The 144179-nt window shown below is 39.9% G+C and overlaps 5 protein-coding genes across 8 annotated transcripts; 1 reads left to right on the top strand and 4 right to left on the bottom strand.

Moving 5' to 3' along the window:
- Positions 1 to 4108: 4108 nt before the first annotated feature.
- Positions 4109 to 59588, bottom strand: FBLN5 (fibulin 5). Its single transcript, XM_075753678.1, has 11 exons — positions 59084 to 59588; positions 56872 to 56926; positions 54385 to 54436; positions 52993 to 53235; positions 23253 to 23375; positions 19787 to 19903; positions 18707 to 18826; positions 15789 to 15911; positions 15134 to 15260; positions 12113 to 12308; positions 4109 to 10043 (listed from the first exon to the last, which is right to left on the bottom strand). Exons 1-11 carry the CDS (start codon positions 59098 to 59100, stop codon positions 9882 to 9884), a joined length of 1335 nt encoding a protein of 444 aa, XP_075609793.1. The 5' UTR covers positions 59101 to 59588; the 3' UTR covers positions 4109 to 9881.
- A 12673-nt stretch (positions 59589 to 72261) lies between these two features.
- TRIP11 (thyroid hormone receptor interactor 11) lies at positions 72262 to 107690 on the bottom strand. 3 transcript variants are annotated; one of them, XR_012835592.1, is made up of 21 exons: positions 107263 to 107690; positions 104522 to 104598; positions 102209 to 102319; positions 101359 to 101634; positions 100448 to 100516; positions 99638 to 99803; positions 97634 to 97999; positions 96926 to 96966; positions 95714 to 95920; positions 91947 to 94967; positions 87839 to 87979; positions 87428 to 87621; positions 86674 to 86837; positions 86241 to 86344; positions 85987 to 86086; positions 84746 to 84791; positions 80464 to 80545; positions 79532 to 79646; positions 78861 to 78983; positions 77466 to 77613; positions 72262 to 74199 (listed from the first exon to the last, which is right to left on the bottom strand). XR_012835592.1 is itself a non-coding variant. In XM_075753673.1 (20 exons), exons 1-20 carry the CDS (start codon positions 107399 to 107401, stop codon positions 73991 to 73993), a joined length of 5853 nt encoding a protein of 1950 aa, XP_075609788.1. In that variant the 5' UTR covers positions 107402 to 107690; the 3' UTR covers positions 72262 to 73990. The 3 variants fall into 3 exon arrangements, 1 of the variants encoding a protein (XP_075609788.1); XM_075753673.1 differs by lacking the exon at positions 84746 to 84791; XR_012835593.1 differs by lacking the exons at positions 72262 to 74199; positions 77466 to 77613; positions 78861 to 78983; ... (3 more) ...; positions 85987 to 86086; positions 86241 to 86344 and adding an exon at positions 86921 to 87043.
- Positions 107691 to 111926: 4236 nt separating this feature from the next.
- ATXN3 (ataxin 3) lies at positions 111927 to 125845 on the bottom strand. Its single transcript, XM_075753675.1, has 11 exons — positions 125539 to 125845; positions 123298 to 123462; positions 122739 to 122783; positions 121306 to 121391; positions 120821 to 120887; positions 118393 to 118480; positions 118011 to 118143; positions 116765 to 116940; positions 116212 to 116335; positions 115379 to 115458; positions 111927 to 114722 (listed from the first exon to the last, which is right to left on the bottom strand). Exons 1-11 carry the CDS (start codon positions 125560 to 125562, stop codon positions 114628 to 114630), a joined length of 1083 nt encoding a protein of 360 aa, XP_075609790.1. The 5' UTR covers positions 125563 to 125845; the 3' UTR covers positions 111927 to 114627.
- A 371-nt stretch (positions 125846 to 126216) lies between these two features.
- NDUFB1 (NADH:ubiquinone oxidoreductase subunit B1) lies at positions 126217 to 129302 on the bottom strand. Of its 2 annotated transcripts, none has more exons than XM_075753676.1 (3): positions 129162 to 129302; positions 128027 to 128171; positions 126217 to 126558 (listed from the first exon to the last, which is right to left on the bottom strand). In XM_075753676.1, the coding sequence occupies exons 2-3, from the start codon at positions 128164 to 128166 to the stop codon at positions 126522 to 126524; spliced, it is 177 nt and encodes a 58-aa protein (XP_075609791.1). In that variant the 5' UTR covers positions 128167 to 128171; positions 129162 to 129302; the 3' UTR covers positions 126217 to 126521. The 2 variants fall into 2 exon arrangements, with proteins under 2 accessions (XP_075609791.1, XP_075609792.1); XM_075753677.1 differs by having other exon boundaries at positions 128027 to 128168; positions 129162 to 129277.
- Positions 129303 to 129319: 17 nt separating this feature from the next.
- CPSF2 (cleavage and polyadenylation specific factor 2) lies at positions 129320 to 143619 on the top strand. Its single transcript, XM_075753674.1, has 15 exons — positions 129320 to 129445; positions 130174 to 130359; positions 131838 to 131997; positions 132089 to 132194; positions 133727 to 133856; positions 134189 to 134304; positions 134889 to 135076; positions 135474 to 135764; positions 136875 to 136975; positions 137336 to 137536; positions 138176 to 138328; positions 138648 to 138873; positions 140797 to 141096; positions 142077 to 142211; positions 142311 to 143619. The coding sequence occupies exons 2-15, from the start codon at positions 130211 to 130213 to the stop codon at positions 142401 to 142403; spliced, it is 2349 nt and encodes a 782-aa protein (XP_075609789.1). The 5' UTR covers positions 129320 to 129445; positions 130174 to 130210; the 3' UTR covers positions 142404 to 143619.
- Positions 143620 to 144179: the final 560 nt, after the last annotated feature.

Raw genomic sequence — 144179 nt, 5'->3', positions numbered from 1 at the left:
AGAAGGCAGGACTTCTGGTACACAGAGTACAGCCCGTGGGACTTCTCAAGGAAATACAATTCATAGCTCACCCTTAAGGAAGTGCAGCAGGAGGTTAAATCCCTGCAGGATATCGGTTTTACAGCCCAGCCAAACCCCATCTCTTCAGCAGCACAGTGTCCTTTACCAGCTGGCTGGACAGCAGTGACAGAAGAGAAAGTACAACCTCCTTCTCCTGTCTACATTTGTGAGTCAGCTCCGGAGATATTGTTGCCTTATCCCCAGAGCTCTGGCTGAACAGAGAGACCCTTGGCTGGGAGAGTACTGTCGGAGCAGATTGGTCTAGCACTGTGAAAAGAGCAGCGGAGGGGGGTCACACTATTCAATCCCACGTGAAACTCTGTCTAAAACAAACATGACCGCATGTGTAATAGGAACAACCTGAAAAGCAGGTTGTAAGCAGCTAAAGAAGGATGGCTCAGGTCTGGAAACCTCAGAGTAGGCTATTTGAGGTGTATGACAACAGCTAAATCTGAGCAACTTTGTTTCCTAAAGTTTCCTAAATCTCCACCAAATTGAGGGGAAAGTCCAGCTGTTCAGTGGCTTCACTAGAAGGCCACTTCTACCAAAGTACGCTGGAGGGGACTGAAGAACCAGAAGTCTTTGATCCTGGGTGACAGACCTACTTTTTCATTTTCTTTGAGTAATTCTAGAGAGTCGTCTGCTTCTCCTGAAATTTTACAGTCCAGTGTTCCAGCACTTGGCCTCTCCTCTTTCACTTCGCATGTGTGCCTCTTTCAGTGTAATTTTTCTTGAGCGTGTGATTCGGAATTAATGCGTTTGCAGGCTAGTGGAGGGAACTGACGTGTCCTTGTGATACTGTAAATGAGCACCAGCAGTTCCTTTGAGTTCAAAACAGCTATAAAGATCTTTATCAGCTTTCTGAGTGGCTTGCAAATCATCACAAGCCCAGTGAATGGCGTATTACCTACCTCACTTCTGCAATGAGTTATTCGAGAGATGAGAATGTGAGAGAGCAACTGTATGACGTAAGTTCATTCATTTCCCACAAAGCAATCCAGAGCCAGGCTTGGCTGCCCTTGCAATTTGCTGAAATAAGAACATTCCACCTGCAAAACACAAATCCAGTCAAGAAACAGCCAAACCCCATCAGGCATGGGTCATTGAGTATGGTGTGGGTGGAAAAGCCTTTCTTGTGCTAAAGTCACAAGCTATGTAGTGCAGGTGAGACTGAGAACTAGCTACTAATTAATATTTATGTATGAGGAAAGCAGTTCAGTCTAAATTATATTAACACTACTTTTTAAGGAGACAAGTTTATTCTGCAGAGCTAAGCCAAATTCTGCCCGTAGCCTCATGTACACAACCCCCTGCCTTCACCAGTCCACACTGTGCCTGCAAGACCCAGGGCAACTGGGAGAGGAGAGTAGCAGTGCATCAGGCTGGGAGGAGAGCTCATCTCCTGGGATCCTCCAGGAACACCTCCAAGGCTGCACTATGCAGCCTGTACACCTCCCATACACCCTCCAAACACGTGCTGGGTAAAGCATGGCTGGTGCTTGGGGGAACAGGGCAACGGACCCATCCCCACCATCAGAAGCAATAACCTGCTGCAACCTTCAGTGGAGTTGCGGGGGAAAGAAATACCTCAGGTACATCATGCTCCTGGTACAGATAAAGTAGTATTACACAAACTGTTAATTTGAGCCTTATCATGCATAAATCCAGTAGGAAATGAAGGTAAAATACACACATGTACCTCCAAGTATGGCCAAGTTTACAACGTAAAAGCTGTAAAAGAAAATTAGCCTCTTGAGAATTAATTTGTATTTTGTATTTGAAGTTTTCTCTGCTACTATATATATGTTACTGGCGTTTATGACCAATAAGTGTACCAGTATCAATGATCCTCATTCAGCTTGCTTTCCAGAGGGATTAAATGATTCTGGCATGAATGCTTGCAATGATCCTATATGATCACCAGTAATGCAGGCAATGATCAAAATAAACTATAATTCACTTATATTTTTTGTTAGCAATATATTTTTTATTTTAAAAAAAGCTTTAAAATAGTCCCTACTGGCATATTCAGTGTAAATTTCTCACAAGTTGTAAAACAATACAAGAATTAAAAGCTCATTTCTGCTGCAAATGAAGTAATGGTTGTAGGTTAAAGGGGCAGGATGAGGGACATTGAAACCATCCATTTTAAATTACAGTATTCCTCTTCTGAAAAGAATGAAGACTATAAAATTGAATACGTTTATTAATCTGGACAGCCTGCAAGTAAGAGTTAGGGAAATGACTGTTTAAGCAGAAGCAGAAGTTCTGTGGATCATCCGTTGAGGCTGGGCAGTGAGTCCTTCTCCCTGCACCTGTACTGGTTGCAGGAGAAAATGCTGCTATAAGGTGATTTTTTTGAAAACTGATGCTGCATTCAAACACATGAATGCTGACCTCCTATTTTTATTGAACTGACTGTTAGCACTTTTCTGTCTTTCAAAGACCCAAGCAAAGCTAAAACGCTTCATACAACAAGAGGCTTGTCTCAGAGATCCTGCAGACTGAGAGCGTTCCTTTTACATTATCTCGGTTTGTCCTTCCCTTGCCTCTGGCCATGCCTGCCTCTTCCTTGGCTCATCCGCCAGCCAGCCATTGTGTCTGTATCCTGGTAAGGATCAACTGTGCTTAATCCTGCTGCTGGGAGACAAGGAGTGAATTCTTCCTTTTCCAGATGTTGTGTGGGATGTCTTCATTCCAGAGCTATTTATAGGCTACATGGGCACTTATCTTTCTAAGGAGATAATCTCCTTTTTAATATTTTCAGTTTCTGGTTGATTATTTTTGTCCATTGCAATGACATCATAACCAAAGCACTGAAGGTTAACTAACGAGCAAGCTCTTTTTTATTAACTTTCTGGTTCAGTTGTAATTTTATCCCTCAATAATTCTCTTTTTTCATCTATGGGAATGACTTTACAGTGGTGTGAACCAAATGCTATCACTCACACCACTGTAACTCACACCAGATCAGACTGGGTAACTCTGTGTAAGTGAGCACAGTCCTGGGGAATGGCAGAGAGATATGCTAGAGCTTGCTGCAGGTAGGATGCACGTGGTAGGCAACAGCTTGGTCCTGTCATTTTGAATATTCCATAGATGTATAAACACAGTGAGAAACTTTATACACATTATGAAGTAAATCTCCGCTTGACATCATTAAGAAGTCAATGAAGATATCTCTCCTCCAGCTGAGGACATGTCTCTATGAGTTTTGTGCCTTCCTCACTGACCTGAGGTGCAGACTTGGGTTAATTGATAGGTCTTTCTGATCGCTGTAGGAGCCCCAGGATCTCTGCAGAGCAGTCACTTGTTTTGGAAGCAGCCAGTTTTCCTGTCCCCCTTCCCTACCTGAATGGCATCAGATATCAGAGTCCAAAGGCATATTTTTAAATGATGAACTAGATTCAGGTTTTCTTTGGGATACTTGAATAACATGTCTGTGTGATCTTGGCAGGCCTTCTGCCTCTTTGTTTGCATTTCACATAATCTACAAAATGAGTGTACTGACCAAAATATTTCTTAAAAACTGCAATTTCTGGTGAATACTGGAGAACTCTGATGCTGGACTTTTGAATTATGTTTCCATTGTGTGTAGGCAGGCAGGAAACAGCGTATGTTTTGAGGATTTTGTCAAAACTAACCTTTGTAGCTATGATTACCCATGTTGAGTACAGAACATTTGCAGCAAGTTGCTGATGAACAATCTCCAGACTAAGGTCCCAGTCTTGAAAAACATGTGCATGTGCATTACTTTGAACACTGCGGAATCTCAAGCAAGTCAACATAATCCCTTATAGGTTACAGAGAGGAACAATTTCTATGAATGATGCATGAGCCATGACTCTGTAAAGGCTTGGGTGTAGCTTGAAGTTTTAAAAATATGTGGAGTCAAGTGCCTGGGTTGGCTTTTGAAGAATAGGGGTGAGGAATCATTCATGGAAACACATCAATGAATGGCTTGAAATACCAGAGGAAATTTTGAAGTGTCAAAGGATATCTCAGGAAATCTTAAAGTACCCAAATATAGTTCCCACAGAGAAAGAGATACTGCAATCATACTACTGTTTATTTACTGGAAACAATCTTTCAACTCTACTTTAAAAATAATACATATCTGTTTACATTTATACCACTGACACTGAGATTCAAGACTTAAAATAAAACTGGGCTAAATCCAGACCTGATGTAAGGTGGTTAGCGATCACTGACTTCAGCATAGTGATGATCACATTGCACTCTCTCTGACTGCGCCAAATACTCTGTTTGCAAACTGGGAAAAACCTCACCCCAGGTGTGAAAAGCCTAAGGATGTATTGCATAAGCATGTCCTTATCAGGGTTCTTAAGAAGCCTTGAGACTATCAAGCCAGCATGACATAGACACAATTTCAGGAGAAAAGTGATTCATCAGGATCTAAAAGAGTATCTGTTGCCTTCAAAACTGCGCAGTTGTGGCTTTTTTTTAAATCCTCTTCATGAAGCCAGCATCTGCTAGCAGACTGGGCAATCCCTTAGAATCAGAATTGTTTAGGTTGGAAAAGACCTTTAAGATCATCAAGTCCAACCTTCAGCCATTCAGACCTAATACTTTGCTGTAAGGGTGCCTACCGACATTGCAGGAGGAATGTTTACAAAAGTAGCAGATGAGCAAATAGCAGTGCCTTCATTTCCAGTGAAACACTTGAAGAGCTTGTTGTGCAGATGATGGGTGCAGAGGAACCTGGCAGGGAAATAATGGGTCTGCCTTGGCTATGAGAGAAGCAGCTGAGGTCAGTCAGAGCCTAGAAGAGACACATACAACTGATCTCCAAAAAGCAAAGTGAAAAATGTTAGGTAGTGCCAGAGGAGAAGTGAAGCTCACTCAGCTTGTGCTTGCAGTGCATGACCATAATAAGATCACTTGTCCAGGACAAACTCAAAAGGGAGAAGGAGTGAATTCTGGGATACAGGGGGGAATCGAAGGAGAGAATTTCAGGAATTTTAGGTTGCGGAAGTGTTTTCTAAAGATCCCTTTGCCTCCCAGCTACTTTCCTCAATTCTTACATCAAGGTTACTGCATCATTATTCACTTTTTGGTGTAAAAGCACAGGTCACCTTTCTGGGCAGGCTTTCTGCAGAATCCCCCAAAGTCTAGTTATGACCGGCAGCCTCAGTCTTCATGTATGGCACTTGCTTTGGGGTTCAGCTATTCAGAATTGATTCAAAGACTTAACAAAATGTGATGGGTGTAAATCACTTGTCTGCACTCATTTCAGATTAGCAAACACAACTTGCTTGTGCTGTGTTATCTTAGAACTCTTTGACTTCCAAATGCAGAGCCACACTACCACAACTAGTTTTAGTTTCTGTAAATTCTCCTTGCATACAGGTACTCGCACAGTGCTTTATACACACAGGGAAGATCCTAAGGATACTTTTCATCTTTCCGTTAAAGAGCAGCAGAGTCATGCAAATTAACACCAGCTGAGGGTTTTGTCCATCCAGGATAGAGATTTATTTTAACAATAGTGCCTGTCAGGCAATAATGTTAGGGCATACTTTTATTACTTCTTTTTTTTTGAACATCTTTGTGCTATTAAATTTTCATTGGGTTCTAGTACAGCTACATGCTACAGAAGATATTCAGTAGCAGAGTCTGTGAATAAGCCAGACTGGAGAACTTGAATGACCACAAACTGTACTGATTCTATTGCTCTGCTTGTTCTAGACAGAGAAAAATGAATATGTAGGTTCTGCTGATGCTGATACCATGTTTATAAGACAATGAAGGTCAACTCATCTAAAAACTGAGCCAAAAAAAGGTAAATATGAGTACAGGCCCCCAACTGGAAAAGGAGAAAGCTCTATGTGAATGGCCCTGGACATTATACTCGGTGATGGTGGGTGACCAGGTACTCAAAGAAGCTTAGCTATTCTCAACAAAGTTATTGTTGTCAGAGAAGCACAAGTTGAAAAGTGATTCTGTGGGATCCAGCAAACTCTTAGGTGAAATAACATTTTGTTGTCTGTGTCAAAAAAAGGCAATCTCCTAAAAATATCTCAAAAGTCAAATAAGCCAGATGATAGGACCCGTTCAGCTGTATAGCACTGGATCATTCATCTCTTGCCATTCTTCTCCCTTTGGCACCTAACACAACCAGCATGAATCACTTGGTTCATTTATCAGATTACATTCTCCTTCCCAATCACTGTGATCTGTATCAAAAATTACTGCCATTTCTGCTTTCATCTACTTTTATTCCAATTATTACACTGGCAATGGGTGCTGTACAAACACATAGAGGCAATCTTTCTCCAGAGGACCTTCCTTTAAACAGACATGACAGCTAACAGGCAGGAGAGGCAAAGAGCTGTCCCTCCCCAGCTCAGCCAGTGATCCTCTCTTCCACCCTGAGTGAGGACCATGTCAGAGCAGAGCTGGAGAGAAGCCACACAGACCCAGACCAGGGTCAGTGCCCTCATCTGGTGCTGGCCAGAATATTGTCTATTAACCATATGGTAAAACTCTTTCTGTTAGAAAATCCTCTGCAATAGGTTGGAATAAAGAATAATTTTCTGAGCAGACCTGGAATTCTGTCTGCTTTTAGGGAGGCCCAGCCTCAAAGGAGAACATGAATATGTATACAGGAGTTGCAAGTTTGCATTTTTAGCTTTCATGCTGTAAAAACCTGAGATGCACAGTCCTTTTTTTATTTGGTGAGAATTGCTGTAATATACGAGTCTATTGGAAACAGACCCCTGACTAGGAAATGGAGAGTTCAGATGTTATAAACTGCTAGTAATTTATTATTTTGAGATTGGCATATATTTTGGCAAAGTTAAAGTTGGCTGGAGTGATAGTGAGTGATGAAAGATGTTATGGCAGTTGAGAAGAGGCTGAATTCCTTTGTTTCCAGACTTTTCACTTTTTTTTTTAAGGCGCGGAATGTTTACATAGAAAGTGTAATATTGTTTTATGAGTATTTGCTGGACCCTGCTAAAACCAAGTATTCAAGCTTTATTCTTTTAACAAAGTGTTTTGTTATGGAATTCCTCTGGGTTTTGATCTTTCTAAATTAGGGTTAAATCAGGTTGGTATGTGGGGGCCATGGGAGAACAGCCCAGAAGTGAGAAACTGTCTGATGTCTAACGGTGCACTTCCTCTCCAGAAGGTGATGTGATGGCAGGAAGAGAGAGGACTCCTCAACTGGACATGAAGAAGCCATAACACAGGGGCACAAAAGGGGGAAAAAGGGGCTTTTAAGCACTGGGAAAACTTGCAGCATGTTAAGAGTTTAATGTGTTTAATGCAAGACCCTGCCTGTCCCTTATCTGCTCCCTGGGCCACCAGAGCCTGCTTGTTTCCCACATCTCACTTCTATCATCTGGGATGTATAAGCACGTTTAGCCCGATGGTTATAAACCAGCATTCCTCCTTCGTGGTCATCTCTATTTTTCCCTCCAAGACTGTGGTATACAATAAGCCGTGATACACTCAGGAAACACATTTTTGTTTCTGATATTTCTCTGTACATTTCCTCTACAGTTATCTCCTCCAAGTTGGCTACTCAAAAAACTCATTGGCTTCCTGCCCTCAGCTTGGCCCACTAAACCCTGGAGTCAGGCTCCAGCCTTTTTGGTTTTACAATAAAGGACAGCCTGTGTACAGAGCTCTGAGCCACAGGATCCCAGGACGTTGTAGCAGCATGAACAAAACTTTAAACCATTAAGAAATGGAAGCTGCTAAAGCACAGTCAACTCAGCATTTTGTTGCTGTGAGCCATTGCATCAGAGCTTCCTTTAAGCTGAGTACAAGTAAAAAGAGAAGAGTCTCTACTAAAGCTTAGGAAAAACAACTCCAGACTAACTCACAAAGCTTATTGGGAACAAGAGAGTCAATTTTCTGATTATGTCATGCAGTCTGTGTTGTGATAACTTTCTGAGCCTGTATTCTCCCATTTAATATGCCACTTTAATGAAGACCTCACATAATACTTCTACTCTGCTCCAGCCTGCTCACATTATAAGCTTCATAAACTCCTTTTCCCAAGTAGCATTAAGCACTTCCAGTCCTCAGAAAGATGAAGCAAAGGTTATCTTTCCTGGCCTAGAGATGCTGGAGAGCAAGTGAGCCAATAGGGAAAAAGCAGTGGGAAGAAGCAAAAGAGCTTGCTTTGGAGAAATTTAAGAGCAAGACATATGAATCCTCATCCCTACTAAAATAAAAGACCAAACTGCCAGTGGCTTCAACAAGGTAAGCATTATACCTCCAAACTATACAATCATTTTTATTTTTTTTCCAAACTCCTAAACATATATATAGATTTAGCCTAGCACTGTGAGGCCTCAGCTGGAATTCTTTTCACAGTTTTGGGCACTGCACTTCAAGAAAGATGTGAACCAACTGGAGAGAATCCAGATGAGAGCAACAAGAATGATCAAAGGTCCAGAAAATGTGATGTATGAGGAAAGACCAAAAGAATTGGGTTTGTTTAGACTAGAGAGGAACAGTCTGAGGGGAGACATGACAACAGTCTTCAGACATGTTAAAGACTGCTGCAAAGGGAAGATAAACTGCTCTCTGTTTCTACTAGAAGTACGCTAAAAAGCAATGGATTTAAATTACAACAGCGGAGATTCAGATTAGACTTCAGGAGAAACTTTCTATTGGTTACAGCAGTTATACCTGAGAAGACATTGCCTATGGAACCTGTGGAATCCCATTGTTTGAGGTCTGGGTACTGGTATAGTGGGGTCTGCTTTGTGGCAGAGACATGAACAATAAGACTGGTCCAAGTCCTCTTCAGCTTATTTTCTCCAATGTTAGGAATGTAGGAGAGAGACTGCACGTGAACAGAACAATTCATTTTTTCTGGAGGAATTTGGACGGGTCTGAGCTGAGTGGTCCTTGAACAAGAGATTAGTTGCAGCCTTAACTACAGTTCGTATGACTACCTTACAACCATCACAAACTGTTTGCAACTACCATACTGAGGAAAACAGGGAAAAGTTCTGATTCTCATCTGCTCTAAAGTCTGACACTATTCTGGCAGTGGAGGCCTGTGTCAAAGAGTCTGGGTGTAAATAAACTTAACACCCTAAACACTGTAAAACATACCAACCAGTCGTAGATTTCTATGAACTCTGTTATATAGAAAGATTTAATACAGGAAGGAACCCAAACATGTGACACTTTGTTAGAAAGTAGAAGATTACATAATACAACATGTATTTTGGAATGAATTTACAATTAATTTTAACTATAAAATAGAATCAAAGAAAAAACAGGTGAAACTAGGACAAATGCAGGGTGAATTGAGACAAAGTGCCTGCCTGATAATTCCAGACATAATTGGGAATGTAAGTCAGCACTTCTGAGATCCCTTGTTTCAATAGGTGGCTTTTTGTTTCTGTTTCTGCTGGTTTGTCTGCTTTCCATTTGTAATGAAAAAAAAAAAAAAAAAAGGCAAGATTGCAAAAGCCAGCTTTTTCCTCAGTTTCTTTGGTGGTTTTTGCTAAGCAGCCTTTGAGCTACAAAGGTTCACAGTCTTTCATAGACTCATACCCTAGAAGTGTTTACAATGGAAAGAAGAGTCCTTAAAATATATGACCACATAGAGAATCATATGGGATCTGCTGACGATTCATCTTCAGATGTCTACATCCTGGTAGGGACTGTGCATGAAGAGGCCTCCCTCCTCAGGTAGGCATAGGTCACTGGGTCTGTGGAAATACTGGTTTGGTTTAGAGCTGCTATACGTACTGGCTTCTGAGGAGAGAGTTCTGCAGAGGAGGAACCGTCTCTTTTGTTTTAATGTTTCCAGGGCACAAACTCAAGGTTTAGAAGGAGTACTGTGATACATATATCCTCAGCCGGATGACAGAGCTTCCTCTGAAGTTGATGACAGTGTTAACAGTGATCATTTCCAAGTCCAACTGAATAGTACGGGGCCCCTTCACGGGGCGGGTCATCACCAGAGTAGCACTGATCGGTCCCGTTTGCTGTGCACAAAACAAGAGGAAACAGGTTAGATTTTAAAAAATGGCTCTTGAAAACTATATCACAGGTGAGACCACATTATGGCCATGGTCTTTGAGCAGCCGAAATAACACTATTTTCTGCTTCATTGTTGGAAGCTACTGCAATTCACGGGGGAGAGAGCTTCATTTCAGAATTTGGCTCCATTTCAGTATTTTGTATGAACTATCACCTTCTACAGTTTGTAAAGCCTTTGGGAACCCTGCACATAAAAGGAGTTATTGAACATAGAAGTTTGCTATTGTCCAAATGGAAAAAGATGAAAACACGGATTTAAGGTATACCCAAGCAGTAACACCTTTTTTGTGTGTGTGTGAGATATTATTTTGTTTAATGTAAAGAGTGCTATTACTTTGAAGCAGAGAACACCAAGAAGAGGTTATGTTAACAGAGCTTGGAGAACAGATGTTCCTATGTGAACAGGATCAGGGTTTGTTGTATAATTGCATATGTTAACATTGCAAAACCTTACCCTCTGAAGAGAGCTTTAAATATGTGAAGGCACTTCAGAAAAATATGTCTTTTAGTAAGTGGAAGCAGACCTTTGAAATATCTGGCCAGAACAGTGGGTTATGACCACTTAAAAATCAGAGCTTCTGACGTTAAAACCAAGTGCAATTTATTTTCCAGCAGAAACACAAAGGGGGACCAGTTTTACCACGAAATAAAGCATTATCTCTGACCAGAGAAGCCTGACAAAGCCATGCGGAGGAGCTGGGCCGTGGGCCCTGCCGCCTCAGCCCCCGGGGAACAGTGTCCCGGGCCTGGCCCTGCCCTGGCTGCCCTTCCCTGCCCTTCCCTGCCGTTCCCTCCCATTCCCGACCACCGCTCTTGCTCTTCCCAAAGCAACGACTGGGCACCACCTGCTGGCTACCAACCTGAGACGCGAACAGTGCTGCTGCCAGGGAGGGAACAGGACAGCTTGGGCAAGTGGAGTGGGTTAGGTGACAAATGGATGGGTTTGTGACAAATAAATCAAAGAAAACTAGCAGACTCGAGCAACGATGTTGGTCGCTGGAGCCTTAGCGTCTAAGTGGATGGACCAAGATGAGGGGAAAAGGTTGATGGGATCAGCAATGACTTTGCAACAGGAAAGATCTTGTGAGATGGAAATGCTAATTCTTGGACCGCTTGGCACTTTGGAATTTTGAAACATTTTCTTTTTTTTTTTTTTTTTTTTTAACAGTGAGAATCTGAGGCTCTTGGGAGAGATGTGTATTGGAATCTACCAAAATCCGTCACCGGTTTCTGTGAGGTGTGGGAACCAACAATAGCCACTGAACATCTCTCAATGTGAATATCAAAGCCAAGTTTTACCTAAGGTTAAAAATCAACCTTCTGAACGCCACCATCCTTGGTGGCTGTGCCTCATTCTGTGCAGACACTTCCCATCACCCCTGTGTGTCAGAGGTGCAGTGAAGATGACTGGGGAACAGAGATGTCTTCTGAGGAAAATTCAGATTAAAAAAACCTCAAAAGTACTTGTGTTTTCTCTAAAAGTGTCTGCATAAAATGTGTGTTCTTAGTGAAAAAGATACATAGCAAATAAAAGCAAAGAACCCAGAAAGTCAATTCTTGGGATAAGGGGTGGGGGCGGCTTGCTTACTTTTTTTGTTTTCAGGTTTTTCATTTTCCAATGAAGAGTTTAATAAAACAAACGAGAAACATTGCCTCTTCCAGTGACAAGTACTGATTGTCCATCAAATAAAAAAAGGTTTGGCACGACAGTTCCTCCTGAGCGTGGGAGATGTGAGCTATTCTTAGACATGGCTACAGCCCTGGACTTTCCTGAAACTAATGTCTCATAAAACAAGCATGTTTGCTTCAGGTAGGTTACCTTCCTGAAAGAGTCAGCAGCCCCTGCAGATCAGCACACCGCTCTGCCTGGCTGCATGTAAAAGTGCCTCATACTGAAGGTTTAAATGATATTAAAAACTGAGTTCTGCTACTGGAAGAATATTCAGCTAACAATAATATACTCTGGGTTTTCTCTACAGAGAAGAAACTCTGGGTTTTCTCTCGCCAGACTTACCCGCATGTAAAATTCCCTGCCCTCATTCCCTGATTTGATTTGGAAGATGTAATAGGCTCCAGGGTAACGAGTTGTTGCTTGCATCTGAAAGATGTCAGAAGGTACAGACCGCCCGGACACCATATCCATCACTCTGTACAAGATGGTGAATGGCTGATCTCTGCAACCGGCGTTTTCAGCTGGACACATGCAGCGGCTAATTGTCAGAGAGAAGATTGTCATCAGGGGTTACAAATTGCTGTAATATTTGTTTCTTTATATGCAAATACAGCTAAATAAATAAACAATGTGGTTGACCAGCTAAAAGAATCAATGAAACTTGTATTGAGTTTGCTCACTTTTTAGTATTCTCTGAGCTGCTATTCTGGCCTACCTATATCCCTGCCTTCTTTTTCTTCTAGACCAAAATATCTTGGCATCCTTTGTCTCCTCGAAAATCTGTACTTTCTTTAAAGCAGTTCTGCAGGTGTAGAATACCCTGTACATGTTTGTTCTGGTAGTAATTTAAACTGAACTGTCCCCAAAATAATGTTAATTGTTGGATCATTTCACTGATGCTACATAAATGTTGTATTCTTTGTTTGACAATCTTTTATGTACTACATGAAAACATACAGTGAGACATCCTGGATCAGACCAAAGCTCTAGCATCAAATGAAGAGCCCCAAGGAAGCGCGGGATAGCAAGCCAAGCATATGACACTGCCACCAACAGCCTCCAATCGTTTGTGACTCAGGAAGTTCTTGAAACAAAGATGTCTTCTGTATATTCATCAGCCCCTACTGCATTCCTTATCCATCAGCTTGTCCAGCTTCCCCTTACACCCACATGTGGAGCCAGGAGCTCCACAGCCCCCTTTACCTCTCCCTGCACTGCCCCTTGCTGACTTTGATGCTCACAACTCTTCTATTGAAAGAGAGCGGCCAGGCAAGCCCTGCTCATCCTCCTCACACAATGCAGGGTTTCATATTTGACCCTCTTTGTGGCTGAAGAGTCCTAACGTAGTTGTTTCTCACAAGGAAGCTATTCCATACTTTTAATCATCATCATTGCTCTTTATGAACCTTTGTCCAGTTATATTTCTTTTGAGAGGAGGGGAAGGAACTGCACAGTCTTGAAGATATGGGTTCACAATGACATGTGCTCTAAAGATATTCTCTACCTATTAACACCTCAAATTCAGATTGCTTTTCTGACCTCTAGTCAGTACTGAAGAGCATGGAACTATCTATAACGACTCTCAAATCTCAGTTTGGGCGGATTATGATCAGAGCAGTGCTCTTTATTTAATTTGTGAATTTTGGATTGTCTTTTTACTTTACATTAATCTGCACTGAATTTCACCTGCCATTTTTGTTGCGCAGTCATCGAGGCTCCTTCTGCAATTCTTTTCTGCTCACCCTTTTCTCTACTGTCCTCAGATACTGTTGTAGACTTTGCCCATCTCATGGTTTATCTTTTTTCCCAGGTTGCTACAAATATGTTGACAAAGTAGGTCCAGCTCAGACCTCTGCAGAACTTCACTGTGAAAGCTGGCAATTTAATACCATACTGCATTTATTTTTTATCTTTCAACCTCTTATTGTCCTGTGCCAGAGACTTCTCTCTTACTTATGTCTGCTTAATTTCCGTAACAACCTTATGTGAGGATCCTTCCAGAATCCTTTGGAAACCCAGACTGCATTAGCCCATGTGACCTAGCCACATGCTGCTGATTTCTTCAGAGAACTCTAATAAAGTTGTGAGGCAGGACGTCCCTTTATAAAAGTCATGTTGGGGAATTTACTGGAAAAGAGTTGGGTCTTTTTGCCTATTTTTTCTATAACCTCCACTACTGACACCAATTTCAGACAGTTCATCTGGCATGTCCCCCATAAAAAGGCTCCTGGCATTACAAACATCCAATTCCTTCTATGGAAAACACAGATGCAAGGAATTCACTTGGCTTTTATACTGACCACTTCTAGACATACGCCACAAATTAAATGCAGTCACATCTAGACACAAGCCAAAGCCACCAAATACAAAGCTCAGAGATCAACAGTTCTGGTGCAAGATGATCTGCAAGGACTCCATAGTTGAGCTCTGGGGTATTTAGATACAAAGGCTTCAGATATTTCAACTTCCAGTTTAAGACCCTACCACCTCTGAAAGTAGGTAAACCCAGAAATGGAAGAAGAGAACGTGTCCACTCCTCAGCTGCCCTAGTTAAAAAAGCAATGTAAAGTCATGAATAAATTATAATGGAAAGAAGCTGATTCTTCATGTCTTGCCTTTCTATAAAATCCTGTCAAGCCATCTCAAGTAATTGGGTTTAGTGCAAACACTATGGGTGAAATACTATGGGCTGCAATATATAGAGATCTGTCTGGGGCTGAAATATTTTGAACCCCAGGCAAGCACCTACATAAAAGTAAAAGAAACAGGCACTTTTTAGAAATGTGGGATTTATTTTTTTGCTTGCTCAGATGATTCCAAATTTAGACAGTAACTGTGCTAACAGCCCCATCCAGACATACCCAATTTCCAGACAAGGCAAATCAGTCTGTGGACTTTTCAGCACTTTTAACCTTTAAGCAGTAGAAAACTACCTGTATCCTGCTATAACTATCTAATGTTTTAAAGTACTTCCCAGACATAAGCTAGTTAATATTTACAGGAAATACTCATACTAATAAGCAGACTGCATTTGAGCGTATATGAAGTCAGTTAGTAATGTAAGTAAATGTCTCTTATTACATTGCAAACCTTGCTGTTTTCTCTACTCCCTGATAAGTGTTTTTCCAGTCTAACTTCCCACACATCTGAGTATCACATCACATCCCACCTGGTGACCTGGTAAGGAATTGCAATTTATTATGTTTATAAAGCTTACCAACGGTAAATGCAGCAACAGCATGTATGTATAGCTCTCTAGACACACTTCATGGCTGTGTTGTAAAAATGCAGCTTATTTGGTTCACTCTAGATATGCTTCACACAGATAGAATTTGCTTCTGTGGCTGTGGGTATGTTACTCACTTCTCATTAATCTGGATATAAGGCTCCTCACATCTTACTGGGTCTAAGCATTTATATTCTCCTGGGATATTGAAACACGTTTGCTGTGGATTGCAGGTGAAATTTCTGGTTTCACATTCATTGATATCTGAAACACAAGAAACAAGAGAAAGGCTAAAGCAGGAAAAAATGTGCAAGACACCACTCTTACAAACCAGTTTCCATCTTAAGGAATTGCCCCAAAATTCATAACACTTGTACTATGCGAAGTGGCCTTTGGATAACTGACCCCTCTTTTAAGATCAGTTTTCATTCCATTCATTTCTGCTTATTGGACTGCTCCCATATGCTAAGTGCTGCAAAAATAGAAAAGAAATTGGCTGCTCAAGCTGTCTGACTTTAGAGAATGGGAAAACTAAAGAGAGATGTGCAGCAGAGCCGAGAGCATCTGAGGGCTTTCCTGTGTAGCTGTTTCCTAGTCAGTAAAGTCTTACACCAACACACCAGTTGACCTCAGTGGGACTACTGACGTGATGAGAATTACATAATTGGCCCCTATGAGTATTTCACTATGCAATGCCAAGACCAAGCATCTCAATTCTTGAAAACCTCTTTCCAGACACAAGGCCTATTTTCTGGTCTCTTTGGGCTTTAATCAGTGCAGGAATGTTCTTACCTTGGCAGCTTCTGCTATCGTCAAGCAAGTTGTAGCCCGAAGGACAGATACAGTAGTAAGAACCAGGCGCATTCACACATTCGTGCTGGCAGAGGAACTCTGAGAAGCTGCATTCGTCCATGTCTGCAGTGGTAAAACAAAGTTTAGTGTCTTTGGCTTTACAGTCAAAAGAGCAGTCCCACAGGCAAGTGGCCATACAGACTACGTGCCCATCACTCCAGCTGGAGGTTGGCACCCTCCAGCTCCCTAGAGCTCCACAGCAACCTGGCAAAATGCTATAGAGGTTCTCGGTTAAACATTTTTTTTCCTAAGGAAAAGCTGCTGCTGAATACGATGCATGGCTTTTATTTATTTATTTTTCTTTTTGAATACCTGTCACCAGTTGGCCATGTTTTCAGTTCTGTTTTACGTCAGAGATAGAGCTACTCCAACAACAAAGCTGCAACTGTAATTTGAAAGGAGAGACTTGGCGATGGTTTTCTTTTTTTTTTTTTTATTTTTTATTTTTTCTGGAGAGCAAACTTCCCCTTCCCAGGGCCACATGGGTCCCAGCAGAACTCTTGCAGCCAGCCCCGGCTGTTTTATGTTTTTTAGCCTCTAGCCAGTTACTTCCAAGGCATTCCAGCAAGACTACAGAGCTCATCCCAGCTTGGGTCAGACCTACTGGAAGGCCCAGCCATCTCCCAAATGATACCCAGGAAGCTAAGCAGTCTGTCAAATCTCTGACCGAAAGCAGAAATTGTGCTCTTTTCCCCTTGCGCTCATGAATTAACCAGGCATTGTATTCTGCAGAACTCTGCTCAAGCGAGAAGGATGAACTTCAGAGCTGCACATGGAGGCATGGCTGACTGAGGGGAAAACACATGCAAAGGCACTAGACAGAGGGAGCCTGCAGTTAATCATTTCCTCATTTCCCTGGTCAGGGGAAGAGAGAAACAAAGGCCAGAGCTCCAGCCAGGAACTCCCAAGTTCTTATTCCCAGCTCTGACATGTTGACTCTCCCAGGCAAATGACTTTTACTCTTCAGACTGAATTTCCCTTTCTTCTAAATTGGGCTCAGTCCATTTATTCACTTTCGGTGTTTTGTGCAGATGGACTGAAAAGTATTTGAAGTCCAAATATGTTAAAGTGGCTTTATGGCTGCAACCACATTATCAAAAGGGAGATGAAAGGAACTCTACACCTACACAGTGCTGTTACTGGGTGACTTGCCCCAGTGAGTTCACTGAAAAAAACACCTTCCTGACAAAACATGGACCAAGGGCTGACTCCCGAAAGGGACGGAGATATCACCCATCCCCTTGAGGTGTCCTAGCCCAGTGCTCCAGCACATCAGATTCATATAACCTGTGCTCAGCTGCCGTCAAGTGCTGGAGGGACTTAAAGCCCTCAGGGTCCTACATTTCTGCTGCTGAGCCCACACAGGACAGACACATCTTTGCAGTTCCTAAATAGTTCTGCTGACTACCCGCAGGGGACAAGATGATAGGAATTTCAGAGTGCATCTAATGCACATGCAAGACCTTTGTGATTAGAAAATAATGCCGATGTTGGGAAAGCCAGGTTGAAATCTGCCTCTCTCCTTGAATTGGGGCAGGATGCCTCCCATCTTCAAGGTAAGCTGGCTGCTAGGCCATGGACTAATCCAGAGGCTGTTGAAGTACCTTTGGATCCTGGGTGTCTCACAGGAGTGTCCTCCTAACCAGGCACTCCCTTTGAGAGCCTCAGCAATGTCTAGTGATTGCTTGTGAAGTGAAAAAAGCTCATCCAGAGAAATGTGACCTGCTTTGACAAGTATTTTCTTGCACAGAATTATCAAGAATAGATTTTGTGCTCTAAATCTGGGTCATGGAAAGTCCCTTTTGCTGGCTTAACTCTCAGACATGAATGAGCCTCTTCTGTTGCCATTTTGTACTGGCAATGTTTATGTGGCATTGCACTGAACTTAACTTGTTCAGGCCCCCAACTAGCTGAGGAGCACATAAAAAGGTGCAGGAGTCTAACTTAGAAGCAGAAACTTCATTAAGAAAGCAGAAAGCTTAAGTTAGGTGCTGCAGCTCTAAATGTTAAACACGTAAGACCCTTTAGAGATTGAAGTCTTTCTTCTTTCCCTTATAATAAGGAGCTTTGCAGGGAAGAGCAGCTTTGGAAACACTAATCTATACACATACTGCATATCACATGCCTTCTGTCTCTGAAACAGCATGTTACATCTGTTTACTGTAAATTAAAAAACAAGTATTTTCCAGTGTGTTTTTCCTTCCAAGAAATATTGGCTGGATTCTCTAATTTTATCAGGCTGTGGGAACATTAAGCACAGAAATAAGTTTTGCCTTCAATTAAAATAAAGCAATAAAATAAAAAAATATCCAAGAGAGGAAAAAGTACAGTGACATAAGCACAGTTTCTTCTGCTATATGTGGTGAACAAATTAGCAATAGCTGTACTAAGAAACCATATATTGTTGCTGAAGTGTAGCCAGAGCCATACAGGGGAAACTGGGGAAGGTTTCAGGCAGAAGTGTGGAGTTGTAAGAGCAAGAGGAATACATGCATGCAACAGACAACTGGAAAAGTGCTTTATATATAGTATTTCTTTAATCATGGAAGAATGTTCTAGGACAGTCCTTGCTTTATTTGCTCTAATAAAGCTTCCTGTTCAGCATTTAGAATGCGTCGTCTTATGTTTTGTTGTAATATTTAGCTTATTTCTTTAAAACCATTTGCAGCCCTCCTCCATTGTGCTTTTCTGGATATTTGCAATATGCTTTAACTGGAAAGGAGATCATATGAGTTGCAGCTATCCTGCTGCTAACCATGGACCAAGGCAAAAAAAAGCATGTACAAAACAATACATTGGAAGAATAAAACTTAATATAATTAAAGAAACCAAAACAACAAATGACTAAAGACAGTTACCACTGCAGTTAACTCCATCAGCTTCCAGTTCGTAGCCAGGTTCACAGCGGCAGAGAAAAGAGCCGTAGGTATTGACGCAGGTCTGAGTGCAAGGATTTTCACTTGTGCATTCGTTCACATCTATGGGAAACCAATGCCCAATGCATCAGTGACTTCTCCCCAAACTCTATTTTCAATTCATTACTGTAAAGCATTTTGAAGAGATTAGCTGTACAGTCAGAATGATTTGTTCTCAAAAAATATAACCAAGTCAGTATTGTTTATTGGGATTCAGGCTGATGCATGGAAATAGCATGTTGGAAACGCAACATGCGTGGAAATGAAGCATTTTGGGAATGCCTTCAATCAAAAAAATAACATGGAAAATGGGGATTAAATGTTTATTACAAATTCTTCTGTTTTTATCCTGCAATTTTAAAAACATTGAACTGATTTTGTCATAACAGACCTGAGACAAAATGCAGCAGAATGTACCTGAGGAAGATAATGCAATGAGGAACGGTCCTTATGGAAACCTAGGGCTATGACAAAACCTTTTTTCCTCCTTTTTAGAACATTAGCAGCTTCTGGAAAGTCCTCACATCATTACACACCATTTCCTGCTGCATGTGGGAAGATGCTCCCTGCTTAGCTAGGGAAAGGCTTCATGAAGAGCTTGCGTTGACTTTGATTCAGGTAGCACATCACAGCAGAAGGTGGTCTAATGCTCAGGACCCAAGTATGGAGCTTGGGAGACTCAGATATAATTTGCTGATCTGACAGAGTTTTTCTGTTTCAGATGGGTCACACAGCCTCAGATTTTAAAAGTAACTTCAGTACCTAAACTGTCTGTAGTTTAAATGAATTGAGTAAATCTGTATTATAGGGGGCTTGGGCCTCTGTGCATATTTTTTCTGATACTCTGGTCATGTTGCCCCTGTACCCCTCTGAGGTACTGTGAAGCTACAGAATTATCTCAGGCTGACAAGCTTATAAACACTTCCAAAAGCAATGCTGGGAAAGTTACTTGTGTTCTAAAAATGAAGCAAATTTTAGGGGTTGGGACAAAAGACTTCAGTCATGGTTTACCATACACAGTACCTTGGCATGATCTTCCATCGTCATTAAGGGTAAAGCCTGGGTTGCATGTGCAGGAGTAGGAACCGGGCACATTGGCACACAGCTGCTGGCAGTAGCCATAGCGACATTCATCTATATCTACAGGTGGGGAAGATGGAAAGTAGAGTGGTCTGCATTTTCATGTGCAGGTACAAAGCAGCAAACACACTGAGTCAACGGTACCACTAACAGCGTCCCGGTTACAGATCTAACAACCACACTTACAGGTGTTCAGACCCAGAGTTATACTTAAATTACATCTCTACCCAAAAGAACGCAGTAATGTATTTTTATCCAGCTGACATTTATCAGTATGTCCTATGAAGTGATTGTCTTTGCTGTGATCTTCAACTTCATGCGATGCCATGAGGAAGCCCAGAGTCAGTCCCTTTCAGCAGTTACTTCGAAGCATACCTCATAGCTGGCACAGCCCATCATCACAAGCACAGCCAACGTTGTAGCAAAGTTTTGTCAGAATCAAGATAGAAAACGTTGACCTCCACATATACCAAAGCTACTCACTAAAAAAGCGATGTCTTTGTTACTAGATGCTTCTTTTTTAGAGAGGATATTCTTTAAGGACTTCTTTCCAAATAGTCACATTCACATTTTATATGAAATTTTATCTGACAAGTTATAGACTCTAAAATGTAAACAGTAAATTTACTGCCAAAATAGCAGTTTGGGCTGAATTGCAGCATTAGCAATACATGCAACTGACTGTTATAAGCACAAGAAAATGCTGTAAGGTACGCATGCTGCTAAGTGCTAGAAGAATTTTGCTCCTGGACTAAGAACTGGAATGAAACGCCTGGGGTAGTTGTCCTTTCCAAGGCTTTACATTTCTTTTGGTATCAACTGGCTTTTGATTTATGGAGACTTTTTGTAATGGCTACGTTCAAAGCTTTGAAGTTAAGTTTCTGCAGTAGAAAACCAAGTGTATTACCTCCAGTCAGTTTGCCAGAACAAGCAAAGCGGTAAGGCACAAGCTTTGGTGAAATGGCCCCCATTAGGTTCCAACGCATGTGAAAATCAAAATGACAGTATTCTTCCCATGGTTCACATGTCTATATACATATCTGCATGAATTCCAGCAGTTCATTATTTGTTAGCTAAATTGGTTGCTTCCTGTTTTAGTGTTAAATATTAAGAATGTTTTGGGAAACTGAATTCTTGACCGACTTGAACATTTACATGATGTGGTAATACCATAAAACCAACAATGTTGTGAATCTGTTGTATAAGTAGCTACATCCTGCAATTCAAGTTTATGTTCTTGGCCTCACTGAGGTAGTTTTGCCATAGAAAGTCTCAGGAAACCATTCTGAAAATGTCAAAAGTCTTGGAAATATTCTCTCTCTGTAAAAAAGCAAGGACACTGACACTCAGTTTTACACTTACTAGCTTTTATTTCCCACTGCATTCTAAATAGCAAAATAACCCAAAGGCCAGGGTCAGCTATGGTATTTACACCAGCAGTAGGCTTGGCCTAAATAGTGCAAAAATTGACGTGAGTTTTAAGTAAATTTGGGCAACCTAGTGGAGTGGAGGGTGTCCCTGCCCATGGCAGGGAGGTTGGAACTAGATGATCTTTAAGGTCCCTTCCAACCCAAACCAGTCTATGATTTTATGATTCTAAATGAATATCTCATTTCACTGACACAACGCATTGCTTTAAATACATGCTTTGGCTTTTGCAGGACTGTTATCTGAAGAGTGTGTCATGTTGCGGATAAGGAGTTTTACAGAGCTTCTTGTGGGTGGGTCATGCGGACACTGCTGTACTGACCCCTCCTGTATAAACTTTACTGGGATAATTACAATAGGTAGAAGTGTAGCTTTTTGTAACTGTCATTTACTAACAGTGCACCATAAAAGCCTGTCTCTAAAAACCCAACCCAGCCCTCTGATTACATTAAATAGTCTTTTACTGCTTTATGCCAGCAAAAATCACTTCTTCAAGGCCATGGAGTATGGAAAACTGAGACATTTTTGACACTTAGGGAAAAATATAATGACTCCAAATGCAATTTGCTTTTAGCTCTTTGCATTGCCTTGTAATAATGCACCCCATAATAAAGTGGGCAACACTGGGATGTTCTTGCCTATTTTAAATGGCATAAACAGATACTCAAATCAGTTCAGCAAAGCAGCCACTTCAGTTCTCTGGTATATCCATCAAGCAGTAAAGCACTTTAGATCCATGTCCAAAGCCTGAATGCTGCATACAACCCTGAAATTTGGGCTGTAACTGGGAGAAGTAAATGGGTAACACAACAGGCTGTGTAGAGCAGAATCCCGCTCCCTGCCCTTCCTCATCCCCACCCCACCACGTATGCCTGCACAGTCCCCGGCACAAGCTTTTTTTCTCCAAGAGAAGAAGAATTATCAGAGATTAAGGAGCAGGGGGCTTGGAGACTTCATATTGCAGGGGAACTACGAGAGAGTGACTCCCCAAAGCAGCTATGGCTGCGCAGACCCCACTTGGACGAGGCTCAGCTCTGTCCCTGCCAGGTGAGTTACACAGCAGCTGTTTGCAGTAGTTAGGAAAGCAGCCGTGAGTCAGTCCTTCACTGGAATTGGTACTTGGGAGGAGAAAGTTGGAAAATAACTGGAGAGGCTCCAGGGATGAATGGGCAGGGAAAGCCCGTTCTCCTTCCAGCGGAGGTGTTGTGACAGGATGGTCCAGCTCCGCAGAGCTGGCAGGCAAACAGCCTGCACCGAGGGGGGGAAAAAAAGAGCAAACTTTAAAAAAAACCCAGTTGTATCCTATCTCCCAGGTCCTATCTGTGTACCTAAAATTAACGTCTACTTCATCATCCCATGGGCATGTCAAGTGAGGGGAATGGGCTGGGGGAGAGGGGAGCTGGAAGGTTTTCCCATGCTGTTTGTGGAGGGATGTTTTTTCAACAGTGCTGAGCTCAAAGGATGAACAGGACATTGCTGCAAGGAAATTGATAAAATCAAAATGAAACTGCTTGGAAGCTACTGAAATGGCACCTAGTTCAGAGATAATTTTTTTCTCCACGCCCAAGCAAAGGGGTTGGTTGAACAGGGATTTACTGGCCTGTTTCTCGGTGTCAAATGCTGATCCCTTCAGGTCCAGACTGTCACGGTGTGGAAAGGACAGATCTATTTGGGAACAGATCTTTTTGCATACATGCCTCTGATTGATCTTATATGAAAGGGAATCCTTCAGACTGGGAATATCAAAATCCCACGTGTAACATGGGTGCTGGTCATATGGCATTTACATCTACATTTTTGTTCCACGAGGGAGCCTCTCTGCCAAGCATACTGTTGGCACTTACAAATACGAAAGACATCGGTTTCCACGTAGCCAAAGGTTTAACTGTGTGCTTGACAAAGATGCCCAGTGACATTATTTCAGCTATTCAGTGGTACACATACACAGATACACAAATCTCACATCGCACGAGGTTTTTACCTAAACACTGGCCTTCTAACAGCCAGTAGCCTTCAGTGCAGGAACAGGTATAGCCCCCCTCAGTATTTATGCAGATCTGGGTGGGGTTACACTGGTGAGAATCTGATGCGCATTCATCCACATCTGCAACACAGAAATACAGCAAGAAAATATTAGAAATGGCAACAACAAAAGATTGTTCACACTGTACAGGGACTTGCACTCACAAGGTGTACACTGGGTCCGTGCGAGGAACCAAAGTGTGGTGGAGAAGAGAGAATGACCATAACCTGAAGTAAAAGTCATAAGAATAAATCTCTGAGGGCAGTGAGAACTGAGGGTGCTCATCAAATCTCTCCCTTTTGCAGATGACCCAGTGTTTCTCAGAGCTCCTCAAGACAGGGATTGCATTACCTTGAGTTTTTTATTACTTCCACATTTGCTTTGTCACTGAACTGCAATTTCCATGCCACAGGGCAGTGTTCAGCCCTAGGGAAGGGCTGCTGAAAGGGCTATATATCCCCACTGCAGACTAAGAGATGAATGGGAGTTCTAGACATGTACAAACACAACTCAGACATATATAAAAAAAATTACTTCCTACCCCCACCAATGCAGATTATCCCACTGTAATTTCTCTGACAGAAGGTTCAACCAAAATCAACCTTTACCTGAGAAGAAAAATGTATACTTCCCTGGAATCAATTTCCTGACAATAAAACTCTTTTCTTTTTTTTCTTTTTTTTTTTTTTTTTACCATCCTTATTGTTTTTAATGTATTTGACTTTTTATTACAACCCCTTAGGGAGTTTTTGCTGTGGGCTATTTTTATTTTTTTTGCAAAGGAGGTGAATAGCATTCCTACATTCATATAAGCCAGGACACTGGAACCTAACTGATTAAAAATGCCTTTCTGAGTCATAAGTTCAATTTGAATCCCTCCTTGCTCAATCTCTTCCCTGATGTTTCTGGCATCGGGTTTACCTCTAGATGTCAGAAATGGAAATATCAAAAGATAAATTGTATCATTTTTTCAGCCAATTCAGATTTCTATGTTTTATTTATTGATACCTAAACTATTTTTTATTCCAGCATACTGTGCACTGGCCTTTGCTGAAGTACTATGTCATCTGAGCAATGCTGCTCCCTTGATCCCTCCCTGATTCTTATTAACCCAGACTTCGTTGGGTCATGACTGAAAGTATCTCACAAACGCACTGGGCTGGAGCAGGCGGCAGAGGACAGGAATTATCTCTCAGTATCTGCCTCTGAGGCACCCAGCACAGCCACATGGCTGTAAAATCCCAGTAGTCATGAAATAACTGATCCAATCTACCACAGCATCATATCTAACATGTTTGGATATATAAATAAATACATACATATTATATATATGGAGAAAGTCTAGGGTTCTTATCTTGCCAATGTCTGTACCAGAGCCATTTGTGGTGAGTCAAAGCTGGTAAGATAACAAGAGTGGCACAATTAGAGGTAATTAGCTCTGTCAGAAATCAGTTCCCACATATTTACGGTCCAGAGGAAAGGTTGGCAAAGTGGTGGGGGAAGTGGGAAAGGAGTAAGATAACAAGTCTAGACTATATAAGTACATAAATGTGTTGTGCAGTTTATCTATTGCTTCTGTGATTGGGCTAAAAATTCTGGATCCTCCCTTTATACAGGGTATCACACATAATTGGCAGCATTGGAACACAGATTTTATCTAACCATAAATTTAATAAGGATGACATTAATATTTTCTAAATGAAAAAGCTTTCTATTTGTCATGTTTGCTTATTGTTTTAGGAGTGGGATCTTGGGGACTTGCCAACCCTGCTGTTTCTAGCCTACTCCAAACTTAAAAAGGAGATTTTCATTTTCCATGCTACCTGCTTTCAGAAATATTAATAGGTGAAGACCAGTGGAGACAAAATGAGGGACAGGGTCTTGCCACCATGTATGGTAGCAATGCTGTTTGAAGCCTACAGATGCTGTGGTGCATCTTTCTTGCAAGGGTACAACATGTACCCTTCACCGAAAGCAATGGGTGGCTGCAGGATCAGTTTTGTCCCTGAGTCATCTTTGTAGCAGTTGCATGAGCAGCAGTGCAATCACTCAGGAAAAGTAAGGCATCACTCCTCTTTCCTTTGCTATCTACCAAGCAGATTTCTTTGCTTACTCCCAATTTTTGCCTTTTCTGGTGGTATTGGAGACATATTTGCATCTGAACACAAAATTTTTTAGAATGGAGGCTACCTGTAGATTTTCTGCTGCACTTACTTAGAAAACCTGATCAATCTGAAGTTATCTATGCAGAATACCTTGACTCCCCATGTTTTACACTGAATCATACTTCACTGACTTAATGAAGTTTTATGTAGTATAAGCAGCATTACTGATAGCATAAAATCTTTCTGCTTGGGCCTGAGTGCACACACCCAGTTCTACATTACATGTCTCTGGCTTCTTCTAGGATTCCCCCTTACCATGATGCGCCATTAAACTCTGACAGGCCCAGCCAATGCAATCAAATCAATTATTTTTGGCAAGCAGCCTTCTCAGTACAAACAGATAGTGTAATCCCAGCCTGTCTGCCAGGGGTTATTTGCATTTCATGGGCACACTAAGTGAAAGCTGGTATTTGCACACTGAATAAAATGTTGGTGCAACAATTGGCTAACCATTAAGTATCCTCTTGAAGAATATCAGAGGTGGGAGGACAGAGGGTGCCTTGCCCAGCCCATTTTCATGGTGCAGCATACAGTGAGAATTGGCATGATTGATAAAGTCAAAACTAGACATTTGCCAGGGAAAGAAAAAAACCCCAACACTTATTTCCACTGGGGAGCAAACTATCCATAAAACTTTGAGAGATTGCATATAATGGATTCACTAGACTTAAGTGCCGCATAGAAACTATACCAAAACACTCCCAGGGCATTTTTGGTTGAGTGGAAAATTGATAGTGGAAACAATCTAACAGCTAGTCAATAATGTGTAAATAATTTCTTATTCTGGTTGCACAGATTATTATTTCTGTCCCATTCAACCATAAATTCTAAGTGTGTTCATGCCCTGGGAATATCACTTCAAAGCTCATTTGTATCACTCTACTCACTCGAGTAAAACTGTGATGCTAAATGTATATGATACTAGATTGTCAACAGTTTTGTAGGTTCAAAGCAGATAAGACAAATTCCTAGAATAAAAAATTGTAAGGACTACTCAATACAAGGACAGCACATGTGACTAAAAAGTCCCTGAGATGCAGTTCTCTGGATCCTGGAAGAGTACTTCTGACCCAGCATAACTTGCATTGCAGTCTTCACCATGGAAAGAAATCCCACAATGACTGTCTGAGCCCCAAAGTAAAGTCTAATCAGCTGGAAAGCAGAAGAGTTACTACAGGGAAGCAAGCTAGCAAGAAACCCTAGAAACCCCACTGCCCCCCATCCAAGGTGTTAATAGATTGTGATATTTGATGATTTGGACATCAGTACCGTGAAATCATCAGATGGTGTCACCCATCATGGATATCCAAGGACAGTTTTCGTAATACTGAACCTTCTTTTCATACCTTTCTTTGTCAAGATCCTTACAAAACATGACCTGCATCCCAAGAGCAAGTCTAGGTTTTACTAATAGCTAGTTTTATTGGAGACCTCTTCTGTGATTTTGGCTAAATTACTCAGTATATGGCTACAAGTGGAATTGCCATGAGGTGAACTGGGAAGCAAATATAAATTAGATCTGTCCTCAGTGAAAACAGATTAAGATACCTGGTGGTTACTGTGCATGACAAGGAACTGGCACAGTGGCAGTGACCACACTGTAGCTCATGAGCTGAGGATTTACCCTCACTCATCCTTGCTCTTCATCTTCAATGCCCTGCTTCCTATCTGAAAAATAGAATAGCTGTCATAGTCCAGCTTCCCTCACTGTTTAGCATCTAAAACTATTCAGGGCAGGGCCTGTCCTCTTATACATAGAGTCAGTTCACAATTAGTCCATTTTTATTTGAAGCATTCCAATCCTAATTCAAATAAAACTGTACAATGAAACCCTGTAATGTCCTACTTGGTGATAAATACCAGCGGCCCTGAATTTTAACTGGGAAATTCAAGACTAAGAAATTGAAGGACTAGCCTGTGATGACTCACAAGGTAGAAGCAAGAACAGGTCACAAACATTTCCAACTTGTAGTCCTTCATGTAGCTCAATACAACCTGACCCTATTATATGAACACTTAAAGATGCGACTTTTTCAGAAATTTCATGCAGTCTTTGTATTGGCTAATGAGATCTAAAGTAAAAGAATTCTGAAAGCATTATGTTCTGCTTGGAGACCTCAGAGGCATCAAAGGCTCTTTCAGCTAACCTTGTTTCTTCTATGCTACTCACAACATTACTGTCCTACCCTAATGATGCATTGAACCTCAAAGCTTCCAGTAGTTACTGAAACAGGGAGAGAACCATTGACAGTCAGTGGCAAATTGAAAGAGTTATCTAGCTACCTGTCCTGGTTTCAGCTTTCTAGTAGCTGGTGTAGTGCTGTGTTTTAGATTTAGTATGCGAATAATGTTGATAACACACTGATGTTTTTAGTTGTTGCTAGGTAGTTGTAGTGTCGACACTAAGTCAAAGACTTTTCAGCTTCCCACGCCCTGCCAGGTGCACAAGAAGCTGGGAGAGCACAGCCAGGACAGCTGGCCCACACTGGCCAAAGGGATATTCCCTGCCATATAATGTCATGCTCCAGATATAACTGGGGAAGCTAGTTGGGAGGCAGGATCGCTGCTCGGAAACAGACTGGGCATCGGGTTGATTTTTTTTCCTCCAGTATGTGCTGAGCAATTGCATTTGTGCATTTCTTACTTTTTTTTATTATTACTGTTGCTATTGCTATTACTATGACTATTATTACTATTACTATTATTATTCTCTTCCTTTGTTATCCTATTAAACTGTCTTTACCTCAACCCACAAGGGTGTTTTTTTTTATTCTCCTCCCCGTCCCCTTGGGGAAGGGAGGGGTGAGCAAGCAGCTGCGTGGTGCTTAGTTACTGGCTGGGGTTAAACCATGACAGTAGCACAGCTTTTCTTACCCTTACAGACAAGACTAGAACTGTTGCTGTGAAGCTACATTTCTAAACAGGACAATGTTAAAAGTTGTTATAAGACCTAATCATTTTGAATAAGCCTGCATTTTCCCAAGTAACTAGTGACTCTGGGTGACTCCTTAAAGGTTCCCGATTTTGAGAGAGCAGCTGTTCAGCACTTAAAACAACACTAAGGAACCTAGGCAGGGCAGGATGGATCCCTGATCAAAACTTCTCTTGCCTAGCAGTGCTTGGCCAACACCGGCTCTGGATGTCTTGGCTCTTGATTTTGCTGCTGTGTGCTATCAAATTAGCAGTCATCTATATTCTCCCATCCATCCTTCCAGTTGTTGTGTTCACATTACTGCTCCCACAGCTAGTTCCAAGGGCATAAGTTCAGGCAGAAGTCCAGACTGAAATTAAAATTTGTCCTGAAGTGGGAATGATTCACTTTGTTACTTCCCAGCTGAATACTGAGAGCACGGCCCATCCAGACCACTGCTCTCTGCCTCCTAACAAATACCACCTGAAATGAACACAGAGCTTCATGGCTCAAAGCTGTGAGTTTTAAAGATCTTTGGTTTACTGACTGAATGATAGAATAGGTAGGAGGCATCTCCACATACATGTGTCAGGAAGCCCTTGCTGCACGACCGTGAGCCTGAATACTCCAAAATTAACCACAACCTTCCCTCTCCGCTCGGGGTGTCTGCCTTAAAAATTTCTGGCTGTGGTGGTTTGGTCTAGCAACCCTGGGGTGTGATGTTCTGTTTACTTGACATTTTGACAGAGGTGAGGTGGCTGGGGCAGTGGGGTTTCATTTGGGGATTGGAAGGGTGGAGAAAGTGGGTTTTTTATATTTCTGGCTGACTGACTGCGTTTTGTGGGATGTGATGTGCTGATGCTTTGTTTTTATTGCTACAGATTGTATTTTTAATGGATGGCAGGATGCCTGGTGACTGGATAGATATCATTTACAGTGTTAAAATAAATAAATGAACTAATTGTGTTTAGCATGCAAATTACTGGCTTTGTGTATTATTATCTGTAAAAGCTAGCAGTAAGCTTCATGGATTCTTTAGAATTCAGCCACATCATAGAACGATGAATGATTTTTTTTTTAATTCATTGCCCATAAATTTAAAAAAAAATAAATTCAAAAGCCATATGCAAAAAAAAAATTGGGGCAGCATATTAATATAGTCAGAAAGAAAACCTAGATGTCAAACTGCAGCACAACACCACATCTCACCAGGGAGGCTAATTCTTATCAGAAGATATAGCGATCTTTTATACTGACTCGTGTCCACAAAGAATGCAAGACTGAGGCCATTCATTTATATTAATACTATCGCAAAAAAACACAGCATAAAAAGAAAAGCAATATTCTCATCTATTGAATCAAGACCAGACATACTCAATACTGCTCAAAAGAAAGAGGCTAAAAGTAGGAGACCAGAAATCTCAAGAGAGAGTCTTAAATGTGGAATCATGCTGTGAGTGTCTACAGGATCCTGAGGATCTGGTTTTGTTCCACTGTTATCCACATTTGGGATAAAATGCAGAGGATCATAAGCTGGTGGAGTTAAGAACTAAAAAACGAACAAAACTCATATAAAGGTGATTTGTTAGGTATAGTGGGCACATTTGAAAGTGCATTTCAAGACAGACAAATGCAAGGTCATATATCAAGAGTAAAAAATGTCATGAAAATAACCCTGGGGACATTAAAGATAATCACTTGAACATGAACTTTTCTTGGCACGGCGTTGCTGAAAGAGCAAGCATAAACATGAGAACACTAAGTAGACACAGGAAATTGTTCTTACCACTGTATATTGCATTAGTAAAATAATGACTGAAATACATTTCTGGTGTCAGCACTTCAAAAAGCGATATTGCAAAGAGATCAGGAAATCTCCAAAGAGTAATTTCAATTCACGAAAACTTGTCTCAGAGCAAGATAATTCCACATTTATTGATCTATTTGAGAAAAGGTTCAAGGCATATTTGCCTGGGATCTATAAACATCCTCAAGGAAACAAAGGTTTTAGCTGGAGATGGTCACTAAACCTAGCAAAAGACAATGGGATGAAATTTAGTGTTTAGAAGACAAAGTCAAAATAAAAATAAGGCACAAATTTTAGCAGTATGACTGATTAACCATCTGAAAAACATAATAAAGCCTGTGGTAGATGTTCCATTACATTAGGGCCTTATACCTGAACAGTATTTCTTTGAAATATGCTGTAGCAAAAATTGTATGCTTGAAACACCAACTGCTGGATAAGGTTCTATGGCCTGAGTCACAAAAAAAAGACAGATTATGTGGTCAAAGTGGTGTCTTACGATCTTCATAGAATGATTTAACATTGTTTAGTTATTTTTATCTGTATTCATAACCATCACACCTGAGACTTTCTGCTTACCTTACATCTTTTTTTAATTTCCTAGGCCATTAGGTGATCTATCTTGGCCACTGAAACTCTGAAAATGGGGATAGGAGTTTGTAAAGTTCTTCCAAGTGATTTCTCCTTTGCAAAGTTTTAAATGTATGTATGTGCAATTTTTCAGTTTTTGTTTGTACTTTTATCAATAAATTTGATTTTTAGTAGGATATGTTTATAATAACTGCATAAAAAGTACGTAAAACATAGAGAATGTTGATAGCTGTGTTGGGTTTGTGTGGCAAGGTTTTGGTAGCGGGGGGGGCTACAGCTGTGAGAAGCTGCTAGAAGCTGCTAGAAGCTGCTAGAAGCTTCCCCTGTGTCTGACAGAGCCAATGCCAGCCGGCTCCAAGACGGATCTGCCACTGGCCAAGGCCAAGCCAATCAGCGCCTCTGTGATAACATATTTAAGAAAGAGAAAAACAGAGAGTGCTTTTGCAGCCAGAGAGAGGAGTGAGAAGATGTAAGAACATCTGCAGACACCAAAGTCAGTGCAGAAGGAGGGGCAGGAGGTGCTCCAGGCGCCGGAGCAAGATTCCCCTGCAGCCCGTGGTGAAGACCATGGTGAAGCAGGCTGTCCCCCTGCAGCCCATGGAGGGAGGATAAGGGGGTGTAGCGATTCCACCTGCAGCCCATGGAGGACCCCACGCCGGAGCAGGTGGAGACACCTGAAGGAGGCTGTGGCCCATGGGAAGCCCACGCTGGAGCAAGCTCCTGGCAGGATCTGTGGATCCGTGGAGAGAGGACCCCATGCCAGAGCAGGTTTGCTGGCAGAACTTGTGACCCCATGGGGGACCCACGCTGGAGCAGTTTGCTCCTGAAGGTCTGCACCCCGTGGAAGAGACCCACACTGGAGCAGTTCGTGAAGGACTGTAGCCCGTGGGAGAGACTCACGTTGGAGAAGTTTGTGAAGGACTGTCTCCTGTGAGAGGGACTCCATGCTGGAGCAGGGGAACGATGAGAGGAGTCCTCCCCCTGAGGATGAAGAAGCGGCAGAAACACCATGTGATGAACTGACCGTAACCCCCATTCCCCGTCCCCCTGTGCCGCTGGAGGGGGCAGAGGTTGAAGCCGGGAGTGAAGTTGAGCCCGGGAAGATGGGAGGGGTGGGGGGAGGTGTTTTGAGATTTGATTTTATTTCTCATTCCTCTACTCTGTTTTGCTTAGTAATAAATTAGATGAATTCCCTCTCTAAGTTCAGTCTGTTTTGCTCGTGATGATAATTAGTGAGTGATCTCTCCCTGTCCTTATCTTGTCCCACAAGCTTTTTGTTGTGCCTTTTCTCCTGTCTAATGAAGGAGGGGAGTGATGGAGCGGCTCTGGTGGACACCTGGCCCTCAGCCAGGGTCAACCCACCACAATAGCGTTCTTATTCTAGAAGATGTTGGGTCGTCAGCCTAAAGATGTTGGACATGCCAACCACCTTCATCTCAGGACATGTAGAATAATTGCATCTTTATGAAGCATGAAGCAAGGTAAAGAGGAAGAATCCAAGTTATTACCACAGACAATCTGTTGAATCAAAGAGCCAGAGAGGACTAAACTGCAGTTCAGGGGAAGTGGACATGCTGGAAGTAGGAGATTGTTTGGCAAGCTAAGTGACTTTAGGAGGTGGAAAGCCAGGGGAGAAAGCCAGCAGACAAGAGGAGAATGAGAAGAGGTGCTTAGGAACTCAAGCACCTGCCTACTGGAAGGTGGCATTCAAAACCTGTAAGCAAAGACATTGTTTGCCTTTCTTCTGCTCAGAAAAGCAGGGCTTTGTGCATAAACAGGGCTTTATGCATTAAAGAATACAGAAGAAAACTAAGTCCTTGAGATCAGCTTGTCAGTTCAGGGGCAATCTCAGAGTCCTTCAGGAAAAGACTTTCTTGACAAAAAGCTACATTTAAAAGAAAAAAAAATTAAATAAATATATTGATGAGTTTCATTCCAGTATTTATGAGTGTGTGCTCACATACCACACCACAGAGAAAATGCATGGGGAGAGCTTACCCAAAAAGTTCCATCCCAAGGAGATAATTTGCACCTGCCACTACAGGGACAAGGGAGACTACTACCTTGTTAAGTCCATCCACCGGTGTTGAAAGTGGTGGGATCCGTGACTGCACTTATCCCTCCACAAGCGAGGTCCATGCTCAGAGTGCTGTGACCATTCCGCTCCCTCCATGACAACCCCTTTCCCTGCTGGCTGGCAAGGTGATAACACCCCTAGCAGAGCGCTATCATGGAAGAACGTGGACTTATGTTCTCCGAGCTAGAACCACATTCTTGGAGACTTTGGTGATTAGAAGAGAAACTTTGCTTGGACTCTGTATTCAAGAGGGAAGCCAATGTGGACAGCAGATTTCCAAGATGATATGCTTTTGGCAATGTGCGCTGTTTCGCAGATGGACTGTTACATTTTGTTCTATTTGGAACATATTTAGCATGCATGACTTCCTGTCTTAAGTAATGAATTCTTATAATCATGCCACAAATTTCTGTGGGTCACAGTAGTAGCTACGGCTGTGTTTCATTCTTTTGACCAACCATTGACAAAAGTGGGTATGTTTTTGCCATCATGATTATTTGAGAACCATTAGCACCATGGGGTTCAACGCAGTAGGGCTGAAGATTAATTTGACACTTGTGAGAGCACAGGTCTTGCAGAGCAAAAAAAGTTTGCCATGAAAAGTCGCCTTCCCCCTTCTACTAGGAGGTATGGGTGGTTTGGGGGTCCAACTTCTTTATTTTATTCTGTCTGTATTTTAGTCCCACTGTTATACCAACACAACCCCAGGAGATCACCCTGCTCTTGAGATGAAAAGTTCTTGCAGAGAGGCTCTGCAAGTTGTGAGCTTGTTCCAGAATCTCTGTCTGCTCAAACACTGAAGCTCATTCAGTCATTTATAACCCTCAGGGCTCCATTTTAAAATAATACAAAGATTGGATGTCTATTTTTTTATAGGAATAATTGCACGCCAGGACTAAACATTCGAGCTCAGTAACATGGGTATCAGTTCCAAGATTACTTGGAACAGAGCACTTTCCCCAAACTTCTCCCCCACTCCTTATTTGGACACTGAGAAATAATTTCCTCAGTAGTAGATTTTTACTTAGTGAAATCACATGTTTTCTCAAAACTTTTTTTTCTCAAGATAATTACATTTGATAAGAAAAGGGGAGAAATAACAGTACCACATTCCTAAAGTGCAGACTGAAGCCAAATTCAAACTGCTGCTGTGTGGGGTCAGTGTTTTTTTCCAAGGACGACTGACCCTGCTGAGCTTGGACACAACCCAAGATCAACTCCCTAAACACCTGTTTAATTGCATATTTCAGTGTCTGAGGACTTGCCATTGATTGCCGAATTCATTTTCTATCTATCTGCACATATGCGTTATGTTATTGGTTGATTGCTAAACAAGGATTAAAGTGTTTTTTTCACATAGATGGTCAGCCTGGAAGTGGATACTAAGTAGTGCTGAGGCATGAATCTGTAATGCTGCTCCTTTCTGCCTGGTATGAAATTGCTCAACATGTGTCACAGGTTCTAGATCTCCTGCCAGCTATCTGAGCCCTTCCTTAGCTAGCACACTTTTAACATTACTCAAAGATGATAAACAACAGCTAAACTGTGAAAGAACTTTGGTCTCTGAGCATAGTTCTGATCTTGCTTTTGTGACTGAGGTTTATAGGACAGCCATGCAGGTAAGTGCATAGCAAGGGGACAAAAGGGGCACCAGCCACACACTTGGCATCACCTGCATGACTCCCACCAGTTCCCAGGGCTCCCTGTTGGTACGAGATCACACCCAGTTCCATGGAGTATTACCAGCGTCCCATGAGAGCCTTTTCACAAATGCACAGCCTGCATGTTAATTCCGGATTAGAAATGAGACAAACTACTGATTTCAGTTAAGGACTTTGCTTAAAAGTAGAAACTCCACGGACTGGAACACAACTGTACTCTCTGGATTCATGATCTCCTGATGCAGGTTCTGCACAACTTACAAAATCCATGGTCAGTGCATGGGATTTGGAAATTTCAGGTATTTCCTTGCTGCACTTAATGCTTATTCCAAGTAGCTGTGGTACAGCAGAACAAGAGGGAGCCGAATACCCTACAGGAGCAGAGTAAAGATGTGTTTATCATCCCACTGACTACATTGAACCTGCTGAATCAGGAGGTACCAAGCAGTTGCTGCTCAACATCAATGGTTTCATCTTCATCAGCAGGAAACATATTTTTCAGTTGAGTAAATGGAATGCTACTGTTGTACTACCTGTTTCTCAAAATGACCTACTTTGTATGATCATACACTCTACTGAGATCTACTGGTAGAGTAGTGAGAGGATCACATGAGCACTTACAGAGAATACTCCCAGTTGCTGAGAGGTTATGTAAGCGACACTTTCTATTGCAATGGAAGCAAAAAAGATGTGCAGTCAGAACCAGGAAATGCACACTAAGAAATTAAAACATACTTCTAGCAAAAGGTCCTTACATTCCTCCTTTTGCTGCATGATATGAAATAGTCTCATGCAAGAACCTCTAGAGAAGGCTTATAAAATTTGGCAGAAGTGGAACCATTAACACTGAAAAAGTGAATTTTCTATGGTCTGAACTGTATATTTTCTCTGCAATTGCTATGGGATAGTTTCAAAAGACCCTGTTAGAAGGAATATATTAAAAATACAGGAGTTTTAGAGCACTATTTTATAAAGCTTTTAAACAACTATTTGTGAAATCCTATTGGCTTCTCCTCCAATGAATTCTTTCAAAGACATTTTCTGTTAGGGTACAGAGGCATGAGAGAACTAAAAGAAGAGAACTTGCTAATTCCCACTTTCATTCCCCAGGGAGCTTTAAGAAATCACTAGCACAAATAGTCCAGCCAGCTGGTTTAGCCAATTGGTGGTCAGTTTACATTTCCTCTAATAAGTGAACTTCTTGACCGTACATTTTAACTGAGTCATTAAGAGCTCCTTTTCCAAGTGTTTTGGCAGGCTGAAGAGGTCTGAGACTGTGAATAGACCACAATAACTAGTAAAGAGGAGAACAGCCCTACATTTAATACAGCAAAAGAAATTGATTTAAATGCATCCAGAACTTAAAGCCACAATGAAAACAAAGGGATGCAAATATCCACCTGCAGGGTATAACATTCATTCATGTGGCCACTTCTGATGTGCGACATGACAAAAGCTTTAACCATTGCTCAAGCATGTCATGCAAACAACTGTGGGAGTGAAGTATTGGATACCTGAAAATACAAGACAGATCCTAGATGTGCAGTATGTACATAGCCCTAGAGAGAATTCCAGTATGGATGCTCTAGTCACTCTCACAGGATATCTTGAAATCTTTAATATATATGAAAAAAGAGGACCCCATGCATGTGTATAAACGAGGGATCTCCATTATGGGGAACTGGAATAGTAATAGAAGATTCATCACTAACTAATCTCTCACAAAGCTTCAGCAATCATCACCAGCGTCTCGTTCAGGAATGGACTGGATTCAAAGCTGCTTGGCTTGAGCATTCAAGGAGACTGTAGATGGAGGTAGCATGCCTGTAGATTATCTCTTACCACTCAAACTGCATTAGTCAAGCACACATGCAATGCAGACACAGTGCTTTGTCTTCCTCTAGGAATCTAAGACCTTATTCCCTACTTGACAAAATCAGGGAAAAGAGCCTGGCCACACCAATGGTGCTTGCAGAACTTGTGTCTGGACAGCAAGGCAGTTTTAAATTTGCTATAGAGTCTCTGTAGAGCTGACGAGCTATACATGACTCACTCACATCAGTTGTCTGCCCCAGCACAGCCACAAGCTTTGCAGGCAGTGGGAGTTAGAAGACCTTATTGGGAAGGCAGACTTTCAGATCTCTGCCCATGGAAGCAATCCTTGCCAGCTGCTCTAGGAGCTGTCATGATTGACTACGAAGAGAGTGTTATGCTTGGCACTAAGGGCATTGAGGAGCTTATCAAGGGACAAAATTGTTTTTCATATTTCGTCTGAATTTCAAATCTCTCCGTGTGTCAGCATACTTTATAATAATCTCAAAAGTGCCACAAAGCCAAGGTAATTCTTGTATAAATGTTAGGGCCTTTGGGGCTCTTTTGTAAGCGAAGAATGGGTAGTGGACAAAAGCCAGTGGAGAAGAAAAATCCTTGAGAATTATCCTCTGCAAATACTGGCTTCCAGGCTCAGACAGCTGTGTCCTCATTACTGTTAATAACAAAGAGCTATGCATGTTGGGCAACATTTCCCTTTGAGTGTATACATAGCAAGCCATCTATTTATTTATTTCTGTGGTGGTGATCATTGGAAAATGCCTATAATCCCTGCTCAAATAACTGGCTTTAACTCAGATTTGGCATTCACTGTTTTATAATGATTGAGCCACATTTGCTTGCAATGTTCCAAAAATTGCTGCAGCCAACTGGGTTGCAAAACCTTCTTGGATAAATGAAAACTGTGTGGATATGGGAGGTTTACTTTGTGCCAATTAGTGTGTGATGTGGATGTCTACTGGCAATTGTCCTCCTTTCCTTACTTTCAGTTCATGGCTCCCTTGCAGAAGAGGTGTTTCATCTCAAAGGGCTTTTTTCCCTTTCTCTCCTCTCTGTTTTAAAACTCATTCAGTTACCTTAATGCATAAGTTAAGATGGAAACTTTCAAGATTTGTGAAATCCTGAGATAACAAGCCCTCAAAGCAGATGTGCTGAGCCTTTAGAGGCAGAGAGTTGAGTTTTGTTCAGCGCCAAGAACTGCCAGTTTTGAGCGTGACCACGACAGGTTCTGGTTGGTTGTGAAACTCCCAGGCAGGACAAGATGTGAGGCTGAAACTGCAGCAAAAAAAAAAGTCTAATAAAAGTTACCTAACACTTGCAGGAGTCCTGGCCCCTGCCTTTCAATCAATAAATAATCAAGATAAGGATAGATCTTCTTGCCCTGTCCTGATCCTGCCATAAAACAGATGTGTTGATCTGGATGTGTTGATTTGGAGAATCTTGAAACTGAAGATTCACTTTACAGAGAAGCTAAGAACAAAATCCTTCACTTCTGATTATTGCTTCTACTTTGCTATATTGGCTTCCATCCAAAGATCTTACAGCACTTTAAAATCCATGCTAAAACGCAAAGTCGAAGTGACAAAGAGAATATCACTTTCATTTTATGAAGTCTTACATAAATTAAAGGCCAGAACCAGTACCAGGCACAGGCTCCTGAACTTCAGGTACTGCAGTCTCAGAACTGTTGCACAAGGCATGTTGGAGGTGACCTCTAGAAGCCATCTGGTCCAAGCCTCTACTCAAAGTAGGGGCAATTCAATCAGGTTGCTCAGGGCCTTCTCCAGCTGAGTTTTGAATTTCTCCAAGGATACAACCTTTAGCCACAAACTTTACGTGCCTCTGTTCCAGTGTTTGACCACCTTCACAGGGATAATGCTTCTCCTTATATCTAATAAGAATCTCCCATGTTGCAACTTTTTGCCCATTTCCTGCCCATGTGGCACCTCTGAGATGAATCTGGCTTCATCTTCTCTACACACTCACACTAGGTAGTTGAAGACAGCAAGGAATATGATCACCTCACCAGCCTCATTTTCCTAAGGCAGAGCAAACCCACTTCTCAACCTTTCCTTGTATGTTATGTGCTCCCACCCCCTAACCACCACAGTGGTCCTTTGCTGGATACCCTTCAGTATGCCCATGTCTGTCTTACACCAGGGAGCCAGTATGGTTGGGAGAACAAGGTGCCTGTGAAGGCAACAGGAATCCACCGCACACTGAACTTTCTCCTGGAGGTAGCTAAGAGAAAATACTTAGAATGCTTGCTTACACTCTCCCGCACGACATTCTTGTCTCTAAATTGGAGAGACATGGATTCGATGGATGGACCACTCGGTGGATAAGGAATTGGCTGGATGGTCGCACTCAAAGAATTGTGGTCAACGGCTCAATGTCCAAGTGGAGAACAGTGACGAGCAGTGTTCCTCAGGGGTCGGTACTGGGACCGGCGCTGTTCAACATCTTTGTCGGTGACATGGACAGTGGGATCGAGTGCACCCTCAGCAAGTTTGCAGATGACACCAAGCTGTGTGGTGTGGTCGACACGCTGGAGGGAAGGGATGCCATCCAGAGGGACCTGGACAGGCTGGAAAGGTGGGCCGGTGCAAACCGCATGAAAATCAACAAGGCCAAGTGCAAGGTCCTGCACGTGGGTCGGCGCAATCCCAAACACAGCTATAGGCTGGGCGAGGAATGGATTGAAAGCAGCCCCAAGGAGAAGGACTTGGGGGTACTGATTGATGAGAAGCTCAACATCAGCCGGCAGTGTGCACTTGCAGCCCAGAAAGCCAACTGTATCCTGGGCTGCATCAAGAGGCGATCCTGCCCCTCTACTCCGCTCTTGTGAGACCCCACCTGGAGTACTGCCTCCAGCTCTGGGGGCCCCAGCACAGGAGAGACATCAAGCTGTTGGAGAGAGTCCAGAGGAGGGCCACGAAGCTGACTGGAAGGATAGAGCACCTCTCCTATGAGGACAGGCTGAGAGAGTTGGGGTTGTTCAGCCTGGAGAAAAGGCGGCTCCGGGGAGATCTAATTGCGGCTTTCAGTACCTACAGGAAAGCTGGTGAGGGACTGTTTATCAGGGAGTGTAGTGACAGGACAAGGGTAATGAGTTCAAGCTGAAGGAGGGTTGATTTAGATTAGATGTTTAGAAAGAAATTCTTTACTGTGAGAGTGGTGAGGCACTGGAACAAGTTGCCCAGAGAGGTTGTGGATGCCCCCTCCCTGGAAGTGTTCAAGGCCAGGTTGGATGGGGCTTTGGGCAACGTGGTCTAGTGGAGGGTGTCCCTGCCTGTAGTAGGGGGGTTGGAACTAGATGATCTGTGAGGTCCCTTCCAACCCAAACCATTCTATGATTCTATGATTCGTATACAGGTTAGTTGTTAACCTTGTTATCAGTGTGGTTCATCACAGCGGCAATATTTTGTGAATCTTTGCTTAATTTACTAGAAACTGTTGTATTTCATTGGAATGTGTACAAACACAGCTAGAACCAGGACTGTCCTATTCACGCATACAGATCTGCACGTTTTTCTCCCCAAAGCTTCAAGGTCAGTCTACCTTCTTTGCACCAGAATTCAGAAATTGCTGACTAGCGCTAAAGGCTGAACATGTGGCCAGTCATAGTACCAATGATGTCACGGGCAATTCCACCAGCTCTCACAGAAACCCATTGAAAGCTCAGAAAGACACGTTTGCATTGAGCATTCCCAAGCCAAATGGTCAATTCCAAGTAGCTTGTCCTGAAAAAATATGTTCTGTTTTAGGTAATTAAAAAAAACACAACCAAAACCCAAGTAAATAAATAAACAAAAAAGGCAATTTTCCCAATCAGCGGGAACATTTAATGTCTGTGGTTATTCCTGGAGCAAACTCCTCTCTTACTCTCCACAAGGCACATACCAGTGGAATTTTCCATCTATGTGGGCCTGCTCTGGTGAAAAACTAAATTACATTTTTTCCTTTATCATAGTTACTTTCCTTTATTAGCCTGTTATTACCACCAAGGTCTCTGGTCATACTCAGTCATGCAAGAAAGCAGGCACATTTTAGAAGGCATGTCTCTACAGTCTCAGCACAGAAGCATGCCTAGCAAATTCTTAGCATGATTAGTATTTTACCATTTTGTAGTCTTTCTAATCATCACCAATCAAATACTGTTGACAGTGTTTAATTCAGTGTTTCATGTCCCTCCCCAGGTCAGAAGGAAAGGAATGAACCAGGGATGGGTCATGTATTCTGAAATGGTTTCATGTCCCAAGCTTCTAGATGTCAGCTTGAGGTTTTGGTGGAGCAGAGCGTGATGGTATTTTGTATTGGTGACGATATACCATCCCTTATCAGCTTCAGAATGCACATGACCTGCTGAGCCATTAATGGACTATACTGCAAATTGTCAGCTGCTAATTACGTTTAGGGGTATACTTCAGTCTGTGTAGGACATGTCTATGCCATAGCTCACCTGGGCTCAATATCTACAGTCATGTTTTCAAAATTGCCTGGTAATATGGAGATAAAATTTTCATTTTTTTTCAATTAAATTATAATCATAGGCAGAGTTGGGTGTTCTTATGTGTAACCCTGTAAAGTTTATTATTCTCTTATACCACTTTTCATCTATGTCTAGTTAAACTTCTTGAAAATGTCAATAAGCCAAATTGTCATGTTGCAAGCTGGAAAAAAAGTGTAAAAAATCACTGATTTCACTGAAAATTTTGCCCCAAAATGCAATGTACTAGCTGCATAACATAATACAAGTTTTACAAAACCACATCTTCAAATAGCACTGATTTAGTGGGGAAGAACACCTCCTTCCTAAAGCTGGCATGCTACAGTCTTCTGGGACAACTGTGTGAAAGCAACCGATAGCTGTCAATACACAGTCCTGGGCTATTCCATCACAAAGTCAGTCCTGCTTTTAATTAAAATAATTTCAATCTGCTTCTGAATTAAACTCCAGATGCAATGCTTAGTGATTTGCTGGCCACAAGTGTTGTATATATCACTGCAGCCTGCCTTTGAATTAAATGAGCGAGATCCAAGGCTGCTCCAGCCTATGCCTGGTTTGGGGTTCCCCACAGGAGTTGTGATAGCAGGAAATCAGCAGCTCGCCATAGCTTTTGGACCACACCTCCTCTCCCTGGCCTGGTGCCTGCTCTGGGAGTGAGGAGTGGCAGTCTGGCAAACTGACTCTGCACTGCTCCAAGATTCCTCCTTCGGAAAGGGGATGTCAGGCTACCCATTTAAGCTATCTCGGCTTTGCGTTGCTACACCATAGTGACAATAACTGTTATTTAATGGGTGGAGGCTCTTACCCATGCTATGAACTTTTCTCTGCAGCATTAGATAAAGCAAACAGTTTTCTTTTGTGCCTCTGCGTACCCTAGAAGCTGGAAATACATCAAAGGACTCAAGAGTACAGCAACTTAAAGATACCTGATAACATCTATCCCACCCTCAACTTGTGCAAGAGTCTTTCTTGCTAACAATTGTTCCAGGCAGGTTTTTAAATGCTTCTGCTGATACATTTTGTACTATTCCTCCACGTCAACACACCTAGTGTATTCTTGTATAACCTGGTACACAAGCACTGTCATAAAGGTCTTTACTTATGTTCAGTCTAAAGTAACTTTTCCTTCAGTTCAGCAAAGTATATCCTATTCATGAATAATCATTCTTTTTGTACCACCCACCATACACAACTTCTGCTTCTCTGACATTACAGTTCCAATTGCTGTCATCTTACCCTAAGCTTTACAATATACTTAACTTTTTCAGTCAAAGTCAGCCTCAATAATGCCCCCAATTTACTGTTGTGCTATACTGAGTTTACCATAAACATATCTGGTAGTAAAGTACTTAATGTCAGTAGGTTGGATTCCATTCTCAGCAGATCATATCGAAGGACTATTTCCCTCTCTGTTCTGGGATGACAAGTCTCACTACCACTGCCAGAAACTGCCCCATGCTACGCTGCTCTTGACATCACTGCCTTCTACTGTTCATCTTCCATCAGATGGCCATGTGTTAGCTTATCTTTTCATTTACTGCTGGGTTTCCAGTCCCTTAATTTCCTGACCACAACTGTAGCGTTTCTAGACTTCTGTGTATTACTATTTGTACAATCTTCCCATTCAGTGTCACCTATAGATATGTTGGGGTTGTACCACAAACCCAGTTAATGCCTTTGATCCAGCCACCAATTTACTGGCTCATAAGCTAATGTTTCATTTACTCGGGGGGCTGGCTGGAAAACAAGAATTTTACTTAAAAAAAAATATTAGAAAATGGAAACAAGCTCAAAATATCAGAACAACGCAGACATTAAAACTATTTCTTTTTGTGGAAAAACAAGGCAAAAAACCAACCCCAAACCAAACAACACAGTTAGTGTCAGACCAGGCAGTAGATCATGGATTTATTCAGACCCTGCAAATTTATGATGCACTCCTCTCCCTCTCCTCCTAGGTTCTCCCTGTTTAGCTGAAGCACTTTTTCTGTTTCAGTATCTGAATGCCTCATGAACACAGATTTATTCTCACTGTAGTGGCATCTTATTGATGTAGAACTGAGCCATAGAAAAACTAAGGAAATTTTCCAGAAGGACTTATGAGTTTGTATATACACACTTACAGGTGCCCCAGTGAAGACACCATTCACACCCTGACTTTCAGAAAGTGCTGAATGCCTCTGCCTGAAAACCTAGACCTCTCTAGGATTTCCAGCTGGTTGCTCAGATACTGTGATTCCTCAGGTAAGTAGTCAATTCTGAAAACAATATTGAGCAAAGAGGTCTGAGGTCATGCTGGCAGCCTGTGGCAAAGACTGCAGGCCAGATGAAGGGGCACATACGTGCTAAGCTTCCACCGAGGATGAGAGTCAGTGACAGCAAGGGACCTAACCAAGCTCTGGGGACCTGGGCCTCTATCTCAGCTGTCGTGTCACCTGTACTACTCCCCTATCATCTGGACCATCCTTCTCCTCACACTACAGCGTAGCCTAATACCACAGGGCATTTGCAACTATGAGTTATGGTTGAAGAGAACTAAAAGCAGAGATAGTTTTGCTGGTGTTAGAACTGCAGATGGACTTCAGTGTGTCTTGTCATTCCCCAATGGGCAGCATAACCCAGCCAAGAGGCAGAACAGTGAAACTACTCCCCTGAACTGGGCTGGTGGTGTGTGATTCCCATTCATCTCCTGGTAGCTTTATTTGCTCTGAAAAATTCTCATCTTATTGAAGTACTAAAATGGGAAGCCAGTCAACTGGCAGATGAAGGGGTCAGAGCATGTTAAACTCCACACGACATCAGACAGCTCTTATATTTCTGCACAGCAGCTCTGTCATGGGTCCGGTGTCCTATGGACAAGGCAAAGGAGCAATGCCAGCATAATACCTCTGCCTATAGAGTCTGGCAAAATGTATGTCCATCTGGCTGATTTATATTGGTAAAGGAGCCAGTTCATATTTTCTATATATTTTGGCTTAACATCTTGATTGTGACCTATAACCATGGCAAATTTTCAGGCTGGAACCAAGCCAAAAAGAAACAAATCTGACCCAAAACATATAAGGGAGAGGCCAAGAAAAATGGTGACTTTAAAGTCATTGAGAACACTGCCACCTCTAGGCACTGTGGTCCTGCAAACACAAGCAAAGTTTAACATAGGCCTGAGTAGAGTGCTGGTGCTATTAAGGGCACTGAAAATAAATAAGCCTTCCAGGTAGAAAAAGACACTCTACCACATACTGAACTCTGCATGTTATGCCACAGGGAAGGTAAAGAAGGCATCAGTCATGCAACCAAAGTCCCTGAGGGTCCCAGCAAAAAGCGAGGCATCCACAGCTGAAACAGACACCCATAGAAAAATGAGAGGAAGAAACAAGCTGCAGAGCCAATGGATTGGGGAAGGGTACTTGTGAAGTCTGTCAATCTTCCAGCACTGTTAAGTGACTTCATTTTCTTTTAAGCCCTGTTATTGTTTTGTTGGCTGGGACTGCCTTGCATGACAGCTATCCCACAAAGGAAAGCTCGTGAAATCTGCTCCAGAGCAGACAGAGCTAATCGGTACATAGTGACTTTAACTGATCTGGCACTGCTGAAATCCCTGGAAGTAAGACATAATAAAGGGCAAGGCGGCCACAAAACCCCATGTATCCAACTGCTGTTAGCAAGCGAGTCTAAGGAATCATTCAGAGATTAACTGCCAGGGTGAGAGCCCTGCCCAGGCCAGCACATGCCTGAGGATATGGCAGGCTGGCCACCATTACTGCTTCTCTGAAAGTGAGTCAGATATAACCTCCTGCCAACTAGCTCTTGGTGACAACTGAAGTCTATGTATTATCTGGCTCAGAGGCCCAGTGACCAGTAACCCCCAATTCAGAGATCAAGCTTAAACCAAGGCCATAAACCAACCAAAACCCAGAGTATCACTTAAACCTCTTTCCCTTGCATACCCTTTCCCTTTGCGATCTCCAAAGTGCAAGGGAGGTGGGATTCCTGGGTTCTTGCCACCTTGTATACCAAAGTATCATACAACTCCAAGAAAGAGGGAAAACTGAAACACATCATGAAATAGAGAGGTCACAGCGTAGAGAGATTTTAACCTTCCTGTGTCTGGACTGTGGCCTGCACATCTAACGAGACATGGACATTGTCCCTTCTGTGCTTATGTCCCTTCTCTGCATACAAACCAGCTATGGTTTGCAACGTGACACATTCTCATTCAGCTGTCCCTCTCTGTATGCCACTGTGCTTCCCTCCTGGCTACCAGCCTCAGGACAGAAGAAACCAGAAAACTTTTAGTCATCTCTAATAAGGAAATGATGATACTTGCACAGACAGAATCAGTTTAGTTCAAGGTAAAGTTGAAAGCAAATTCAAACACTCCTGGTGGCCACAGTTTTTAGTCACAAGGTACTCTTCTGACCAGCTGTCTGTTCTTCCCCCACAATGTCGAAGAAATTCTTATCATGGTATTAGGAGTCTAGCAGGAGGAAAATATCGTACCGAACTCCCTGACCAGAAGCCACTTATGGTCAGTGACTTAGGCTCAAGACAGATTAATTTAAACCTAATAAATTCACTGCAGAACTTCTGCTCCAAGATCCTAAAATCTTCACCAAAATCAATGGGGATCATAATCACAGGTCTGAGAGGAGTTTTTGGTCTCATCCAGCTATCTATCCAGTATGACTGTAGTTCAGGGAAGTTTGGTTGTGGCCTGTACTGTAGTTGTGTTTATTTTATTTTCTCTTCTCACATCATCACACATAAATACAGTTGGTCAGTGATGCTTGAAAGGCACTGACATGCAGAATGGTGGACTTGCACTTACGGGTACACTTTGCCATACCCAGGAGCCAGCTATTTATCATTACAGTACACAGAGATGCCAGTTTTCTTAATAACACGCCAGCCTTCTTGGCTTGCATGTAATATTTCTTGGTTCAATTTTACGCATTTTTTGTGAGTAGTAGAAGCTTCACAAATAAACGAAGCACTCACCTGTGCTTTAACCACCAGACCATACTCCTCCCACACTGCACTTAGCGAGGAATGAAAGAAGGAATAATCCAAGCCACAGAAGGCTCAGTTTACCCCACTGCAGACAGATATGTACAACAACCTTTTCTATCAAGCCAACTCCTCAACCATGAATGGATTCACTTGAGCAAAAAGCAGCATTTCCACCCTCATTCTCCTTGGTAAATTCTGCTGGGGGAGGATACATTTATTGGTGGTCAAATTTCTGTAGGAATGACCCCACTGATGTACCCTACTGTAGGAACTAGCTGAATCTTGTCTTTCCTCAGCCCTGGCCCATCCTCTGTGCTAGTGCAATGGTTTTCTGAGGGAGGAAGGAGCTCTGAGTGTTTTCAGATGTACCTTGTTCCCCATGAATATTTTGTGGTCAACTCATGATTACCTTCATGAAGATTGTTGAGGTTGTGAATAGATCAGATCATCAGATCAGAAGCACTGAGGGTGGACCCAAAAGAATTATAGTTATGTTTATATGGAGCTGTACAATGTAGATTTATCTGATGGGACAGGGTTATGTTAAGTATGTCTGTAGTCTATGACATTAATGATCCTTCTTCCATTAGTCCCCTGGCATATGGTCTTCTGTCTTAATGTATATAGTTTGTATATTTTCCACATCTTTATTTTACCTGGCTTGTCTAGTCTCATTACATTAGATAATCAAGCGTCAACCATCTTGAATTATGCTAAAACAGGAAATGAGCACAGCAGAAGTAGATGGTGACTGAAAAACTCCAGGATCAAATAACCACTGAAAGCTTTTGTAGCACAGGTATTCCTGAAGTAAATGGGAGATACTGATAAAGTTCTGGGACTTCCCCCTTCCTCTGATCTATGCAGAAACATAGACAAAAGTGCCCAGTGATTTCCAACCAGTTTAGTGCACTAGGAAAGTAAATCAGTTCCACATGTCTCACTCTGAGCTTCACTGTTGCAGGATTATTAAACTGGGCCTTTTTTCTTCTGTTTACATAATTTCACATGATACTTGTCAAGGAATTATCTCAGCACCTATCATCTACTTATGCAATTATCCTTGGTACAATCCTGAAAATTAATTATTATTTCAATTTACACAGAATGACCTGAAGCCCCAAAATACCCAGCATGTTTGCAATAGCAAAGTCAGGAACTGAATGCAAAATCCTCCAACCCAAGCCTTAGCCATGACTGCCGCAAGACCTGGGCACCTCATCTCAGTTCCCTGTATCTTCATTTCCCTCTCCTCTCCCCAGACACGCACATCTGGTTCCTTTATTTTGCTTGAAAACTCATCTAGGCCTAGGCTGTTCTTAATGAGGTTGCACAGAGGGCAGGTCAGTACGATTGTAGGCTTGGATGTGGGGTTTAGGTATGCTTGCAATATTAATGATAATGATCTAAACCCCATCTGTGCAAAGGTAATGTTATGAAGGAAGGAGTTTCACTCCTGAAATGTAGGACTGGGGAGCTGTAGGTGGGGAATGTAGGACATCCTGGCAGTCTTTGAGAAATGAGGAAAGGTGAAGCAATGACTACTCCACAGATGAGGCCTTGAAGAACAATTTTAGCTTTTGTTTTAGAAAGAAAGATGATGTGGTTTGGGTTTTATTTTTTTGGGGGGGGGGGGGTTGAGGGTTTGTTTTGGTTGGTTGGTTGGTTGATTGTATTGGGTTTGCGTGGCAATGTAGTAGCGGACAGGCTACAGGGGTGGCTTCTGTGAGAAGCTGCTAGAAGCTTCCCCCATGTCCAATAGAGCCAATGCCAGCTGGCTCCAAGATGGACCTGCTGCTGGCCAAGGCTGAGCCCATCAGACACTGTGGTAGCACCTCTGGGATAACATAGTTAAGAAGGGGGAAAAAAACCTGCGAGAATACTAACCAGAGAGAGGAGGGAGAACATGTGAGAGGAACAACTCTGCAGACACCCAGGTCAGTGAAGAAGGAGGGGGAGAATGTGCTCCAAGTGCTGGAGCAGAGATTCCCCTGCAGCCCATGGAGAAGACCATGGTGAGGCAGGCTGTCCCCCTGCAGCCCATGGAGGTTAACAGTGGAGCAGATATCCACCTGCAGCATGTGGAGGACCCCATGCCGGAGCAGGTGGAGGCACCCGAAGGAGTCTGTGACCCTGTGGGAAGCCCACGCTGGAGCAGGCTCGTGGCAGCACCTGTGGCCCTGTGGAGAGAGGAGCCCACACCAGAGCAGGTTTGCTGTCAGGACTTGTGACCCCATGGGGGACCCACGCTGGAGCAGTCTGTTCCTGAAGGTCTGCACCCCATGGAAGGGACCCACACTGGAGCAGTTTGTGAAGAACTGCAGCCCGTTGGATGGGCTCAAGTTGGAGAAGTTCATGGAGGACTGTCTCCCATGGGAGGGACCCCACACTGGAGCAGGGGAAGAGTGTGAGGAGTCCTACCCCTGAGAAGGAAGGAGTGGCAGAGACAATGTGTGATGCACTGACCACACAAGATTTGGGTTTGTTTCTTGTTATCGTACTCTGATTTGACTGGTAATAAATTAAACTAATTTCCCTGAGTTGTGTCTGGTTTGCCTGAGGTGGTAATTGGCAGGTGATCTCTCCCTGTCCTGATCTCAACTCACGAGCCTTTCGTTATATTTTCTCTCCCCTGTGCATCTGAGGAGGGGAGTGACAGAGCAGCTTTGGGGGGCACCTGGCCTCCAGCCTGGGTCAACCCATCACATTTATTAACTCTTCTGGCCTCCTCCCTTCTTTCTGTCTCCAGGTCATACTCATCTTGCCTTACACTTACACCTGTCCTAACATCTACTTCTCCATCTTTGCCGTCTGCTTTCTCTGATCCCTCCATTCAAGCCTCTTAGATGCCTCCCCACCCCCACCATCTCCTCACATTGTGCATGTGCATTAATGAGAGAGAAAGCAAAAATAAGAGCCCACCCATTACAGTTCTTTCCACAATGCCCAGAAGGATCTGTGTTTGAGGCATGTTTTAAAGATCATTGTAAATCAGGAAACAGCAAGGTGGAGTGAAGGGAAATTGGAAAGAGCTCTCAGCTTACAAATGTATAATGCAAGAACATGGGCCCTCGCTCCAGTTTAATCTTGCCAACAGTTACTAGACCAAGTTCCTTGAACAAAAAGTCATTATTATGACTAACCATTCCGTATTTATAGAGAAGTAACGTTAGAAGACAAACAGTTCAAGCAGCAGTCTTGCATTAGATGTTCTTTGCTTTTTCCTGTATGTGGTGTTTTATTCCAGTGTTAATTGTGGCTATAAATCATTCCTAACCTGCTTTGGAATGAGTTTACACAGTCTTCGTGCTGTTGAAAACACATTACATTTATACATACAAGATATAAAGCATTCAGCAACTCCAAAGTTAAAATACCATATATCAGGAATGAAACCCACAGAAGATATATTTCTCTGCCTGTTGCCTCAAATGGCTACAGCTACTTCTGCACCATGCAGAGGACACTGGAGTGGGAAAAGTGGTCACCAATGGGTGTCTTTGGGAGGCACTTGTGCCCGGAAGGGTTTTGTTTTCGCAAAGGACGAGATCTGGAGATAAAAGAGTCTTGTTAAGATTGAGTGGTGAACAGGATGAGGAAGGAGCATGGACACCTAACCCCTGTCTATGACCATCTAGGTCAGAAAGGATGGGGCCAAAAAAACTCGAAAGGGAGAAGAATGGCTTACATTTCTTTTTTTTTGCTGTGTTGGAATACATCAGCCCCCATGAGGGGGAATGTTATTTGAACCACCCGGGGTGCACATTCCTCTGAGAGCCAGGGAAAGTGGAGCCTTGGCAGGCACACCAGATGCTGAGCTGGGACAGAGCGACCCTCTTACAGCCTTCCTACGTTTCTGTCAGCTCTAGCAAAGGGGGGGGGGGGGGGGGGGGGGGGGGGGGGGGGGTTATAATAAAAAAAAAAAAAAAGAGCTTGTTAAGTCTCATACAGCTTTCAGATCAAATTTTTATTCTATTTCACTTTTGAAGTCTCTTGAACAAGCTCAGTGCTTCAAAGCTGAGGCTGCAAATCTCCCAGGGAAGGTTCCTGTGTTTAATAAGCTGTTTTGACTGGAATTCAAAGAGAAAGTAAAGATTTCTGTTGGACTAGCTATAGAAAATGTGGCCCAGACCTGTAACCCCATATGTGACCAGACAAAAATGTGTACTCTGTTAAAAACTGGAGATTTCTCAGAAACATTGGCGTTAGAATAGCTCTGGTTCCCCTGAAGTCAATAGCAAAAAGTCTCGTCATCTCTAATGGAAATACCTGTGACTAATTTTATTTGGAAAGAAGGTGCTAGAAGGCAGTGCCAGAACACCAACGTAACAAACCTGTAAGCTATATAGTGGCTCAGCTACTGGGCAAAATAGCTTCTAGTTTACTCTTTTCACCCATTCCACCACAAAATTAACCCCTGAAGGGCTTTGTATCCTAAGAGCATGCTGAATGCTGACAAGCAGGGAAGCACAGAGCAACTGAAATACTATTAACATGATGCAATGCTTATGATCAACTTATTATAAGACAGAGCCATGACTTATGTGATTCAGACTTTCTTGAATGACCTAAGTGAAATCTTGGTGATTTCTGAGGACCCTGTCAAGGTTCTCTGGCACCTCATCTCCAAGGCCTTCAAGCACGAGTCTGCACATCACCCCTGTTAACTGTACCAGAAGTCCTGGAAACAGGGGATCAGTCCTTCCTACCACCACTGCAGTGAGACATGTATTCATACCACTTCCCTTGGTGCTCACACTTTCCATCCTAGGGCACACAGATACAAAAATAAATACTGCATCAAGACAGTGAATGTCTCCAGAGGATTTCACTAAATGAAAAATGAAATCTAACCCCAGCAGAGACCCCTTTGGTCTGACAGGTCTTGTTTTCTTTAAGTTTTGTTTTTCTTCCTCTAACACAAATATGATCCATCATCTGCCCAAATTCAAACCTGATGTAGACTTTCAAAAACTGCTTCCAGCTAACTGTGGTACTCAAATGGCAGTCGGTCCTTTCCCATCTATTCTTGTTAATGTTTCTGTTCACCAAATTTTCCCTCACAATTAAATTCCCATATTTGAAAGTTAAAGTGACAGAAGTGAACAGTCCTGACTGAAGAAAGCATCAGTCCTCAAAGCTCTGCCAGCGTGAATAAGAACATATATGCCCTTTGCAGGCTGGAAGGCCCACTGTAAAAGTTTCCAAAATCCACCTGTTTTGATTAGTATGGTCTGCATGAAGCAGGCTAGAGAGACTAAAATATAGGGCTTTCATTTCCCTTTTGATTTCAGCACTTCTTTTCCACTAACTGCCCCATTTCCTGATTCATCTACATCAAAGTTAGCAAAATGAAAACACTCCTGGAAGCCTACAAATCAGTAGATAAAATAACTGAGGCTGATCAATTTGCTAAGATCAGAAGGACTAATTGCAATTTTCAAAGAACTGGGTGGTATACATGCTTATTTTTACAGCAAACTCATCAGTTATCCCAGGATTTCAAAACTCCTCACTGAAAAACCCAGGTTTTCTAGTTTTCCAGTAGGTGTTACTATGAGCGCTGGTTAGAAAATACGTTTTTCCCACCTTGGAACATAATGATGGTAATGATTCAAATACAGAAAAATGTGCCCCAAAGTAGCCGAATTTAAATCTAAACTCTCACAGCTCCCATGAAGCATCACGGTCTCCTCATTAGGGAAGCAAACAAAGTACATCATCTGAAACCAAGTCCTGCCAGAAATTTCAGACAATAGGGCAGAATCAGCCCAAAAGACAAGTCAGTTTTAGCTCTTGTATTGTTCTGCAGCAGCATTCAAAAAAGAAATGTTCTGAGTTAAATGCAGTTCCTTAGTCTACAGACATGAAAAATTCTCTATTGAAAGCTCATATCTTCTGTAGTTTGGGCTTTTTTTCTTGTCAAAGACCAGTCCTATTTCAAACAAGATTTTGATAAAAATCTTCAGACTATTAGCTACATGTAATAACTGATAAAACTTCACTTTACCATTAGGACAACTGAGACACAGAAATAAGTATGAGAAGTAGTAGCAGTAGTAGTAATAGATTAACTTTGTGGTAGACCTGTGGGCTACATCTCCAGAATTTATCCAAAGCAGCTGCCAATGATCAGTTTGATCCTGGTCTCTTGATTCCAAGTTTGCCATGAAAATAAATATTTCGGCCAGTGGAATTTACTTCAATGTAGTTCAGAAATTTTCTCTCCATTAATAACATGACATTATCAAAAGCAAGCAAACCAAAGGGGTATAATCTAAATCTCCCTTAAATTTGAGTAACACAGGAGCAGCTTATATCCAAGTTAAACACAGTATAAAATTAAGTAAGTGGAATCAGAATCTATCAAAAGATGCAAAAGTAGAACAACTACCAACACAAGAAATTTTTCATAGCATTATTTGGTTTTTATATTGGAGATTGGGGAATATCAAGGTGCTAGGGCAATGTCAATGCTCTGCTGGGGCAGCAATTCTTTCCCCGTGTGTTTCTGCAGTGCCTTGAATAAGGGAGTTCCAGTCTCAGCTGAAGTCTATAGTCATTAAAGCAAGGGTAATGCGAACAGTTGTGTACCACCCTCTCGTTAAGCAATGTATGACTCCAAAGGGCTCACAGTTTAAGTGAAGAACACAAAGCATGGAAGGAAACAACTCTTATTTATACCATTTAAAGGAGGAAGATTGAGGTCCAGAAATCTGAACAAGGTCATGTACTGCCAAGAACAGGATCAAGGTTTCCTCAGTCCCCATCTAATACTTCAAATGGAGGGCCATCTATCTTCTCTCTCAAGGACAGAATCATAAGCATAGAAGGCATGCCTTTAATGCCCTGACAAATCCCCTGCCATCAGATGGTCATTTATCTCATAAAAACATTGCTTCTCTCATAAAAGTGGGTTTACTGATTAAATAATAGGAATAAATCATATCTTAGCTTGCACTGAATAATGACCATATGAAATGTAGAGCTCACACCCTTTAAAAAAAGTAGCTGGACTTCAAAAGACTGGGCTTGAGTCATACAGTAACAAGGACAATTGCAGGACAATTTTTTCTCCAATGTCGGACAAAATTTAATATAAATAAAAATGTAGAATAAAGATTTCTACTACTTACCAGCACACTGATTGTTTTCATCCAACTGATAACCAAATCGACAGATCAGAGGTCTTGTAACAGTAGGGTAGTTAGGAACCGGGCCTGGTGCTGGGGGTGGTGGATAAATATTTGAATAAGGATTCAGATATGGTGACCGATACACTGGGTTTGTTCGGGGTACGCATAAATAGCCACCATTCTGGTTGACACACACCATATCTCCTCTGCAGGCCTCAGGAATAGTCCGACATTCATCAATATCTGGAAGGAAATCGCAAACGTTAAATGAGTGATTGCTTCTTAGTGGGACTTACCCAAAAAACAGTTAACGTTTTTCTCAAGACTTTGCTAAAAAATTTGATACTCTCTTTGAACGGAAAAGCTAATCCTTCCTTGTGGAGCCTCACTTTGAAGTTAGATCATACTAAACCAGGAAACATCCCATATATTCAACATATCCTGTGTTCTACTTGTCTTACTTCACTATTAGAGGATAGAGGGAGAGGGGAAAGCCTGCTTTGTTATTCTATGAATGTTCGGTTTAAACACTGATTTACACATGGCTACAGCATACTACCGCCTGTTCCTGCTAGAGGGTCTGTCCAAACCACAACATGCAGATCAGGATTTCAAACACTGGTGGTTTGGTTTGCCCAGCTGTGAAACTTGGATCCCGATTTGGAACTCCCGATCTCCCTCCCACAGAAAAAGTTAGGGATGTTCAGATGTGGGGATGTGGTTCAGGCCTCTTTCTTGCTCTGATTGAGGTAGTTGCTGATTTAAATTTAGAAAGATACAAATGGTTTAGCCAAACCAAGCATTCACTTGGTTCTCGGAGCACAAAGCAGTAGGCTGCTATGACAGGGCAAGCAATCTGTTGCTGGTTTTTCCCTTACTGTTCGAGTGATTTAGTGCACGCAGAAGATGCTGCCCTGGAGACTGAATGCCATTGATAAAAACATGCTATAGGGCAAAGTGCATGTTTCCCTATATTACCTCAACAATTTAGAGTTTCAACCCTGAGCAGTGGTAGACTATCTGAGCCTCCAGGTAGAAGCTGCCAACAAAGATAGTAAATAGTCTGGAGGAGAAAGAGGAACGTGAACAACCCTTGTCGTTTGGCAACTAGACTGAACTCCCAAACTCAATGCATCTCAGCTATTTGAGAAGCAATGATGGCCAATTAGTATCTCAGCAATGTCAAAGATCAGTATATATTTGTGCTATGTAAACACACACACATATTTATATATACACATATATATTTTTGTATATACATGTACATACACATATTTGTCATACAGCAAGAACTTTTCAAATAAAACATACTAAGAGCAGCACAATGTTACCTCTATCAAGTCAGGATTTCTGAATCTCAATTTAAATGTATTGATTTAATGCAAGTCCTACCTAAGCATTGCCCAGAGGCACGGTCCAGGTCAAACCCATTAGTGCATTGTTGCTAAAATGAGAAAACAAAGGACACTCAGTGACTGTGAAATGAAAGGGTTGCAGAGTCAAATGCTCATCTGGATTATTATGCTTAGTACAGTTGTTCAGCACGATAGAGCACACCAAAATAAAGTCCCTTCCCCAAAGGACAGTCAGCAAGGCATGAACCCAGACCTCAGCTCAGATGCCAGCCCCTTAACTCAGGAGGCTGTTCCCTCAGGTGGTGATGGTGTCAGGCTGTTCATCTCCCCAGGGGTAACCGACACACAGTGAGCAATGGGCTCCAGACCAGCTGTTAACACAGGAGTACATTCTTCTATTTTGGGGTCTTGTTTTTGCCAGAAGAGGGGGGTTCAGTTAAAAGGTACTACCTAACTTCTCTAACGGGCTCTAAAACATCATATACAGGCACTTCAGTACATATATCTCAAGATGTTAGCCATCTGACTGACTGGAAGCCATAGTTAAAACATAACAAGATTAACAAAAGTAAAGCTTTTACTTTGCACCAAACCTTTTGGTTTTTAGAGGATAACTCTTTACATGACACATGTTGTAGGCTTGAAAGTTTACTTGTTCCTTGCTATTCTCTCGTGCTGGTCTTTATCAGGGCTGCAACCTGGAGTCTTCAGCACCTCATCAGTGACCCTCAGCAGTTCTAAAACATTGGCAGTTCTGGTCAGGATTGTGCCAAAGCCCACTAAAACGATTCCCTGCTCTCCCTAGTTTTTGACTAGGCCTCCAGCTGTTTAGCAACAGGCCAAGCAGTTTTCACAAGCACAGGATCCTGCCAGTTAATAGGTTATACTAAGAAATCTAAGCAAGAGAAACCCAGAAAACAGGAACCATTGAAATAATCAGAGGGCAGAATGATGGAGCGTGTTCAAGATTCTTTCTCTTTTGTTGTTATTAAATGATAAAGACACTTATTTTTGGACTTTGTGGAAGAAATCAGTGGAAGATTAAAGTACTTGGTTCATGTCTGGAAAAGTAGTAAGTTGTAGATGGGAGACAAGGGGGGGGGGAGATGGATAAGCCAGTGGAAGCAGGAACTAGGGAGGGGACATGAAGTGAAACATGTGGCACTATTTGGACTGCACCTGCCACACACATGAATACACAAAACCACTAGTAGAAGTGTCAAACAACTATCAAGGAATTCTGCCATCATTTATTTTGGCATTCTGAGATGTTTTGGTATCATGCTGTGGAAAGCCAAGACATTCTGATGGGAGAATGTATAATCAGTCTCATGTTTTAAAGAATGTATGCACTCTACTTTTTGTTCTCTTTTCTGTGCTGTGGCATATACACTACACCTAGGTTAGCAGGAAAAGTTAAGATAGTTTTTAATAAAATTATTTTCTTTTGAATAGTAAACTATGATTCAGAAAGACTGAAACTACTGTAGAACTGGTTTCAACAACTTTCTAGAACTTTGTTTTAGAAAAGATTCCAATATTGTTGAAATGACCAGTTTCAACATCTTCAGAGAGAATTTGTTGCTATCATCTTGTTTTCAAGTTGCTTTTTGCTTAAACTTCAAAATCAAGTTACAGTACAAGATGTTTTTTATAAAAATAGCAATGGAAACAATATTTTTTAAATTATAAAACCAAACCCTTAAAGACATCTCAAAAATTCTCCAGGGGCATGAAAATCATTTCCCATACAGATCCAATGTCCACAAAAAATATCAATAAGCATGCCATATGCAGGAAATTTTCAATGTAATAATAAAAAAAAACCAACTACATTTCAGAGCCTTTTGGCAAAGGTATTTAGAAACACAGCTCTGGACACTGAGTATATCTGGATTATCAACTAGGAATTGAAACTTAACATGCCTTTGGGAACTGTTTTTCCTAATTTAAAGTCCACTTGGAGCCCAAGAACACAAAGAACTAATGCTTCTGCTATTTCAAGAACTGGACTGCTTTACTTCCATCCACCCTCAAAAGCTCTGCTTCTTGAACAAAAATGGTTTCGGGCATAAATTAAAATGAAAACTAGGATGCAGTCATTCAGGATCACAGTCCAAAATTAAACAGTCTTAAGACAAGATCCTGCTATACACGGAAAATACCTATTTATTTGAATAAGTTTTCCAAATGTGGATGTCCCTGCTCTCGTGGGATGGCTTTTCTTATTTCCTTTTCCAGAAGTGTTCAGTTCAGAGGCAGAATCAGGTTTTCAGTGAGGTCCAGGTTTCTACAGGGATATTTTGCTGAGCTGGCAAGGATGAGTCAATAAGCTCAGTCCATGTTCAACTCCAGAATCCCGCTGGCTCCAAGTTCTCCCCTCTAAACCCTTAGACCACACAGCTTCCTTTTCATGTAAACCCCAGACCACAGAGCTTCCTATTCACCTGCTAGCCAGTTAAGTCTCGTGCCAGATAGCGCTTCAGTACAAAACAGTACATAGATCTCTGTGTGCACCTCTCACCTGTGCTTTTCCAGGGCTTGAAAGGCAGACGGCCAGTGTGAAAGCAGTCAGTATCCTGTAACGTGCATAGAAAATAGGCTGAAAACCTTCTGATATCCAGGCTCATTATAATAGAATTAAATACACATGGACAAATTAATTTCTAGTGACACTTCAGTGTATTCCACAGAGATTTGCTAACATGAATTTGGCCTCTGGAGAGGGAGTAATAAAATTGTGGGCCAGATTCAGATCTCAGAGTCATTAATTTTACTATGGTTTTATGATCAGAATCAGACTAAATGTGTCTATTAACTAATCGATTTTTTATGATACCCCATGCATCAGCTGCTTAATGAACAAGTGCGTAATATTCAATGAAGTATTTTTGCCCCTCTCTGACACCTTTCTTTTAAGAATATCGAAGTTTTTCTTGCACATTATGCACATTTTACAGATGGGTAAACCAGAGCACAGGCCCTGGCTAAGCTCATAGTGCAACGCATTGGCAGGGCTGCAGACATGTCATGCAGGAGGTCCTGAATCCAAGCCAGTTGCTCTAACCGCTAAACCGCATTTCATCCCCAGGAGACCATATCTGAGATTAATCCATTTTCTTAGGGCCAGATTCTGTCCCTTTACTCAGTCTTGAGTAATACGTTGTTCTGCAAGTAGACACACTGTGCCAGGTCATCAGCTACTAGAAGCTGCTATCTTCAATGGAGCCTTCCCCAGTTATATCATCTCAGCATCTAGTGGGACATAGCGGGTCTCTTCACTGCAACTGAAAGAGGAGGATCCCTTGCTAACAGAGCTTTATGGCTGTATTTGGCACTCCTTACCTGGAGCATGAAAATACTGGGCAACTAAACTTCCACCTCCAAGTATTTACTGACAGAAAACCAGGAAAGGGCAGTAGAAAATTGTGTTTTTTCTATGTACTATGGATTTCAGTGCTTTGTCGCTGCCTTATATAAAATTTCTTCTCAATACAATTAGACCCACGTCTTGCTTATCTTGGATCCTAGTTCTGAATGGCAATTGTATACAATACATTCCCACAAAACCAGTACAGGAAGCAAAGGGATATTTTAGGTAGCCTTAGTTCTGCTACCCAAGTAAGCTGCCAACTTTCTCTCTCAGTGCTGTCTCTGATTTCCAGTGCAAACTGAGCTGCTGAACAAGACCTACAGATGCATCAGACAAAACCACACACAAACAGTGACCAACACATTTGAACAAATTTGTTTTAAATGAGGAGGCAGGCACGAGCTCTGAAAAGTAAACATAAACCCTAAAATGGTTGTTCATAGTGCTGCGGAGACAGATCGTGCTTGTTGGCAGCTTTTGAGTGACAAGGAAAGGCAAATTCTGCACAGACTTTTCTTTAGAGTCGGATGCAAAGCACTCAAAATACAACGTTATTCATTTAGGCTTGCACTTCATTTATTGATTCCTCAAATCTTTTTGAAGAGATTTTAAAGCACACGCTGGGATAAAGACTGCATGCTCACTTTGCATATAGCAAGAACAGCACTGGAAGGAAATAATACAACAGGTTACAGCTGAACGTTAACATACCTAGCAACTGGGCTACGCTTTACATTATTGCAGAGCAATGCAGGCTAACAAAATCCCCTATAAACCTGGTCAGACAAAACTGATACGTTTCTAGACGGTCTTTCGTTTCCGTTGTTACAAGATGATATATTCTTTCCTCTTGGTGGGGGGGCGGGGGGGCGACCTTACTGCCTCATACGTGTTCTGCCTGCAACCACCGTCGCAATTTGCTCGTTACTTTAGATCTCAAATCCCCCCAAGAGTTATTAACAGACATGCAGCACAACCTATCAACACTATATTCAGCTGGCCACAGTAGCTTGCCCAGCAGGCAAAATATTTTAAACTAGTAATTAACTTCTGCAATAGTAACTAATTAGCTTCAAATCAATCACTGGAGCCAGTGGGATCGTTCGCTGTCGCAATTCAGCACTCCCGCGGATGCCGGGGTTCCTAAAGCGCAGAGCATAAGCACAGATCAAGAAGGAATTTGTCAGAGACAGCACAGCTTTAATAACAGACAGATCGTCTTTCCCCACCTCTGACCATTGAGATCCCGTCTCTTTGCAAATGGCTTTAGCAAGTGGATTGGCATATCAAATCCCTGCCGCAGATATTTTTCACACGTAGGTTGCCCTTCAGTAAGGAAAGAAGTTTCATACATACCACTTACCTTTTTAATCCTTGCATGTCCAAAACCGTTGGGGAAAGGTGGAAAAAAAACAGAGTCTGTGCTGATGAATAACTAGAAAGTTTTTCCAAACATTACCCTCTGCTAGCACTTCAGTTCCTCAGTCATTTATAGTCCAAAGAATGAAATAGCAAGTAATGGAGAAGATCGGGAGCCGTCTGTACCTCCTCAGACACTGGAGAGAATACAGAGAAAGCACCTGGTTTTGCTTAGTTCTCTTCTGTAATTCAGCATTAAACCAATTGGAGGAGGAATGTTAAAAATGAACACTTCATTTTCTAAGTATGTTAAACAATGCAAATGGGGGCCTCAGCCTGGGACAGCTGGTTTAGATTACAAAGCTCACCAACTGGCTAGACTCCTCACAACAACCTCGAGGAGCCTGCCAGGATAAAACACTAACAGCTTGAAGGAAAGCCTCTCCCGCTGCAAACTTCACAGTTAAATGTGCCTCAGAGCAGAGAGCACCGTTATTGGACAGAAACCCTTATCAAGGGACTAGAGAAGGGAAGGGATTGTTTTCCTTGCTCTGAGAACAAAAAAAAAAAAAAAAAAAAAAGGTCAGGCTTTTTGGAGGCCCTCTAGCCGGTGTCTCGGCCGATGAATATGCAACACTCGCTGCTTCCTGCCAATGGCATACTGATGAAAGGTCTGACCCTCTGGGAGGTGAATAACTTGAATTCATGACGATCACAGCTACAGGAACTATATTGCTTGGGGATTGTTTGAAAACAGGAATAAACAAATTACACGCTCAAAGGAAAACAAATGGCTTGTCTACAAATACTGGCCCTTTTTAAACTGACCCCACGGTTAAGGGAGCGGTTTGTGAAATGAAATATTTTTCAGGAAAGACATATCTTTCGGATATCCAGTTATGATTGAAGAGGAAGGAAAGAAAGTACTTTTTCAGGTGTTTTGCAACTTTGCCACAGGGAGAGCTTTAGTAGGTCAAGCAGAACATTTACGAGATGTGAGAGGTAAGCAATCAGATGCTGCAAAGATTAAGCTAGATCCAAAGACGAACACTGAAATTAAATACAGACATAGATATTAAATGAATACTTTGAATTTCTGTTAAGTCTTCCATTTGAGGAAACCCTTTATTCCTAAGGAACATGAAATGTCCGACAAGATAATTATCATACATCTCTCCATAACAGACTGAGAAACAGAGAAACAGCGTTGTTAGCACAGATATTCATAAAACCGGCCTCTAAGCATGGATACCCAGCTTGAGATACAGAGATTGAGCTGCTTCAGTGTTGCTGAGCACCCACAAGTCACATCGGTGCCAATGGGAAGTGCAAGAGCTCTGTACCTCACTAACTGGCTGGAATTGTACAAATTATTTCTTCAAAAATGACAGCTCAGTGCCATTTCTGACAGTTTGCCGCTCAGCGACTTGCTTACATCACTTGCATTGCCTTAAACACGCTCCTAGAATTATTCCAACAGCGTCAACTCATTTGCAGATAAACAAGAACCAATTAACTTATTTTAAATAGACATCCCAAAAGCTTAACAAAAACTCACAGAAGGGACTTCTGAAGAAGCTCACTGGGCATGTTGTGAGAGGAAAGTTTTGTCATGGGTCAGAAAACAGGCAAGAGATAGGAAGCAAAGATTGGGCAAATTTTCATTGTGGCAAAAGGTTAACAGTGAGTATTCTCATTACTCCATAAGACCAGTGTTTCTCAATACACTCAATCATCTGGAGAGCTAAGAAGTCTAAAAGTAGCAGTGCTTACTGTATGTTAGGTGTGTGAAGGTCTACTGAAACTCTGAGAAACAGCTCTACAGCAAAGCAGATGCTCTGAGCATGTGGATGAAGCGCTTGCTTCGTATACTTGTTGATACTTCACTTGCCAATCCACTGAATTTTTCTCACCATCACATGGTAAAATCGTTGTACGTGTGCCAGAATCACCGTCTGAGCGCAGCACCAATCTGGTCCCAAAGAATTGCCTCAGAGTGAAGAGTTCTGATTCATCAGCCAACTGGCAGAGGTGCTCCAGTGCTGGAGGCAGGGGGTGAATCCAGACCTGACCACCTAAAGGGCTCCCTTAAGAAGGAACACTGTACAAATGTTTTGATTTTTCCTGTCTCCATCTGACAGCTGGAGTGGATAAAAACCAAAGGATAAAAAGTGTACCAAACCACAACCTGGGCTAGTTTACAGCATGGTGACTTTTTTTTTTTTCCTAAATAAAAGGATTTGATGTTATGTCTAAGTGGAATTTCTACAGCACCCTTCTGTAACTACCATCAGCCACAAAACAATGAGAAGCAGCCACACCCTTCTCACAACTCTCTTTGATATGAAGAGTTGCATAAAAGAAGATGTTTGTGGTACATAAAAAAATCTTTTGTTCACCCTATGAAAACACAGACAATTCACCATATCTTTCAACGCCATCTGCTGACACCTTCACTATTTATGCTTAGGACGGTGGCTTAACCTCAGGTCCAGCAGCACTCTCACATCAGTGGTCTCAACTATCCCCCCATGTTATAAAATCCACTAGTTTATTCAGATTACCCTGATGTTTTCTTTGTCTTCATGAGGAGGTGCAGAACAGTCCACAGTACAAAACAGGGGTCTGTTAAGAGACCAGGTTCTTACAAGTTTGCTTTGTGCATAGCTAGGGTTGAAACTATAGCTTTAATTACATTTGAGACTTGGATTTCGAAAATTGGGTAATATAAAATCATAAGGGGCACAGGCTATGTCGTGTAACCTTAATGCTACCCTCCTTAGATGAAATGATCGAATGTATTACTGAATTACGACGGAATAACGCCATGCTCCTGCAGATAACGCACAACACTCGGTTAGCAGCAGCCCTCAGCACCAGGGAACATAATCTAACGGCTCCTGAATGCTGAGACAAAAGCTGTATTTACGTCAGGGAACTCGGTAAGAGTTAACTACACTCAGCACTCCTGAACAAAAAGCCTGCTTCACATAAACAAGTCCTCATCTACTAACTTTTACAACACTTCATCTCCTTTTTTAGTTCTATCTGAAACTATACTTCTCCAGAATTGTATCTGCCAAACACCGTTCTTAGATGTTCTTGTCATGTTTTTAAAGTTCACTCTATGAACATTCTTGAGGACATTGTCAAACTGTGGGAGCAGAGTCAAAGCACACAGATCTGTATGGTGAGAGGTGTGCGAGCCCAAAGTCATTGAAAGAGACACATCTTAGACATCTTTTACAGCCATACAGACCTGAGTTCACTGAAGGACTTTGCCAATAACTGACACTTCAAGGGCCTATGTCCAAGCTTTAGATGCTTAAAACACCCATTTTGCTCCTACCAAACCCTATGGAACCAAATTTTCTACCAGCAAAACTGGTAAAACACTTAGAACAAAACTGCTGGGCATTTGCAGGAACCATTGCATTTTGATAGCATCTAACCTAAGCTCCATGAGATTCACAAGTTGGGCTTTTGCCTGACTATGGAGGCTGATCTAAGCGTTCTTGGAGACTGCCAGATGAGAAAGCTTTTGATATTGTCACATGTTGATATAGCAGACGACAGGCAGCGATTCGAACTACACACATCTCACCCTACTGCCGCGCGAGTAGCGCTGAGCACATGGGAAACTTGGTCTCAAACCCTAATTCTGTCTGAAAGAGTAGGGCTTGCTTCGTCCACCTCCCAGGACAGAACCCCAATTGCAAACTCTAGGTATTTGAGGAGGGTTCTCTCTCCTTTTTCAAAGGCGGACTACCCTACGCTACCAGCTGAGGTCTGCTTCATTTAGTGTCTGAATTGTAATTGCCATCTCATAACATGAATGATGCAATAACCTGTTCCAGATGGCTCTGGCCAGAAGCTCAAAAGCAGAGTCCCACACGTATTTTCCATCCCTAGCCAAACATAACAGTGAAAATTAACATAACATGTAATTTTAAAAACATCGCTAGTGCTAACTAAAATGTACTGCAAACATAGAGAGTCTGAGATGTCTTGTCATGTTGTGTCGATTTGCAGGTCACACTTGTTAGGAAGGAGAAAGTGTCACAGTTCCTGTTGTGCTGCTGTCTCTTGGGGCTCAGCTGTCTCAATATGGTCCAGTTACCACCCGTGTGAGAGATCCGTGGAAAAAAGAGCCAATGCAGCATCCCTTCCTCCTCTCCTGCATGGGGATGTCACCCATCTGTCTGAAGCATGCATTCCTTCGGGGTGACAATACTGCTGACAATATCACTGCTTCCCAAGAACAATAAGCATGGTGCCCCTTTAATGTTGTAGCAGATGTTCTCAGAGTATGGACCACATAATTTAAAGTTTTTGTTTTATCTTATCTAACTCTTTATCTTATAGATGTAACTATCTTTACAGGTCTGTGGTCACTCTGGTTCCTAACAGCACATTTTCTTTTAGGGAAAAAGTAATCAGTGGAAAATCCAGGCACCACTGGATCCATTCTGAAATGTAACAACGCTAAACATGGACTGGTATCTGACTCCACTTTATTGCTTTGAAAGCATATTAATCATCCCAATAGATGAGGAATAGTAGGAGCTAGCAGGTACGTACTGAAACCCAAACAGCTTAAACCTATGCCCAGTGAACTGCATCTGCTGTAAGACAACACTTGTCCAGGTATAGTTCCTTTAGTGAGATCAAGTTCGATGTTCGTGATCACCTGTTTGGCTGTAGTGTTTTCTAAAAAGGTCTAGGAAGGCCACCTGAGGCAAAGAAGAGTAATATTTCTGGTAGAATGCTTCAGTATGGTTCAGGTTTGTTTGTTTGTTTTTCCCCAACAAAAGTAAGGTAAGCAAACAAACTAAAAACTTTTTATAACTTTCCCAGGAAAAATACAGGCTTTCACAGCATTTTTGGTGCATGTGACAACTCTCAGCAGGTCCCTTCCTATTAGTATTCATTTGCAAGAGTATACAACATTCTTGTTGATTTTTCAATCCTTAAATGACCGACATTTATACTTTTAAAACTATTCTCCTGTGAAAAGCATATAGAACATCATCCTGTAACTGAAAAGATCTCCTTGAGAACACACAGCTCCCCCTTGAGTTGTTGCGAGTACCCGAGAACATGATGCCCCAGCCACTGTTAATAGTTTTACTTTTCATTCTGTTGAATCTCAACCTTGAGCATAGCTCTGGTAACTGCAATTCACATTTTGCCTGAAACTAGACAGACGTTTTAGTTTGGTTTTGTTTATTTTATAAGATTGACATGTACATAAGCTCGGCTGCAGTCTTTTCTCTTCTGCATTTTTGTCAAATGGTCTAGGCAGTGTGGTTGAAAACAATGCTCTTTAATCTTGTGACAAGATGTTTACCAGCCCCCTTTAATAACAAGCGTAAATCCTTTATGGACGGTTTCAGCTAAGAATGACCTTCCATAAATAAAGATCTAAAACTCTAAATACTTCTGGACCAAGACTAAAGTCTGTTTCAGTATTTGAGCAAGCCAACATTCAGTCTCTGCAAGTGCCTGGGATACATAAACTATCGGTCTCCAATTATGACCAGACAGTTAGAAGTATGTACTAAACCCTACCTTAGAAATATTCAGGACCAATTCCCTTTATGCTTAAATGCCTCAAGACTGCAGTGTCTTTTGCAGTTTCTCAAGCTCTTTACTAACATGTGCTCCATGCTGTATGCGCTGGGCACATCCGGCACAACGGCGTCAGGCTGCAGGTTAGAGCAGGTGACGGGAGACCGCAGTTCCTCCTTCCACGTTAACCTGGCAGGGATCCCTGTCTGCTGGGCCATGTGTGCTAGCAAACATCAGCTTCACCTGTGCTTCCCCCTTTCCCAGGTACTTCATTACCATTTAAATTTTGGGTGGGTTTTTTTTCCCCCCAGACTTAGTTAAGCTTTTTTTTTTTTTTTTTTTTTAAATACTTCTTTTAGTCTGCTTAGGCAATTCACTTTGTTTTTTCCAGAGAAAAAGATTACTCTCCATAGCACCAAGCATATTCTGCATTTTCCATTAAAAGGCTTCAGGTTCTGAACAAACCCAAACAAGTCTGTGGAAATGCCATCTCTCAACAGGGATGGTTGAATGTTCACAAGTATGTGCACTATTTTTGTAAGGGCACCTGCCAGAACCCTGCTGATGAACCCGGAGTAGAAAAATATTTGACGTCAGTCCTCTCTTCCAGAGCTTCTCTCTTTCCAAGTGGTATAAAATACTCCTTTTTTAAACATGTTTCACTCTTATAGGTGCACATATAAGCAAATACTTCTGGACTTCTGGTTTCTTTTTCCAATAAAACACATTTTTTAGTTTTTTCCTTATCATTTCTAGGGTTACATGTTGGACAAATATAGGAGTGGCAGAAAGTTTTCGTATGAGGAGAAGGATAATCTTGACTGTTTTGTACTTACTCAACTGCTTTTCTAACCCCAGAGGACATTTTATAAGCTTTTCTTCCATTTAAAAACTACTACACTTAATTTGCTTATTCCCATAGCAGGGATTACACCATTTCACAATTTACCTGTTTACTTTTGGGGTTTTGTAAGTTAACTGTGCTGTTTGGAAATAAATTGGCTATGAAACTGGGTGAATAAAATGATGTGCGTTGTCTATTTGTTTTCAGAGTCGTTATTCACTGCACTGCAAGTGCAAGGAAGTGATTGGGAATGCTATAGGTACCAACTCCCCTGAGCAGGGATGCACTCCTGTTTCTAGTTCTGCTGTACACTGCAGCGCTTACAAAGTCTTGCCAAAGGATGCAGTTTACAGCACAGATTGTTTCTCTTTTTTTTTTTTAATCTGCTGGCCTTTGCTTTGACCTGCGCTGGCTGTCACGGCCCAAGGAGCTGAGCAGTACCGGGAGCTCCCCTGCAGAAGCAGCCTGGCTGGGCCCAGGGGCTCTGGTCCGTTTGGGTGCTGCAGGGGACCAGGACCTCAAGCAGCCATGTGAAAAGGCGATGGCACGGGACCTTTCTCCCAAGAGAGGCACTTGCACTGCTAACAGAGCCCATAGCTGGAGCCTGATAAAGCAATCAGTCCCCCTTTTGCCCACTGTTTCAGAGCAAAATTCAAGAAGCAGAAGTTGTGCCAGATGAAGAGAATAGAAAGGAACAAAAACTCTGACAGGTTAAATGTAAAAAACAGAAAAGCAGGCCAAGAAAGTTTGAGAAACAAATCATAAGAGGCATAAAAGCTAATAATAATTTCTTTTTCAGACACACCAAGAGCGGGAAAACTGCCAAACAGTCTGCAAAGCCAACAGCTGAACAAGGTATAAAAATAGTGCTCAGAAAAGATAAAATCACAGTAGAAAGTTAAATGATTCTTCTTCAGCTGCATTTGCTAGAGAAACTTCAAGAGGTTCTGTTAGTGGAATTAAAAAAAAAAGTAGTAAAAAAGAAAATAGATCATACTTGGGAGGATTTGCCAGCAGAAGAGGTTGTAGAACAAATTGAGAAAATGAAGAGTAACAATTCATCAGAACTCACTTGACATTTAGAAATTAACTGTTGTAACTGAATTAAATGTGAAGTTATGATAATTCAGCTGTTACATAAGTGGAACCTCTCACAAAATTGCCTTAGTACCAGAAGAACGGAAGGTACCAAATAAGAGACTGTATTTAATAGGTTTCCATATAACACTTCATAAAATACAGAGCAGTAAGCCCACTGTATCAGGCAATTTGGTATCACAGCACAGGAGACTTTGTGTTGAACCTTTAGGCATAGATTTTCTTGGAGATTATCCTTAACAGCTACACATCTCAGAAAACTAGCTCTGATCCATGGTACGTGGATTGTGTACATTTACTCTGTCACTCCTGAAGCTGGCACCAGCCAACTCCTTACTGGCACCTGTAAATCACAAACAGGAAATTTTCCCAGCAAAAACTTCGGAATTTGGGTATAATGGTTGCCATTTCTAAGTCTAGGATTTCATCTACAGCCTTTGTAGCCACCTTTGCCAGCCCAAGAAAAGAGACCATGGAACGGGCACTGAGGCCAAGTTAGGTGTGGCCAGGACTCCCAAGGCTCTTGGCACTGGAACATGCCATTAGGAGGCCTGCTGAGATACCTGTAGAAGACCAGGGAGAGGGGAAAGAGGGAAGGACCTGAGAAGGTAAATCCAACTGCTTTTTGAAGTGGAACTTCTCAGCACTATGCACCCCTCCTCCCCTCTGCACTATTTTTAGTAGCAGTCATAGATGCCTTGGTACCACGGGCAACTATGGGGCTCAGTGCCAAGCACAAAGCCAAGACCACGTCACCATGACAGAATACAGGTAATCTCCTTCCTGTGAGTTACAGCCTCGATTCAGCCTCAGTTGGGCCTCTTACCAGAGTTGTAGTTATACCCCCATGGAAGGTTGGCCCTTCAGGTTTTGATCAATTCCCATTTTAGTTTCTAATGGAAATAGTTTCTTTCGTGTGCAGTGCAGGCTTCAGGTTGCCTGCAAAGCATCTGACTACTAAAAGTACCAGTACAAGGAAATTGGAGCCACTGATTGAGTTCAGGAGAACATCACAGCCAGGGTGCCGAGGGCTCCCTGAACCCCCAGTCCAAGCAGGCAGGCTCTGGGCAGCACATCACAGTCCTTGGTCTGTCAATACTCCCGTAATGACAGAGGAACCATCTACAAGACCTTTGCCTACAGGTGGCACTTGGTAGGTCCTTGATCCTGAGTACTCTGCAGACAGTGCGCTATTCAGAGTCTGGGTTTGGGTCCAGACAGATCTGGCAAGGCTAGTTATGACTCATTCATTTTCATTAGAATCCTGCACTCCTCAAAATTTTTGTAGTTTCATAATAAGCCTCCTCTAAGTAAGCTGAAAACCGTTAAACACATCTGTTCCTGCTCCTATTGTCAAAAATAAGGCAGTATTCTGTTTGCCTTCATTTTTATTGGCACCCACTACTTGAGCATACAGAGCAAAGTGCAGTCTAAATATTTTCCAAGTCTATTTCCAGAAAAAGTTTCAGTTTTGATGACTATTTTTCATTGCTCCAGTCTACCATTCAAGCCACTTTCTTTACCATATTTTTGCTCCTGGTACATTTTAGTCTTGGATCCATGTAAACCAAAATATATGGATGAATCGGAAATCAACTCAGTGATTTGCTTGTAATTCTGAATTACAAACAAAAGCTTCACTCAAGTACTTTAATACCTTATAACAATAGAGAAAACTGCAGGAGACAGGAAAACATTTTTACAGAAAGGTTAATTTTACAGCGAACATGTCGCGTGGTTGGCTCTCCCCATGACTGGCTGAATCCTTTATTTCCCTTCCTATATGCAGTTTCTCAGACAACTGCACCTGAAAATGTTCAGGATCACTCTCATAGTTGTTAGTAATTCTTCTGAGAAATAATGTTGGCAGCTCTCATCTTTTATACATGTTCACATTTAGGAACAAATACTTTTATCCAACTGGCCTTATTTGTTAAGAACTGCTACTACCTCTTGCTGTTGGCATCCAGTTGCCACTATGTTACACTTTTATTGATAATAATATACTTACTGTTCAGGAACCACATGGATTCAGGGTACCTAAGTTGTATAAATTAGGGTACCTTTATTGAGTTGTATAAATCCAGTTGCCTCTGCCAAACTTAACATGGGTTTCTGTAGCACTGCTCCTCCAGACTCTCTGGGCAGCATCTACAGGTCAAATTCTGAAAACCTTAGCTCCCTACTCCCTGATTTACAAAAGTTTAGATGTAAACCATTAGACCTCTTCGCTTCCTGTTCTCAGAGGGTTGTGTTTAGCAGAGCTTCCTATTCTAGGGAGTCAGGAGCTACCACCGGTCTGCTTTTACTAGGTCAAGATCAATCATCCAGCTTTGCTTGCCCAATGGAATAGCCTTCACAGAAAGCTCCAAATGATAAAATACACACCAGTTTGCATTTGTTACGTGCTTCTTTTCTCCGACCCCTTGGACTATGCATTATTCCATCAACAAACATTAGATACAAAAAATGGATGGACAGCTAATAGTTACTATTTTGTAATGACAGAAAAGAAATACTTCCTAGCTGCCTTAAATCTGTAAAACCTCTTTGGTCTGTGCCCCAAACCTGGTGATGCTGCAATTCAATCCGTCTTGCATGACCATCCTGAAATTCACTGGGGCTAACGTCTGGTGTTGCAAATGAAAACCTTAGGGTTAACCACAGAAAAGCACTGCCAGATTCCCCTTACCTTGATGATACCTGTTGATATTCACACTGTAACCAGCCAGAGTTAGGCTTCCTCTACACTAAGGGAGATGGAACATTCCAGGTTGTCAGTGCAGCAAGGGTCAGGCTTGCTCGCTTTGTTAAGCAACACAACATGGCATTGATTAGCTGTCCTGGTTTCAGCTGAGAGGGCTAATTTTCTTCATAGTAGCTCATATGGGGCTATGTTTTGGATTTGTGCTGGAAGCCATGTTGATAATATATTATGTTATATATTATAATATATAACAATGTTTTTGTTCTATGGACCTATTGTTGAGCAGTGCTTACACAGAGCCAAGGCCTTTTCTGCTTCTCGCACTGCCCTGCCAGCGGGATGGCTGGGGGTGGACAAGAAGTTGGGAGGAGACACAGACAGGACAGGTGACCCAAACTGACCAAAGGGATATGCCATACCATATGACAGCATGCTCACTTTACAAGAGGCTTAGGGAAGAGGAGGGACTGTGGGGGCAGTGGCGTTCGGAGTGATGGCGTTTGTCTTCCCAAGTAACCGTTACGTGTGACGGAGCCCTGCTCTTCCTGGAGATGGCTGAACACCTGCCTGCCCATGGGAAGTGGGAAATGAATTCCTTGCTTTGCTTGTGCATGCGCCTTTTGCTTTACCTATTAAACTGTTTTTATCTCAACCCATGAGTTTTCTCACTTTAACTTTTCCGATTCTCTCCCCCATCCCCATGGGGGGGAGTGAGAGAGCGGCTGCGTGGTGCTCAGCTGCTGGCTGGGGTAAAACCACGACATGAGCTCAGTAATCTGTAGTCTGTCAGTGCTTCTTGACATGCACAGGTGACAGGGCTTCTAAATTCTGTTCCGTCAGCCATTGACAAAACCCTCTGTTGACTCAAACATTATCATCTTTTTCCACTTAGACTAATACTTTAAAAATGTTTCTCTCATTAAATCAAATGGTTAATTGCAAGCATTGAAAACTAGACTGAGCCATGGGGAAGTATGATTTCTGGTCTATTCCCTGTCAAACACTGCATACAGTTTCTTTCATTGCAATTCCCACGTGGTACGCATGCAAAACTCTGCTGCTGACAAGTTCACCAGCCACGTCAAGTACCGAGACTAAACTGCAACATTACTTTCTTGGTAACAAGAACGGTCTTCTTGAAGCCTGAGGCATCTTGTCAGGGCTCTTAAAAAAACCAAGCTGTACTTCTCTAGGGATGAGCAGAAGACCACAGTCTGTCTCACACAGGTGAGCAGGAGCAAGTGTACTGACAAAAGTGAAGCTGAGGTTTTGACACAAAACATGCAAGAAATCCCCCTTTTTTGGATATTCATTTTTCTCACTGCTGCAGGAAGCTGAAAGAAGACAACTCTCACATTGCACACACTGGATGGCATTAGTTATTTGTGGTTTTGTCAGTGTACTCGCAAATGGCAAGGTACATCCAGAAAGACATTTTCTAGTCTTGGCGGTGAAAAACACCCTTTTCTTTGGAAAAAATTCACCTTCACATTTTCTGCTGTCAGATGCACATCTTAGTCTTCAGGAAAGGACAGTGGATGCTAGCAAACGCATTTTATCTTCTTGTCCACTTGCAGGAAGTGCACATAATCTCCCTTTTTTCAGCAGGCTAGGTTAAAGTTTAGCCTACGCAATAAGCGTACAGGCCCTAAATAAGTGATTGATCTACACAAATACACACCCCAAATGAACATTATAGCTACGTTTCACTATTGTGCATTAACTTGTTTAATACAGAAAAGTTTAATTTAAAAAGGCCGTTCTTTTACAGTAACAATTAGAAAGGCCAACCAGTTATTTCCTTCTTTTTGCACAGAATGCAGGATGAGCAAAGAACAGCAAAAAATAAGTCTAAAGAGAACAGAAAATCCTAGCCCTTATTCTTCCTCCCTTATATGAGGTTTGCAAAATTAATTCCTTACTAGAATTCTGCTACTTTATCACTAAAGATAACCGACAGCTCGTTAGACCAAAACTAGGAGGACCATATTCTTTTTTCCTTGCAAAAAGCAAGGTGAAAGACAACAATTAAGTTAAATGAAAAACAAAAATTTTCAACTGCTGCACCTACTCATAAATTCCATAGAGAATCCCCCCCCACACACACACTGCTGTGTGAAAGACCCACACAATTAACAGGATAGACAACGAGTCACATACTTCCATGTGGGAAACTAGTAAGGTAAATATATACCAAACAGTTATCAAGCACAAAGTAAACAGAGAAGAAAAATTAGAGGAAAAAAATGTATCTGCTAATCTTTCAATAAAAAACAAGTCTTGAAGGTTTATAAGTCTGTGGAACAGTAAGAAAGAAGAGAGAAACAAGGCAATGAAGTTGCCCTGCACTTTTCATTGGGAAAGTACTGCCTGGAACACAGAGCACTTTTGATTTCTAACAAAGCAACAAATCCCACCAATGGAGTTGTGGAATAAGCCCTAGAACAGAAACCTCTAAGCCATGGGGATTTTCTCCACAGTTCAACAGTCTCCCAGGACTTAAGGACTGAAGCCTCTTATATCTCTCCTACAGAGGACTTTCTTCTCTCCAAAGTAGCTTAATGAGGAACTTTGAAGTTCTTCAATAATTTTGCTTGGTTTTAGATTTCCCTCCTCAAACTCAGAGCTTACTGTATAAATGGAGCTGATTTACAGCACACAGAAATAAATGGTCTTACCATGTTTTACTTATTAGCAGTAATAAAGCTTCTTGGAAGAGAAACATGTACATATTAAGTTCTCCACAATTAAGAGAAAAAATTTGCACAAAAGATTGGCTCAGTATATTCAGGGATAGTGAACAACATGAGCCCATTTGTAATTTATAATACGTAAGCCACAATTTTTAAAAACTAAATATTTCCTTCTGTTTTGGCTCACCAAAAGGCAATTTTATTCTGAAGCAACTATATAACCTTAAATAGACATGACTACAAGAACAAGAGAGACTGCATAGAAGCCATCTGATTTCAGTTTTCTTTGTATTTGTTATAGAACTATTCCAGTCCAGTTTAAATGAAGACATACATTTGAAGTACCAAACTGACATGTTCTCAGTGGATGTAATTTCAAATTCTCATTACATTTATTATATAATACAGAATTTACTTTGGTATAATATGTGTGGATGCTATCCTTTCAGAAACCAAACTGCCAAATTAATTACCTTGTCTATAATGAAGTAAAAAGTTTTAAATAAAAATTCAATATGGTCAATCCACTTCCAAATTTGCATAAGTCTTCCATGAAATCTTAACATACTGGAGAAAAGCGACTCGAGCAGTTCTTAAAAAAGCTTTGCTAGATTTCAAGGCAACAAAACAATTTCACTATTTGACCTCTACATAAATAAATGCAAAAATTTCTTGCATTATTTTGGTTGATTCTGTACAAGTTTCAGTAATTCATTTTATTTAAATATAGCTCTTACAACAATTTAATCCAGTATCTTAATGAAAATGAGAAGTAAAGGTTGACAGTTCTAATATAGAACTTGCACAACAGTTATCATAACACTGACTAAACAAAGAATGGCATATAAAAAGGTTTAGAAATTCCACATTTTAAAGTGAAGATGTTTTATCTCAGATTCACTATGAAGATGACTTTTGCAACATGACTTTTATCCTTCAGTATGCAACTTCATTCTTTACCTGCCAATCAAAGTGTACAAGTTATCACAGCAAAATTTACAGAATAATTGACTTTGGCTTTGGTCTTACAAAGACCTATTTACACATTTGAGATAAGTAAGCATCTTCTTCCCTTTAAATTCTATACATGTGTTCAAGCTTTAAGCCTGTATTTAGAATTACAAAATCCTGCAAGATAAAAAGCCTCTCAAATATACATCTTAGACCATTAGAGTACAGTGTCTTTATATATGTGAACCTATCTTTTGCTAAATTACCCACTCTTCATCACATGGACACCTCTAGAAAATGAAGGACTCCCACAGTTAACTCATTGGTGCTGATGTGTTTGACTGCTGAAAGCAGCTGTTAGGCTGAGGAAAAAAAAAAAAAATCAAATCACTATGCAAAAAGAGATTAACATGCCTCAAACTGCCCCCAAATGCAACCAATCCTGTACATAAAGATACACTTCCTAACGTACATTAAATGTATGTCATAAATTATGCGTGGGAACACTGCAGCTGCTCAATAATCACACTCCCATATGCTATCTTACTATTTGGAGTTTGTGTCATTCATTGAACACCTCAAAGATGATCACTTTTGGCTGGAGAGGAGTTGTGTGGGTTGGTTTTTAAATTCTGGTTCTTGAAGGCCTGCTGCCAATAGCAGATCATTTTAATGGAAAACCAGATCTCAGCACCAAAGAGTTAACGATGTCTATGCATACCTGAAACAACTCAGAGTGTAACTAAGGTTTAAAAAATCCTTCAATTTGTCTTGTTACAATCTAGCAAGGTAGATTTTTTTTTTCTTCACCTCAGTTTAAGATTTAACCCATGGCCAAAATGAACGCCTGCTATAAAGGCAGCAGTTATTCACACCACCATTAGAATTTCCAAAGCACTGGTTAGTTCGTAATTAAAAGAAAAGCAAGGTACAATTGCAAACAAGTACATGACATTTTACAGAAGGCCTCATTGTGGTAAGTTATATACAGCATAGTGTTCTCATTTTCCTTAAAGTGCTACTATCATCATATTGATTCAAGACCATCTATTGTTTTAGGAGGTCTTTTAGAACAGCACCAGCACTAGCATCAGGGGACACTGGCAGTGGTGTAAAAGTAGGCAATGCATCAGAAATAGGTTTCATAAGCAGATGTCCAGAACTACTAGCAGGTGTTATGAGAGGCACTGCTGCAGATCGAGGTGCTAAAAACGGATTTGTAGCTGGTCTTCTGCCCGTTCCTGAAGCTGCAGAATCTGAAATGCAAAAACCAAAACAAACCCACAATAAACCAAAAGGAACAACAAAACCACTTTGTTAGAAAGCATTCCTAAGTCTACCCAATCTTAGAGTATTTGTTCAGAAACAAGTTCTACAATTGCCTATTACTTTTGCAACATGAAAATCCTATCTTCTTGCCGTGGACTGTAGATGCTCTCATAGACTTTCACTCTATCTTCTCTCATCTTGGATCTCATCTGTCACTGCTGCTTTGGCTGCACAATTCCTATTTTCATGCTTCAGACCACCAGTTACAAGACTGACTTAAAGATCAGGGCAGTCCCAGGACTTGCCAAACATACTGTGCTTGTTGACAGCAGAAATTCAGTAACGGCTCAGGCTACCCTCAAAAAAAAAATAAAATCTATGCATTTCTGTGACAGGTAACATGAACACCCTTTGCCAAGGTTCAGTTCACATATGCCACGTCAGACATGAAATATCTGTCACATTGACTCCAGCACTATGCAAAGGCATAAGAGCCCTCGTGCACCCACTGCAACGCAGCACACAGGTAGGTTTCCCACCCCACAGTGTATTGGCACAGCTTCCCCAGGGTCAGTCCCAAGAAAACTCCTGTAAATAAACATTACAGGCAGTGAGTCACAATTTAGTCTTGAGACAAAACTTAATGTTTGGTCATTAGTCAAATTCTAACAAAATTTCATTTTTAATAAAGAAAAGCATTAATAACCTTTTTTTTTAAAAACTAACAGTTGACGCATTAATAAACTATTTTTTTAAAAACTAACAGCTGACCTGCCCCTCCTCACCTTTCCCCACCAAATCCTCACTCAGCTCCAGATGTAACCTGTTCTCAAGGTTCCTACACCAGATGTAGAGCAGAAACTAAACTGACATTCCCATATAATACTAATTGTTTGGCTAGGTGATTTTATTCAGATTTTTGTTTTAAAGTAAGTCTTTCATCATATAAACATTCTAATTCTCATAAATGCGTTTCTGTGTGGATATTATACTGACATCTGTGTCCAGCACTTAAAAACTGCTACCATATGGTTTATTTCTAGGAACAGAAAACTTAAAGCACCCAAACAATCATAGTTTTACAAGCCAGCAATTTAGCTCCTGAATGGATAAAAGGATCCAAGAATTTAGTTTTTCCACACAAAGAAACTGGTTTTTTTCCAAGTAAAATAGATACTTTACCTATTATATTACTGTTGTACTATGAGGAAGATTAGTAAAAAGAAATAAAACTCAATTTATTAAAAAAATAAATAAATACTGCTTTTGGAGATAAACTGGTATTTCACAATAGACATTTATACTTTCTGTAACTTTCAACGTTAGGTGAATTGAAAGAGGGTTTTTTAGCATATATATCTCTCTCTAGATCTATACAATACATAAGGTTTTGGGGTTGGGGTTTTTTTTGAGCTTACATTTAAAAGTTGCAATCAAAACAAGCTTCTGCAAATCAGCAGGAATGTATTAAGGTGAAGTCTTAAATGCATGTAAAAAAATTAAGTACAAGCTGGATGTGGTGGGTTGACCCTGGCTGAGGGCCAGGTGCCCACCAGAGCTGATCTATCACTCCCCTCTTTCATTAGACAGGGGAGAAAAGGTACAATGAAAAAACAACTTATGGGTTGAGATAAGGACAGGGAGAGATCATTCTCTAATTATCATCACGAGCAAAACAGACGGAACTTAGAGAGGGAATTCATCTTATTTCTTACTAAGCAAAACAGAGTAGAGGAATGAGAAATAAAACCAAATCTTAAAAACACCTCCCCCCACCCCTCCCATCTTCCCGGGCTCAACTTCACTCCCGGCTTCAACCTCCGCCCCCCTCAGCGGCACAGGGGGACAGGGAGTGGGGGTTACGGTCCATTCATCACGCGGTGTTTCTGCCACTTCTTCATCCTCAGGGGGAGGACTCATTGTTCCCCCGCTCCAGCGTGGGGTCCCTCTCACGGGAGACAGTCCTTCATGGCCTTCTCCAGCGTGAGTCTCCTCCACGGAGTGCAGACCTTCAGGAGCAAACTGCTCCAGCGTGGGTCCCCCACGGGGTCACAAGTCCTGTCAGCAAACCTGCTCTGGCGTGGGCTCCTCTCTCCACGGATCCACAGATCCTGCCAGGAGCTTGCTCCAGCGCGGGCTTCCCACGGGGCCACAGCCTCCTTCAGGTGTCTCCACCTGCTCCGGCGTGGGGTCCTCCACGGGCTGCAGGTGGAATCGCTACACCCCCTCATCCTCCCTCCATGGGCTGCAGGGGGACAGCCTGCTTCACCATGGTCTTCACCACGGGCTGCAGGGGAATCTTGCTCCGGCGCCTGGAGCACCTCCTCCCCCTCCTTCTGCACTGACCTTGGTGTCTGCAGATGTTCTTACATCTTCTCACTCCTCTCTCCGGCTGCAAAAGCCCTCTCTAACTGTTTTTCTCTTTCTTAAATATGTTATCACAGAGGTGCTGATTGGCTTGGCCTTGGCCAGCGGCGGGTCCGTCTTGGAGCCGGCTGGCATTGGCTCTGTCAGACACAGGGGAAGCTTCTAGCAGCTTCTCACAGAAGCCACCCCTGTAGCCCCCCCGCTACCAAAACCTTGCCACGCAAAACCAACACACTGGATCAGTTAAACTGAAGATTTGGATCTTACATTACTTAGAAGTGCAGAGCTCCTTATAGAATCAGGAGTAAAAAAAATAAAAATCATTAATTTCAACATGCATGATATAAACATAATTGTTCTCTGCCTTAGAAAAATCAAAGTTAAAACTCATGCAGAGCTTAGACATTTCAAATCAGGCCATATACTTAACTGATTTTATTTCAGTCCTCTCTGAGCACGCAAGTTCCACATACCAGAGATGCACTACAAGGTTGGCATTACTTGCATTCTTCACTCAGTGAGACCCAAGCTGATCAACAGGGATGCTGAAAATCAGAACTGGGTTCACTGATATACCATATGGAGTTGGCTGTACAGCATCTGATTGGCTCTAACAGGTGCTGTTAAGGCCTTTCCACATCAAAGGGAATTTGCTGCCTCTAATCTTCTGTACTGAGATTTCCGGAAGCAGGGTGTGGAAGCAGTGGGAAATGGGGGGGGGGGGGGGGGGGGGAAGAAAAGAAAGTAGGAAATTGGGGTATGGGGAAAGAAATCAAATTCATAGTTCACAAGTGAGGAAGCACAGATTCATTGAAATACCCTTGAGAATTCTACCTTTAGTTGTTTATGTTCTGTGTAAAGATTAAAATTTTCTTTCAAATGTTACCTTGCATTTGACTGTTGGATGGAGTACTGCTCATTTTACCAGTTCCTGCTGCTCCTAAAGGCTTCATATCATGAACAGAGAGTTTGGGTGGAGGAAGGCTTGGGCAAGATTCTGTTTCGAGGAATTTCACAAACAATTCTGAAAAAGACTACAAGAGGCTACTAGTTATTACATTTTACTGATGCTCTGTTGAAAAGTATGTAAGTTAAAAATACATACACAAACTAAAAAGTTGTCCACAGCCTCCAAAAATTTGTACTGGTACTTAGTACTTAGTGCTTGGTACTAAGTAGTCCTTAGTGAATGACAACGGAATGTATTTTCAAAACACAGGGTTTTGTGTCTCAGTAAGTGGTATTTAAGTGAAATTGATAAACTCTAAAGATAACACATACTTCCATTACTGATTTAAGCCAATTGTTTCAAGAATCCCACGCTGCTGCTGACAACACAGTATTTCCTGTGTCCATGCTCAAGCAAATCACTCCTCCAGAAATACATAAAACTTAAAGAAAGCAAGTTTTAAGAGAAATGTTTATTTGACAAGAAGTCTTGAATAAAGGAAGCATGGAATGATTAAAGCATTCAGTAGCATCACAAGATAAAATTTTGCTTAGTAAAACCTGTACTACCCATGCAAAAGCATTAATTTTCCTCTTTTATGTCCATAGTTAAATCAGATCACAATCCTCTGGTGACCTAAGTGCCTGCATTATTTTAGTGGGCAAAAACCAATCCCCACACTTCAAGATATTCTACAGGAATCAATTCTCAACATGCTTTTCTAGCTCAATAAACAAATAACCAAAGTTAATCCAAAAAGCCCAATCCCTCAGTGCTCTATCCTTGTGTGCATTATTTACTGGTCTGCAAAATGGGAAGTTCCATAGATTAACTGCTCCCATGGACCATGCTATGAGAACTGCATATATGCTGTACATAAGAGGAACTAGTTGCAGCAGCTGAGAAAGCTTTTCAAATTAAATTTAAAAGACATATGGGAACACAGTCATCAAAATGTCATGGTGTTTGTTCTATACTGTTGAGTATTGTGGAATTCCAGACTCCCACATGTATTTAACCTCCAGCACTGTAAGTCTGCAAGATAAAGTCCATACTGTAAGAAGTCAGTAATCCCAGGAACCAGTGGAACAGTAACTGGATTTCCCAATTAGCCCAACAGTTAGTACCGTATAATTTTCATCAATGCCTATATATTTATTTAGTGCAGAAAAACCCTTATGCCAAAGCAGTTGCACAAACCAAATAAATAATGGAAGATACAGTAGCACCAGTAAATGAAGCTCAATATAATGATGAACCAGGTATCAGCATTAATATGCAACTACCCCATTTTTTCTACTTAAACATACAGAATGCATGATTAATTCTTACACTATTAAAAATGTTCTGATAAGTTGGCCTCAAAGGTGTATTAGGAACACTTTTTGAACCAGCTCCTCCACCAAGCCAGCCAGTCACCCAGCTCGTAACTCCTCTTTGGTCTTCAGATAATAACTAGAAAATATTAAAAAACAAAAAAAAAAAGTTAGGAAACAAAAATAAAGCAGCAGGTAAAAAATACTGCAACATTGTGCTTATTATATTTATTCACAATAACTATGTGGGAATCCTACAGACAAATAAAAGCTTTAATTACTATCAAAACCTTATTTTCTGCCTCCCAAAGACTGTCAAGTCTAAAAACCTGGCTCTCAATTTAAAAATATAAGCCCCACATTCTTCACAATGCCTAGCGGTACATATAAAACTGTTTTAATTTGCTGTAACCGACGTATTACAGCTATTACAACAGCACAAAGTGAAATCCCTCCCTTTCTGCATTAGCATTCCTCAGCAAAATGAGATTCATTCTATTAAAATAATGTTATCAAAAGATTCCATTAAGATCGGCATGTACCACATAAAAAGTGAATACAGATGAGAGAACAAACCCCATACTTTCCCCACAAGAAGTGCAGGGACAGTCACATAACAAGTCTTTCTATTTTCAGGTAAGCATACCACAATTAAAAAAAGAAGTCTAGTTTTCTGCAAAGTATTACCTGATCGAGTTCTTCCTTTTTTATTCCCAAGATACTTCCCATTAACCTTAACACTTCAGGGCGTTTATTTTTTGGAGTATGAAAATGTCCAACAAAGAGATTTCTCATCAGGAGCCTGCAGAACAAAAGGAAGCTTGTTACACAATCTGCTATTACGTTAACTGTTGATACTGTAACATTGATGCATTTATTCCTCATACTCCTGCCTAATTTACAATAATCCAAATAAACAAATCTAATACAATGAACTAAAAAGATACCTCACCGATCACCTTCCCCTAGAAATGATAACATTTCTTATACAGTAAGTGTCAGTTTGGACAGTATTAGAAATATTGTATGCAGTAAGGTGAAACTGAGTTGTACATGAACAAGTTTTGATTTAAGTACTACTATCAGGGACTAAGTTTATTCTAAGATCTTGACTCAGGAAATTGTTTAAACAGATACTTATCCACAGTCCCAAATCAAGACATAAGGAAGGGGACAGAGAAGCCCATTTGTCTAGCCCCGTTTCGGTTCTAACAGGTAAACAGAAAAAAAAAAAAAAAAAGACCAAGGAAGAGATTTACAAAACATCCAGTTGATGCTAGCTACGTGAAAGGGCTTGCTGTTCACACCTTAGCCATTATAACAGATGCTCATTAAGAACTTTTATCTCCATTTGCACAGCTCACGCTATTGAAGTGCAATTCTACTTAAACACTTCAGTAATCCCAATTTATATATGCATTGGCATCACTAATGAAAATTACTATTTACAACTACCAAGCAAATGAAAAATGTCAAAATAATCAAAGTATAATTAAGTTACAAGATCATGTACAGAATCCCAGTTCTGCAATACTCTTGCAACTGTGTTAGCAACATATCTGTACAGTGTGAGGAATAAAATCCCAAAATGTACACCAAGTCTTTCATTAAAGACTTACTTGTCAACTTTTCCTTCTGTGCTGTTCATAAGATTCATTAGTTTATTTTGTACATCTTCTAACATTTCTTTTCTGATCTCACCTATAAAATATTACATCACAGCAAATAAACAAAAATGGAAACTTTGAAGCTTTGTTGCAAAACTTATTAATAATACACACATTTTAAAATAAAATATGCTAATATTGTTAGTGGTGCTTTTTTTAAACAAAGTCAGCTTGATTTTATTAAAAAGTGTCAACTTAATAAGTGATTATTATTTGAAATAGTAAGCTAAAATTTCTACAGTGATACTCAATGCTAAAGTACAGCAATACACAGAAAATAAATCAACTGCAGAAGGTCTGATGAACTGCTCTGTTCCACCTAGAACGGGAAAGAAACTCTTGATCAAGGTCCTGTGGTGGTAATCTTTTCCATACTCTGACCAAACTGCATGTTGGCATCAGGTCTTTTGATCTCAGTATTTAACCTCAAATACTTCCTAAATCCAGCTATTCTGCATACTCTACTTTCAGGCTGCTGAAGACTTGAAGTCTTGAAGTTGTAACTTCAAGAACTAAGGAGTTCTCCAGCCTCCCAGAATTACCAGCAAGCATCAATATAGAGCAACATCAATAACTTGTTGTGGGTCTGTCTCTTCTGTTAGGACCTTTCCCACCCGTTAGCCAATGCAAGCTCTTGAAACAGAACGCTGGGACACGCTAATGCATCCTAGAACCAATGCTGCGCTTCCTCATTCAGTATACTGGCAAGAAAGGCTCTGCAGAGACTTATGCAAGATTCCCCATACTTTTGGGAATAAAAACATTCAGTTAAAAATGGCAGAAATGAAATGCCACAGCTACCATGAACCAGAGACAAAACTGAGAGGAAAATGGCAAACACTTTTAGCCCAGCATTATGGCCTGCAAATTAAGTGAATAGGCCAATATTATAAATTAATTAATATGAGCTTGTCTAGGAATGTGCTAGGAGTCAATACACATATTTTCTGCCTTTTTTTTTTTTGCACACTGACTCCAAGTTCTGATGCTGTTCTGTAGTTGCCGCAATGAAATCGATTCATCTAGGATATCACAACACTGATAATTACGTTCTTGGCCTATACAAAGGACCCTGTGTTTCCTCTCCACACACCCAAAACAGGAACTGTTAGAAGACAGGAGTTTAGATTCTGCATTAACTAGTGCTGTAACTTTTCAGCTTTATGAAATTCCTGACCTTAATCAATGATTTGTCTACTATCTACACATCGAGCCTCATGACATCAGAGTGTTTAATGAAGGAGATACAAACATAGTAGCCCATTTCATTAAAAGGAGCCATGGCATCATATTGTTATATTTGCTCTTGTCCAATAATTTCACAGCACCAACTTCTCCACAATTCTAAAATTCCACTAACACAAATTACTTGTTAGCTCAAATACAGAATACACCCAATTACCCCAATCATTCTGTGTCAAACTCAGGCCTCCTTTGACCTCCCACAAAACTCATAAAAATAAAGCTCATAATAAAGAAAAAAAATTCTCCTAGAAGTTTTACTTGCCATAAATATTTTACAACATTTTGATTGTAAGGAAACAAGGCACGAAGTTTTCTCTTTATAAAAACTCAGATATACTAGAAACCAGATAAAAGTATCTGATGCTCAGGTCTACACAAGTTTGTAGAAAAGTCAGAGTAAAAAGTGCTAGAAAAACTTCTCGCATAAATGCCCAAACACAGGATTTTAGAACACTGGCAGTAAAACATTCTCAGACAAGAAAACAAATAATTACAAGATACAAAGAATTCTTAGAAGATGATAAACTACAAATGGCTTCACATCAAGAAAGCAGAATCTAATTCTTCACGTTTAAAGTTACTTTTTTCCTAATAAAAGTATAAGTAAGTCTTAATCACACACAAAAGTTTTACAAATATAACGTGGACTATCCATGTGAAGACCAACACTACCCTACAGTTATTAAGTAGAAATTACGAGTTTTTTCTCCTCTCCCTCTATAAAGTTGAATGCTAATCTTCAAATCCCATGGAAAAACTGCCAATCAACTTAATTTCCCTACCATTTTAACACTTCTTGGGCTCAAGCTAATTAGAAGTGCTTCATTTTAAAAAACAACAACAAAAAAAAACCACCCAAAAAACCAAAAGAAAACCCACAAAAGATACACTTTTCTTGTATCTATCTTGTAGTTAATTTCTAAAAAGCCTCAACATCTTCGTAAGAAAAGTGGCTTTTATAAATTTTTATACCCTTCAAATCATCAGGGATGCATGAAAAACATTCCACTCTAGCTTTCATGTGACGTTTAACCTTTAATAAATGCATGCCACAACTACGTTGACACAACATGGTTCTCAATTAACACCAGTAACGCCATGAGAACCCACAGAGTTTTCATATATATACACATCAAAGAGCTAGGCTGTGAAATGGATACAGCCTAATATGTCCTGTTCAAATATTCCACATCTTTATATAAACATTTTACTTCACAAATATCAATTTCAGAGAGTACAGAGTACAACAAATTGATTAGTGTCATGCTGGGAAAGTCCTTATTCGAGGAACATAAGGATTAAGCTCCTTATTCAAAACAAGTTAAAAACCAAACAGAATTATACATATTATACAACAATATATCTTGTAACAACTACATCCATATGCACTGAAATCCATTCCAATAATGTGACTGCTCTTCAGCACTCCTCTCTCTCAAAACACCAGGCTGAGGCACAGGAGAATTAATCCATGGCTTCAAGGTTTAAACTTAAAGGTATACTATTTTGTAAAGGCGGTTAAATAGGACCCCCATACTTGAAGGAAAACATTTGCAATATAATTATGGAATGATAACAGTTGTAGGAGTGCACATGGAAGCTGAGTTGTTACTGGGGTATCCACAGAGTAAAAGGGAATTAAAAAAGTTAAACTACTAATGCCACAAAAAGATAAACAGCATCTGAAAACAAGTTGCAAGTAAATTTCATTGTGTTGCTATTGCTGTACAAAGCAAGACAATTGTGAGCTTCCTTTTCAATTTTTAGTCACATGATGAATTTTAAAACAAATGTATTAATAATTTAAATTGTTACTGTTGTTTTCTATTTTTTTGTGGCAAATTATTTTATATCCAAGAGGACCAACTTTTAAGGACAGCTACACAGCTATATTCCATCCACAGTGAACTATGCAACTCCATCATTAAACATATTTTTTAAATGAAATATTTCCTTCTAAAATAATAGAATTTAGCATTGAAAAGGATTTAAACATGTACTTCGTGTGTATGAAATGACTGAATAACAAAAAAGACCTGAGCCAAAATTCAGCATGGACTGCTGTAAACCAGACATTTACAACAGTCTCCAATAATTTGTTAACCATTTATGGCAATCCAGAAAACTGCATCTGGTACATCTTATACTTTTCCATTAAAATCACTCCTGCCAAAAAAATCCATAAAGAAATCCTTCAAAAGATTTGGCCAACAAAACTGTGTCTGGGAATGTATTTGGCCCATTTTCAGTAAGACATTATATGTTTTCTTGTGTAAATAGAGAAAATGGAGTGGTCTCTTTTTTTCCGCCCCATAAAAATTATGATTTATTCTACAACAACATTAAAGTGCTGTTTCCTTTATGCAACAATCCCTTCTCAATTTTTTTAACAAGTAAATCGCTTGCCAATACAACATAGCTTGATAAAATACTGAGATTCAGTTTTCTCTCAAAGTTCAAACCCCTCCTGCTTTCATATGCAAAGGTTTGCCATCAAAAGTAACCAGTAACGACGAGCTCCCCATTTGAGAGTGCCATATTTGCCTACGCCAAAGTTAATTTCAACCCAGGGTGTTTGAAAGTTTTCGCTGTGAATGTCTGTAGTGAGACAGAAATATACAGATCAGGCAATTCAAGACTAAATCAGTATTTAGTTGTACATTCATGTATAGCAGCTTGAAATTTAATTTAATTTGTAAAATTCATATGAGAACTCAGGGAGCACTCCTATGATGCCCAATGGGATGCCAAATTGCACTTAGACACAATAAATTTACATAAGTACACATTCAGTTATGCAGTAAAGTTGTAGGTTTTTTTGTAGCGTTCTTGCTGAAATTGTGAAGACTTTCAAATTACTTTCCACAGCAACTACCTGATCATAAGCAGGTATGCTTTAAGAAAATATTATTTATTTCAAGAGTAAGACCAATTATAATTTAAAAATTAATAGCAATAATTAGTTGTGTACATTCAGAGCAAGAGTTACCACTGCATCCAGCAGAGATGATGTTCCAGGTCTTCCCCCAGCAAGCCTTAATTAAAGACATTCACCCAAAAATTATGTTACTCATAGCTATTCTGTCACCCCCAAGTGAGTCTCTGAGCTTATAAATCTTACTGATGTTTGATATTCAGATACATTGTATAGAAATTACCCTTCATTTCATTTGATTAGGCTAAATAGTCTAAGGCCATAAAACAGAAATACATTGAAGTGATATCAGTATTTAGTAAAAAGTTATTCTGCCTTCTTACATTTTCCTACAGTTTTAATGCTAAACATGTTTATGAAATAGAAGGCTATGCATCTCTTACAGAATTCATGTTTCAGTGATGTTAGAAAGAGGAAAAAACCCAAAACCCACACCCTAACACATTCACAGAATCACAAAATCAAAGAAATATTTATGTTGGAAGGGACCTCTAGATTATCTAGTCCAACCCCTCTGCTCAAGCAGGGTCATCTACAGCAGGCTGTCCTGCACCACGGCCAATTGGGTTTTGAATATCTCCATGGATGGACACTCCACATCTCTGGGCAACCTACTCCAATGTTTGACCACCCTCACTGTAAACATTCTTCCTTTTCAAAACAGTTTCTTCTGGCAAATCCCTCTACCATCTGGCCAAGTTTTGTCTTCAAATCCAAAGTAATGACATTCATATAATATTTGAGTACTTAATCTGAGAACAATATGAAAGGCATCTTCCTAAATATGAACAATCAGGAAGCTTATTTGAAATGAGATCTAAAAATACAATCTAAAGATGTGTTCAAGACCTTCCACATAATCTCTTCAGACAGTCTCACATCTGTGCAAGAACTGCTCCCTCTACATCTCTTACCAACAGCACATCCTTTCTCTCTACCTCACTGTATTCCTGTGTCTATGTCAAATATGGTAGTTAGTTAGTTTGGATAATCTGACAACATTTGGTATTTCACAAACTTTTTAAAAAGACACAAAGCTAAATCAAGGCCTTTGATATTTACAGGGGAAACCCAACCAACTACAGGGCTTTCTTTTGAGAAAGATCTCCAACAGAAGGTAAATATCCTTTTTCACATTGGCTTTATAGACAAGGAATTCCTCAAAGGGTGGCAAACAATTACTCTTTTTCTCATAGGAAATGAATTTTGGTAAGTTTCTAGGAATACTACATTGTCTCCTCAGCTGCTTGGATGTTTTAAGCACAGATTAATAAAAGAAAGAAAAATGTAGTTACCTTCTTTCTTAAGGTCTTCAATCTGCTCCTCTTTGACGTCAAGCTGCTCAGTAAGCCTTGATGCTGCCTCCAGTGCAGCATTTGCCTCTCCTAAACTTTCCTGAATAGACAGCAGGAAAGGGACAAAAAAGAGAAGCAAGGGAGTTCACTATCATGTATTCTTAGACAATAACACTTAACACAGCAGTTAACAAACAATTCAGTCAAGAATTAGCATTCGGTTTCATAGGGTTCAATTTCATTATTCAGCTCACCTGCAATGATACAACTTTTTCTTCTAAGTTTTCTGCTTTTTTTCTCCATTCTGCAGTCTGTTTTTGTTGTTTTTCCAGCTCTGCTGAATACATAGCTTTTTCTTCTAAAGGGTTAAACATAAAACCAACCAAAAAAAAAATCTTGATTCACAACACGTAACTTTTTGATATGCGATTGCAAAATCTCAGCTTATCATATCTGGTCTTCATGAGGTAGGGGCAGAATTCAAATTTCATAAATGGGATACTGGGTATCAGTTTTTATGGGGCCAGAATTGTTTTTATAAGTTTTTTAAAAGACAATAGATTCTGAAATTCAAGCTATCAAAAAGGAAACCAGGAAGTTAAATATTTAAAAAGCACACAAATATGGTAACTATCCAGGTCAAAAAAATCTGTGTTGCAATCTTTGCTGTTTCTTGACAAAACTTACCCTGTTGGAATTGCTCTAGTACCATCTGCAGGTTGGCCAGTGACAATGCATACTGCTTCACTTGGTCCTGTGAGATGGTGAGCTGTAGCACAGTTTCATCTCTCTGCCTGGAAACCAGGTTTAATTGCTCTTGCAAAGATTCAACTTGCAGACTAGCTTGATGACTTAATGAAAATAAAATACATTATTTATGAAGGCAATAACAGAAGTCATCAGAGAAAATTATATCCCAGCAAAAATAGCCTACCTATAATCTTTCAGCTCAATTTATAAAAGTGAAGGCAACTTTTTTTCCTGATTCCTGGTATCGGGTATAAAATAAGGAAGCGTACTTGTCTCGAAAGCAATTCACAAAGCATGACAGTCACATCTGTGCACTGAAGCGTATAAAATAAGACTCTTTCAAATTGAATGAAGCCCTGACTTAAAAGTAAGTTAACTCCATTTTTTTTATTTGACAGACAACTAAATTGATGGGTTGAGGGATTTTTGCTGTTTCTAGCTCTGAGCACTGTCAAAGATGTGAGATTTCAATAGCTGCTACTAAAAGGACAAATACTTAAGTTCTCAACAGTAGCGAAGTATATTTCAAATCACATTCTGATTTAGAGTAACAAAAGTTCCTATCTTTTTGTTTTCTCAAGTGCTTAGCATGTTATAGAACAGTAATTCAGTACAATAAAGCCATCAGTACCAGTCTAGCTAACTGTGCTATTTACAGCCAATGCCACTGCTGTATAAATTAAAAGACTACCTGGCATTCTCCACTGCAGTAGATGAGGACACAAGTTTTTCTTCCAAAACCAAAACTTTCTTTCTTAGCTTGACCTCTCTGTCTTCTGCAGCTAAAGCTTCTCGTGTGTAGGAGTCTTCCATTTCTAAAAGGTGATTACGTAACCTCTCCAGTTCCTGATTTAGGCGCTGTTCTTTTTCACGTAAATGCTGTATCTGCGTAGAACATACCTTAAGTTGCCCGTACTATCACCTTTCATAAAAATAATCTAAGCAAATAAACATGTCCATTAAAGCACATTCCATGTGTATCAATTTTAAATGCTTTTTACAAGTGATTGCTACCAAAAATAATCCACGAAATATTACAGATGCAGTGTCTTATTCTTTTTTTCTTTTATTTCTTGCAACTGTAAATTATTTGGTGGTGTACCTCACTCTGCAGGGCAGTGCTCTCCATTTGCTTCTGTTTGAGTGCTACCATGACTTGGTCTCTCTCTTGCTGAAAAGTAACAGCCTTTTCCTGCACTGATTTTACTTCATTTAATAGTTGATTCAATTCTCCTGTCTTGCCCTGTTGAAGACACAAACAAGCGTTGTAAACATGGCAAATAATAGTTTTACCAAAGGAGACATAGTCTCTGCTCAGAAAAGTGTAAAGACGATACTGATCCTAACAAGGAAAAGGGCAGGACACCCATGGCCCTACGGCACAGAAAAATGTTCAGGGAAAATATTATTTTGAAGTAGTTTCACTCACATGTTGCAAGAAAGTAAAAGTTATTGCGAAAAGATACTATAGAGACGCATTGTCTTAACTGACTACTGTGAACAATCAGATACCTACCTATCTTTAGATAAGTATTATGTACATAAACGTCTTGGACACCTGTATACTGGAAATTTTCACTTTCCCCTCAGTGTTTGGAATCTCTTCTCTGCGATACCAGTTTATGAGGCCATGCACATGTAAAGCATCAGCCCGGGTAGGTCAACTTGTCTGAACTTGAGACGACTAAACACATGAAGAAATCTTTAAAAACAAACCATAAGGTGACCTCACCCCCAAAGATTACCACTCAATGAATCACAACAATGTTCACCACATTTTCAGATGTCAAATTTCAATGAATAATGTTCCTACTCACATACAATTTACTACAACTTTACATTAGCATATAAAGAAGTGCATGTCAGTTACACAGAATCCACCTGTACTCCTGAATGCATTTTTAGTTATTTGAAACTTTTCAGCATGCTCTTTACCTTTTGTCTCGTACATTGACAGGAGTTACTTTTATTGAATACGTTGGATAAAACTAAACCAATCTGTCGTTTTATCACTAATACTTATGAACTTCAATTATTTGTTTTTATTAATGTGGTGGGTTGACCCTGGCTGAGGGCCAGGTGCCCACCAGAGCCGCTCTATCACTCCCCTCTTTCATTAGACAGGGGAGAAAAGGTACAATGAAAAAAACAAACTTACGGGTCGAGATAAGGACAGGGAGAGATCATTCTCTAATTATCATCACGAGCGAAACAGATGGAACTTAGAGAGGGAATTCATCTTATTTCTTACTAAGCAAAACAGAGTAGAGGAATGAGAAATAAAACGAAATCTTAAAAACACCTCCCCCCCACCCCTCCCATCTTCCCGGGCTCAACTTCACTCCCGGCTTCAACCTCCGCCCCTCCCCAGCGGCACAGGGGGACGGGGAGTGGGGGTTACGGTCAGTTCATCACGCGGTGTTTCTGCCGCTTCTTCATCCTCAGGGGGAGGACTCATTGTTCCCCCGCTCCAGCGTGGGGTCCCTCTCACGGGAGACAGTCCTTCATGGCCTTCTCCAACGTGAGTCTCCTCCACGGGGTGCAGACCTTCGGGAGCAAACTGCTCCAGCGTGGGTCCCCCACGGGGTCACAAGTCCTGTCAGCAAACCTGCTCTGGCGTGGGCTCCTCTCTCCACGGATCCACAGGTCCTGCAAGGAGCTTGCTCCAGCGCGGGCTTCCCACGGGGCCACAGCCTCCTTCAGGTGTCTCCACCTGCTCCGGCGTGGGGTCCTCCACGGGCTGCAGGTGGAATCGCTACACCCCCTCATCCTCCCTTCATGGGCTGCAGGGGGACAGCCTGCTTCACCATGGTCTTCACCACGGGCTGCAGGGGAATCTTGCTCCGGCGCCTGGAGCACCTCCTCCCCCTCCTTCTGCACTGACCTTGGTGTCTGCAGAGGTTCTTACATCTTCTCACTCCTCTCTCTGGCTGCAAAAGCCCTCTCTAACTGTTTTTCTCTTTCTTAAATATGTTATCACAGAGGCGCTGATTGGCTTGGCCTTGGCCGGCGGCGGGTCCGTCTTGGAGCCGGCTGGCATTGGCTCTGTCAGACACAGGGGAAGCTTCTAGCAGCTTCTCACAGAAGCCACCCCTGTAGCCCCCCCGCTACCAAAACCTTGCCACGCAAAACCAACACAATTAATCAAACTGAATACAGTAAAATACTTTTCGCAGTAGAACCACAAGCCTGCAGGCAAACCTTCTCTTTATACGTTGTGGTATCTTCTGATACACACAAAATACAAAACTGTCTGAATACTATTTTTCCCTAGTTCTCCATGGCGAACACAAAGTGTGTAACAGGAACTTCTCCAGTTTGTGCAAGAAAAATGTCCAGAAAAGCATTCCATGCTTGTGAAACTGAAAGCCTAAGCCGCCAGCGAGTGAAAGTTTGCAGGCAAAGACATAAAACACAGAGAACCCAGCCAGACAATGCAGATTCCCACAAGTTAGAATAAAACAAACCCAAAATAATAAGAGTGTGAATTTATAAAGTATTAGTGTATTTTGTATGGGCAAGACTGATGAACATAAAAAGTCCCAATGGCAATTCAAACCTATTTTTCACAATGTAATTGTACCTTGAGACAATACAACTTCTTATTGTAATTCTACAGTATTTCTTTAGAACAGGATAGGGAAATGTCTACTATGAGCAAACAGAGCTAAACATCTGTCTTAAGTTAAACTCCTCCAAAAAAAATAATCCTAGTTTTTCACATATATTATGTCAAAGTTGAGACTTCCAAATGATAAATTTAAACAGACACATTGTATAAATTACACAAATGTAATTCATATTATGCTTTTCCAAATACATTACATTGCAGATTTAGTTGGTAGTTTGAAAATGCTTCAGAGATGCAAGGGTGGTGAGGCACTGGAAGAGGTTGCCCAGAGAAGCTGTGGATGCCCCCTCCCTGGAAGTGTTCAAGGCCAGGCTGGATGGGGCTTTGGGCAACGTGGTCTAGTGGAGGGTGTCCCTGCCCATGGCAAGGGGGTGGAACTGGATGATCTTTGAGGTCTCTTCCAACCCAAACCATTCTATGATTCTATGGAATTTTTTATTATACTTACAGCAAAGGGAAAAAAAATAACGCCAAGTTACTTCACAATGGTTTCCATAAATACCACTCTCTGATAATGGGCAATGCTCCTAACTTTGGAAAATGGAAAGGGATGCTACAGGCAAAAAGGAAGATAAAAGAGTATGCATGGAGTGGGACAACTGTAAGAGAAAATTGAAGAATGGCAACCAGAACCACCAAGACGAAGAGAATGGGGACCTGGACAGTACAGAGGAAAGAAAAAAAAATTATCTGTTTGGAATTAATTACCAGAAAAGACTGCCCACTAGGATATATTCACCTTCAGAGCCTACAAAGCAAACCAAAAATATCTACATCCTGCAGTTCTGCTGTCAAATGTTATCAAAACTATAGGAAGACTTTTGCACTGTACTTAACGCCTATTTCTCAAAGAGAAAAGGCAATTCGCACATTACTTCCTTAGCTCCAGCAGCAACAGTTCATACAACAAGCTGTTGACTTGTGTATCAGTGATGTCACATAATTCTTTGCTCTTTTAAAAAAAGATTCTTCCTCAAATTAGATATGCAATAGTTAATAAGCCACTGCAACTTTTCTCTGAAAAAAGTATCAATTTTTCCATACGTCAAATAGTAGAAAACATTAATTTAGCTTGTCAAATGGTTTTTTGTGGTTTTTTTTTTTTCTTCAGTGGAGTTTCTCCAGCTATAAAAGCAAGATACATAAACTCATTAATCTCACAGGGATGCTGTGAAGCAATGACATTGGAATGGCAAATGCTAGAGGAAAGCATGTTGGAAAATTAGTCCTGCTAGCCAGCTCTGCAGAAGCTTGAGCACTATACAGTAAAAATAATATAGGGCACTTAATGAACAACAGGGACAAAGCAAAGTATTAAGCAGCTGTTCAGTAAGTGAGTAATTTCCAAATAAATAAAAAGTGTAGTTTATGGCTGCAAAATTAAGAGGTAACATTGTAAATGACTCACCTGCTGAATTTTAATTTCTTAACTTTACGGGGGAGGATTTTTGTTGGAGTATAATGCAGTAAAAGGAGTCACAAACGGACTTCAGGCAAACATTTGATGGCTACATATACACAAAAATGCATTACCATGTGACTAATTTTAAAATATATTCCTAAATACAAACGTACATACCTGTTCTTTTTCTTTCAACAGCTTCTCAAAAGCAAGAGCTTTTTCCTTCATTGAGTTAGACTCAAACTCTTTCTCTTTCAGCATCATTGAAAATTGCATATTAGTCTCCTGAAGTGCTCGGAATTCTGTTTCTTTTTCCCTACAACTTGCAACAATTTTTTCATTTTCTTCTTTCAGTTTTCGAATATCCATTTCTAAAATTAAATTTCTTTCTTTAAGATTAGTCACAGCTTGCTTCAAAAGCTCATTTTCATTCTCTTTGTTACTGAGATTTTCACTCACAGAAAGTAATTGATCACTTTTGGATTTAATTAATATGTCCTTTTCCCTAAGTGATTTCTGTAAGGCATCATGTTTTTCTTTGATCTGCCTTATTTCTGACTCAGTCTCTTCTTGACTCTTTCTTTCAAACTCTGATGCTGTAGCCACAGAATCAGATAGTTGTTGATTGTTTTCCTGAAGAGTCCTGATAGTTGAATCTTTTTCCTCCAACTTCTTTTCCAGTTGTTCCAACTCCTTTTGAAGGAGTTTAGACTCATCACTGAGTACTTCAGGAGCACTGTATTGAATGCCTGAAAGCTGTGAAATGAAGGAAGCTGTTGCCACAGATGGTGTAACCAAATCAAGTTTACTCAGAAGAAGATCCTTGGTGTTATGAAGCTGTCCTATGCTGTGTTGAACTTGTGCTAATTCCTGACTAAAACTTTTCAGCTTTTTCTCATTCTGTTCGTAAGTCTGAATCAAGCCATTGTAATCTACCTGCAACTTTGAATTACTATCACTTTCAACTGAAATTTGTGCTTGAAGCTTGTGTAACTCTTCTTGGAGGTGAGCTGACTCGTGCTGCATGTTCTGAACTGTGGTTATTACTTGTTGCTTCCACTCTTCCATCTTCTTTACTTGCTGTTTCAGTTTATCACGCTCCTGTAGAAGCTCCTCAAACTGGTTACTGTTAACACCTCCTGACGTGTTCTCAGTACCTGTACTGGATGTCTGCAAGACAGTCAATAAGGTTTGGCATTTTTGACTTAGGGCATCTATTTCAATATCTTTTTCTCGAATGATACGGGATAAATTCTGTATAGTTTCTCTAGACATATCTTGACTGCTGTTTTCTGATCTATTAGATAACTTTTGATTCTCCTCTTGCAGCCTTACCAAAGCTGCTTCTTTAGCAGCGACCATATCCATGATATTACGATACTCTGTTTTTAACTGACTGTTTTCTCTTGTCTTTTCACTTAGAACTGCTAGTACTTGTTCTCTTTCCATAACATAAGCTTGCAGCTGCTGCTGAAGACAAAGAACATCCTGCCTATAGGAAGCTGAAGAAACTCTAGCATTAAGAGCTTGTATTTCTAAATCCTTCTCTTGAATGATCCGAGTAAGTTTGCCAACTTCATCCTTAGACAACTGATCAATTTGCTGACTTAGAGAAACATTCTTTTCATTTAGAAGCTTAATCTCCATCTCCCTTTCTTTGATACCTTTTACCAGTCTTTCAATTTCAGCTTTAGATAAGTCATGTTTTTCATTTCCATTTTCTCCATTAAGAGTCTGAACTTTGGTTTCCTGAAAAAGATCAGAGGAATCAGTCTGAATAATCTGTCTCTCTTTGTGCAACTGAGTTTTAATCTGTTCAATTGTTTTCTGCAAATTTTTAATTTCCTCATCTTTCTCTAAAGAAAGTCTTTCATGTGTGACATTCATCTGCTCACACTGAAATTTAGACTCATCTATTTCCTTTCTTTGCTCCTGTAAAGACTGCTGAAGTTGCACTGTTGTTAGATTCAGATCTTCTATTGTTTTTTTGTGGACTTCTATTTCTTCTTCAAGATTATTCTTTATCACTTTTAACTGTGTTACCTCACTTTCAAGTTCAATAATAATATCTAGAGTTTTAGGCTCAACCACAGGTGTAGATCTATTTTGCTGATCCTTAAGGCGTTCAATTTCTTCTTTCAAATGATTATTTTCTTCCTTCATGACTGCAAGACTTCTGTCTTTTTCCTCCAAGTTCTGTTTTAAGACATCCTGCTTTTTTGAAACTTTCATATACTCCTCAAGTTCCTGCTTCACCTGTAAGGCTTGATTTTTAAATTTTTCAATAAATACCTCTTTTTCTTTTATGAGTTCTGTCAACTGCTTTTGTCCTCCTAAACTAGTAGTCAACATCTCTTTCGTTTCTTGATGGTCATTTTCCATCTGCTCAATGTTCCTTTTAAGTTCAGCAATCTTGAAGTCTTTCTCTTGATTGAGTTTAACTAGGCGCTCATGTTCAAGTTGCAATGCAGTCGTGTCCATACTACGTGCGTTTGATAATTCCTCAATAGTTTGCTTATACTTATGTGCTTGTTCCATAAGCCTCTCTCCTGTCTGGTTTAATTCGCTCTCTAACTGTCTTTTTTCCATTTTCAAAGCCTCTACAACAGTGTCTTTTTCCAAGCAAACCTTATTTTTGTCAGAAATGGCATCACTTAACTCCTGTTTTAGTTCTTCAATGGCTGCTATTAGCTTTCCATTTTCTGCTCTAAGATCAGACAGGGATTTCTCTAAGTCTTCCTTTAGTTGTTTATTTTCTGAAATGTCATTCTGTAGTTTGGCAATTTCTAATTCTCTTTCTTTCAGATCTTGACAAGTATAGTTAGGTTCCTGATTACTTTTTTCTGTTAACTTGCCCAAGGATACAGAAAGTTCCTCCTCTTTTTCTTTTAGTTGCTGCTGCAATTCTCCCATTTCTTTATTATGCAAATTACAATCCTGGGCTTTCCTTAATTGTTCCTGAAGATCTTTAATATTATCTTGAAGCTGACGCTTACTTATATGCAAATCATTAAGTGCATATGAACACTGGCTTAGTTTTTCTTTCTGACTATCTAACTCCTTAATAGCTTCCATCTTCTCATTTTCTAATTCTGATACTTTCTTTCTTTCAAAATCTATGTCAAATTTCAGCTGCTTAATGATATTATCAGTTTCTGTGTGTTGTTTTGACAGCTGCTGTTTCAGTGTAATCATATGCTGAAATGAACACAAACAAGAAGTCGTTAGAAGAGAACCAGCCAAACTATGCATTTCATTCATTTTTATCCTCTGAACAAAAAAGACAAAAAAAAATTGAGTGGAAACAAAAGTGTTTCCCAGTTGCCAATGTATTTTTAAACACAATGGCTGGGATTCATTTCATAGGAAAACACTTTAAATGTTCAATTCCAAAAAGTATACCAATATTGAAAACACATGGCTTGCAATTATATGGTTACAGGTCAAATACATCAGAGCAGTGACCAAAAGGTATCACTCCAGTTTGATTACATATAAATGTTGACCTTTTTTGCTCCACAAATGCTCGTATTATGAAGAACTTGTAATAAAGTAACTTAATTATTAATCATAATTAAAAATAACGAAAGGAAAAGAAAAAAGTTTTAAAAAATCATTCACCTTATGCATACTGTCATAAGACAGAGGTCAAAGGAAAAATCAAGTAGTATTTAACTGGATGTGGGAAATTAACATCCCTTATGAATAGCTGACATGCCATATTATTTCTTTGTCCATAAGAAGTAGGTTTCTTGCACCTCAGAATTTCACAGAGACAGATGATATGGAGAAACACTGGTCCCAATAATCTTTTTAAGTTTCCAAGGAGAACTTTTATTTCCCTGCTATCTATGTTCAAAGATCAGCTTAAAAGATAAACATACATGCACACAAATCTGAACTTTTATTTCAGCAGTTCAATAATTAGTTGCAACATTTATTACCTGAGTAGCTTCTTGATTCTGCTTGTCTAGTTCTTCCAACTCCGCTATTAATGTTTCTCTTTCAGCAATACTTTCATTTAATTCATGTTCTTTCCTTTCCAAATCTTGTCTTAACTGACTTAATTCTGAATTCTGATCCTCAGTATACGCAGAAAGAACATTCTCATTTTCATGTTGTGCACTGGTCAGTTCCTTTGCGAGTCTCTCCTTAAGTTAAAAAAAGAATTCTAAATATTAGACTTTATCTTGCTTAAATTTATAAACTGTTAGATTTGAAATGGTCTCTTCCCCCCCCCAATTAAAAGCAAAGCATGCATTCCTATGTTAGAACCTCTAAGCCTACATGAATATTATTTCAGTTAAAAATTCTTCACTGTGAAGTATTTGTCTCTGCCATTCATACACAGACATTTATTTTCTTATCACTAAGTTTAGGAGTGCAATTTACAAACTTCTGCACAAAAAGCCATAGTCTGACAAGCAAAGTTATACCCACCTCTGACATATTGATCCACAGCTAGGATAAACTATTTTATTTCCAAAGGACACCCTAAACATGCAGTATGAGACACGAGGTTTTATTCAAGGACGCCTGACTAATGTCCTTATGAAAAGTGACATGGGAACCCTTGAACGTGCACAACACAGAAGACCGAAGTTGAAAAAATAATACTGGATACAAAGTAAAGTAAGCCAAATCTCTCAAGCTTGAGTTTATAAAGGACCAAGTCAACCTTGCAAAAAACTAAGGGTGCATTCCAAAGCAAGTGTATGTTCCATGGCTTAGCTTCATCAGTAAGATAGAATGTAGTATTATTACAGTACTATATGGAAGAGAGATATTTTACAACTGCTAACAGTGTCAGAACTGAAACATACCAAAGTAGAAGAGGTGAAAAATGACAAATTTTACAGAATGTACTATTAATACTTTAAAAATGTAAGTTACTGGAGCCTAAGTAGCAATGGGATAGGTGGAACTCCAGTAATTTTCTTCAGAGTATACTGTGGAGTTTCACAAGTCAAAATGTATCTTTTCTATCAATTCCACATGTAATTATAGAATTAATCTACAATTATTTCCTTGATTACAAGGTTATTTATGTAGAAGTGTGAAAAGCTCAAAAAAAAGATGTACAGCACCCGAACGTGTTTTCCATCAGTTACTATTTTACGCACTTCCTTGTTGGCTTAATTTTAAAATTGCTTTACCTGATTTAAACTTGAAAGTCTTGCTATTTCATTTTCTGCTTCTATAAGGAAAACAAAATAGTAATTTTACTACTTGCCAAACAACAACAATAAAAACAAATCATTCTCCCACCTTGCCTCAACAGAACTCTGCTACTCAGAAGAGAATAGTTTCACTGTATTTTGTGATGATAAGCATCAGCTGTAAAAGATTCAAATGCACCATCAATCACCACCACAAAATACAGCACTATTTTTACAACTGAGCCCACATTAGGACTTTGGTACTACAGTGTATCAATTATGCAATACTAAAAGATTTTCTACATACAGATGTACTTCTTAAACAGATATGTTTCAGTGTTTCTTTAAGGAGAAGACATTAGCCACAGACTGCTTTTAGACACAAAAAAGTGTACTTTTAGAATTTAAAACAAACAGCTTCTATTGAGGCTTACTTTTGAAGAAAGAAAAACCATCAAACAGTTGGCAGACATCATTACTTACCTAATCAGAAACCCCCATAGCAATCACGCTAGTCCTAATTATGTCTCTTATTCTGCTTAGCCTTACCTCAACGGACAACCCTTTTCTAAAGCAGCAACTTTTAAAAGATACATATTCTTCTATTCAGTTCCAAATTCTTAAAATAAGTTATCAGCATTAGAAGTGACAACCTGTGAAGATACACTAAAAATAAAAAAAATAATAAAATCATCATCTTTGTACCTAACAGTGCTTGCTGTAGTCTGACAACATCTTCTAGTAGTGGTGTCTTTGATTGGAGCTTCTTCTCCTGTTCTTTGAGGAGAGCATCTCGCTCTGCAACAGAACTTTGAAGCATACTAAAGCCAGATTTAAGATTTTCATATTCTTGCGTTATTTGGATTTTTTCTACCTTTGCCAACTCTTGCTCTTTCAGAAGAATTTTGTTTTCTTCTTTGGCAGAAGACAATTTGTGATTTAATTTTCTGATTTCATCCTCTAGGTCCTTTACAACCTGCAGTTCTTCTACTTTTCCTCCTTCTAGACTGGGAGGTTTTTTTCTCTGTTCACTAGATTTAGAGTCATTCATGGCATCAGCACCAACACCATCTAAAAAACAAAGAAGATTGTTTGCAATATTAACCAAAAAGTCAGCAGTGCAGACCTTCTGCTTAGAAGTCCTTTCTTCCACACCTTCTCCTGACAGAGGGAGATAGTCTAAACCAAAGACATGATTGTCATCAACAGAAAGCTCACTTAAATAGAATTAACATTTGAAGCAGTGCTATACGTAATACTGGTTTGATAAGCAGCATTTCCAATACTTACACATCCCTGGCTTTAAATAATTTTAAAAGGTAAGTGTTGCAAGACATACATTGTTCACAATTTAATTAAAATATACTTGACCCTCATCTCCTGTGGTGGGGAGATGACAGAATCTAATTTATCAGGATTTGGAATCCCTCAATTTTCTAAGAATAATTTATCAAACCCCATCTAATTTGGCCTGATGCAGAATCCCTGTTTATAATTTAATTAGTTACACTTCAAAGGTTTTCTGAATGGTTGTAGCAAATTGTTCTCTATAACAAATTAGTACATCATTTGCTAAATGATGCACAAGGTTTTTTCACCTAAAGATCTCATTTTGCAGAACTGATGTTTTTAGAGATCCACCATAGTATCATGACATTCATAGTTCTGTACAATCCTCACAATGTAATTTCCAGGCAAGTTAAAGAGTATAAAAAGGTGTAATCAAAAATGTACAGAAAAAAAGTTAAATGAAAGCACACTGAAATGCATTCACAAGCAGTGTAAGCTCAAACACTTCCCCCTGACCGACTCTGTATTATGTTGTCAAACAGAACCAACAAAATAAAAATGTAAAATACTCTAATTCTTCCAAAGCTGTGAGCAGTATTTATTTTACAGATAACTTGTAATGCAAAAGATATGGAATTCCTGCCTTCAACCTCATTAAATTAGTCCTGCTGGCATACGCAAGTGCAGTTTATATAAGTACAGTAAAAGACATATTACATCTTAACAGGCATCTGATTTTAAGAACTAATTCCCTATCAGTACTACCTTAGGCTGTGAAAATATTTCCCTTCTGTCCAAAAAGAAAATGGATCTCTCTTTCCAAAAGGAAACTATATACTCTTTGAAAGTCCAAGTTTTAACAGATAATAAAATAGAGGCAAATCTGAGGTATTTGTACATAGAAGCCCCTATAGAAAACCTAACTGACTTGACTGCTTTTATGGAATATGAAACAACGAAAAGCTCCTTGTGAGAGCTACTGAGCTTCTCCTACAATTTAGTTACGCCACAGACTAAGGTGTGGGCCTTACGGCAATCTTTGAGCTTTTGTCAAGTAACCCAACTGGCACATAGTACTTCTCACCAAAATTATTTTTGTGCTGAGATTTCCTTATCTTCAACTTTGTACGGCTCATCCACACCCATATTCAGTGTAAGTTAAAAACACAGGAGGCAGAGAATTTAAAGCACAACATTTGATATGTGTAGACTGATATACATCAGAAGATGAAACGCTGTCATTCCGGTGTTCAAGCCAACCACATACTAGGACACACGTGTGTTAAACATAAAGCTGAACTAAAGTTGAAATTCAAATTCCTAAACATCATGTATTTAGTATCTATTACACCGTTACATAGATATGTGATGCCTTAGCTAAAATTCACTGTACATTTAATAAAAAAGAAACCGTAAGACCTTGCTGTAACTGATTCTCAAGTTCTTCAATTCGCTCTTCGTATTCACTCAGCTCTTCTCGGTGTCGACGACTTATCTCTACTAGTTTTTGCCTGTGTGCATCCTGCAACACTGAAAGTTCATGCTGATGTTCATCTATTTCTTGACTTAAATTCTGTTTGAGCTCCTAAAAGTATGATTAGAGAAACAGAATGCTAAAATACAGTATAGAAGCTTAAGAAAGAAAAAAGTTTTCCCTAGTAAAATTAAAGAAGTTCTGCTTTTGTTTAGTTTTTTTTAAAAAACACGTTAAACGACATTCCTTTTAAAAGTATGTTTACATAAATAGTATGCTCTACACAACAGCAAACATTAAACCAATGCAGAAAGATTACAACTCTCATAGGAAGTTCATGTCATACAGTAGGACATATTTCTGGTAACTTTCAAGGATGACATGCAAATCCATACTTTGCACCTTCAACAAAAAAATGGCAAGATGCTTCTGAGAAGGGAGAAGTTATTCTGTGTATCTAAAATTCAGTCTCATAAGTCATCAACAGCTTCTGGAAGTGATTTGCCCTCATAAATACTGTCATTCTTTTAAGCTTACATATCACATCATACAAATACCTTTCTCAGAATAACTGTTTTTAAATAGCAACATTTCAGTCAGCAGTACAATTACATGCCCACATGCATTTTTAATAGAGAAAATGTAAGTGCTAGTGTTGTAAATATTTAACTACATTTACGAGTCATATGACCATATGCAAAACCATCAAGAATAAAGCATAAGAGAAGACTAGCTTGTCAAAGTCGTCATCTTACCTTAACAATATTTTGCAGTTTGCATATTTCACTTTGTTCAGCATTGTTTGTCCTTTGCACTTTGGAAGACTGAGAAAAGAAAAATCACACATCCATGTGAAAATTGTGATAAATATGCGTTTCTCTCATGTAAGTGCTTCCTCTACTCACACTCAAAAGTAGAAAACAACAAAGTTAACATGAAGCAAAATTCACATCTACGTAATTTTGATTTAAAAGGCATTTTAATGGAAACATTTTAATTTTCCATTTTTATTTTTTTGTAACATGCAAACGTGTAGAAGCTTGGGGTGATGGGTGGTGTTACACCTAGTAAGACAACAAAGTTACTTAATTTCACTTGAGTATTTCCACATGACAAAAGTATACCTCTGAAATCAGGCTACAGCTTGAAAAATTATGACTCACATCAACAACAGCTTGAAATACTATATTCTTCCTTGTCTCAACAGAAAATGAATTACAATTGACATATCAAGGACTGAGAGAAGAGTAAGTAAAAACAGTACGCAAGTATCCAGCTATCACTTTGAACAGTATTGTGCTGCCAATAAATAATCAGTATCACAGCCAGGAAGAAGAAAAGTATTTTTTCAAAGGCTGCATAAAAATGAAACCCTGAAGTAGTATTCTAGGTGAATGTTTATGAAATCCTTTTCCTAACTTGACAAATCATGCATAAAAGTATCACGAAAAAGCATTTGGAAGTTAGTCACTGAATGTGTCTTAGTCATGTGACAGCAAGAAAATGACTGAAATATCACTAGGTTTCAGCTTTTCCATCAAATCATGTTGCTTCTAGAAACTGCACAACATGAACTTTCAAAAGACCAACTTCATAAACAGCAAATGCAATGAAAACGCAAGTTTGGAGGGGAGACGGGAAGGTAAGATAGAGAGGAACCACTCACCAGTGCAATCTGCTTCCAGTGGTCAACCTCAGATTCAAGCCTAGAAACTTCATTGGACAATCTGTTTATTTCTTGTTGTGACCAGATTATATCTCCAAAATCCATGTCATCTCCTTCAAAACCTGAGGAATGTCTGACAACTGGAACATAGGAGGCTGATGTAGCGGCTGGTGGCACACCACCAGCTCCTAACTGTGCTGACTGAGCAGCTGTCTGTACTTTCTGCAGTTGTTCCTGTAGTGCATTCTGTCTAGCTTTTAGATGGCTTATTTCCACCTGAATATACAGAATAAAATTCATTTTTTCAGTAAGAATATCAAAATACACTCTACTTTACCCCTTATGGCCTTATGAAATGTGAACCAACCACACAACTCCCTCCCAGCACAAATTACTGATCACTTTCACTAAAAAAAAAAAAAGAAAAAGGAAAACCTGTTCCCTTTAATTGGATATGTTAAGATAAAAAATTACAATATCTACATATAACATAACTGCTTCAAGTGAGAATTTGCTCCTGTTGCTTTCTTTAAAGATAACTACTTTGTATTTCTGAAGCATCCTTTCTCAAAGTGACTCCAGAAACAACAGAAATTCCAATATATGCATGATATTGCTCCCAGACAGTTTTCTCTTGCCTCAGCTATCTCCTGGCAGCTCTGCTTATATTACATGATTCAATGAAATATATGTCTTAGTCTCTTAGTGTCTACATTAACAAACCAAGAAACCATAACTGCAACTGATACTTCCACTGAAAGAGCACAGATACTATAACAAAGAGATTAAACAGCATAATACATAGGTCTATTGGACATACTTACTCAAATATTTTTATTCTGTATCCTACCTCTTTCTGTTGAAGTTGATTTCGGTACTCTATAGATAACTGCTTTATTTGAAGCTCTGCTGCTTCATGCTTTTCTTCTAAATCACCACAAACTTTTTTCAGTCTCTCATTCTAGCAAAAAAGTGAAATTAATGTTTGTAAATTCGGAACAGTTCTTACAGAATTAGAAAAGCATATGTCCGCTGAACAGTAATCAAAGCAATTATATTTGTACAGATTTCTCATGCTATTTCACTCAAAACACACAGTAACTTCCAAGTGTGGGCCCAAAATCACGTTCACATCCAAGCTGTCTATTTTTATATGGCATGGACTCTAGCTCACTTTCAGAAAAAGGTCTGTGGTGATGTGGTGGGTTGACCCTGGCTGAGGGCCAGGCGCCCACCAGAGCCACTCTATCACTCCCCTCCTTCATTAGACAGAGGAGAAAAGGTACAATGAAAAAAAAAACTTACGGGTCGAGATAAGGACAGGGAGAGATCATTCTCTAATTATCATCACGAGCAAAACAGACCGAACTTAGAGAGGGAATTCATCTTATTTCTTACTAAGCAAAACAGAGTAGAGGAATGAGAAATAAAACCAAATCTTAAAAACACCTCCCCCCACCCCTCCCATCTTCCCGGGCTCAACTTCACTCCCGGCTTCAACCTCCGCCCCCCCCAGCGGCACAGGGGACGGGGAGTGGGGGTTACGGTCAGTTCATCACACGGTGTTTCTGCCGCTTCTTCATCCTCGGGGGAGGACTCCTCTCATCGTTCCCCTGCTCCAGCGTGGGGTCCCTCTCATGGGAGACAGTCCTTCACGAACTTCTCCAACGTGAGTCTCCTCCACGGGGTGCAGACCTTCAGGAGCAAACTGCTCCAGCGTGGGTCCCCCACGGGGTCACAAGTCCTGTCAGCAAACCTGCTCTGGCGTGGGCTCTTCTCTCCATGGATCCACAGGTCCTGCCAGCAAACCTGCTCTGGCGTGGGCTTCCCAGGGGGCCACAGCCTCCTTCAGGTGTCTCCACCTGCTCCGGCATGGGGTCCTCCACGGGCTGCAGGTGGAATCGCTACACCCCCTCATCCTCCCTCCATGGGCTGCAGGGGGACAGCCTGCCTCACCATGGTCTTCACCACGGGCTGCAGGAGAATCTTGCTCCGGCACCTGAAGCACCTCCTCCCCCTCCTTCTGCACTGACCTTGGTGTCTGCAGAGTTTCTTACATCTTCTCACTCCTCTCTCTGGCTGCAAAAGCACTAACTGTTTTTTTTCTTTCTTAAATATGTTATCACAGAGGCGCTGATTGGCTTGGCCTTGGCCAGCGGTGGGTCCATCTTGGAGCCGGCTGGCATTGGCTCTATCAGACACAGGGGAAGCTTCTAGCAACTTCTCACAGAAGCCACCCCTGTAGCCCCCCTGCTACCAAAACCTTGCCAGGCAAAACCAACATAGGTGACCAGAGGTAAATGCCAAGCAGAAAAATTCAGGGCTGAATTACATCTTAGCATGACCCACAGGTGGAATTTAAGAACAGCTACAGAGCATAAATTTGAGCTAATATCTATACAGTCCAGTATTCTCGCTCTGATGGCAAGAGTCTAGAAAAAGGACAAGCAGGAACAGTTACTTCCCCAAAACACTATCTTAACTTGTCAATGCTCTCGAGGGCTGAAGACATACATGACAGTTGGTTTACAGCCATATGTAAAGTCACAAGACCAACAAGTCCTTTGTAAAAGTACACAGTCACTTTCCATAAGGGCATATAAGATTTGTAAGCAGCTTTGGAAGAGCACAAGCATCCATATCTATGTCAAAATGACCATCAGTGGGGCAACACAGACAGAGAACTGCATCAGGGAACGCGCGTACTCTATACGTTGAAGCTTGCTGCAAAAGACAGCTGTCCTGCACAACTGGGTATTCTAGATCTGCTTTTATTTGTGGTCATACACAGAACACTATAAAACAACTTTAAATCTTTGCCAGCTAAAAATTATGAAAACTTAAAAGATTTTTGCATTTGCAAGCTTTTCAGAGCCCAGTCTATTGCTGCAGTCCAAGTCCACATGATAGGTAGAAAGTTGCAGGATGCAGCAGTTAGCAGAAGATGAAAACCTGCACCACAAGCATACTCCAATAAACAAACGTGTCCCCCTAACTGTGATGACAGTTTGTCACTAAAAGAGAGAGCCACGTTCTAACACCACTGTCACCCTTGTTTCTAGATTTACCCAGGGACAAGCAACTTCAGTACAATATTTCATCTTTATGAGAAACAAATGTTATTTGTTGCTTTTAATTACAGTAATGTTGCAAAATTTCTTACTTCAAACTTTTGTGCTGCATTAATACTTTCTATTTCTCTCAGTCTAGAATTGGACACATGGAGCTCTGTTGCTGCATCTGAAAGAAAGTGAGAATATTCATTTTTATTAAACTACTTTTAATCTGTTCAGTAAACATCAGTTAAGATCACAGTTATGAATAAGTATCTTTCTTTAGACTGCTTCAATGTTCATTCCTAGGTAAACATCATAAAAGCGGCTTTTATAAGAACACTGCCAGAATTATTTTTCAGACCAGAGTGTCTTTCTGAACCTAATTTAGCTCTCTCTTATCTAGGCTTTAAGTCAGACCACAAAACTAACAGAAAAGTATTGATTCAAGGTTTAAAATAAAGGAAATGAAAAGTTTTTACTTGACTATTTCATGTCACTGAATCTGTTTTTCATTTAGGACTTTGCCCCTGACATGACAGTTGTGTGTTTCTCAGCAATCTCATGTGAATTTTCGAAACAAGAATTAGTTCCATAAAATACACAAAACAGTGATTAAATTTTCAAGGGAGGAAAAAAAAAAACAAACCACCAAAACCCAAACAACAAAACCCCACAACAACAAAACCCACAAAATAACCCACACAACATAACACCAACCATGCCTCCCACATAAAGGTACAAAAACCTCGTAAAAATCACTTTCATTTACAAAGGTGACACAATCTACTGTACCAGTTTACCTAATACAAAACCCACATTATTCTGTCCCTGGATACTCTTCCTTTAATGATCAACCTTCCTCGAACAGGCTATGTTTACTTCTCCCACGTCCCACTTTTAATGGGTAGAAATACCACATTTCCTTTCATTCGTGAGAAATCATCCTAAATTGACTATAAAGCAACCTTGACAATTTTTCAAAATTTGAAATAAATGTGATTTTCAAGTAAAATTTTTTTTCATTTCCCGCATGGTGTTTAAAACTGATGCAGCTCAAGTACTTCAGAGGCAACATTCTACCCATGAAAACTGTTAAACTGGAGATGTTAAAGTCTATAACCCACAAACACCATCTTCAGTTCAGATGGCAGTCAAAGCAGTGAATGTAAGGGATAATATTAAAAATTAGGAAACATTAGAAAATTTAAAAAAAGGAATGTAAGGAACTCCTTGAAAAGTGTTCTTTAGGCCATATAGTAATTAAAGGTCTTTACAGAAGAGTACTTAAGATACCACTAGATTTTGACATCCTCAAGGCTAGTAACCCATAAAAGTGTACTACTCTGAAATTTTTAGGAAACAGTAGTTCACAGTAGTATCTAGCAGTCAAGCACACCTGGAAATAAGTACTGAACATCAGTACATCTCTCTTGCACAAACTAAAGCACAAATGTGTGAACCAGAATCTCAATTTATCTTTTAAAAAGGCCAAACAAATGCATCAGATGACTACACAGTTTAGCAGCATAAGTTTCCAAACTAAACTAACATGGATTTTGGAATTTAAAACAATTCTAAGCAAGTCGTTCAGAAAAGTGAGGAAAAGATACCTTTGCAGTTATCAGAAAAAATTTCTCTCTTCCAACCATTTTGCCTGTATACCAAAAACCCACCCATCCATATGGGATTAGTAGTATCAGCTTACCAACAAGATTTACACGATACTTTCCCAATGCTTCATAGTTGTGAAGTTGCAAATGAAGTAGAATTATTTAATTTCACATTTAAGATGAGTATTTAGAAGTCTCAGCTGTTCTTTGTGGTTGCTATTCTTAATAGGGTTTTAAGAACGTTCTTTTTTTTTTTCAAGAAGTTATAGTTTCGTGGTGGTAAACAATACTAGTGGTATTAACCTACTGATATTTATTACTATATTATACAATTGCTTTACTAGAAAAGACAAAAGTTGGCGTTTTTTTCCAAAAACTCGTAACAAAAAAGCATCATTAAAAAGATAAGCATCATTAAAAAGATAATACAGTTCAGAAGTTTACTATTACTGTACTGAACACCTTACTCTGAGGTCTCAGCTTTTTTGTTTCAACAATATATATTTTGCTTTAAATATAAGTCACCCTGGCTTCTAATCCCTATAAAACGAGGGCCACATCCTCCTATTTGGCTGTAAGGGAATGGTAGAACTGGACAGGTTTCTCTGGGCCCAAGAGAAATATAAACAACAAAACCATCAGAAACACTGGCCCTTCGCCTGTGTGACACGTCAGACTTAGATCACACCAGCAAAGAACCACCGGCAATACAACAACTCCTCAGTTTTACAAAACCACTCTAAAAGCAGCTCATCACACGGGGTTTTAGATAAACTAAGCAAACAGAATGGAAGAAGAGCGTTGGTTGTCTGCTTCCATTACTGAACAATGCAATGCTTCACGCAATTCAGAAACTTCCCAACAATAAACCTACAACAGGTTTACCTCTGCTATTATAGCCTGGGAGTATGTTTGTTTATTCTCCGGATCCTGAGGTCACAGGGCCGGAATAAAACCGAAAACAACGCCAGCAAAGCCAGCAGCTCTCCCGAAAGGGACCAAGCCGCCGTTCAGTGGGGCCGCCCAGCTCCGTCGCGGCCAGCCAGCCCAGGCAACGCAGGCCCCCACCGCTGCCGATCCCTGAGGAAACCGGGGGCCGGAGGAAAAGCTCCCTCACAAACCAGGCCTATGCTAGCAGCTACGCACTGACCGGCTGCAGCCCCGGCAAGCATTCCCCCGCACCCCGCCCCACATGCCGCTCGCTCGCCCGCCCGGCCCGGCGCCTCAGCCCCTCTTACCGCCCACTTCCTCCGCGCCCTCCAGCAGTATGTCCTTGGTGAAGCTGGAGATCTGGCCGGTGAGCGAAGACAGGCTGCCCCCCACCTGCCCCAGGGACTGACCCAGCCCCGAGCCCAGACCGCCCAACCACGACGCCATCGCCGCCGCTCAGAGGGCTCCGAGCCTCACTCAGCCCCGCGCCGGGCGGCCCCCACAGCTGGCAGCCGGCTCCCGCGGCCGAAGGGACAGCCGCTGCCTCCCTTCTCCTCGCTGGGGAGGGTCAAGGCTTGTGCTACGGACTCAGCAGACCGGTCTCGGCGACCCCTCCGCCAGCGGCATCCCCCTGACACAACCCGGCTCAGCGGCTCCTCCCGGCGGCTCCAGCCTCTGCCACCTCGACGGTCGCCATAACACCCCCTCCCAAAACACCATCGTCAGCGGCCGCTATGACGTGTACGGGGCAGCGGAGGATGCCGGGATAGACTCAGAGGGCCAGGCGGTTGATGGCGGCTGCCGGCTGCGGTGGCGCACGGAGGCCGAGGCAGCGTCCCTGGGAGCTGACAGGCTTCACCCCCCGGCAGCCAGGGCGGCGGGGCCGCGTGGTTTTGCAATGCGCTTTCTCTCAGAGGAACAAACCCAAAACCCCGCGGTTGAGTTTGAGCTTCCGCCGCTGGGCCCACGTTGTCAGCGGGCATGGCCGGTGCGTCTCTTCGTGTGCGTAATAAATCTTAGTCAGTATAAAAGCGAAGCTGCGGCAGGAAGCGGTGCCGGTACCGAGCGTGGAGCGGGGCAGTGATGCCCAGCCTTACTACATACGCACACTTGTGCTGTGCATGGGTACAAACCAGCATCCAACTGGTACAAGAACAGAGACATTTTGTAGCTGAGTGTGTGTTTTTACAAAACAGTCAAGTTCCTGAAACGTTAGGCCCCTTGTGCTTTGGATGTAGATGCGATGGGCGCGTGGCTGGATTTCCAGCTACAGCCCTGGCACCCGTCTGCTTCAAAATTCTAGTTTTGATAAAATGAGGCATTTAAAATTACTAGGGACTATAAGGAGTTACAGAAAATGCAGTATTGAAACAGAACAATCGATAGAAAAAATTGCCAATATTGGAAATAAAATACAGGGCAGCTAGCCCATTCCTAGTTTCAAATTAACAGCTACATAAAAATAAAGCACCAAATCAATGGGAAAATGAAGCTGAGAAGAAAGAGCATTTTACAGGTGAAATCTTAACATTTTTAGAGAGGAGCTGAGAAGGCAGCAGGCACAAACGCATGCTCTGGAGTTGCAAGCTTTACCAGGCAGCTATGGAAAAACCTGCTTGTTGCTTCCCAGAGCGTATCTCGCAGAGCTGGCCTGCAAAACTGGGTTGCCTTTTTGTTTTACTGTCCACTGTCACTCAGAGCCAACTTTGAGATTCAGCATAGTATGTGGTTGAGGAGTTTATAATTTAGAAGTAACAGAAATAGCTATCAGGTTCAATAGTTTTCTAATGAAGATTGCTTCCCTTCCTCTTCATGAACAATTTTTCCATCAGATTTATCCATTACCAAATTTTAAATTTAATAGCATATTTACCACTCTTACAATTATCCATAATAAAATCAATCATACACCACTTCAAATTATTTCTAGTTCAAAAAATAAACTACCAAGAAAACAGGCACCACAATTGTAGGAAGTATTAGTACTGTGATACAGCATGAAACATAAACATGTATCTTAATTGGTTTTGTTAATTTTAAACACTGGGTTTAATGGAGATGAAATGTTTACAATGCTCAAAACACATCATACCATAGTTTAACAAAAACCATATGGGTCCACAGGCGATAAAAGATGTGTCATCTTTTCCAATGGTGTTTGGTTAATTCATTTTTATGGGAAACTGTCTTAACATTTTCCAAATAAGATCAGGGATGTCCTCCAGAATTTAAAAAATATTTAGAGATTATTAAAAATGTTTCCTATTGTGGTTCATTTTATAATGCCAAGGCAGGCAAGAAGTCAATAAAGTAGCACAGAGGGCTTTTTTCCCCACATTTTAAAATTACTACTCTTTAAAAACTAGAAACTGACTATTTAGCATTGCAATTCATTTTCTAGCTGGGTGGCTTTGTCTACTGTTGCTAAATGTACACAGAAATCATCCAGTATACTCTGTGGATTTACTAAGCTACAAAAACAGCACAACGTGCCACAAAAAGAATGTGTGTTCTGGTAGCAAAACAGCAAACATTAGCTTATTTTAAATTCAGAAAGCATACAATTTTTAAAGATGTAGCCTAACTATAACCAGCACCAACCTTATTCCTAAGAGGAGTGTCTTTACATACATTTTGGAGTATCAACAGATGAAAAGGCATCAGAGATGATGCAATGTCAGTTATGAGCAACAGAAAATTACCCCACTGCTAATGTATATATACAACATCTGGTGCAAAGCCCAATGGTATCAAAGAGAAGATTTTAATGTTGGATAATGCTGTGCCCAATCCAATGCATGTAAGAGAGAGCATATATGCAAATACTCAGGTCAAGAGAGAAGCATTAGAAGCTATAATCATATTTATTTTAAAAAGTGATATCAAATACAACCATGTATATTCGTGCCTATTTGGAGAGCATTTTCAAAGTATCAAACAGCACTGCCATTTTCCAGTGAAAACAATGACAAAGCATTTCAGCTTTCCTTTTCTTAATCTTTTCAGTATTATATGCTTTATGGACACAAAAGAGACAAAAATTGTATAGGAATCCAAAGACATGATACTGAAAGCCAGAGCCTCAACATGAAAAATCTATTACTGAAAATGGTTTCTAAAACACACAACTATTAGGCAAGAGATGAAAAAAAATAATTATTCCCTACAAAATCTTAACTCTACAGTTTTGTACGCGTGGGGTTTCATGTAGGAAAAAAATAAAATTTTATCAATGCTTGCATGCTTTAAAGACAACATCAAGGTTTTTCCTCTTTTTTTTTTTTTTTTTTGTGCAGCGCCATTTAAATATTGCATCCCTTTCCATTCAAACCCTTTTATAAGTTTTCCTTCCTGAATTCACACAGTGGCTATACTGGGGGGGGGGTGGGTGTGTTAAAAAAAAATATCTAAATGTAATAACAATAATTTGCTTTCTTAACAGAGAAAATAAAAACATTTCGATTTGGTAAAAGCAGTTGAAGAGTCCCATGTACTTTAACACTCTGAAGAACTGTAATCGGGGAAGGAGAGGACTATGGCAGGTTAAATACTAAAGCATTCCCTCCATGTCTGAAATGCAAATAAGGCAAAAATGTGTATATAGATTAAAAAAAGTTTATTGCAAAACAGCTCATGCTTTTAAGATGCAAACCTTGATACAAAACACAAACAAGCTACTAATTTGAAACTAAAGAACTGAATATTTGGACTAGGCCAGTTCAAGTGTATAAAGTATTGCTCTTACCTGAAAAACTGATGATGTGTATGCAGAGAATGGGTATATATGTATCACCTGTTAGATCTTTCTCCCTTTTAAATAATTTGCGAGTAACTATGAAGGTTTCCCAGGGGCTGTTTGTAATGGCTTACCAAGTGAGCAACGTAATTTTATATTTGAGCCCTTAAAAAAAGTTTCCACTTCAATTTTTCTTTTCCTTGGATTCTTCAATTCCTTTAAAAGTATGTGCTCATAACATGAATTGTACAATAATACTTCTTTGTAAGTCTGAGTTATAGAGTTTTCCAATTCTATTCCCCGTAATATTTCTTATTAAAAAGGAGACCATTTGTACATTCTCATCGTTATGTTTGAAACAATAACTGAATTCTAGAAAATTCCACAGACTTTTCAGAACTCTAATATGTTGATTTTTAAAAGCCTAATTGTCAGTTTTATAATAAATTAGCTTGCAAATCACAGTATTTGGCTAATATACAGAAATAGAATTGTTTACTAGACATGTGCAGAAGCTATTTAAACTCCCCACCATTTCATAGATTTGTAATAGAAGCAATAGTCCAACATTAAAACACATTGGAGATTTTACTTTGTATTGGTTAAGTAGTGTGCAAAGTAATTTAGTATGAAAAATAATAAGAGTATATTAGCTGAAAATTACATTTAAACTTGCTCAAGTTGTTTGAAGGGCACAAGGAGTCCAAATATTGGTAAGCCAGTACTGTATCAGATTAGTTTCAAGCTCAGAGAAATGTGAGCATTTAAATAGCTCATATTTATACCTCCTGTGCTTAACCAGAATTGCATTCAAGCGTGACTGCATTACAACACTTTTTCCTCCTGCCCTCATTACAAGACCATGAAAGCAGTTTACAGAATTATACTTGCAGAACTAACTTTGGAAGATATTTGAGTATCACTCATTCCCCCTACCCCTTTGATTTCTGTAGGCAGAAAAACACAAATTACATCACACGGACTGTTCACTGTAAAAATCTGTTGGATGAATGAAGTCTGAAATTCCCTCCAACATCATACTGCAATAAAAAACCCCAATAAATCAATTTCTGCTCCTTTACAATGGACTTTGGCCTAAAGCTACAACGTGTGAAAAACCCCTTCAGCTTGACAGAATAGGTAACACTAGGAATAGGCTCTCCATTAGCAAACACCTTATGAGCATAGTTCAGCCACGTTGAGAACTGTTTATCACAAAGAATGCACACCAAAAAATGAGATCAGCTTTTTATTGACAGCTTCTTGGAAGGTGCATGCATTTTGAACTTTAGGTCTGGGTTATAAAATGTGCTGTCAGCAATTAGTATTAGTCTCTTCCTTTGGTGCAATTAACATATATAGTTTAAATTGCTACCTCTTAACTGCTTGATACGCCTACTTCATTAACCTTGACATTCCTCTGAAAAATGAAATTCACAGATGTAGAGTGATGATGTTTCTACACAGAAAAGAATATGGTTAGCCCTGTAATGACTGACACATTTGTGCTTTTCAGGCACTCATACTTTATATTCCTTACATATTAAAACACTAGGGTGATGTACTGACTTAAAAAGTGACATGAAAGTTCAAATGCAAACCTCCGTGCTTTAGTGATTATGAAAACATGTAATTGTCATGGGTTACAGTTAATGCAATTCAAGGGGCTTAGATTTTATTTTTTTTAATATAGGGCTGCTACGCTATACAGCTAAGAAATAATACATTTTTATTATATTCTTATAGAATAAGAGGTCCAAGTTCCAAGTACTGGTATCAAATTGCCAGTCTATACCTATTCATAAAAAGGAAAGTCTTATTTCAGAATCATTTTATGGCACAACCAAAGAAGGGAAATTAAAGCTGTGGATAATTTAGATACAAGTAAAGAAAGAAATAATTCAGTGCTTTACAGATTCCTGTTTTCAGTTTCATATAAATTTTAAACTGAAAGCAGAAATTTACATCCTGAAAAGTAACAGCATTTTAAAATGGCATATGCACATATGGACTTTTAAAGCCATTGATTAGCTGTATTAGAGATATTACAGATATTCATTATACTGTGCATGACAGGATTATTTAAAAAAGACAAAATTTAAAATCAGTTTTTAAAAAGTAGCACTGTCTCATGTGAAAATCCGTATTGTCTTACACAAACCAGTGGTTCTGGTGACATTGGCAGAAATTCAGCACACAGGTAAGGAAAACAGAATTTAGCCCAATTATGTATACTATAATAATATCCTAAGCTATCAAGAAACCATTGCTGTAAACAAATCTTTACTGAGAGGTAAGAGCCCTTTCATATACAGTACTACTTGATGCTGAATGTTTATTTCCACTTAGCTACCATTCATTCATACTAGTTTTACTTGTTACCTTTGTGCAATGATAAAACTTTAGAATATTTTGATAAATTTGGGGTTATCTTCAAAAGACTTTTAGAATGCCTGTGCTAACTGTTAATGCATTAAGTGGACTACAACTTATATACTCTATCTACAACATATTCTATATAATTAATATGTAAACAGAATTTGTATTTCAAGCACCATTTAGGAAAATGAAACATCTCTCAATTGTTGCACTGAAGTGGAAAGTCAGGTTTGGTCACCCTGTTACACAGTCATCCTGGATATCAAATCAAATGTCTTACAACAAATAGAATAAGCTACCTCACATACTTTGCTCCCCAATTTTTCTCAGGATCAGAAACAGCATGATAAAAAATTGTAAGGTGCATGAATAAAGGCCATTCCTGAAAAAGCTGCAACATTCTGACAGACGCTCATAAAAAGCATTTCAGAAAGAACATCCACACAGACATAAATATTCATTCTTAAAAGAGCTACTTGCACAGGGGTCATTTCAGACTGCAGGAATGCACCTTATGTGTGTGGCACTGACTTTATGGCACCAAAATCCCCTCCTCCTTCCTCCCAGACTCAGTTACAGCTCTTTTCATACTGAAGGGCCAGAATGAAGGGTTCAGCTTGAAGAGGAAAAGACTTCAGAAGAGGTAGAAAAGAAAATCTGTTTAACCCAACTGATTATGTGCTACTTTTATAGTAAAGCCAGTGGCATAATTAGAAAGAGATAAGAAAACAAAAACAAGTTAAAAACAAACCAAAACCCAACAAACCAAAGGCAGCAAGTTATCTGCCAGAAGACAATAGGGCAAGGCAAAAATCCTACTTTAAATATAGATCTGAACATTTTAATTCGAACTGAAAGTAAAATCAGGAAGTATTAGAAGGTCAGAAGTCACTGAAAAATTCAGGAGTAACATCATAATCAACAATCACTGAAGATTTTATCTTTAATTGCAAAGTATGAAATTTATGGATTCATGTTTCTCCTGCAGAATAGGTCATTTCAAAAGTGGACAGCAGGATGGAAAAGTTGACATTAACTCATTCAGAATAAACTATCACAAAATAAATTATCTAAGGTAAACAAAGTTTAATCCTTTTTCCCCATTTTAAGTGATTTCTTATAAATAACTTGGTCATTTATGAGCACAACTTGTTACTTGTATCTATTTTTCCAGTAGTACTTAAGGAAATCAGTTGATGCTGGTTTTCAGCACTGTTTGTAATTTCTATAGAATTCTTCAAAACAATTTAAACTCGCTTTTTAAATGCAAGTTACAGCCACTACACATCTCTAACTTTGTTCCTGTAATGTTTAAGTAATTTTAATAGAGCTATTCTTGTGAACAGATGTTGTGTGGTAGGAGTGCTACAGTTTTCTAAATTAGTGCAATCTTTTTTTGTATTTGCAGATTCCCTCTAAACCCTGACCTCCAGCCCCCCTTTCATTCCTGCTTCCGGACCTCTGAAATGAACCCTGCTTGTGCAACATCCACACAGTAAAATTATAATGGAGACTTAGTGTTTTGACAGTAAGAGGGGGGAAAAAAAAAAAAGTTATGTCATTTGTCCTCTTCTGTATTCAAGTGGTTTCTAACAGATTCCAGAGACATATTCATGGCTGCCTGAAGCATGTCTTCTTCACTCATATCACCTCCTACGGAAAAGAAATGCACAGTTGTAATAAATGCACAGAGCTAGTTCTCAACTGTAGTTAAATGCTTTCTTTGTTCCTTTTGTCCACGCCCACCTGTTTCCACCCCACTCCCAAAACTGGGTTTTTATTTCTTAAAGTCATTGAACATTTTGTACTTAGCTTTCCATCCACAATGTTTGTAACAAGTAATACACATTCATTTTTGATCACCAATACTTCATACTGGTAAGGCCTACATACTTATGTTCTACTGAAAACTGGTTCCAGTAATTTTGTCAGATACTACTCCAAGTTTATTACATTGACATACAACTTTTAAAAGTCATTTAGAAAACGAATTGTTGGCACAAATCCCAAAGATTAAAATTTGTAATGGTGAAGCCAAACAAAACAACAAAAAGCAAAGCCAGAACTCAAATGGTCCAATAGTAACGCTCTTCACTTTGAAACAGAATATTGACATTCAAAGCAGAACAGGTTTTTCAAGAAAGTGATCCTTTGCTTCACTGCCAAAACCAGTAATGGCTATGAGATACAGTCTGTATGGTTGCTGGAGTGAGGAAGCAGGCAGACAAGGGAAATTAGGAGACAGAGCACAACACAAAGGTGAAAAAGACAAATATCTCAGTGTTGGAAATAAGTTTAAAAAGCAATACCTGGGTCAGCCTCCAGAGTACTTGAGCTTAGACTTGGCTTATCATGTAGGTTCAGGGTCTGATCTTGCTGCTGTTGCTGCCTGGAAGTGTTACAAGTTTATAAGACAATAAGATTAACATGAGACCTTTAATCAAGTCTATTTTATTGTAAGGAAGGCCAAGAGTGGGAAGTAGAACCTGTTTGGTATAATAAGACCCCTGCACCTAAAAATCTCTTCGATCATTTCACCCTTCTAACTTTCAGACACCTATCTTCCCAACATGTCATTCCAAGCCACATTACTGTTTTCCCAGAATCCAGATGTTCTGCATTCTCATCCTCTCATGCAAAGTCCAACTCCTCCAATCCATAGCATTTCTCCCCAGTCTTTATTTCCTCCATCACCAGGACACAGAGATAAGGAAAGGCTACCACAATACCCCAACTATGGATTAAGAAGGTACTCCAAAACAGCAACATAAAAGATCACCTAGAACACTTTCATGTGATGCACATTAGAGGCATCATTACCACAAGCGAAGTCTTAGAGAAAGAGTACTTTTCTTCAGAAAGAAAATTACAGAAGTTTACAGTATTTCATTTAAAATACTTCTATAACATGTATGTTTTCTTTCTTCACAAGACTGATGTTGCATTATTAACAGATCCCCTCTTATTTACAGGTTTCTTTTCTTCATAGGAACCACCTGGGAATAACAAAATTCAGGTACTGTTAGGAAAACATGTTAAGAGATTAAAGTTAAACTGGACCTCAGTCAGAAACCCATCCACGCCCCAAAAGCACTGAAAAATACATGTACTTCCACATGCAGTTTTCTATCAACTACTTTACTTTTCAAAATATGCTTGTCTTCTCCTTCGCAGTTCTTCTGAAGAAAGGGAGTCTGTCTGACTGGTGTGAGGTGACTGAGGAACATTCTGTGGTAATGAGTCCAAGAACTCACTTCGACGACTACCTAAAACCAGAACATGCCACATCCTACTAATTACAGTAAAATGAAGTTAGCAAATGAAAGACAGATTAAGAAAATGTCCTCAAACTTGAGAGGAAGAAAGAGACTTGTTGGAGAAATAAGCACCTAGGCTAACTTCACTCGATATTATCTCTCCTCCTCACCTTGGGACTGCTTCCCTCCCCTCCTGCCACCCTTTGCCAATTTGTTCTGGCTTCCTCATGATCAATGCTAATATGAAAGTTGCAACTTTTGAAAAAACAGAAAGGAGATAGCTACAGGAATTTCTGGATTGTCCTTCCATGCCTCAAAGGCAGTCTTTTCAGACAGCTTGATGCATGTTGGAAAAAGTAGCGGACAAACTGATTTCAGTAGCTGCCTAATGCACAGGCAACATGAATACTGTAAGAGAAATTTAGATGAGCACTGCACCTTGCATGCTGAGTTGAATGGCTCTGCGAAGATCAGCTTCTTCATCTTCCATATCAATTTCCTGCCTACTTAGTGCCAGGGCTCTCTGAAAATTCTCTTCATCTTCATCTAACATGCCTGTTCCATCGAAAGGATGGTTAACTTCTATTGCTTGATCCACATCACTTCTGGGTAGCCTGTGAAATTGATACATTTATGGCAGAATTCAGACAGAAATTATATTAACTTTTACTGTGAGATTTAACGTAAATATTTTCTGTTTATTTTTTTTAACTTTGGAAAGAACTTTTCTGTTGTGCAAATCTGTTATATAAACAAATGTTTTCATTTCTACATTAAAAAAAGCACAAAAGAGCTGCAAGCAGAGCTTGCAGGTGTAAAAATGAAAATACTGCAACTCTAAATCCATGTACATGTTGACAACGATAGGAAATTGGGAAAACTTCAAAATTAAGAATGCTACAAAATGCAATAATAAGTATTGTTCAAACCTATTGCTACTTAAACAGTTACACCAGCAGAAAATAGTGCATGTGGTCTCCTTCTTAGGAAGCTTTGATGACCATGCTAGAGCAACAGATCTTCCGTAAACTATACATGCTTTCCAAGTTACTGCTAAGTAGTTTGGTTTTATTCCATCAATTTACAACACCAGTTTACCTTTCCAAAGTGGAAGAAATAAGTTAGTTCCTCTGAATTGCCTTTTTATCAGTATGCCATTTATTCACTATGGAAATTATTGCAGAAGTAGTACTTTACATGCTTTCAAGAATGTTTTATATTAGCAGTATGCATCACCACAACCTTTACAGTGAAATTATTCCAAAAGGGAATGCTGTACAATTTATATGGTGTGGAATTCAGATATGGGTTTCTTGTTCTTTTCTACTTATGACAGAATGCACAAGTCAGGCTGAATTATAGATTGATTACTATTAACCATAGTTTGCTAAGAATTGCTAACCAATTTTACTATAATTGGAAAAGTATCATAATCATGAAGTTAAAAATCCACACTATACAACACTTACGCACATGGAAAGATTGAATCCTTATTAAGGTAGTTTTTTCCCTACTGAAAAATAGTTGTATTCTACAACTTGCTTTTACTGTGTGCAACAGTAGTAAGTATATTGTACCAAGGTTACTTCTAATTATGTCTTAAGAGGGTTGTCTCCATGTAAGCATTAATCATGGAAGTCAATCACACTCAACATTATTAAAATGAAATCTGTATTTACCTTACCTCTGATCTCTTGACTGTGCTGTCTCTTCTCCAATTAGTTTCGGTCGCTGCATCTGCTGTACTCGAATCATTTGCAATAGCTGATCAGCCTCACAGTCTGGCAAGTCACCTTTTACTACAAATATGGAATAACCTGAGAAAAAAAATTTGTAAGTCTACAGCATTAAGATGCATGCATAAACACTCTAAAATGCACACTATATGGAACATGATGTGCAATTTATTACAATGTAAGGCTCTACCTTTCATTATAACAACTTGGGTTATTTCACTATTTCAATCATAAAACTAAGGGTAGTTAATTGAATACTTAAGTTCTAATAAATAATGATTATTACCTACTTTTAATTAATGAGATTTAATATCTGCAAGTTACTATTACCTTCCTGTTGTAATTGAGCCAAGAAAAGTGCAAGATATGTATCTGATATTAGTTCTGGACCCATCAAGAGAGAGTTCAAGTTAAACCACTGTAATTAAGAAAAAAAAGGTTTGAGAGAACAAATTAGCATAAAGATTACTTGGTAATCCATTTCTGTACATTGTGGTCATTTTCTATGATGGAATATCCAAATAAATCTAGTAAAATAAATTATCAAATTAAAAGTCTTCTGAAGCACAATACCTATACTGCTAAAGGTTACCCTTCAAATACTCTTCAGCTAACAAGAGATCTGAAGCGGTGCAATTACTGCATGGTCTCTCCCATTTCTGAACACTGGTACCAGGCAAACAGATTAAAACAGATAAATCAAAATAGAAGGTAGAAGAATTATTTGAGACATCATTCTAAAATTCTGCTTAATCCTAGTTTTAAATCTGTTCAGAAACTAATGAAGGAAGAAACCATTCATAAGTTAATGCTGTATCTTAAGAAATTAATAGATACACTAAACAGAAGTTGAACTCTTTCCCTGAAATATTTTAATTAAACATGCTGCCTTTAATAGCTGGTGTTACTGAAAGCTATTGTTTACTTCTAAGATAATTTTAAAATTTAAAAATTAAGAAAAATGAACACAAATTTAATATGCTGATAGTGCAGCATAATATTACAATAGGGGACACTTGAGATACATATATGCAGATCACTTCTAGTTCCCTGAAGAACACAACTAGTCATTTATAACAGTTCTTCCAGAGGAAAAATATATTCAACAGGGACAACAAAATATTCTACCTTGAAAACCCCATATATATTGCAATGAATCTGAAAAACCTTTTTTATACCATACTGGTTCAATATTATCCAATTTTAACAAGGAAACACCATTTCAGATAGTAGAATGACAATTCTATCTCCCCAAGCTTCCATATATGCAGTCATACACTTGCAGTCAGGCCCGTACTATAATTCACCTGGAATACAGGTAAGGGACTATCTACCGTTCTTTCAGTCAAATTGTCAAAAACACCCTTTGCCACTAGGAAAAGGTAAGACAACCAACAGTGTAGGAGTGGGGAATAAAAAGTTATGTAAACAAATACAACGGACAGATTACAGACAAACTTTTAAATGAGAATATGGAGGAGGAAGGTTTGGTAAACTAATTTTGCTTTAACTGTAACAGAAGAGAAGCAAGTCAAATCTAAGTCAACCTATTTTGTCTATCTTTTCTCATTTCTCTCTAGATAACAGACATTGTTTTCATGTGGCTACGAGCCACATGTACAAGCAAAAGACATTCCCCCTTGAACTTGAAACATTTTGGGCTAGAACATTATCTCACAAAATTCCATGCAACATGGTTATATATATCATATAGAACATTCCCATACTTTTAAGAGACCATTCAGCCTTTTTGATATCAAATATACAAAAATGGCCTGTAAACATTAGCCATACTTTTAAACTAAAGCAGAACAGCAGAGTTTAGTTTGTTTACTCACAGGTGATTTTTTTTTAATTATTATTTTGGGTTTTTATTTTTTAACCTGGATGACAACGTAGGTAGTCACCACTTGCACAGTGAACCAAATGGGTAGAGAGACTCCTGTCCACTACTGTAGAATTTAAAAGCTTATTTCATCAACATTTTCTATGACAAAAAAAACCAAACACCAAACCAGCCTGTATTATATAAAAGTTCATGCAGTATGATCCAAAACAATGATTGGCTACTGAAATAAAACACTGCATTGCTGTTACAAGGGACATGGATGTGCCTTGAGTTATTATATATGTACCATATACTCATATGGCCATCCCTTACCTTTAATAACTATTTCCTGCTTATAATACAATTGTTTCAAGAAGTTTTCTAAAACAGTACAAAGTTGTGATTCTACTTCCCCAACCTTATCCTGATGGATACTCTTAAATATGAGCAATCATAAATATTAATACATTTGAAATTTGAACTTTTTGTTTTACCTGCTGTCCATTTAAACAAGCAAAATTATTTTTACATCAATAATTTAGTACATTAAAACAAGTTTGCATTCTATAGGGATCCTAATCCTTGTGTAGGGCTCCCTCCTCCACCACCCGTAAAATTTTTCTGCTATTTTTCATGCAGAAAAGAAAGAAAACAGCCAAAGTCACACAGACCCTACCAGAGCTGCAGCTCCCTAGAAGACAGGTTCACTGGAGAATTGATCCTATGGCCTTTCCCCAGGCTAACATTCATAAAGTTGCCCGGCATTTTTGTGATATAACAAACACTTACTATTTTTTTTTTTTTAATATTGGATAGTATTAAAAGCAAATTGCAGCAAAAGCTTGCAAAAGGCCAACACATGGTCTACTCGCAACCACTCTTCCACCCCCATTTTGAAGTCAATTTTTAAATAAAAAAAGACAATGTCACCTGTTTTCCTAACTTTCGAACTGTAAACCAGTGTTCCTTATAATTACAAATAAATGATTTTTCATTTCTGTAAAAAGAAAAACAAAAGGTATAGATAAAATTAAATACTCTAATACTGGATTGTGTATTAATGTCTAAGTTCTTTTTTGCCACTAATTTAAACTTATATAATAAAATTTCAGTAATAAAATTGTTGATGTTACAGAATAATCATATGGCTGTTGTAACATTTAGGAATTTGTCAACATTACTGAAATCTCCATACACCTGTGATGCCACAGATACTGAGATAGTGTGAAGGCACAGAGGACAGATGCTCATACACACCCCCAAAAGGAGAAAAAAAAAAGACAGGCTAATAAAAACATCAGAAGTCAACAGAGCTTCTTGAAATAGTCATTTTAAAGAAAGATTTAAGTCATAGATTAAGATTATTATTTTTCTGTAAAATCAAGGCAGGGTGCTAAGAAAAAAAATAATCTTACATAGGGTCGATCCCAAGCCTCTGATACTCTGGGCTGTTGAAGAGGATTAGTTCTAAACCCCAAACTTTCAAGGCATTGCTTATAACCTGTCAAAAAAAATAGCACTTTTCATGAGTCAAACCAGTCAAATAGAAATTTAAGCAATGCAACCATCTTAACTGCTACATATTTTATATATATATCAAAAAATCTATATATATTATACTGTCTCCATAAAACCTAGATTTCAAAACATTGCTAGGAAACGTGTTATTCAAAACAACTGTCATGAATCTACATGCAAACATAACATGCATACTATATCCAAGGGGCAGGAAGAAAACTAGGATTTAACTGAGGTGTGTTAATAAGCTGGCTCCCCCAGACAAAGCCGTAACTTCACCTCCCACAGACACTTCTTAAGTTGTCATCTCTGCTCTCCCCCCAAATACAATGTCATCCTTCCCCACAGTAACTATTGAAAATTTTGCACCACTGGATTGTGACAGGATCAGTCAGGTACATTAGTACAAACTCTTTTACAATAATGCTTTAAAGCTATCTGAAATAATGCTGTAAGAAATTTGAAATTAACTCATCTTCCTTTCAGCAAGTAAACTATGTAGCAAGTGAGCAAAGCAATAACAGGACAAAAAAGCAGAATATGAAGAAGCATTTTTTTTCAGCTTCAATATTGAAGCAGCACAATCAATAATATAAAAAATGCCAAACTGTTAATGGTTTTTCACTGAATAGAAGAAAGAGAGGCTCTGGAGGGATTCTGAAACATTGACAAGCACCTCTGAAAGCTCAGGAGACAGCCAAAGGTACAAAGCATTGCCTACAGCTCTACTCTAGACACAAGCCTCAATTTGGTGTTCAATACCTTCTTTTTGTTGTTGTTCTGGTTTAAGTATTTCTTATTAATTACTTTTCCATTACGGTCCTTAAAAAAAAAAAGGGGAAAAAAAAAAGGAAAAAACCCAGCTCTAAAGCATCTGGAGCATGTTATAAAACCCGGAACGTAGATATTGCAGCAGCTTTTTCCATTCTGCAGATCACTGTGATAACCCTGTAACCATTGCCAAGGGCTTTACAGTCTATAATTTGAGAAGACAATCTCAAGTCTGCGTTTTCACCTGTAGTCTATGGGAGCTAAGGTCTACACCTGAAGTGCCCAGAAGAAGCAACTTAGACATCAAGCTTATTGCCAGCAGGTGTCATTTCACAGTTTAGGAGTCCATGCTTCTACTATGTGTTTAAGGGCCCACGAACTGAAGAACTGCAAGTCACTGCTCTTAATGGAAAACATTCTGAAGATTTAGAAGTCCAGCACTTAATCCCATTAAGCCTATAAACTGGAAACTAGATGAAAAAGCTCAATGCCATTTAAATTATATGAAAGAACATATTGCATAAATAAAAAATTCTTGTCAGTATAGAGCTGTGCTTACTTGAATTGAGAAGAATCCACTATCATCCATATTTACAGAAGGCTGCTGCTCAGTGTGATGTTGGGAGGGAAGAAGGGGAAAAATGGTGTGAGCATAAAAGGACAGAAACAATCCAGTTTTCAAAATAAATATAACTGTACATACGTAAAGCAACAATCAAATATGTCCTAGTCTGTAAGGCTGATTACAATGCCTAAATAAGCTTTTTAATTAAAAACTCAAACCTTTAAATTAAAAATGCTCAGTGCTTATAGGACAGACAGGCATGGGAACTTCTGTTCCTATCTCTGCCACTGACTTACAAAAGGCAAATTGCCTGACCTTCCTACCTGTAAGGTGAAGATAATGTAGCTTTTTGTAGAATTACTGTAAAGCCATACCAGTAACATTTGAAAAATGCCAGATTTAAGATGCACGAATGAAAAGGCCTATAAATTTAAGGCTTTTTTTAGCACTAGGAAATTAATCTTCTCTAGCTATACAAGAATAGCAGGCCTGTGGTACACAACATTAGATTTCACGCAAATATCAAGCGACCTCAAATTAAGAAGATTTTTACCTGTAAAAAAGTTCTATATTCTTCACTAGACACTCCTCCCTCTGCCATTCTCATTCTTTCTTCCTCATCCAACTGCTGTGCAATAGAGGATAACTCAACAGGACTAAAATATTCCCCTTGTAGCAAATTATTCAGACAGTGCTGAGCACACAATGAGCCTTCTTGCTAACATTGGAAGACAAAAAAATACCAAAGGCAACAACAAAAAAATCACATTCATGTTTTACTCTGTAAAATGACTCAACCATTTCATTCTGGCAGACTTCCCGCCCTCCCCACTCACCCAGAATGCCATATGTTCTTCGGAAGTATTACACTGCAAGCTATAGCATACAACCCTCCCATCAATTTGATGGGGAAAAAAACCCCAACACATGTACTACTTTATTTCCTGAAAGGAAATAAGTTTCATGTAAAAATGTTATTTTTGAAAACACCGTAAAAAATTGCCAATGGCCTGACCAAATCACACCAGGACTCTGCAACCATCAGGACAATGGATCCAATCCTCTTCCAAATCACAACCGCATGAGAACAAAACAGTTTAGATCTCTACTTCCCAGTAACAAATGTTTTCTGCAACAGATGCTCTCATTCTTTTTTAACTTTTCTTCCCTGCCAGGTGTGGCTATCAGCAATCTGCTTTCCACATGTGGCTAAAAAAACCACAGACCTTTAGGACTTTGGAGAGATTTAAAACTATACATCTACAGAATTATCTTCGTTTCAGGTTATAACCAGTTTGTTTATTGCCAAGAAAGTGATTAGGAGCTGGAGAAGCAGTAAAGCTCATTTCCCACATGAAATTTATGTATAGGAACTACGTAAAAGAAGCTGAGACCTAAGGCGGTTCTAGAGACCTAAGGCGGTTCTAGAGACCTAAGGCGGTTCTAGAGACCTAAGGCGGCAATGAGGTGACAAGAAAAAAATAATTAAATCCAGCATATTAAACAGTGAAAATATTTTTGTTGATAAACCATTTAAATGGAAAACACTTCAGATACTTTGTTACACATCTAGCACACTGGAAATAATAGAAATGTAGTATAACTTTGAATGTAATTAAACTACAAAGCAACTTAGTCATTAAAAAGTTACAACTTCATTATGTGATAGGCTAGGCCACGTAAGAGAAAGGTATGCTTGTTTTGAAGTAATTTTCAAATCTAGACTAGAAATCAGGGCCACTGTAGCAGAGGCTGTAATAGCCGAAATCCAACACTCGCCCTCTGAACAGCAGCTGTTTAACAACACAGTGCTTGCCAAGCACTGGTACTCAAACCTAGTTTGAAGGAACACTCCTCAGGTTCTATGCATTTCAGAACTGTTTTTTTTTTTTTTTTAGTAAGTTATACAGCTATCTTGTTTTATTTGCAGAGTAAACCAACCATTATGCACAAGAACCACATATAAAAACTAGTGTTAACCTTAACATAATAAAGTTGCAGAGACATTGGCAAGGTATTACAGTTGAATAGCATTAAAGCATAATTAGCTCATTTTTGGGAGCCTGGATAAATCAGGTTCAGCAGTTCATAGAAACATTTGTACTCCAAACCAGGAAACACTGTTCAGCACACAGAAGCACAGCACATGAATTAGGACTTCCTTAACAGCTCTCCCTTCCCCTGCCTGTTACACAACCCCAGCCAAGCCAGACTGGGTGAAGAGATGTACGAGAACACAGAAACAGCCCTGCCTGCCGCTGCTCATCTTCATACTTCTTTCTCAGTCACGCGAGTTCTCTCTCAAGAAACAGATGCGGCTGCAGCCTGCAACTCCCCATACTCGAGGCCTATTTCTAAAGGCCCATGAAGAGCAGTCACCGTGCGAGAGGAAACGCTCAGACTCGGCCCTGACCCTCTTTGATCTCCAGTAACATTTCCTTTCCCCGCAGAGCCGAGATGGGCCGGCCCACAGGCACCGGCATCGCCTCGCGGGAGGGCCTCAGTTCTCCCCGGAGACAGAGGAAACCTAGCCGCTGCCTCATCCGGCCACCGGAAAGATGCCGGGGAGGGGCAGCACGGCCCGGCCGGGCACAAGCCAAGCGTACCCCGTGGGGACGGGGGGCTACCCCAAAGGCAGCGCAGTGACGGCAGACCCTGACACCGCCCCGAAGAGCTCCTCAGAGAAAGCTCTCCTGGCCCAGACGGCCAACCGACGGCGCAACCTCGGGTACAGCAGCCGCAGACACCCCCACCCCCCGCGAGGAACAAGACCCTCCCCCAGCCCCTCACTCACCCGCTCATGGAAGATTGACTCCATGTTTATTGTCAACGGCCAGCAGCCTCCGCCTCACGTGACCTCCCCAGCCAATCGAGCCTTCCCTTGCTCGCCGACCGACTGCAGCCAATCCGCGCAGACCTCCTGCTGGGCTAGGGCCTCCGGCTGAGGCCGGCGCGAGGGCTGACGTTCGAGGCGGCGCCCCCTGTCGGGAAGGAGGCCGCCGGGTTGCTCCGCCGCCAGCTCCCGCGGGCCGGGAGCGCCCCCGCGCTGCGGCCTCCTCAGTGCGGGGCAGCGGGAGGCCGGACCCTCCCTCGGGTTACCCGGCACGAAGTACTGCTCTTCACCGGGTATTAGCACGGATTCTAGAACATCCTGCATTTCATGTTCCCTCGGAAAGGCCAGGCTTCCCCGTGTCACCGAGTTCGGCCAACGCCCCGCAGTGCCGGCTGCCCGGCCCTTCCGCCCTCCCGCTCTCACCCACGCTCGGTCACCAAGCCCCAGTCCCCTGCCCGCGGCTCTTCCAAACCTGTCTACCGAGGAAATCGGAAGAGAAACTTGTTCAGATACAATTAAAAAACCCAAACAACTACCGACCCCATTCTGGCTCTATGTTAAGTATTCCTCTGAAGGCTAGTTCATAAATTAGCTATAAATACATGAATTCTACAACGTGCACATCAGTAACAACATAAATTATTTTTGCATAGTTTTTCTTTATTACATAATTCTTCCTCCCCGCTCCCGAGTATCACCTCTGGGGACAAAAGTTTCTCAACACTTATGGACTAATGGGATTTCTGGACACATATTAGTCATGTAATTAAATCATCTTCCAAAAAGTAAGATTGGAAATTAAACTCGCACTGATAAATCGCAGGTGTCCGTGACATATGTAGCTTTACATATTCTCTCAAGATAAAAACCACAATCCTATTCTTTCAACATGTGAGACAAGATGATAAATCAAATGAAAATATTTTCCATTTTATCAGTAGCCTTTATTTCCATGTAGTTTCTTCACCAGGCTTCAACTCTCTGTGTGGAAAGAAAGAGAGGAAAGAGACTAAAATTAGGATAATTTTTGTAGAATAATTACTAATAAATGTAATTAATTATTCTACAATAATTTAATTGTGAGAGTTAAGTGTAAATTTAACTTTCCTTGCAATCCTTATCAGTTAAAAATCTTTCAGTGCCGATAAGCTTTTTTTTTTTCAGTGCCAATAAGCTTTTCTTCAATTAACATTTAAAGATGTTAATTTTTCAAAACTTGGTTATTATTTTAAAATGATATAAATTTAGAAAAGTATTTAGTTAAAAAGTGCTGCAATAATTTTAAATTTAAGACAGAGGCTTCCTATAATCCACTGAAAAGTTGAAAATTAAAATTCAAGCACTGTGTTTCCTGCTGAAGTTTTAGAGAAAGACAAAATAACAGTTGCCACATTTCATGACCAAGAACTTGGCAGCAGTTAATGATTAATAAGCTTTGGAGCACTAAAGCCTTCTCCACTACTATGAAAAATACCTTCTTTTTCCAAATGATTTGATTTCAAATCACTGCTTAATTAAAAATTAATTAGGAGCCAAAAAAGCCAATTTTCCATTTTCAATTCACTAACAACAATAAAACACAAGACACTGCATTCTCCCATCAGTAGAATCTTCAAGGACATGGAGAACAAGAAAATACATACCTACAAAAAACACTTCCCTAACTTGTTATTTATTTTTTATATTAAAATACATTTTATAGCTCTGCTCCCCCAGTTAACATATTTTGTTAGATACACACTTTTACACATTTTTCCTTGGCCTAATTTATAAACTTCCCAAAACCGTATTAGAAGTTTTCCTCGAAAGTACATTTCCTAGTAAAGTTTGAAGTCATATTTTTTACTTCAATCCTTCAAGATTCCATTCTGTTAGTAGCACTGCAAATTTACTTTTGTTTTAAATACAACAGTGCTAGGCACTAACAATTCCTATATAGCAAAGACTAAGTTAACATATGGTGTGAATTATGTCATAAGCCTACTTTCTTACTCAGTTCATTACTCTGTAAAGGGCAAAGTATAATGAAAGCAAATGGTTAAGTTTTATTTGTTTAAGAGGACTTTTTCCTAGCAACATTAATTTCTCATTCATTTGCATTTTAAATATTTACTTTACATTTTTGGACTCGTGTAGTGCACCCTTCTAGTAAGTTTATTTAGATATAAATCAGTGTCTTCATGTTCAGTAATGTCCGCGCTTGTTTGTCTTGCTTCCACAGATAAAATGTATTAACACCAAGGCTTTTGATTCACTGCTGCAATTATTTTAAATTAAATATGTTGACTAAAATGTCAACTGATAGAACGCTTGCTGAAATTTTCGGAGCTTTCTTCCCTTTAATATTTTGATTTTGTTTTTCATACTTAAGACTCTCAAAAAGAATAGAGAAGCCCATTGCAATATAAATTAAAATATAAATATATTTGAGAGGCACCATAAAGCAGACCTTCTATATAATAAGCTCTTGTTTCTGAAAGCTGACAGTTTTTCATCATTCCTTCTGTCCAAATAGCATCCAATCACAAATCCTAAGGGAACAAGGATGTGAACCCAGTGATCACGCACAGCTTGGGCGAAATTCACCATGACTGCTAGAAAGAAAAGCATAACAAATGAGAGTTACTAATAAATCTGTACATGGAAGCTGTTGCATATCTGGTACCTTTAATCTCATTTACTAGGATCCTACGACAGCATAATAAACGCAGTAGCCATCAACCACGTTCTACGAAGACACATACTGTTCTCAAATCCATACACAGAGGTTTTTTTTAAACAATCCTAATAACTCTTGGCCCTGGGAAGTAGGATTTTATCCTAAAATGGGCAAGAAATTGAACATCTCTTTTAAGATATCCCTGGTGAAATACTTCTAGAATAATTTACCCATTAAAGTAACTCTAATGATACATAAGTTTGCTGTTCTGTATAACGTTACAAACGCATTCATAACCTACACTCCGATAGATTAATGCTTTATTATCTATACCAACACCGCAAGATAAGTACGCACTCAGTAAGGAATTCACAGATAAGGTAATTTCTAAAATCCAGCAAGCCTTTTCCAACCTCACTAACCAAAGTCTTACAGATTAGAGTCTTGCTGGAAGCTGTACAAGACACTAAGGAAGTCACAGAGCTGCAAGCTCAAAACTGCACACTAATTACAGCGGACGGATACAAACGCCGCCGTTCCCCGCAGCCGCCGCACCAAGCACCTGAGGCGGTGTGGGGGAGCACGGCGGGAGGCGCTGCCCTCTCCAGGCCGCTCCCTCAGTCGGCCGCGATGGCGGCTCGGGGCGACGCTCACGGTACTGATCCAGGAAAGGGCCCTGCCAGCCTCCCGCCTCCGCCGGGCACGGAAAAACGCTGTCCCCAGCCTGCCTGGGAACCCCGCCGTCCTCCGCACGCCCATGTCCGCAGGGGCAAGAGCGCCACAAAGGCGCTCCCCACCGGTCCCCCGACCCCATGTCCCGGCCGAAGGGGTAGGGGACAGGGCGAGATGCCCCCGGGGAGGGCTGACGCCGGTACCAGACACCCTCTCGGCTGTTCCCGCCCCGCACGCAGGCCCCAGCCGTTACCGCTCCTCGCTGCCGCCGGACCCCGCGCAGCGGCCACACCAAGGGCGACGGGCGGCGCGACCAGGCCGGGAGAGCCCACCGGCGGCGCAGAGAGCGGGGGAGGAGGGCCCTCACCCCCGGCGGCCTCGCGGTGGTGCCGTCCGTTACCCTTTCACCTTCCCTCCTTCTTCTCCCCGCCTCCCGCAAGATGGCGGAGGGCGCCGCACGGGGTGGAGGTGGCGGGCGCGCGCCTCTGTGGGCTTGAGGGAGGCCGGCGCGCGGGCAGTCCGCGAGGCAGGAGACAGGTAGCGGCGGCGGCGGCGGCGGCGGCGGCGGCGGCGGCGGCGGCGGCTCCTCGGGGGCAGCGAATTCCTCCCCGCCGAAGGAATGCCCCTCTCCTCCCCGCTGAACTCCCCTCTGCTCCCCGCGGGGAGCCAGTCTTGGCCCGGTGCTGAGGCGTGAAGCGCTCGCCTTGTCCTCACCAAGCTCGTCCTTTTCTTCCTCCTCTTCCTCCTTCTCTTTCTTTCGCGACTGGAGTGGGCGCAGGGCTTGCTCCCTTAACGTCGGGCCCGGCCGGCGAGGCTCACGCCATCACGGCCGGGCCTCTGTCTCGGTGGCGGGCCCGGGCGGCAGGGCCCGGCGGGGCGCTGGAGCCGTCGTGCGGAGTCACCGCTTCCCCCCCGCCCCCGCCGTGCTGGGCCCCCCTCTGACAGTCGCTGGGCTTGAGGGGCCACAGCCCTGCGCGCGCCATGGCCGGGTGTCCCCATCCGGCCTTCGGGGGGAGAGCTGCTGTTCACTGCTCCTACTAATCCGGTATTTTTTATTATTATTGCAAGAAAACTTGTCTTTATAATAACAAAAGACCTACAGCGATCAAAAGTTAATATCTGAGATTTAATTGGTATTCACTAGCTGTATTGAGCAATATTCACAACTGTTATCCCGTATATTCTCAGAAATCTATGAAGTTAGATCTAAATAAATAGGCTTTTCCTTTGGCTTAGTCAATGAAATATTTTTTCCCCCCATTCAGATTAGTTCTTTTGGAGGTTAAAGACTTAGAGAGGAAAATGACATCAATTATCAAGTTGACTACGCTGTCGGGGGTGCAGGAGGAATCTGCCCTTTGCTATCTGTTGCAAGTAGATGAATTTCGTTTTCTTTTGGACTGTGGCTGGGATGAAAACTTTTCTATGGATATTATTGATTCTCTGAGGAAGTAAGTAGTTCAACTCATATGCTTTTTTTTTTAAATAGATCTTGTCATTTTCTGAAAGTTTTCAAAATACTATGCAGTGGTATGATGATGTTAAATCCAAAATTTTATTTTCTTTTTTGTTTTAAGTATGTTTTATATGAAGGGAATTGTAGTGCTGAAACATTTCCAGTAGAAAATTGGTATTTTTTTATTGTGAGTCTGAGTTACATCCATTAACTGTAATTCTCAGACTGTTCAGTGTTTGTTTTGGCTTGGATGTTTTGATTTTTTTGTTATAAGCATGACACAGAACAGAGTTTATGGGAGACTGACCTTGGCTGTAAACTAATTTAGAATGGTTAACTAAGATTTAAATGAAAGAATCCTTAGTGTATGTAGGCTGAATACAAAGTGGTTCAGCTCTCGCCTCTTGTTTGAAGTTGAATAGACTGTCAGTCAGGAAAACAGCTTCTGTTATCCCAGCCCTGCAAAGAAATAAACCTGTCTAGAATTTAATACTGAACTTCTGCAGGTTTACAGCAAGGAGCTTTGCTGATGCAAGCATTGATTACAAGGTTATGACTGAAATATGGAAATTCCTGAAAGAAACTAAACTTTGTGATGCTATTTTTATAGATTCACTTTTCTAGCATTGACACACTTGTAGTGTTTAAAGTCTTTTAACTGAGGATTATTATGTACTAAGGATAATATATAAAATTTTTCAAGTGTTTTATCTGAGAAGCAATTAAATAAAATCCCTCTTTTAATACTAGCCATCAAGAAGAATATACGTGCCCCAGTTACTGTGTCAGGGAAGAAAAAGCTTTCAGCCCAACTTGTATTTTTACTTGTTGCATATATTTTACACCCTCAAGTTCTTCAGTCCTGATAGGTAGTAAGTTCTTAGTCTCAGTCCTTATGTTATGCAACACTTTGCAAGAAAAAACTTCTGTTTTTAAAATGAATAAAACCACAAAAAATTATGTGCCACTTTTCATAAATGATATATTCACCCTTTTCTGTTTTTAAGGAAATATATTTTGATTTGATCCTTATCAGTTTAAGGATTGTTGTGTCTTTGGTCCTGTTACTTGGTATTTCTCATCAGAAGAGGAATTGTAGTCTGTCTTAGGTTTTTAGATGTATAAACAGTTTTTATCATATCTGCAGTGATAGTATTTTTGGCCCCTCGGTTAATGTACTTTCTGGTGTACAAATATATATCAAGGTTTTTCTAATCAAGAATTTAGTATGAAACTTAGGTGTTTCAGATATTAAAATTATATTTTAAGAAGTCACTTGCATTTTTAAGTACTTGAATGTTTGGAAACATCTTTTAATTATGATTTGAAAAAGTTTGTTCCGAACTTGGGAGGATTTAAGTTTTCTTGTTTGGCATTCAGACTGTGTATGTATTCTCAAAACATCCATAACAGGAAGTATATAACACCATACAGAACTCTCTTCACCAACTTCTATTGTCCCTCTGTTTGTAGACATGTACACCAGGTTGATGCTGTTCTGCTTTCTCATCCTGACCCTCTACACCTTGGTGCTCTTCCATATGCAGTTGGAAAAATGGGCTTGAATTGTGCCATTTATGCAACTATTCCTGTATATAAAATGGGACAGATGTTTATGTACGATCTCTACCAGGTATATTTAAGTTGATAATTTCATACACAACATCTTTGATACGATAGAGTGCTCAGGTTCTTGAACGCTCTATACTTCTTATATGTTTTAGTCTCGCCATAATACTGAAGATTTCACGCTCTTTACATTGGATGATGTAGATGCAGCCTTTGATAAGATACAACAGCTGAAGTTTTCTCAGATTGTGAACTTGAAAGGTAAAGTTGTCACCAAGGTTTCAATAAATGGTTTTTAGTGAAAGGCAACAGAGTCATTAAGAGTTACAGTAACTTTTTCTTAAAGGGAGTAAGTTTGGGGATGTTGTACATTTTGCAGGGCTGAATTCACTAGCTCTGTCAGTCTATATCAGCTGAATGTTTGCCTCAGTAATTGTATGTGGAAATGGGTAGAATTTCCACTTAATGAGGAGGAAGTCATGCCAGAGCATATTTAGACATTTGTTTCTCTTTTGTGTTTTTGTAACTTTTCTTGGAATTTACTCATGTCTCAAAAGCTTTTACTCATGCCTCATGGTAGATACCTTAGAACTCTTCAGTAACCAGTAACACAAAGGAAAGCTTTCTAGAGAATGAATAGGTTGCAGAGATTACATTACAGCATTTGGATGATTTAACGAGGAGGTCTTCACTGATTCTGAATGATACTCTGTGTAGCTTATTGCTAGGAACTGTGGCATCCAGACAATCAGCAGCTTTTCTCTCTTGTTGAATTTAAAGATCAGAATGAAATGGAAACCCTGTTCTTGAACAAAGACACATACAAGCTGACCACAGCAGCTTGTCTCTGAGATGCAATATCTCCCAGTTCCTGAGTGCTGCTTGCCAAAATACTTGCCCTGTAATTTGCAAAATAGAAATGGGATGCCATCCTTGAAAGGCTGCTGACCCTTATTCAAGGTATTTGTAGCAAGGCTATGTCTGTGCTGCCAGCTTTTACATCTTAAAAGTAATTTTAGTGAGCAACTTTTTAAAAACACCCTACTTTTTTCATATTTAATGGAAGTGACTCAAAAAGACTCAACGTATGCATTTAAGAAGATAATGTATATTTTAATTATTAGTAAAGCTGTGCGCTTCTGTCAAGTTGGTGAAATGCAGCAGTCAGTGAGTAATGGTCATACGTGGTCTAGTTTTAATCTGACAAAGGTCTAGGCTAGCACCAATGACAAGGAACAACAGTGCATTAAAAAAAAAAAGCATCAGGTGGTGAAAATATCTGTCATCCTGACTGCATTACATGGACACCTTTCCTGGTATTGTTTGACTTGTGTGTTTGTCATTCTGGGAAACTTCCAGTTTGTGTAATTTATATGTGTTTTTGTAAGTACCTAGACAGTGAATGATAGAGTAAACATTTTGTGTTACCCCAGAGAGGGGTCTGCCTTTCACCAGTGTGCTTGTTTTCATGTCATATGTTTGTCATATAATTTACTGTTGTTTAGGTCTATAGTTACAGCAGCTGTGCAGTGCCTCTGAGCATACCGGTGGGAGGTGGAGGGAAGAAGTGATCTTTACTTCAGTTTCTTTTTCTGGAGGCATAATAGAAGTGAATTGCAAAAAAGTTACTGGTTCGATGGCAAGGACAGATATGTTACTGCTTTTTCATACTTGATTTAACTTTTTTCCCCAGTAATAATTTTGGCGTTCAGTTGTTTGAAATTACTATCTCTTATTCACAGTAATGGATTTTAATACATCTCGTGTACCTAAAATATTGAAAACTTTTGTAGGCAAAGGACATGGTTTGTCAATCACGCCATTGCCAGCTGGCCACATGATAGGAGGCACAATTTGGAAGATTGTCAAGGATGGAGAGGAAGAAATTGTTTATGCGGTTGATTTCAACCACAAGAGGGAGATGTAAGTTCAACACAGCAATATGTATTTCTTGGACATTGTTTTACATGTGCATCATTTAGTGTGTGATAAACAGGTATGGAAGTAGCAGTGCCTTTCCAGCTCTAGTAAGACTACTAATTTCACTTGTGTTTGGATTAATCAGTTTGAAACAAGCATTAGCTCTGGGTTTCTTTGTTCCATTCAGTTTTAGTTATGTGTGAGTTTGAAGCAGAAAACATTCAGCTACTGAGGAGTTTAATTTCTGTACATGCAAACATCTGGAGACTAGTTCTCTTATTTTTTTCTCATAAAATAGAAATGCAAAAAGTGAGATTTTTGCCTTTTTTCCACAGCCATCTGAATGGATGTTCCTTGGAAATGTTGAGCAGGCCTTCGTTGCTTATTACAGATTCATTTAATGCTACTTATGTACAACCCAGGAGGAAGCAAAGGGATGAACAGCTGCTGAGTATGTATTCTGTTCGCACTTGAAAATAGCAGTAATGTGATTTATTAGCTACTGTAAATTTTTTTTCTAGAAGAAATTCATCAGCATCCAAACTCAGAACCTTTACTACAGTTTAACAAATTTTGAATTACACTTTTCTGATAGTACTGATCCTGTGGGTAAAACATTTTCCTGAAAACAATTAAGCATATTTGAAAACTGTATTTTACCCAGTATCAAGTCGTCTCTTCTTAAGGGATTTTTTTAATGACCTTCCTCAGCACATTCTTTTTTAAACTCCATTTTACTGTTGGGGTTTCATGTGGGTTTTGGGTTGTTTTTTTTTTTTTTAAATAAAGAAAAAAGAAAAAGTAGTATCAAAGCAGTGAGATGTTCAGAGCTACCAAGAAAACTCCAGCTCCTTTTAATTTTGGTGGAAATATGGTTTTGGATATCTCTTGGAGTTTAACTTATTTCTGTGTTCAATTTGGTTTTCATTATGATTACTAGTGTGATATAACAAACAAAAAACCCCCAAGCCACAAACATTCTAATTTTGGTTCAAAGTTCAAGTAGATTTTTGTTTTGTTTTTAATTCTTCTTAGCTAACGTTTTGGAGACATTACGAGGTGATGGAAACGTATTAATAGCTGTGGATACAGCAGGCAGAGTTCTGGAACTTGCTCAACTTCTTGATCAGATCTGGAGAACAAAAGATGCAGGATTAGGAGTCTACTCTCTAGCACTTCTGAATAACGTCAGCTACAATGTAGTGGAGTTCTCTAAATCACAGGTTTGTTCTGATTTTAAAATGCAATTATGAAGAGGGTAATGGAACTTGTATGCAAAAGCATTTTGTTTTTCTTTTTAACAGTAAAATGCTGGGTGGTGGTCTTATCTGTCGTGTGTGTTTGTCTCATCTTTCAATCAAGTAAGACAATCTAGTCATGGTTATGGGCATGTTTCTTGATACTAATTTCTGATTTTATCACAAAACTTGTTAGCGTAGTTTATAGCTGTTAAAAAAGAGGACTTGTTTTCGCGTTGTTTATGCTCAGCATTATTTCTACACTTGCTGAGAAACATTGATGTAATCACATGTATACCGCATCCTGTACTTCATATCAGGTTTATACATTATTGTTGTACTTGCATTCTTACAGGTAACTTTTTCTTAATACATATTTTAGGTTGAATGGATGAGTGACAAGTTGATGAGGTGCTTTGAAGACAAGAGAAACAACCCTTTTCAGTTCCGCCATCTCTCCTTATGTCATAGTCTGTCTGATCTGGCTCGAGTGCCAAGTCCAAAAGTTGTTCTTGCCAGTCAGCCTGACCTAGAGTGTGGATTTTCTAGAGATCTTTTCATTCAATGGTGCCAGGATTCAAAAAACTCTATAATTTTAACTTACCGCACTACACCTGGAACATTGGCACGATTCCTGATTGATAATCCTTCTGAAAAAGTTATAGATATTGAGGTAAGAGTTGTCTACATATCTCAAAGGTGTTTTTTTTATTGTGGGCCATCTGGGGGAATATGAGCAAAACTGAATTAAGTTTCCTTTTTGATCTACTGAAACACTTCTGGAGGGAAATCTGAAATCGGTATGTTGCATATTTAACCAATTGTGGATAAACTTAGATAAAAATAGGTCTTATATTAGGAACTGCAAAATGCTGTTTGGTGTGGCAAAATTAATACTCCATAGAGATGAGGATGAAATTACTTTTAAATATTTGTCTTTAGACAACACTTTCCTCTGTGGTTTTGTTATAATAGAAAAAATTCTGCTTGTATTTGACATTCAGATCACAATATACAATGGATTATTCTTGCTGGAAAATAGGGTGGTTTTGGATGAGGAAAGAGTCAAGTCAAACTAGTATAATATGTCCCACCAGAATTAAAAAGATAAGCGAAAGCTAAGAATTAGAACAACACAGTTAATTGTTAGTTATACTTTCAAATTATTTTCCATAATTTATATACCCGTGTCTAGTTCTCTGTAGTAAACATTGTTAATTTATGGGAGTCCCTTGTGATTGCAGTGATAACCTTAAACCTGATGATGCAGGTTTATTTTAGTTTAAGATTGGATGCATTGAATTACAGTATCTGAATAATGCTGAATTCTAGTAATATCTAAGTGACCTATACTCTGATTTGATTTTCAGAAAACAAGAAACAAAACTTAACATTGTTTTGCCTGCTATTATGATTTTGCCAGGTTCTTCTGGTTTTATGTTAGTGACACAGAAATTAAAAACAACAACACTGCTCATCTCAGAGTATTTGCATTCATTTATTGGAGAGATGTTTCGTGAAGGTGTTTCAAGAAATTTTTGTAAAGCTAATTGATTTTAATACTTTTAGAAATGCTTTTCTGTTAGTCTACTAATTGATAATGTTCTTATGATGTTGCCATGCCAAAGTGCCACACGTTTGCATAGTCTTGTCTTGTATGTGACATACAAGTTGTACTTGCCCTTGGTAATTAAATACAAATATTCTTGTCGGAAGTGTGTAGGAAAAGTATCAAAATCATGTCAGCTACTCACAATAATATTAATGTTAATTCTATCTGCAGTTGAGAAAACGTGTCAAATTGGAAGGAAAAGAACTTGAAGAATACCTGGAAAAGGAGAAACTAAAGAAAGAAGCAGCTAAGAAGTTAGAACAGTCTAAAGAGTAAGTATATTGGCTGCTGTTGCATTCTGCTGTTATGGTCAGAGTTGAGATTTCTGTGTGATCATTCTGCTGCTCCAACTATTTACAGGGATAAATGAAAATCATAGTTTTGATAGACTTGTCTGAGGGCACTGAGGAATTGGGAATGGTTGTCTTTATTCTGATGTTTATGTATTATGTATTATGATAGATCTGTTTCATCTGCCGTTTGACTGTGAGCTCTTTCTCAGATACATAAACTGCCCTTGTCCTTGGTCAGTGTTCTGTCAACTGTTGTTTTCCAGTCAGTGTGTTTATGTAATATTAAACCTGAAGAAAAAAAAGTAAGTGTTAGGGGTTTTTTTTTGAATGTCATTTCAGGGCAGATATTGATTCCAGTGATGAGAGTGATGCTGAAGAGGATATTGATCAGCCAACTGTACATAAGACCAAACATGATTTGATGATGAAAGGTGAAGGTAGCCGGAAAGGAAGCTTCTTCAAACAGGCAAAAAAATCTTATCCAATGTTTCCAGCCCCTGAAGAAAGAATTAAATGGGATGAATATGGCGAGATTATCAAGTATGTGGTGGTAATCCATACTAGCATGTACTATATATGAAATAATTAAAAAATAGAAGTAATAAAACTCTCATTTTGTCTCTCGTGCAGCACTTATATAGTCTTCCTGTCCAACCACGGTAACTTTTGAACAGTTAGGACAGTTTGCACTAAGTCTTACAGGAAGTTTATGATAGTGTTGAAGCTGCAGTGCTGATCCTCGGCCTGTGTTAACACCTTTTCGGGTGTGTTTCCACTCCAGGCGCGCTTTTTTTTTAATCTTGTAAAATGGAAGATTTTTTTTTAACCTGGCTTTTTTTTATGCTCTAAATTACGCATGATTTTGATAAATTTATAATGAGGGGAAAGAACATTGTTCATCTTAGTGATACTTGTCCTATTTGTGTAAGGAATACTTGCTAGAAAACCTCAATTTGTGAGTATTTCCCAAGATACCAAAGTTCTTTTGTAAGATAGGAAGGTAATATTTTCCAAATGAGCTCTGAAATATGGACACATTGAAGGCAAGTGTAATAAAATTGTTGACAGTAACAATTATAAAACATCTCAGTAGTAATAGTAAACTTGTCGATTTTTATACTATGTAGTGCTTTGGTTTTACTGTAAGATTATTAAAGCAAAATGCCTTTCATTCTTTAGACCTGAGGATTTTCTAGTTCCAGAACTGCAAGCAACAGAAGAAGAAAAAAGCAAATTAGAATCTGGTTTGACAAATGGAGAAGAGCCTATGGACCAGGATCTATCAGATGTTCCTACCAAATGTATTTCTGCAACAGAATCCATGGAAATTAAGTGAGTAGCTTTGTTGTTCTTGTCAGTTCTGCTGGAATGGTGGCATGGCTACAGTACAAATTGAGTGAAAGGCTAGCTTGGAATTAAGGAAGTGGGAAAGGGCTTGCTCTTTCTTTTTTTTCTCTCCCCCCACACATATGTGCTGATATTTGACAATTCTGTATTTTACTGATCCATAATATACCTTGTGCTGACAGCTTTTGCTGATGTAGAATAACTGCAAGATATCTTCCATTTTTAAATGAAATATTTTGGAGCACTCAAAGGTTTAATCTTTTAAACTAAAAAATGTTATTCTTGGCTTTTTAATTCAAACTAGAGCCAGAGTTACATACATTGACTATGAAGGACGCTCAGATGGGGACTCAATTAAAAAAATTATTAACCAAATGAAACCAAGACAACTGATTATTGTCCATGGACCACCTGAGGCCAGTCAGGACCTTGCAGAATGTTGCAGAGCTTTTGGTGGAAAAGATATTAAAGTTTACATGCCGAAACTGCACGAAACTGTAGATGCAACCAGCGAAACTCACATTTACCAGGTAAGGTGGTAGAATTTTAGTTGTGTAACCACTGTGAATTGTAGTAGAGCTGTGTTGGCAGACTCTAATTTATAACTCTGCTCTCTGGGAGAAGAGGGACGATACAACCTATGTGTACACTTGGTTTTGTGTGATCGAGACATTAGTAGTGTTTTTCTGTCTTCTAGGTAAACATTCTGCCTGTGCTTATTACTCATAAGAAGTGTTTAAAAGCTTAAACATGAGATCAGTGTGTTCTTACGTGTAGTGCAAAAGGCAAGATTTGTGTCCACGGGAACATCATTTGGCTTTACTCAAGTCTTAATAGATGTATAATGCCTACATTTAGAGTATCACTGTACACTACTTGCAATTCAGGATTCCCTTTGGAATCTGAAGGGGAGCCTTGGAAAGCAAAGAGGGAAAAAAAGTCCTTCATACCTAAATAGTACCTAAAAATGAACATGTTCAGTTGGGAGTGAATTAATGTTAAAGAAGACACCTGTCATGTCCCGTGTCTGTGTCGTCCATGTCCTGTGTTGTGTCCCATGTCTGTCCTCACCCCACCCCCACCCCCCCCCACCCCCACCCTGCAAAAGTTAACGTGTTTGGTTCTTGGAAAGTGAGGTTATGATAATGTGTTGCACTGTGTTAATATATTGCATTTAATTTTCATCGTTAAGCTCTAAATAAGAACACTTGGATAATTTGTGTGAAGTATGTGGAAATTGTGTGTGGTCCCTTTCCAACTTTTGAAGTTGTTTAGAGGAAAGTGTCTCACGTGTGCTTTAGGCATTAGTCCTTTATTCCTTCTGTGCTTTTAAAGTTAATAGGAAAAACATCAGTAGAATTGTTGAAAGAGGTACTTCTGCTTCTTTCCATGGAAAATTTTGTTACCCTGTAGGAAGTGGAAAGTTCTAGTTTCTCAAAATTATCCAATTCTGACAGTCTTAACAGCAGTGTTTTCTGTGTTTGGTTTGTTGGTTGTTGTTTTTGTTGGTTTGGGGTTTGTTTGGTTTTTTTTTTTAAAGCTGTGAGGGTTGCTAGTGTGTAAGAAATGACACGATTGTGATTTTTTTTCACAAAATATTTAGCTGAATAAATTCATATTGTTTCATATTTAATTTCTTTTTTTTTTCCCCATGTAAAGGGGAAACCCAGTCTTCTGCATAGCTTTAGTTTGTCTTTCTGCTTGGAGCTTTCTGAACAGATGAAGTACACTGGGGACATTGAATTAGAAAATAACAGATATGAGTGGGGCATCAGAAACCTGGTGTGTTTTGAGTGGATTGTGCTGCAGGTAGATAGTTAATTGCAGTATCCTTCATACAGTTGCAACGTTGATTTCTACTATGGAGATCATACACAATTTCCTGTGGATAACAGTCTTTCAGAGTAGGGCTTTATTTAATGGGTTAAAGTCCTGGAGTGCACCAGAGCAATAAGGGTAAGGTAATGTTTTTGTCACTTTAAAATCTATTTACAACATCCCTTCTTACAACAAAATATTAATTATAATTTTTTTGGAGGGTTGAAATTTGGAACTGCTGTTCAGTAATGTAAATGTATCTCTAGAAACTTTCCTTAAATTTACTAAGGCCAACTGAGGAACTCCTTGGCCACAAAAAAGGTTTCTGATGTTTTAAAATTACAGCAAAAGCAATCAATTCCTTTTAACTCAAGCTTGCAGTTGTGTAGGTTCTTTTTTTTATTTTAACCAAGACAAAAAAGGTATTGATTTCCACTGCTTTTTAAGTTGAGTAGTGACAAACTATGTTTTGAAAGTATAGACCATCTTGCCTTGGTGATACCGGTTCCCTCTTTTCCTCCCCAAAAGAGTGAGAATCAAACCTATGTGGAGAGACACATAGCTTTTTAAAGCTTGAAATAGGAACTCTATGTTTTCCATCAAACTAATAGTACTTTTATTTTTGTGCAACCCAGGTCAGGTTAAAAGATTCTCTTGTCAGCTCCCTTCAGTTCTGTAAAGCCAAGGATGCTGAATTGGCTTGGATAGATGGTGTTCTGGACATGCGGGTTTCGAAAGTGGATACTGGAGTTATTTTGGAAGAGGGGGAGCTGAGGGAAGATGAAGACTTAGAGATGCAAGTGGATATGCCTTCTTCAGACTCTAGTGTCATTGCACAACAGAAGGCCATGAAAAGTCTATTCGGTGACGATGACAAGGAGATGTGTGAGGAGAGCGAGATCATTCCTACTTTGGAACCTCTGCCACCTCATGAGGTACAGAAATTTTGCTGATCTAGACTTCTCTTTTGAAGAGCTCTGTATTCATTTGTCTTTTTGTAGTGCTTAGAGGTTGATACTGTGATCTTATTCAAATGAAAGCCTAACCGAAACTGGGTTTTCATGTTTAGTTTTCTCTGTTAAACGTGGTACTGTTCTTTGTTCAGGTTTTACGCTTTTCAGCAAGGATGATCTCTTGCATTCCCATTAACAGCGGCGAGCATACAGTACCATCTATTTGTGAAGATAAGATTTTAATTAGCATGTTTCGCATTTGTAGTTAGTACTTGCAGATTTGGAAATTAGATGATGTTTAGTCACTCTTGGATTTCATTATGTTTTGTTGATGCTATGGAAAATACTTCCTATACTTGAGATACAGATCTTTGAAATTCATACATCTCTGCCTCTATAGTAGTGACTTGAGAGTTCATTAAATTAATCTGTTCTATAAATTTTTCTTCTCTTAAATTAAAATACTTTGCATGTGAGTAGATATTATTTTATATTTTCATTGAATGATTACAATGCCTTCTAATCCTAGAATTGCTTTTTAAGATACTGTTGCACAGTCCTAAATGTCATTTATTCTAGGAGCTAGATAAATGTGGAGACAACTAAAGTCTGTTCAGATTTGTGACAGTTATCATAGAAGTATGTACTGATCAGCAGTACAGCTTACTGCAGCTCTGTGCCTGGCATAACATAGCTTGGAAGAGGGTTCTTCAATGACAGCTTCCCATTTGTCTTCAATACGTGAGCAAAGAAGGAAACTTTTGCTTCACTTAATGGATAACTTCTAAGGGCTCCCTATCCTGGAAATGTCTTGCTGCGGATGAACAGAAATAGACCCAATCTTCTCATTTTCAGTCCTGTAGTCTAGGCCTCACTGCTGCCAACACAATGATGAGGAGATACTTGAAAAAATGGAAGGTATTAAGTAGCAGAAGTATTAAAATTGTGTGTGTTGTTTAAAGGTTCTTGGACATCAGTCTGTGTTTATGAATGAGCCAAGACTGTCTGACTTCAAGCAAGTTCTCTTGCGAGAAGGTATACAAGCTGAATTTGTAGGAGGAGTGCTTGTGTGCAACAATCTGGTGGCTGTTCGCAGGGTAGGTGTCCTTTGTCTTAAACTGTGATAAATAATACTCTAAATGAAAAGTTTCTCATTAGTGTAAAGATAATAAATTGAAACATGTCTTTTGTTTCAGACTGAAACAGGGCGCATTGGATTGGAAGGCTGTCTCTGTCAGGACTTCTATAGGATAAGAGACCTTTTATACGAGCAATACGCTATTGTCTAAGGAAAGTGCTTGCAAAGATATTTTTACTTGGACTTTTAAAGACAATGGAGATTTCTCCCAATTTTGACTTTTTGTAGTTTTCTAATTTATACAGGGGAAACCTGATTCATAAAGAACAATTAACTACCCTGAACATGTAAATAACTGCTACTGTCGTTCTTCATAAATCTGTTGGTACATTCCATGTTGTTGACTTTCAAACTGTTATGACTGCCCTCTCCCACATACCACATTATAAATGAGTTTATGACTATGAACCCTTCTCAGGAAAGGTTCAATTAGTCAGGACATGTTTTGGTTTCATAGATTCCCTGCCAAAGAGTACAAAAGATGCAAAAGTCATTCTTCTGTTCTAAAATGAGATTGGATAGGGAACTCTGGGTTTGCTTGGTTTTGTTCTTTTTGGGGTTTGTGTGGTGGTTTTTGTTTTGTTGTAGTTTGGTTGTTTTTTGTTTTGTTTGTTTGTTTTTTTTATGGAGGTTAGTAAAAGTTCATTTTTAATAGTCCACTTGAAGCTACACTACCTAAACTTTCCCCAAGTGTTAATCTGGCTGCATCTTCATGTTATACCTGCTGCATCTTACTAATTTGTTCCAGAACAGCATTTCATATTCTATATAAAGTATTAATCTGCAGGATCAAAAAATTACTCTGGAAAGGTATTCTAAGAAGACTGGATAATATTGTCAGGCAGTTTAAAATCCAGTAATTGTGTGCTTCAGAGTAACTTCTGTACAAACTTACAGAATTTGTAACTTCTGGCTTTAGCAAAATGATGCCAACTATAAAATGTTTTCTGAGTTCTGATTTTAATACTTTGAAAGTCTAAAGCTTTTATCCATGCACTGCTGTTTTAGACTGCTGTGAGCCAAGTTCAGAAAGATCCTTTATCTTGAAATCTGAGTTCATGTGATGTATTTAATGCTTTTGTGCCATGTTTTATTCTAGTTGACAGTGGGACTTAGTGTAGCTGCTGATGCTAGGAATTCACCTTACTTTTTAGGTGAAAATGAGCACAGTTTTGGGCCCTTTAATTGCTCAGAAGTTAATTTATGCAAACAAATGGCCTCTTGAGAGTTTATTCCTTTTTTTCCCTGTCCATATGTGAACCACCAGCTTTGGCAATGTAATATGTGCTCTCTGTATGTATGATTAAATAAAACCTTTTGAACAAGTGGCAAAAAAATAGCCCTGTGGGCTATCAATGGAAAGATAATTTACTTTGCAATTCATTCTTGACAAATAGTTTTCTATCTGATCTACTGACTATTTATTCTGTTTAAAATAGTGACTTAAAACTGAAGACCATGTTAAAAAAAACAACCACAATCTCTCCCCCCAAAAAAAACCTGCTAGAATTACATATTAAAATGTAAAAAAAATCTTGAAAATTTAATGCTGAGTGAGAATGTATTTTGTTACACAAAGAAAATCTTGGCAAGGAATGACTCAAAGCTTTTTACTTTTTTTAACAGTCTAGAAAGATGTTTATTTTCCATTATATTGATAGCCAGAACTTCAGAGGAATGCTCAATTTTTGTAGGTGTTTTGTAGCATTGCTATGTAAATCTATAAGATACTGAATGCTTGTTGGTCAATACTATTGTATTACTATTATTGCTGATGCTAACGAACTTTTATAAAGTGAGTTACTTTGTACATAGTCGTATTCGCCTTAGGACTTTTAACTTGAGGGCTTAGGGTGGGCAGAAGTCACGTGTGCCTGCATGGAATATACCAATAAAGAAAAAAACCCTTAGGAAATGAAACTAAAAG

This window comes from Balearica regulorum, chromosome 5 (genome assembly GCF_011004875.1).
Source record: "Balearica regulorum gibbericeps isolate bBalReg1 chromosome 5, bBalReg1.pri, whole genome shotgun sequence".
Lineage (NCBI taxonomy): Eukaryota > Metazoa > Chordata > Aves > Gruiformes > Gruidae > Balearica > Balearica regulorum.
The sequence above is the reverse complement of the archived record's forward strand: the minus strand, read 5'-3'. Positions and strand labels throughout refer to the sequence as shown.

Coding starts and splice junctions, on each gene's coding strand:
- FBLN5 (XM_075753678.1), bottom strand. Junction 23,376..52,992: donor TGAAAACAATCAGTGTGCTG/GTAAGTAGTAGA, acceptor TCTGTGTTGCAG/ATGTGGATGAATGCGCATCA. Junction 12,309..15,133: donor TATATCCAGATTAATGAGAA/GTGAGTAACATA, acceptor TCTGACAATTAG/CCGCTGCATGTGTCCAGCTG.
- TRIP11 (XM_075753673.1), bottom strand. CDS start 107,401: ATGGCGTCGTGGTTGGGCGGTCTGGGCTCGGGGCTGGGTCAGTCCCTG. Junction 96,967..97,633: donor ACTACAGCAAGCACTGTTAG/GTACAAAGATGA, acceptor TTTTCCTTATAG/AAGCAGAAAATGAAATAGCA. Junction 79,647..80,463: donor ACAGAAGGAAAAGTTGACAA/GTAAGTCTTTAA, acceptor TTTGTTCTGCAG/GCTCCTGATGAGAAATCTCT.
- ATXN3 (XM_075753675.1), bottom strand. CDS start 125,562: ATGGAGTCAATCTTCCATGAGCGG. Junction 116,941..118,010: donor GCACAGTCAAGAGATCAGAG/GTAAGGTAAATA, acceptor TCAATTTCACAG/GCTACCCAGAAGTGATGTGG. Junction 116,336..116,764: donor CATTCAACTCAGCATGCAAG/GTGCAGTGCTCA, acceptor TTCTGGTTTTAG/GTAGTCGTCGAAGTGAGTTC.
- NDUFB1 (XM_075753676.1), bottom strand. CDS start 128,166: ATGGTGAATTTCGCCCAAGCTGTGCGTGATCACTGGGTTCACATCCTT. Junction 126,559..128,026: donor AAGAGCTTATTATATAGAAG/GTCTGCTTTATG, acceptor CTTTCCACACAG/AGAGTTGAAGCCTGGTGAAG.
- CPSF2 (XM_075753674.1), top strand. CDS start 130,211: ATGACATCAATTATCAAGTTGACTACGCTGTCGGGGGTGCAGGAGGAA. Junction 135,077..135,473: donor TGGAGTTCTCTAAATCACAG/GTTTGTTCTGAT, acceptor TACATATTTTAG/GTTGAATGGATGAGTGACAA. Junction 137,537..138,175: donor GAATATGGCGAGATTATCAA/GTATGTGGTGGT, acceptor TTCATTCTTTAG/ACCTGAGGATTTTCTAGTTC.